Source organism: Coturnix japonica, chromosome 1 (assembly GCF_054131305.1).
Source record: "Coturnix japonica strain WE chromosome 1, WE-NBRP24, whole genome shotgun sequence".
In the NCBI taxonomy this organism is placed as follows: domain Eukaryota; kingdom Metazoa; phylum Chordata; class Aves; order Galliformes; family Phasianidae; genus Coturnix; species Coturnix japonica.
Window position 1 is genome coordinate 138,521,315 of NC_140663.1, and position 144,179 is coordinate 138,665,493.

Here is a 144,179-nt window from a genome sequence, read left to right on the forward strand (position 1 = left end):
CCCCTACAATCATTACGAGCTGACATATATGATGCATGCAAAAATTACAAAGTCTTTTCTTTTCTTTTCTATTTTTTTTTTTTTTTTTAATATGCAATCAACTCTAAAAGTTTCCAGATTCTTTAGCATTTTGGAAAAGCCCTAAGATTTAGTAGAATAAAACATTTGTCCTTATTTATCCAACACCATTGTACAAATTTGTTATTGTTTTTCACACATCAATATGCTTCAAATGTAGTTATGTGTCTGCTTGCTGTAAAAGCAGGCTTAATTTGAAATCATAGTATCATCATAGTATCATAGTCTCGTGTGGGTTGGAAGGAACCTTAGAGATCATCGAGTCCAACCCCCGGGATTCGAGCCTCCTGTGTAGCAGAGCGGTACTTCTACCATTTGCGCCACAGGGGATTCGAACCTGGGCCCCGGTGTTGCAAAGCGGCATTCCTACCACTGTGCCACCGGGGCACACAAAATGCTGAAAGCTTTGATACAGAACTTTAAAGATGGGTATATGCATTAAACCATGTTGGTCTAACACTTGCTTAGAGCCCTCTGCTTGGGAGCCAATGCTGTGTGAAATGACACATGACCTACAGAAGACCTATATAGGCTGCCAGAAGTCAGAATATTCTGCATCTCAAACAGTCTTACATAAGCATGTACAGACAATGCAATCAAGGCCCTAGTAACTAACTTGGGATGAAGAGAATTCTGGGCAACATTGGCTATGCTGATTGGATTTCTACTTGCTGTACTCCAAGCTCAGACAGTCAGCTGCCACACAGATAACTGGATATAGACAGCTAAATATAGTTCCTTCTGAGCCGAATCCCATCCCTTAGGCTCATTTCATCTGTTCACATTTAGACAAGTGAACAAAGACCCCCTCTCTTTCTCTTTCTCTTTCTCTTTCTCTTTCTCTTTCTCTTTCTCTTTCTCTTTCTCTTTCTCTTTCTCTTTCTCTTTCTCTTTCTCTTTCTCTTTCTCTTTCTCTTTCTCTTTCTCTCTTTCTGCTCTGAAATACCTTATGTGAAGTATCAAGGAACTTTTGGAGTCATAAACATTCATATTTTTTCTCTAAAAAAATCTCCAAAAAAGATTTATAAGGTTATGAATCATATAAAAAGATTTAAATAATCTGTTTTAAACATGAGTTAAGTGATGAGTCTTAATCTTCTTGTTCTTTTCAGTTCTTTTCCTAATTGAAAAAAAAAAAAAAAAGTTTCATTAATTGCTAACCCTCAGGGCATTAAATTGTATAGTTTTTACAGTAAATTTGCTGCTTCTTTAGGCTAGAATTAAAGTTACTTAATATACCTGTTGAGAATTAGAGCATTTTTAAAAATACAATCACTGTATTTGCATTTGTAACATTTGATTAAAAAGCAGGAATAACTATTATGTAATATGCTGTTTGGTTACTTGTACAGGGCTTACTAGCTTACTGGCTGTGTAAATTGGAATTCAAATAGAAATGAATAAAAATAGGCTTTTAAATAAATGGTTAATTAGATGTCTTATTTATTTAATTGATTTTTTTTTTTGAAACATACACTACATACAAATTTTATTACATATTTTTATCTGAATATAACAACTTAAAAAGTATGAACAGACACATGCATTTTCATATATACAACCCAGTTTGCTTTTTATCTACCCTGAACTTCATGGATGACTTCTGATTAACTTTTATTGAAAGGAAGGCACCTAACTGCCATTGCTGCCACTGAAAGCCATTTCTCAGTCAACTCCTGGAGGTAGGAAATTTATGTTCAAATGGTTAAAGCAGACTTTTCCTTCTTCATGCCAATCTTCTGTAGACAAAAGCAGGTCATGTTTTGAAAATAGACTACATTTCCATATCAGTAACATATTATAATTTTAAGGATAAATTACTGTGGATTTTGATAGAAGTAAATAAATTACAGTAAACAGAATATATCTATCTGATGAACTAAAACCAAGCCATGTGTTGACATTATGTTAAGAAAATCTAACAAGCAGATGTTTCAGAGATGTAAATGGTTTGAATGGCTGAATACCATACGGGTATGTTTTTCAAGGATATGTTTTAGGGAAGATGCATTCATTTTTCAGTGGCTTCTCATATGAATTGTCACGAGTGAGAATACAGACTTCTGGCTAGGCAATAGAAAGAAAACAAAACAAACAAACAAAAAAAAAAAACAGTTATTGAAATGGGCCAAAATGCGAACTGAACTAGAAGTTTTGAAAATGTATAGTACAGCAAGACCTGAGACCAGAATAGTCCAGGAAACAGATAGCCCTTGGACATTTTTGCACTGTCATAATGGACAGTGCAAAAATGAAACAGACCTGGGGGTACTGATTGATGCTCGGCTGAACATGAGCCGACAGTGTGCCCAGGTGGCCAAGAAGGCCAACAGCATCCTGGCTTGCATCAAAAACAGTGCTACTAGCAGGAACAGGGAGGTAATTGTCCCCCTGTACTCGGCACTGGTGAGGCCGCACCTCGAGTACTGTATTCAGTTTTGGGCCCCTCACTGCAAGAAAGACATTGAGGCCCTGGAACTTGTTCAGGGGAGGGCTACAAAGCTGGTGAGGGGTCTGGAGCACAGGCCTTATGAGGAGCAGCTAAGGGAGCTGGGATTATTCAGCCTGGAGAAGAGGAGGCTCAGGGGAGACCTTATTGCTCTCTATAACTTCCTGAAGGGAGGTTGTAGTGAGCTTGGGGTCAGCCTTTTCTCTCATGTAGACAGTGACAGAACTTGAGGCAAGGGTTCCAAGCTGTGCCAGGGGAGATTCAGGCTGGACAAGAAACGTTTGGATGTTGCATTGAGGGATATGATTTAGCTGGCAAGTATTGGTGATCGTTGGACTGGATGATCTTCTAGGTCTTTTCCAACCTTGATAATTCTGTGATTCTGTGATTCTGTGATAAGGAGATGCTGAGTGGCATAAGAATTTGCCTTTGTTAGAATCACAGAATCAGGTAGTGTAGAAGTGACATTTAGATGTACCTAGCACCTCCTTCTGTGTAGAGCAGATCCAGTTAAAGGAGATCACTTAGGGCTGTGTGCAGTCAGGTTTTCAGTATTCCCAGACATGGACATGCCATTGGGCAAAATACCTCAGTGTTGACTGCCTTTACACTAAGGAAATGCACTTTTTTTTTGTGGGGGGGGTGGGGAGGAAGGGGGAAATTTCACACTGTTTTCCATTCTTAGGACCAAAAGGGGAGCATCTCTTATTTTTCCAGAGCTGAGATGTACCCAGCCTCTACAAGACAATTTCAGTGCTCACTCTCTTTATTCCAAATTAATTTCTTAATGGAAAGGAAAAGAATTATCAGAATCGTAAATTACATGAGGAATCCTGCCCTTGAAAGTAAGTTGATCCCCTAGAGCCTTAATCTACTATTTCTCTATTTCTTTTTTTCTTTTCTCTCATTCCCTCACCTTTATTTATTTACTTATTTATTTATTTATTTATTTATTTATTTATTTATTTATTTATTTATTTCCCCCACTTTCTTCTCTTTTTAGTTTTAGGTTCAGGTTTGGATGAATGACTGGAAGACCTGCTGCCCTAGAATCATGTCAACAAAATAAAAGAACAAAACGTATGAAAATGGTCAGCAGATGTGCTCACATGCTTTTTACTTTCAAAGTATTCCCAACTTCATTTCACAAAAGAAATAAAAAGGGAACAAGGAATTAAACTCCCAATTTATTTTTCTATTTTTATCCCGTATTCATCCATACACCTTTCTCGTGTGAGATCTAAATATATTTTTAAATAACAAATCAAAACACAACCTTCTATTATAAATTGGCAATATTCTTTTTTTTTTTCCCATGTTTTAAACAAGGTAGAGAGGAAATAGGGGAATGTAAAGCAAAAGTTCTCATCTCTATTGTAAAATTATTAGTCACTTGACACGAGAAACATTTATTTTTTAACAGCCTCCATTTTTGTCATCTTCATCTTCTTGCTGAAAACAGTTGTGCCAAATAGAAAGCAGGGCTTTGTATGCCATTGTTTCAGATAGTTCTGTATATACACAAAGATAAGACACATCTCCTTGATCACCATAACAAGGATTAGCATTTGAAATATACAGTCTTACTTGAACACCACTGTGAAGCACTGTGAAAGTGAAAACAGATAAGCGCTTTATTAAAAATAAATAAATAAATAGATAGATAGATAGATAGATAAATAAATAAATAAATAAATAAATAAATAAATAAATGGAACCCAGACAAAAACAAAGAGTCTCCATACTACAAATTCCCATGAGATCTCAAGAAGTGTTGCTATATATGATAGTAGTTGAAAGTCTGGCCTTCTCCTTCCAGTATCCATAATGAAACTTCCAGTTGATTAATAGTATAAAGACCTGGTTCTTCATATCTGATGTGTAAATATGAATTTATAAGCACTTACTTAAACTTGACACAATGAGCTTCAACTACATTCTTTATTATCCTCAGATGCTTTTTCCTCATATCTCCTTTCACAGAGTTTTCAGTAATAAAGCCACCTCATTTAAAGAGATAAGTTTACCCCTTTTAAAACATAGTGATAGTTGTGTATTTTAACATTTTCAGGAAAAAATATTTATTTATCAGTTTTGTTTTTTTTTTTTTTATCAGTTGCCTCTCATTTTATCTTTTTACTTGAGTTTTCCCTGGTGATAGTTAAGTTCTAAAAAAAACAAGTAAAAATGCTAGCACAAGCCATCAGCACTGAAAATATTATAGTTGGATATGTGAATAACTCTGTGTCAGCAAGACTTAAAGAGTAGCAATGTTCACCACCTCTGTAGCTTATTCAAATTGTAAAAGCTAATATTACAGTAACTTTCAAATTAAATCACAAATAAGGGTATATTCCTAAGAAGTTCAATATATAACTTGCCTTTTGGCCTAGTATGACAGTCTTTTAAATCAAGAAAAAGCTAAAAAGGAATTTAATTAAGTTGATGTAGTATGATACTATAGAAATGGAAAATTGATATGTATAAAATGTTTCTGAAATATGACTGCTTTCATAGCAAAGTGATTAATACAATTGCAGTAAAACTAAATATTTAACCAATGTTAAATCAAACAATTCCCTCTGGTGTTTGTATGATGTGAATTAAACTTATTCTCAAAATTCTAGAAGTTTAAGTACTGCAGCTTCTCCTACTTCTTTTGTGAAAAGCGTGCTGGAGACTTTGAATAGCAATTCACTGCAGAATGAAACCTGAGTATTAAGTATAAGCAAATCCATCCTGAAGACCATGGGCTGAAAGTGGCCTGGCACAGCCTATCCATTAACCTACCCTGGGCCCTGTGCCACCATGGCAGTGATTCTTCCCTACCAAGCAGTCTGGCTCTACCCTAGACACTTATCCAATTTTCAGCCAGTTCCCCTCAGCATAATGGCATATGGTATGGTGGTATCCCATTGGTCAGAGTAGGCCAACTGTCCTTGTCCTGTCCCCTTGTGCTCCCCCTGCCACCATGGTGTCCAGCACTAGGTTCACAGTTCAAGAAGCTGGACAATTAAAATGTGCCAGCTCTGTGCAGCACCAGTCAGCAGCAACTGAAACATTAGTCTGTTCTACATTGTTCTTTAATGCTAGAGACAAAATATAACATCATACCAAACACTACAAAGAAAATCACCTCTGTCCAAGCTGAAACCAGGACAGTATCCTGATACGCATAAGGCACAGCACCAGTAGTGAGTAGAGGAAGTGACTGCCCCACTCTTTTGTGCTGGGCGGATGTCGCCTTATCTAGAGCACTGTGTGACATTTTGAGTGCTACAGTACAAAAAGGAAATCAAGCTATTAGAAAGCATCTAAAAGAAGGCTACAAACACAGTAAACTGTCTAGAAGATAGTGAACACATATAAGAACTGTCTGAGTTCCCTTGTTGCATTCAGCCAAGAGCAGAGGAGCTGAGGGGAGGCCTCATGGCAACTGCAGCTCCCCACAGGGAGCAGAGGGGCAGCACTGAGCTCTGCTCTCTGTCAACCATAACAGGGCTCAAGGGGGAACAGCATGGAGCTGCATCAGGGAGGGCAGCTGGGGGTTAGGGAAAGGCGCTGCACCAAGAGTACAGTCAAACATTGGAACGCATTCCCTGGGACAATGGTCATGGCCACAGGTCTTTTGGAGTTTTTAAGTGTTTGGATAACACTCTCAGAAACATGGTTTGAATTTTTAGTGGTCCTGCATGGAGACAGGAGTTGAATTTGTTGATTCCTGTGGGTTCCTTCCAATAATGGATACTCTATGATTCTATGAAATCACAGTATCACAGTATCACAGAAATGCATCATAATGCTATTCTGATGAATACTTAAATTACAGTTCAGATTGCCATCAATACATCCGAACATAACACAAAAAATAAGCAAAAATATCAGTCAGCTAGAGATAGAGGCTATGATAAAGTGTGTTTCTGTTTGTGAAGTAGGCAGTGATGTCTCTTAAGCTGAGAGTGAAAAAAAAAAGGAAAAAAAAAAAAAAAGAAGAAAAAAAAAAGAGAGAGATGGTTGTAATATCTATCAAAAAGCAACAGTAAAATCACTCGATCAGTAATGCATTCTTTGGAAATAAGCCAGTTGCTGATGCTTATTCATTGCCAATAATCACAGTTCAGATGTTTCCAAAACTGGGACTATATATCAAATCTGGAATCATCAAAAGCAAAAAATAAAATGTTTTTCCTTAGGAATTCTTTGCTAGGTACATTTCAGTTGAACAGGTGATTTCAGTAGTATCTGATTCTAGAAAATTAAGCCTATCTAGTAAGATTGCTTAAATAGATTGTTTTTTTTATAGGTTTGGTGGGTTGGATAGCTTTGGCCAGCAGCCAAACACTGATCTAGCTACTCACTCCTTTCTTTCCATCACCAAGACAGAATTAAGAAGTATGTGAGCAGAGATAAAGACAAAAACATTGCTTACCAATTACTGTAACAGGCAAAACAGACTCAGTTCAGAGAAAATTAATTTGATTTATTATAAATTAAAATAGAATTTGTCAGTCTATTAAACATTAACATTAAAACAACACCTTTCTCCCCCTATTCCCCTTCCAAGCTTGACTTCATATTTTCACTCCAGATTCTTCTCTCCTGAGCAACGTAGTTGAATACTGAGGAAACAGATATGGTAGATTATGGTTTTGGGCTGCCACTCCGTCCTGCTCACCCTTTTTGCCATCCTTAGTTAGGGTTTTGCTGTGGGCTGCAGCCTTTCACGAAAACAAACACACACACTCACCTATTCCAGTGTGAATACTCCCACAGGCTATAAATCCTTGGGAAATATCCACCCACCTGGGTTCTCCAGCCCATCTCTCAGAAGGCTACTACTAAGTCTACTACCTTCTATGAGTGAAAAAAAAAAACAAACATTCAAAAAGATATTTAGAAATTCAAACAAACAAAAACATCATATAAAAATGTTTTTATTACTGTTCACTTCTATCAATACAGAAACTAAAACATTTTGACATAACTCACAAGTATAAATAATGAATAGTGCTGAAATAAGCTTAGCTGCTAAGATTGTTGCTACATAATAAGTCAGTTTTTAAGTATTTATTTCTATGCAAAGAATATATAATTAAACAAAACAAAACAAAAAGAGAGAGAAATACGAAAATACACTAAATAGTTTAATGCACACAAACTGAACTTTTAAGACACAGCGGACCAAAGACAAATTTCAGTAGCATTTTTGAATAATTAATGTTAATGCTGGTTGCTTTCTACCTAGCAATATAGCTATTAGCATTAATGCAAATTGCCACACTGCAGCCTCAGATGCTACATTCAAAGCTTATTTTCTGATGTCATTATAACATGGTTTTTTGGAGAAATAATTTTAGTTGATTTTCTAAAATACTTTTTACTCCAATGTTTATATATAATTATGTCAATACTATTTCTTATAATTTTCACATAATAGTAATTATTTGATTGTCAAATATTATGCTGATGAATGCAGACTAACAATGTCATTTGCTACAATTACTTTTTTTCCCTGAAAATTCTGTTTCAGTACATGATCCTATATATGCATAATTTTTGTAATTTTCTCAGCAGAACTAATGTAAAGTAATTCCACAGATTTCTCAGAAACTGATAAAACAGAAACTCATCCCCTTATTGAGAAACTTATGATGAGAATTCAAAAAACAGTAATGTTATTCTCTCTGTGTTTCCAAGTCTATTCCTCTTTGCTCCAGAAAGCTAAGTAGAAATTAAGCAATTTGACTTTGTATTGTTCCTCATACTTGAAAATAAATAAATAAATAAAATGTATTTTGACTACGGGGATATACAGTGTCTTCCGAACACTGTGGAGAAGAAAGATGCTAAACTGAAATTCATTAATAGAAAAAATGACTAGCTTTTAGTAAGTCTAATGTGGGATTACAACATTCTTTATGTAATGCTCTCCAAAAGAGCAGTATTACTGTCTTTCTGCTGTAGGTGCTTAAAAATCTTAAACTGACAAGCCCTAACACTAATCTCAAGCTTCAACTGTTGGGTCTTCACATAGCTACTGATTAAGTTACTGAGGAAGAGAAGTCACCCACATTTTTTCTTCTTCTACCTTGAAACATGCAGCATAAACACATAAATAATGTGCTTTATACTGCACCTTACCCCATGTGGTCCAAGTGTAGAAGTGTAACAGTGAAAGGGCCAGGGCTGGTCACTCTCAGAGAGCCTGGGTCTTCTTCACCAGTTGAATCCAGCTGGAAGTTCTTGGAGCAGAAGTTACTCTATTGTTCTCCAAGCTACCATGTGATAAGTCTTCTTACTGGCAGGAGTAGCTTTTTGCATGGAGAGGGACAATGATTGGCTGGGGGCAACAGCCTGACAGATCACAGAAGAGAAGGGAGACAACAGTCCCTTTTGTCATGGGGCAGACAGGTACCTGTCCTCTTCCTTGCTAGGACTCCAAAAAGCAGCCAGCAGGGGAGTAAAGGAAATGAACCCCTGAGGAAGGCCAGCTTCAGAAAGGAGCATCAAAAAAACAAAAATTAAAACTGGCATTAGTCACTTTCACTGTGCAGCACTTTTAAAGGTAGTGTTGATGAACATTTCTGAGTGGTTACTGATTATGCATGTTGGTATTGCTGTAATGGCTGCTTAGAACTCTTTTGTTTAAACTGTTGGATTTTTAACTGGATTAAAGGTGAATCCTCGACTTTTTTTCTGTAAGGGTTGATCACAGCTTTTACCTAAAACAGACTGTGATTGTATGGGTATTTATGTATCAGTACAGCAACAATTATCTATAAAATTTTACTTTTCTGATTATTATTATTATTATTATTATTGGAATATTTAAGAATTTCTCTCCCGTTGGCCAAGTCTATTTTTCATTAATGAGTACTTCTGTCTAAACATAGATAGACTAAAAAAATGAGGATACAGGAGCAACATAAACCTTGAGTGATATCTAGTGCAGTTAACTTGTACAATGGTGTTAAAAAGTATTATTTCCTTAATACTTGTTAGAATATTATAGTGTATTAGTGTTCATTAAGTCTTTAGCCAAGTTACAAATTCAAAAACAAAACAAAACAAAACACAACCTTATTCTACCTGAGCTCTTCACAGCGTGAGAAACAAGAGAAACAAGGGGAGTAAAAGGAGAGTAAGAAGAGATGTTTCCAGTTACTACTTACAAACTGTTTCAGACAAGGTGTCAGTACAGCCATGATCAGATTATTTGGCTAAACACTGACTGTCCATACACATCTTGTGAAACTAAGCAGACAGATCAGTTGTTTCAAAGAATTACATGGACTTCTGTGAGACGCTGCAGACTTCCCATGTGGCTAAACACTGACTGTCCATACACATCTTGTGAAACTAAGCAGACAGATCAGTTGTTTCAAAGAATTACATGGACTTCCCATGTGGCTAAACACTGACTGTCCATACACATCTTGTGAAACTAAGCAGACAGATCAGTTGTTTCAAAGAATTACATGGACTTCCCATGTGGCTAAACACTGACTGTCCATACACATCTTGTGAAACTAAGCAGACAGATCAGTTGTTTCAAAGAATTACATGGACTTCCCATGTTACTTCTGTAATGAATTTGTTAGAGGCATTGGATAGACTGGGATGGTTCTCCTGCGTAACTGTTACAGCCTCTCCTGCTGAGCTCTTAGATCACATTCACATCAAATTAAAAGGAAAACCAGGACATCAGACACTTATCAGGAAAAGAGCCATAGAACTCTAAACTTACATTTCATGTACTTACATAATTTCTAGTTTGTAAGATTTTTTGGCTTAGGATGATGAGAAGTAGAATTTGAACAAACATGCAACACTTTCCAGATCTGAGACAGCACAGCTTTTCAGAATGGCCTTAATCTTCCCTTGTCTCTGACTTTTATATATTTTCCCAAATATTTTTTCCTTAAACCTTCACTTCAGAATGTTATATTCCTTTTGAAGTGATGTTCTAACTTGAAAGATTACTTTTATTTGGTTTCTGTCACTTCTTTTTCCCATTACTGTCTTTTTGTCAAAAATAATTGTTAGCTAAATTCTTGCATACAGCTCAATGTCTCCTGTTTGTTTTTTTGCTTTTTTGTTGTTGTTTTTCCTTTTTTTTGTTTTGTTTTTTAAACATATCATAGAATGATAAAATAGCTTGGGACCATAAGGATCATCAGTCTCCAACCTCCCTCCTGCATGCAAGAATTGCCAACTGTTAGACCAAGTACTGGATCAGACTGCCCAAGGCCCCATTCAACCTAGCCTTAAACACCTCCAGGGATGGGACATCCACAGTCTCTTTGGAGAACTCATCCCAGCACCTCACCACCCTCTCAGTGAAAAACCTCCTCCAGCATCTAACCTAAATCTCCCCTCTTTTAGTTTAAAACCATTTCTCCTCCTCCTCTGAAAAGCTATGTTGTCTGTTAACTGTCAGACATGTATTTTCAAATATGATCAAGGGTGGCTCAGCAACCACATCAGCTAGCTCTCTTAGAATTGTGAGATGCATGTCATCAGCTTCAAAAACCTTATTACTCTTCTTTGGACCTGCTCCAGCATCTCAGTGTTCTTTCTGAATTAAAATGCCTAACAGAACACAGTACTTGAGGTAAGGCCTCACCAGTGTCTAGTAGAGTAGATTACTTCCTTAGTCCTGCACACCACACAATTCCTGACACAAGCCAAGATACCATTGGTCTTCATAGCCACCTGGGCACACTCCTGGCTCATATTCAGACAACTGTCCATCAGTACACCAAGGTCCATTTCCAACAGGCAGCTTTGCAGATACTCCTCAAGCCTGAAGGGTTGTCTGGGTTGTTGTGACCAAAATGCAGGACCTGGCACTTGGCCCTATTGAAAATAATGCTGTTAACCTTGGCCTATTGATCCAGTCTATCCACGTCCTTCTGTAATGCCCTTTTCCCCTCAGGCAGATCAACACTCCCTCCCAACTTGGTGTCATCTGCAAACTTACTGAGGGTGAACTCAAACCCCTCATCAAGATAAATATGTCCATCAAGATAAAAATGTTAAATAGAAGTGGCCCCACTAATGAGCCCTGTCGGGCACCAATCATGACTGACCACTGACTGGATTTAATTCCATTGACCACAACTCTTTCAGCCTGGCCATCATACCAGTGTTTCACCCAGCAGAGCATACACCCATCCAAACCATGGGCAGCCAGCTTTTCCATGAGAATGTCATGGGGAACAGTGTCAAAGGTGTTACTGAAGTCCAGGTAGACTACACTGTAGTGAGTCCAAACCTTGCTGAAGCAAGAAGGCCTCATCAGCACGCTTCCCCTTATCAGGTGGCCTGCAGTACATCCTGACCACCAGATGTCCTTTATTTGTCTTGTCTGTAGCCTTAACCCACAGACTCTCAACCTTTTCAAAGGGAGCTTCTCCTCATAGTCTATCCACTTTTTTTTTTAACATAGAGAACATCTCCCCCATCTCTCCTATCTTGCCTATCTGTTCTTAAAAGCTTATAGCCATCAGTGGGGGTATTCTAGTTATGCAAGTCATCCCACCATGTGCCCATGATAGCAATAAGATCACAGTCTTCCAAGCGTGCCACAGTTTCCAACTCTTTCTGTTTATTTCCCCCACACTGCATGCATTGGTATGGAAGCATTTCAGCTACGCTTTTGGACACGTTATATCCCTAGAGGAGTCCTGCCACAAACCTCTGGGACAAATTTTAGGTTTTTCCCCTGCTCCTTCCAAAAGTGACAGTGTTCTCTGGCTGTCACTCAGCAGTAAATGTCCTTCTTCCCCTAGCAGCTTTAGGTTAGTGGTTTAATTTAACATAATTTATATTATAAATAAGAACAACCACAGGAAATCTTTCTGTTGTTTTTTTTTTTGTATTCTCAGGGAAATTAGAAAGTAAAGTTGAAAAAACAAACAAACAAATAATTTTTAAAAAATCTAGATAAGTGATAAGAAAGGCAGATAATGCAGATACGATAGGCATGCAGATATTACATTTATTATGTTGCAAAATAGTTCTCTTTCATACTTAACAAGATGAATAGCAAACATTCTGAAAGGACAGAAACAGATCACTCACCACAAACACGACTGAAAAAAATAGGTTAGTGGAAAAGATTTATAGCTATGAGTAATTTGAGGCTTAGAAAGCAGTCTGTCTAGTAATAAGCAAATGTAATTCAGTCTATGTATTTTACCCAAAATGTAAGAAATTAATTGGTCATGGTTCAAGATATGTTCATAAGAATAAATTCCTTGTTGCTCTTGTAATACCTCAGCAAAAGTTATTACGAAATGAGGATCTGATATTTCCTAATTATTATTCTCCAGAGAATCACGATGAACTGCTGTGAAAGACAAAACTGTTTCTTTTTTGTCTCAAAGCTTGCTTTGTGAGGCCTTTCTGATGCTAAGACTCTGACTGGCAACTGCTAACTAGCTAGGAGGGTGAATGGTGAGTGTCACCATGCCACAGTACCTCTGCTTATGATTGCAAAGATAAGCAGAAGCAGGACAAGCAGTCTTTTTCAGGGGTGCGGCTTGAAGGAGATGACTACAGCGAAAGGTGATAATGCTTGTGCATGGCAATGAAGGCACCACTCCCTGTTTTATCTGTTGGGCCAGGTATGTCACACTAAACGAAGGAAAAAAAAAAACTACAAACAAACAAACAAACAAACAAAAAAAAAAACACCACAGAAATGGGGGATAAAAGGCCCTTCCTAAACTAGGGACTTTGTAGACAAACTCCCAAAGACACCTTTGATGGAGAGTTCCCTGAGGGGAAAACCTCTTCAGAAGAACCCCTGAGGCCGGCTTGCTGTAGAGCTTTCTGGCTCCCCCATCCCCCGCGGTGATCAGACGAGTTCCTGAGATCAACGGACCTACTGTGTACCTCGCTGGACCCACAGTGGTGACTATCTCTTTTGCTCTCTACAGAGACTCCTTGCTTATATTTCCTACCTTTCCTATCACCTGCCTTCCCTTCCCCATCTCCCTAAATGGCTGGACTTTTAATAAACTGGTTGGACCAACATTTGAACCATTGTTTCTTAATCTCATACTAGGTATACACATATCAAAGAATCTTGCCTCCCTCCTATAAATTGGAGTGAGACAACTGCTGCTTCACATTTTCTGGAAGACAAATTTGAGGTTCATGTTATGTTTTACTTTGCCCGCATATTTGCTGTAATATCCAACTTAAAGCTTCTGGTACAGCATGGTATCTGCTTTCTGATAGTGATATGTATCTGAATGAACAAATCCTGGCAAATCTCTTGAATTTGTTTGATAAATGAATACATGATAGTCATTCCATACAGTGAAAACTTAACTATGAGATCATTGTAAGCCCATCTTGAAATTCCTCTCTTTTTTTTTTTTCCTGTTTTTTTTTTTTTTTTTTGAAATTTGCTTTGATCTTAGTCTATTACTAAAGGTATAATCAAATCTAATATTTCCATTGGGAACATTAAATGAATGTGTTGAATCACATGGAAAGTGAGTGCATTTTGTTGCATAACATGAAAGTGCCTGAATCAGCCTTTCATACAAACTGATGTTCTGTAGAAGAAATGCTTAAGAAATTTTGATTAGCAGGAAAACTTGTAATTCTTACACAACAGTGAGTACAAAAGAATTCAAAATACTTGGTTTTTGTATTGTTTTTTTACGTATATTTAAGTACTTCATCAAAAAGCAATAAAAGCCTTCGACAACTACAAGAATAAGTGAGTCATCACTCAAAAGAGTTAAGAAGGGCTCCTTAAAATGTGTATGGATTCTGCCATGATGTTGAAGCATTCAATATTTTCAGAAAAAAAATACTTGGAATAGAAGTGAAAGTCACAAAACAACCAACTTGAGTCATCTTTTCTTCATTTAAGAGTTTATTCCAAACCACTAGGAATAAGAAAGCATAAGCAATTTGTTGTTACTGACTTACATAATTACTGAAATCAACAAAAGGCTCAAAAAATTATTCAGTTTTGAATTTTTATTGTCAAGAAAAAAATTACAATTTATCCAAAATGGAAGAAACTGAACTTAATTCTGTTTAATTAATTCTCTAATATTCTTAATTCTGTTTAATTCTCTTAATTTATTAGCTCATATTAATCTTTACGCTATCCAGAGAAGAATCTAGTATTCCCACAAAGTCGGATCTGGACCTAAAAGTGTAAGGAGTATTTTCTTGTCATTTTTATCAGGCGTCAGTGAGCCACTTTATTCTGGATTAAACTTGTAAATCTGAATAAAGAAGACTCAAAGAGAAGTTCACCCCAAATCCAGAAGCATCTGTGAAAAAGAAAAGCAGAAGCAGCTGTTCTAGTAAAAACTGATCATTCAGGTGTTTCACAAATTTTCTGTTAACTCTGAGCAACCATGCCTCTCCATTGAGGTCCTGTTGTAGCTTTTGTCCATGTAAGTATGCAGAGCATTCTTAAAATAGAACGTGGAGTAAAGAGATATTAAATGAATGAACAAATAAATAAATAAAAAGTAGAAAACATAACTGAAAGAAAAATAATCTGAGTAATACAAATATGAAGTAACATGAAGTTTCAATTGTAAATCCCTGCCAAGAAAACAGATTTTGATTAGAGCACATAAAAAATAATTCAGAGAGGCTTACAGAGAAAGAACAGCTTCTCAAAAAAAAATGGCACAGTTAGAAGTTATCTGCTGAAGACAGATAACTTCAAGATATATTGGCAGTTTTTTTTCAAGGCAGTAGCCAAGCCAGCTACATTAGGTAAACCTCAGGAGGTAAACAAACCAGAACAAATTATCATACTACCATCTGATAACAAGTTATATTGATTTCATAAACCATGTTTGCAGGTAAAGATGTTTTCTTACCATTTAATTGTAAAATATCTCTGAAATAAAAGAGATTAATCCGTGGTCAAACAGAGACTAGGATTGAGACTGGGTATTAATGCACACCTGTTATTATGTCAGGCTTTTTAGGTAATGGCTTGTGACTATTCTTTTTAAAAATGATTATGTACCTGTAGCCTAATAGACAGTTTTGTTACTCAGCATGTCAAAAATGTCAGCATAGCTCTTTGATGCATTTATTTTTTAATAGTGCTGTTGTTTGTATGTTTGTAGGAATCTATTTTTGTAATTTCTTTACTGTAGTGTCTGAGACTGGTAAGGGAACATCTGAAATGAACATGAGGCAATCAACATCATTTTGTGAACAGTTTTATATTTGAATGTATTTCTCTGGAGCCGTTTGCCTTCAAAAGGGAAGGCCCGGGAAAGTTTATTGACTGAAGACCTGACTTGGGAGCTAAAGACTCCCGCTTGATACAGGAGACTGGGGGATGGTACCACTGTATCCTGTGAAGGCAAGATAAAACCTGTTGTCTTCCTTCTTCCTTTTATCTGCTGATTTAAATTGGCAAGGCCTGAAAGGTGGGAAAAGGGATTTCCTGCTGAGATCCTAATGCCAGAAGCTGTCACTCCAAAAGAGCAGGCTCAACAACTTTGATCTAAAAGTAAGAGTTCTGTATGCCATCTTAGTTTTCAATGGAGCAATACAGTCTTGGACGACCAACCACTACTGGAGACCAGCAGGTGACACCAAGATACTGCTGGATCGAGGATTGGTGAACCACTTTGTTTTGCTGTGTTTGTATGTCTGTCTGTCTGTCTCTCTTTCCCTATTTTTTATCTTTTCTCTTCTTTTATTCTTTTACTCTGTATAGTAGCCATTGCCTAGTGTTGTCTAACATGTAAGGCTCATAAATCATAATTAGCCAATTAACCAATTTTACCTCCAAGTAGATTATTAGTTGTTTAATAGAAGGCTCTCAATAAATTGATGTGTATTATTCCTCTGAGTCTTGGATGACTCCATAGCAGAAGTGACCCCATCTGACTAGGGGAGCTGCGACTCAGGGGATAGAAAATTATCCACCTCCCTGAAAAGGCAATGAGTGAGACAAGGCATATAGGAAAGGCAGTCTGAGGTAATGTATCTTTAAATTATTTTTCAGTGTTATTTAGAAGTTGTTACATGTTGTGAGTGCTCATTTTATCTCATGCTGATCAGCTAAAGTTAAAATGCTTAATAAAAAGTGATCTCTTTCAGATTCTTTGATTTTGACTGCTAAAGATCATGGCGATCAAGACTTATAATGGTAGAGTTCATGTCCTGATATGGTTGGAGCACAGTCCTGCACAAAGACAGAGACCTGGGCAAGGCAACTGGGGACTATAGCACCTCTGTGGTTACCTGTTGAGAAAAGCTGTGTTCATCCCAGAAAAGCACCCTGTAGGCTAAACTCCTAAATCATATGCATAAACTGTAAGTAAACAGTGCTTTAAGAAGAATCTTCTGTCTTGTGAAAGGATCGAGGAAAAAGAGAGGAAGATTATGTCTGTTGTGACAATTTTCACAGTAGCTATCCTATCCTCCTCATCTGTATTTGTAGCATGTTTTGTGATTGCACAGTGTTACTAGTTTGAGATTGATCTGAGAAATTGAAAGATTTATTTATGGTCTTCAGCAAAAAAAAAATGATTATAGGAGAACTGAAAAAAATCTCTTAATGGACAACAAAATTGTTCTATATATAAACCAATTTTATGTGACTAGATATAAGCAGATAGGACTTCTCATTGTCAACACAATTCCTAATGAAAGTACAGTGCACTGTGTATATATATTTGTTTCATTCCATTGGAAATCTTCATTATTTATTTATTTATTTATTTATTTTAAACCATGATGTATAGCCAAGAAATGACAAAGGAACAGAAGGAACTGCAAACAAACAACATCCTAGCATCAAGGGAAAGATTTGTCGAGGAAGAACAGCATTACTACCATAGCAACAATCTGTTGTGTATGCATTTTTTTAAGTTTAAATGCAGCTTTATCATTTTAGTGGGTGAATGAGGTGCCCAGTTGTAACATTTTTTATATCTAAATCTTAAACTTGAGTTTCCAACACTAAAGATATTTTTCTTACTATTAAGACCGTTCTACTGAAAGGAGGTTAAATTAGTTTACTGTATTCTAATAAGACAGGGGATTTAGAAAGTGAAAATTATATTATAATACAGACCAATTACTGCTGAACAGAAAAAGAATGGAAATATTGCCATAATAGTAATTAAAAGCAGTGAATATCAGGTGTATGAATTATTAATAGAAAAGACTGCATTTGAATAGTCTTACAAAAGGTGAAATCAAGCTCAGAAGCAACCATAAACCATAGAATGGAGAACGTTTATGGGTGATCGCAAGCAGCTCACAAGGATACATACCTGGGGCTTTCATATTTCTTCCTAGAAAACTCTACGAAAAGTATGGGCTCATGCCATTCATGCATGTGCCATATAACTTCCCGAACAGTGAGGCTGAAATAGAGGATATGCTAAAATTGTGAAACATTCTGGAGAACTGCAAGTCAGTTCTACATGTCATGTAATGTGTTGAAAGAGCATTCATGTTACTATGCCTGAACAAGCCAAATTCACAGGATTAATCTCCAGTGCATCAGTACGATGAATTCATTGAATTTGTGCTATGATCTTAAACTGTGTATCCACAGCAGCCATTCAGAATTCCCAGGAGATAAACAGTTAAGTCGGAAATACAGTTATTTCTGTGTAGGATATTAGTGATTAGACTCAGAAATGCCAACCAAAGGTGTTATAATTAGGAAATGTGTACATCTATTCCTACCAATGTGTTTTCTGAATGGATGTATATACAGCATCATGCTTGAATGCCTTATGATACCTTCATGAATTATGCTTAAAACATATTGAAACATACTGTCTGCTGTCAACTGTAAAATGAATATCTACAGAAAGACTTTCTATGTTCACCTTAGTCTTACAGTTTGTGCAGACATAACTAGCTATGGTAAAACAGTATATTATGCTCAGATTTGCTATCACACATTGAACCAAATGCAACTATACAGGCAGGATGCATTAAAAAGAACATGTGAAAATTAGAATCTTCAAACACTGACACTGTAGTGCTTAAATATCACATTTTCATTGTTCCTATTATCCTTGAAATCTGTTGCTCCCAATAACCAAATTCGCTTTCATTGTGGACTAGAGATTTCAACAACTGTTCCAAGAATAACAAGAAAGGGCTCAGCTGAATAGAAGTTTCACCTAGAACATTATACTGTCTCTGAAAATAGAAAATATAGAAGCCTAAACAAAAGTAAATATGTAAATTTTTATTTCCCTTATATCTACCACCTGCTTCCAGAGATTAGTGAGTTTGAATTTTTAGTAAAGAAGCAGTGTCTTAGTATAATGCATGTCAACCAATTTTAAATGCCTGCAATCTAGATATGCAGATCTACATTTCAGCTATGTTCTTGGACGACCTTGGTAGTCTACAGAGAGAAACAGACACTTTGCTGGGCAGGTTAAAGAAACCGCAAAAATTGAGATGACCATCTCAGATTTAGCTTACATTATAAGTTCCAAAACTTATATTTGTTTTTACACTAGAACAAAATGTCTGGTATATCACAAACATTTATCTATGCATTCCACTACTGAGTATAGTGTTATGTGAAATGCATTGTTTTGTCCTGTTTTAATTTTTAATTTGATATCTATTAGTTCTATTTTATCTTGTTTGGAAAACAAAACAAAACAACAAAACAACAACAACAACAAAAAATCAATCAAAATATCCCTTGTATAATATGTTTTATATTATTAGAGATACTAAGCATTAATCATAGAATCACAGAATCGTCTGGGTTGAAAAGGCCCTCAAAAATCAATTTCAATGTCCCTGTCACAGGCAAGGATGCCAATCACTACACCAGGCTGCTCAGAGACACATCCAGCCTTTATACCTGAAAGAGGTGGCCTGCTCTCCTTCTGGGCCTGCTCTCTTTTGGGACTTCTGTCAGACTGTGGAGGAAACTGGAATTAACATTTCATTCACTTTTGCTGATGTTCCGTCTCCTTGCTGAAAGAATACCTTCACACCACACTAAAAAGATATTTTTAAATGTGTAGTTTCTCAATAAGGTTAGTTAACTTCACTCTATTTTTTCAATTTCTTTATGTATGTTTGTTTGTTTGATTGATTGATTGATTTCAGTTCTTGGTTAACTATCATGAATAAATGTAACTCCATTATTCTAGTTAGCATTCTCTATTGGAAACACATACTTCTTTAAACTCCTCGCATTATTAGCTTTTTCCTTCCTTGTCATGTGACAATTTCAGTATCATAATTAATTTTTATTTATTTATTTATTTATTTATTTATGTATTCTGAACTTTATTTTTCACATTTGGATGGTTTACACTAATATAAGACTATAAGTCTGGAAATAAGAATTAGAATGATTCAATATGTAGTAGATATAACAAGTCTATCAAATTCTGAATGATTGCCTTTTAATGAAAACATTGTTTAAGATGGTTGAAATGCTACCTACTTCAGTAGCAGAACTATGATTTAAGTACTTAAGCCCATGATAAGGACCATGTTATTTATATGTGTTGTGATGTTAATGCTCTTAAGTAACCTGTCTTTCTGATGCCTTAACCAAGAATATTAACTATCCAGAATTCCAAGTGAACCAATAAATAAGATTCAAACATTCTAGCTTCTGAGTTATTCTTGAGTTTGTTCTAGCATTATCTCTGGAGGTTACACTAATGTAAACTAGCAAAAGTAGGAAGGCCCGAATATAGGACAGACATGGAGAAAAGGCTTCTTCAGAAACACCTGAGTAGGTTATAGACAAAACATCTCTAGTGTGGATGCAGTCAGGATAAACTGTTCTCATTGTGAAGGCTTGTCAGTTCAACCAAAAGCCTATTTGGCTTTCCAGACAGTTTAGTATGCCCAGAAATGTAATAAATCCATGCTAAAGTTACTAACTATTCTAGGAAAGGTGAAAAAATTGTCAGGCCATTTATTACATCTCATTAATTACTGTACCCTAATCCTTTTGGTTCATCCTTTTCCCATCTTCAAAAGTGAAATAAAAGACAGTAGATAAATCTTTTATTATAGTAATGTGATTGAACAGTGACATATTGACTGAGGCAGAATTATGTTTTTACCCCTAATTTAACTGATATTCTTGCAAATTCACAAATTGAAACAGTTCTGTTTGGTTTATATTTTGCAAATCAAAGCCAGTGATAGAAGTTTCTCAAACCAAAGTATAACCTCCTTTACACTTCTGCAACTGATTTGTCTCTAAATTGTGTTCTAAATCACAAGTGCAAATATATATAGATGTATGCATAATTTAGTAAAAAAATATATATCAATTTTTTTCTTCTTATATTGGATACGAGTAACTAATTTTAACATTATACTACAAGTGCAATTTGTCCTAATGTTATCAGAAGTATGCATTTTACAGGAAAACAAACAAACAAACAAACAAAACACACACAAACAAAAAAAAAAAGCAAATGAATATATACTGATATAAAAAATCTTCAGAACTGACATTCTCAATTACAAAAAGGTCACATTTCACATTTTCAATATCATTCTAACATCAACTATTCAATACTTGTTTTTTCTCAAAAATATATTCTTGGAACACTTTTGCATCTTACATACTTCAGAGACTTTGATCTTCTTGTCTCTGGAAGCCTCAGTAAAAACAGTTCAACTTGAAAGCACATGAGAAGAAAAAAAGTCCCAACTTTATTTCTAACCTTTTTCTAACCTTGTAATTGCTGAATATTGAATGAAAATTTAATATGTTGGTCATAAAAGGTGCTGCAACTGATTGCCCTGACAAGTTACAGATACCCCATTTCTGGAGGTATTCAAGGCCAGCTTAGCTGGGGCTTTCTTTTACCAACTTGATATAGTGAAAGATGCCCTTTCCCCTTGCCAGAGGATATAGATCTAGATTACATTTAAGGTCTCTTTGAACCCAAACCACTGTGTGAGTCTGTGAAAGTCAAGGAAAGGAATCATAAAATGGTTTTAGGTTAAAAGAGGAGAGATTTAGATTAATGTTAATACACAATTCTTTACTCAGGGGGTAGCAAGGCAATGGAACAGACTACCCAGATAAACTGTGAATGCCCCACCTATGGAGCTGTTCAAAATAAGGTTGGATGGGGCCCTGGTGTCATGGTTTGATGATTTTTGGTTACTGGTATTCCACATCATAACATCATGTAATGCACTGGGAGTTAAAGTGTTAATGCTCCAGTTCTGGGTACCTGCCCAGAGGAGAAGAAGAACTACATTCCCCAGGGGACTTTGCAGTCAGAGAGGAAATATAACTCCTGGCAAGGTCACCTGACTGGCTTTTTTGTCTCAGTACTCCTCTCCTTCACCTCTCCTCGCCACTGCCCGTCCCAATTGTGGGCATTATGTCAGTATCAGTGTAAGGCCTTCAGCTGTTTGGACAGTCTCTCCTCAGTTTGTTGCTGTGCTTTTAATTATTTTGGGGTCCAGTTTCCTTTTTCTGGAGGTGTGGATTTTATGAAATCCCTCTGCCCCACTTGTCACGGAACTGTGCCAGACCAGCCCGTAAACCGCTGACACCTGGACTGCCTGACCTAGTGGATGGGAACCCGGTCTATAGCAGAGTTGGAACTAGATTATCTTTGAGGTTCCTTCTAGCCCTTCTGATTCTGTGAAAAACATATGTGTGACATCTACACTGTAGAATAAATAATTATCTAAATTAATGTTGGTTTTTATTTGTAGATGTGATAAAGTGAATAAATGTGTGCAAGTGAGTTTGTGTGCACATGCATTCACATGCACGTTTGTGCATAAATTAACTCACAGAACTGCTTTATGCAAAGATTTTGAGTAAGAATAAGCAATATGCTTAATTGAAGTAATAACAGATTGTTCTAGAAGAGAGCAAATCAAAGTCACAGATGGAATCTTTACCACTTTATAAAGTGTTATATTTGGACTAAAAGACTGCTTTGATTTGTTGCAATATACAAGACAATTTGCCTTGCAAGGCCAAGCAGGTATTTTTAATTGTGAAGTCTGCTAGAGAAAAAAATAGTTTCCTCTAGTTCTTATCTACCTGTATATTATAAAGAAAGCGATGGAATCAGAGCTTGACTTTGATACCCTATGTACTATTAAAAATATATATTTTTTAAGTTTTATCTTTTCAGTGGAAAAAAAATCATTATTTTTGTTTGTTTGCTTTGTTTTGTTGTTGTTTGTTATTTTCTGAACAATTTCATACCTTACGCACATGGAACATTTTCATTTGGACTATTGAACACTCTTAGAAATCATAAACTCTGTGCTTGTTCACATACAGAAATGGATGTGTAGATTCATAGTACACAGAGTGTTGATGGTATTGTAAAATTGCTTTGACTCCTGTAGCAGGATGATTCTTGAACAAAGTTGATTATTTGTACAAAATACAAACTTTCTTTAAAATTATACATTGTAAATTACAATCGTATTCTAGTACATTCTTAAACTGACACCTATTTGAATTGCCTTATCATTAATATTATTATTATTATTATCATTTCCAAGAAGGAATCTGATTTTCCTTCTGAAGGATTGTTATTCTCCAACAGTGATTAATTAACAGTTAATATGTTGTGTATTCCTTGAATACATTCAATAAAGTGTTTGAATATCTGCTTGTTTTTGTTTGTTTGTTTGGGGGTTGTTGTTTATTTCCTTTCTTGATTGGTCTGTGTGGCTTTGTTTGTTTTTACTGTTAGCTTTACTGTGCATCCTAAAAGAACACTGGACAACTGTGTTTATCAATAAACAATAATAATAAATAACAACAAACAATAAAGACTCTCTGTAAACCATGTAATTCATTACAAAATTGAGATAATGATGTAGTGGGTCATTTATTTGTCTATTGTTTATTATTATACATTCACCATTAACTTATAATTACAAGATAACTCTGCTAGAGGTATTGTAGAGGTAGATTCATATGAACATATTAAGGCCAGTTTCTGTACTCATCACTGAGAAGTACATATCTGTAAGGTAAAAAAAATAAATAAAATCAAGGGTTACTTTAAACTGACATAAATTATCGTAAGTACAAACTGAAAACAATGCAAAATAAAACAAAGAATAGAAGCAACACAATAGCGTAGAAGTGTTGTATCAGTCTCACTTTTACCTGTCCACTGGCTTTGTACTCTGACTCAATTGCCTTGACTTGTCTTCTCCTCAAGAGTCAGTGCTATACCACATCCTGTGGAAAATATGATGATTCTAAACTTGTTACTGCTAATGAGCTCTTGTATTACAGCTAAATTTGCATTTCTATATATCCTCTTATTACTACATTCAATTGGATTTTGTCTTGTATATATGAACATACACATACATAAATACATATATGAGCCCTTAAGTTACTCATAAATATCTTAATCTACATTTTTTTTTTCCTGAAGCTTGTTTATTTATTGGTTTGATTTTGTTGATTTGTTTTTGTTTGTTTGCTTGTTTTGATGTTGAAGTTTACCTTTCTTTCTAGTCTTATTCTGCTACTAATTTTGTTACTCATGAGGCATATCTGATGGGTCTGATGTCCTACCCTCATGGGATACTTTGGGTCACAAACTCCACTGTCCTGGTCCATTTGTCTGTGATCATTCTGAGCAAAGTATGTATTTCATCTAGTCACCATTTATTTTCTGTAACAGGTGGAAAGACAGCACTGTGTAGAAACACTGCACTCCATTTTAGATGCAAAATGTGACTGAAGAGGAAGAAATGGGAATAATAATGCAGACTGAGCCATAGAATTCAGCAGATTCCAAAAGTCATAGAACTTCATCACTGCTGCATTTTATAAATAGGCTTTTTGTCATTTTCACTGACTGCCAATTTCCTTTTTATGTTTGCTGTTCATTAGCACTTCATACAGCTCTACTCATCATCCTGTCCAGTCATACCAGAAGATACCTATTCTGGTTCAGTGAAAATCTATAGAAAAAAAACGTTGCTCCTGTGAAATAGAGTTTCATTTCTGCCTAAAAATGTATTACATGAAAAAAAAAGGTAATAATGATTAGAAAGCTGAGGTACTGATATTTTTTTAATTACATTAAATAAAAATAAAACAGGGAAACCAGTGAAAATAGTAATAAAAAGTAACATAATTTATAATAATTAAAAAATAATAACTTATGGATTTTTGGATTAATAAAGTATAAAATGAAAAAGCTAATTAAGGTTAGTAGTGCTAATCCTCATGAAGCCTGTTACAGTGATGTATGTCAGAAGTACTCCCAGGTGGAAAGGTAGGGGAAAGAAGAAAATAGGAGTGCAGAATATAGGTGACAAAATACAAGTTGCAAAGCATCATAAATTACTTCTATGATAAAGGAGTACAAAATGAAATATCTTTCTTGCTTTTATCAGAACACTAGCAAGACAGAATATAAGTGCTGGGAGCTCATTTGGGATTGCTAAAATATTTTAACTTTTATCAGCTATGTATTATCTCTGCTTCCCAGAGTATGAACAGCTACTTACTATCATATAACTTCTTTCACTCCCCAAAGTCCATTCTAAAGAATATGTCCTAGAAACAAAAGTAGACTGAGGTAGAATTTGAACTTTTTCCTCATTATCTCAAGATAATTCCTCTTACTGTAAAAACTTCAAAATTCTGTAAGGAAATGGATGACAGTGATAAGGAAATATGTGGGTTTTTATCGGATATCCATGTGTTTTAGCACAGATATATTTCCTCAGTGAAGACAACATTTTATAATATATTCTGGATGTCAAATCATAGAATCACAGAGTGGCCTAGTTTAAAACGGGCAACAATGATCAGAGAGGTAATTCTCTGACAAAGGGAGCAGAAGAGCCAACATGTAGACCAGACTCTCTACACAGGGAGGTCTGCTGCTTCCTGGGAGCCAGGGTCAAACATAAGAGGAAGAAACTTCCTTCCCTAGTTTGGTCCTCAGTTTACTATCCCCTATTGTTATTTCAGGTTGGCAGCAATGGTATAGGAAGAAATTCCCCAAAGACAATGAAAAAGGTGTTCAGAGCCTCAGGGAGACAGGTAAAGGGTTTGGGAGCACAAGTTGTGTTCTCCTCTATCCCTCCAGTTATGGGGAAGAAAATATGATGGGCCAATGGATTAATACCTGGCTCCAAGCCTGGTGTGCCTGGCAGGGATTTGCATTTTCTGACCTCTGCTCTGTTTGCATGAGACCAGGCACCAATAGGAATAGCTTCTCCCAACAGTGGAAAGAGATCTTAAGATGGAAGTTGAGATGGTTCATTCAACTTCCCAGACATCTGCTGGATTTATGAAACCCCAGGGGGCCTCTGGAGGGCAGGATTTGGTCTCTTTCAGACCATGGTTGAGAGAGCCCCCTAGAAAGTAGTTCTGGAGAGCATGGGAGCCCAGGAAGGCTGGAAATGCTTTAAGGAAGTAATTTTAATGGTGCAGGAGGTGACCATCCCCAGGACATGGAAGATGAGCCAATGGGCAAGGAGACTAGATTGGGTGAACAGAGAACTTTGGCTGGAACTCAAGAGCAAAAGGAAAGTTTATAGTCTCTGGAGAGCTACTTATGATTACAGGTACATAATGAAGCTGTTCAGGGAGAAAATTAGAAAAGCAAAAGTCCAGCTAGAACTGAACTAGGCCACTATGATGAAAGACAACAATAAATATTTTTGTAAATACATCACCAGTAATAGGAGACCTATAGAGAATCTCCATCCCCTGTTGGATGCCAAGGGCAACCTGGTGACCAAGAATCAGGATAAGGATAGTAAGACTTGTTATTCCCTGGGAACACAGCACCTTGAGCTGGTAGATAGGTATGGGAAACAGAATAAGCCCTGTGTGATCCATGATGACATTATTAAGAACCTGCTCTGGAAGCTGGATGCTCACAAGTCCATGGGGCCAGACGGACTGCACCCTAGAGTGTCGAGGCAGTTGGCAGATGTGGTTACAAGCCACTCTCCATCACTCTTCAACAGTCTTTGCAAACTGAGGATGTCCCAGCAGACTGGAGAATGGCGAATGTGATGCCCATCATCAAAAAGGGCTGGAAAAATGATCTTGGTAGCTACAGACCTATCTGTACCCAGGGAAGGTTATGGCATATATAGTCTCAGGTGCCATCATGGACTTTGTAAAGGTCAACCATGGGATCAGGCCCAGTCAGCATGGTTTATGAATGGTAAATCCTGTCTGACAAATCCGATTTCATTCTACGACAAGGTGAGCTGCTTAGTGGATGAGGATAATGATGTTGATGTTGGCTACCTACTTCAGTAAGGCCCTTGACACTGTCCCCCACAACATCCTAATGGAAAAGCTGGCTGCCCATGGTTTGGATGGGTGTATGCTCTGCTGGATGAAACACAGGTAGGATGGCCAGGCTGAAAGAGTTATGGTCAATGGACTTAAATCCATAAGTCAGGAGTGGTGCCTGCCAGGGCTTGTTACTGTGGCTGCTTCTATTTAACATTTTTATGAATGATCATGATGAGGGGCCTGAGTTCACCCTCAGTAAGTTTTCAGATGACACCAAGTTGTGAGGGAGTGTTGGTCTGCCTGAGGGGAAAAATGGCACTACAGAAGGACCTGGATAGTCTGGATTGATGGGCAAGGCAAACTGTATGAGTTTCAATAAAGCCAAGTGTCGGATCCTGCATTTTGTTTGCAACCACCCCAAGCAACCCTACGGACTTGGGAATGAGTGGCTGGAAAGCTGCCTGATGGAAAGGGACCTTGGTGTACTGATGGACAGTTGGCTTTATATGAACCAGCAGTGTGACCAGGTTGCCAAGAAGGCCAATGGTATCCTGGCTTCTATCAGGAATGATGTGGTGAGCAGGACTAGGAAAATAATCCTGACCCTGTACTCAGCAACAGTGAAGCCTCACCTGGAGTACTGTGTTCAGTTTTGGGCACCTCAGTACAAAAAGGACATTGAGGTGCTGCAGCAGGTGCAAAGAAGGGCAACAAAGCTTGTGAAGGTCTTGGAGAATATGCCCTATGAGAAGAGATTGAGGGAACTTGGGCTGTTAAGTCTGGGGAAGAAGAGGCTGAACGGAAACCTTGTTGCTCTCTTCCAGTATCTGAAAGGTGCTTACAGCGAGAGCAGCATTGGTCACTTATCACTGGTGACAGATGACAGGATGAGGGGAAATGGACTTAAATTGCACCTTGGGTAGTTTAGGCTGGATATCAGGAAAAGCACTTTTTCATGGAAAGGGTTGTTAAGCACTGGAATAGGCTCCCCAGGGAGGTGTTTGAGCCATCATCCCTGGATCTGTTTGGATATGGTGCTCAGGGACATGATCTAGCAGCGAGTTGTTAGGATAGTATGGTTAGGCCATGGTTGGACTTGATGATCTTAAGGTCTTTTCCAACCTGAGTGATTCTATGATTATATGATCTACAGTTAAGATCCATAGTTAAGATGGATTTAGAGATTAAGAAAATAAAAATAAGAAGAGAAGGGAGGGGAAAAAGGAAAAGGAAAAGAAAAGGAAAAGGAAAAGGAAAAGGAAAAGGAAAAGGAAAAGGAAAAGGAAAAGGAAAAGGAAAAGGAAAAGGAAAAGGAAAAGGAAAAGGAAAAGGAAAAGGAGAAGGAAAGAGAAATAGTGCCTTGAATGTGCCTTCACTTTACGAAAGAAAACCTACACTTTTATTGTTTGGCTTCAACAAGTTTCTATATATGTGGAGGAGGGTAATTTCCCATTGCTGGATAATTACCTTGATTAAAATGTGTAGAAATACAAATGAGAGAAAATGCACTGTCGTGGCTTTTTAAGAATAGAGATATGAAAACTATCAACCTGTTCTTAATGTGGAGCACCCAGCGTAGTGACTCACTTCATGATTCATATAGTTATCATTATGCAAGGCTGTTTATATTCTCTTCCAAACTCTTTCTACTTTTTTCATGGCCTTCTATTTGGACTTCATTCTCAAGAAAACATCTGTATTTTGTTATATAAGACATTCTAGTTCAGTGGAATAGTTAAAGGTAGCACACTAAATCTCTCTTTTATGTCTTTATGTTGCAATAGGCTAGATGAAAATATGTGGAGAGATGTTTTATTGACCCTAGGGATCTTTGTTCCCAAACAAATAAATATCTTAACTGGTAGGCAACAGATGTGTCAGTCCACTCATTCTGTATGACTCCTGTATTCCTGACTATACAGTGACAAAGACTCAAGCAGAGGAAATGAGAGAATATGTTATGGGCAGAACATTTCCTGGAGTTTAGAGCAGCTGAATCTTCACTAGATTCTAGAGGAAATTGGAACCCAGGTTTCACATTTCTGAAAACAACATATTAGCAGCTCTGTAAAATAAATGATGGCTAACAATACTGGCTGTAAATGGTTTTATTCAGTTCAGTGTCTACTGAAGGACATTCATCAATACTGAGCATTTCCTTCAGCTAGCTCTAGGCAGTGCTTGATAGAACACACGGACTTTTTGCCTATGCTCTGTATTAATCTAACTTAATTGAATACAAAGGGAGTCCATGTGCATGCAATTTACAAGGTGTTATGCATCATATGTGACTATATGCTAGGTCTAGGATAGTTATTTTTATAAGGATGTATCCAAATAAGTGTTTAATTTTTCCTAAAATCTGTTTCCCTTTCTAGCTATCTAAAATTAACATGATTTGTACTTATTTTTCTTTTAGGAATTAAAATGTCTGACATAAAGGATACAAATCTTGAGTCAAAGTATAAAGACTGTAGACAATATCAACTGTTAAAAATAAGAAAAGAGTAGTAAAGATAAGCAAGAACCAATATAATTTAATCATGAAAGTGATGTGGACTCATTTACAGAATAAATGATACAGAGTAATAAAGCTATATCAGATAAATATGATTTGAGTAGCAACTTGTTCATAACCTCAGGGGAATCTGGTGAGTCATAAAACAGACCTCCAATCTTCAGAAATCCGGCAATTTGCATAGTGTTCAGTTCCTATTTGCCTGTGCTCATATTTTCTAGTTTGGGCTTCTAAGTTATTAGTGTCCTGCTAACTATACGTAAATGCCTTTCACATGAATGAATTCAGGTAAAACTCTTTGCTTAATTATTACTTTTCTGACTAAATTCTGAATTCCTGGTGTCGTTTCACAGAATCACAGAATTACTGATGGGAGGGACCTCTAGAGATCAAGTTCAACCCCCTGCAAAGCAGGCCCCCTAGAGCAGGCTACACAGGTAGGCATCCAGGACAGTCTTGAGTATCTCCAGAGGAGAATACACAACCCCTCTGCACATCCTGTTCCAGTGCTCCATCACCCTTATGGTGAAAAAGTTCCTCTGCGCATTGGTGCAGAATTTCCTATCCTCCAGCTTATGGCTGTTTTCCCTTGTCTTGTCCCCACAGACCACTGGAAAGAGGTTGGCCATATCTCTTTGACTCCCATACTTAGGATATTTACATATATATAGTATATATATTTTTTCCTTATTATAATTTTAAAAAGCTACTTTTGTTTATGGTTAAAACTAAACCCTTCTAGGAATAAATTATATTCTACTCAGAACCAATGCATCACTTCACCTTTCTATATTATTTTCTAACATTCTTAGCAAAGGATACGTTGTTGCAACCTTTTGACTTTTAATGTTTTTGTTTCAAACCAATGTTCTTTTTACATATATTCCTGCAGTCTTTCCATGAAAAAGACACTGTAACACAATCGAGAACACAAATTTGTGAAAACAACTGTTTTCCCACATTGAATATTCTGCCATTCTCATTTTCCTAACATTATTTCTTTGGAAGATATGTGATACATTTGTAATAATGAGGAGCTCTCAATTTGTACAAGAAATAATAGAGTGCAGTTCTTCTGGTCTATTCCATTGAACAGACAGACTTTTCCTGTCTTTGATGGTTCTATTCATTCTTTCTATTAGGTTGACATTTTTAATTTATATTTTTGAGCCAATTACAGTCTTTCCAGTAAATCCCAACAAGATATCTATTTTACCAGTAGGCAAGGTATTGCTATTGCTCATACTGGAAAAGCTTCCACCTAAAAAAAAAATAAAAAATAAAAAGGAAAAAAAAAAAATAGAAAACTGCTATATTATTTTATTTTCTCAGCATGCTGAGGAAGAGCCCTGGGAAATGTATTTTAAACAGAGAACTTATATATTTTTTCATTGAGATACATATTAATCATTCATCTTGTTTTTTCATCGCTAATCTGCGTGGAGTAAGGCAAAACCTTAGAATTATCACATATGACGTATGATTCTGTTTGTGTCTATCACTGTCTTCTTTCCAATCTGTCTGGATTCTTTATTCCCTCATGTCCTGTTGGGGATAATTTTGGGGATAATTTACATAAGACAAATTCTTCTAAATCTGCTCTAGCATTATCTTATTTTCTTTGCATATGAACAAGCAGCTGTCTGTTGCTGAAGTTAATGTTGGTTCATAGGATTTTAAAGACAAGTCCTGTGGCAATAGTTTTCTTCTGCCTGTAGCAGAATAGTTTTTTGTTTGTTTGTTTGTTTGTTTTAATTAGTTTTTTATTAGTTTTTTTTGTTGTTTTTTTTTTTTTTAATCATCACTGCACCAATATTTGACATATCAGAGAATCAGAAGATATGAACAGATTTATATTCTATTCATGAAGAAAAGCAAAGAAAGTTGCATCTTTTTATGAGATTTATAGTTATACCAATTTCTGGGTACAAGAGGCTTGTACTTACTTCTTCATTAAAATCAGTGTTAAAGTGAATGCAAAATAAGAAAACAGAAAATTTTGTAGCATTCATTTAAAAACAAGCCTCATTTTCCAACATTATGGAGATTTGTGTGTGATTTAAGAAGTAATTTACAGGTATACCAATCAGCATATGAATTAAAATCATAACAAATATATAATTGAGCTTGAATTTTCCTTTGCAGAAAAAACATGAGAAAGATATTTTGCAAATTCTGGATAATTTAAATCATTCCTTGAAATCTTTTACATCTTTAGAGCTGACAGCTTCTATTCACCAGTGAACATAGCTTTGATAGCCTTGACGTTACTATTGCCATGCAGGAAACTTTTCTCTAGGAATAGAAAAAGTAATAAAGAATGAAATCAATCTGTCATAATTTAGAAATATTACATTAGCTGTCATATTCCAAGATCATCATCTTAAGCTCTCTGTATAGTCAATAGAAATAGACACCTTCAGAACTCAGCTCATCTCAGTCTATCTATCTGTGATAGATTAAGAGTCACTCCCAGGAGATATTTGCTGTTTTCATTGCTTATAGGGAATCACAAAGTGCCTCTATAAAATGCAGACATCTAATTCATAGATGTTTAAACTGGTGGAATGAATCGAGGAAAATGATCCTTTTTTCCCTATTTATTTATTTATTTATTTATTTAGTCTTTAACAGATTTATGTATTTATTTATTTATTTATTTATTCCCACAGTTATTCTGCTAACTGAAGGCTAAGGAATTTTAAGAGCTTGAGAAACAACTATATAAAAAAATTATATCTGTTTATCTTGTCCCTTTCCTTTCCAAATGACATAATTTTTGCTAGCTGGGTAAGAGACTTTAGGGATGGGAATTGAGTTTAAAATTATCCATATCCTACACTGCTTGAGGTATTATTGGATATCTAAGATATCTGTTTAGCATTTGTAGATAGGACATACTACCCAGAGGAGGTTCATCCATTTCTGAAATTACAACTGGACAAAGGTAGAATAACTTGGAGTGTGTAAAATAATATTAGACATCTATTAATAGACATATTGACATTCCTCCCCACTCCTCTTTTTTCCTGCTACATTTGAACTCATTTAAAGCATTAATTCTTTGGTATTCATGTTTCTACAACGCACTAATCAAACCCATGGGTAATATAAAATAACAGCACTCATGGACTTCAGTAGAAAACAGTCATGCAGATGAAAACAAAGTACTCAGAGGAATGTGAACACAAGACAGCTATTAATGTAGAAATACTTAAATCAAGTATTAAATCAATTGTTCAAGAAGGACAAAAGGGCCTAAGTTAATGTAAAAGAAAAGACCCATAAATTCTTTAGGAACTTTGTAGATAGCTGATATGATCTTGAAATATTCATTGTGTCAAGTGCATTGATCAAAGCACCCTAAACAATTATTATATCCTTTGGAAAAAACAAAACAAAACAAACAGGGATCTTGATAAAGTATATTAACTGATTTTTTTTTTATTTTTTTTTTTTTTTTAAACAAATATAAACTCATCAGTAACAGATCAGTGATAGGAACGATTCATAGGAATGAATCACAAAATTTTGCTTCCTCAAGTATATGAACCTATCTGTTGCTGAGTATTCTCACTTTTGAAATCCACTTTAGCGACACTAGCAATGTCAGTTTAAGTTTACTTTTTTTTCCATGCTATGCCCTCTGCCTTCACGTCCTGGCAAATACATCTGCCGCAACTAAGACATGGCACACCTCATAGCTTTTCTTGAAACCACTGTAATGGTGACAGCTTTCTGTGGTTTCTATGTGATTGATCTGCCTAATCTTTAAGTGTGATTCTCTTAGTTCTCCTTATAGATGATACAAAATGGTAGTCTCATAGGAGAGCTTATACACTGAGCACAGGTTGATCTCCACTCTGTCTCCTTCTGATATCTTTTTTAAAGCAGTTTATCAATAAAAAATTGCATAATTATCTGTAACTTTCAATTAATGTGATGGCATCACAAGGAGTACTTTATAATATGTAGGCAATAAAATGCAGATCATGGTATCTGCTGAGCTTTTCTGATAATGTAGATACAACAGAGTTTTTAACTCTGCAGTTCATTTCTTTTGAAGTTAAGGACACAATATACTGGTTTTACACACTGAACTTGTTAACTTTCTTTTAATTCAGTGGTCATCCAAGCTTTTATAATTATTATTCCACAACAACATAATCCATAAGAGTATTTTAAAATCACAATGTCTTCTTCTGGAGATTCTGTTTTTTCACTGGAGATTACCTTTCCCCAGTTATCTTGTTATCTTCTTAACTGAGAATTTTAGGAATACCTGCCTGTAGTATCACCTTTTTTTTTTTTTTTTTTTTTTTTTTCCCCTTGAGACACTTCTTAGTGTTGGTAGTATTTTGTTTACGTTTCTACCTTGGTGTACTGTTATCACCATTACTTGTTCAGTATAGAGTTCTTCTTATGCCACAGATCCTTCTATACAGATTTCCATTTCTAATTTTTTTTTTAATTTTGTTTGTTCATTTTGTTTTGTTTTGTTTTGTTTTGTTTTTTAAATAAGATTATAGACACAAATAGTTTGATCTTTAAATAAATCCTTTGTTTCTCATTTATGTAAAAAAAAAATCCCTTTTTGCACTGGTAAAATGATGAAGAAGACTATTTTGAAAGACAAACTTTATAGCAAAATGCCATTAGTATTAAAGTACTGTGAATAGTATCTTTCCTACGTATTAGCCTTCACTTTATTTCTAAAATTATGAAATCCTTCTTCAAGTTACAATATCAGTGTTAATAAATAGAAATTTCAGAGGTTTCATTCTTTTTAGTTTATTGTTTTCTTTCTCCCTCAGTAATTTCCTGCCTCTTACAGCAAAACAGATATTTGTAAGTGGGACCTGTACAGTTATCTAGTTTCTTTTTGATTGCTACTCATTTAATGTTACACTGACACCATCAAGGGAACTACATACTTTTATAGCACATAACAAATAAGAAATGACTTCAGAATGGGAGACAACTGCAGCACATGAGTAAATACTTTTTGTCATTTTGTGCTGAAAAACAGTGTGTTTCCACCAAAAAAAGGAATAAATCTTTAAATCTTAAGGATAAAGATATTCTTCTGCTTTGTGACAGTGCAGCTAAGGTATTTCTGTCTACAAAACACTTCATGTTAGAGTCTTATGATTCTGTTAGCAGATGATATATTCATAGAATCATAGAATTACCCAGGTTGGAAAAGACCTTGAAGATCATCAAGTCCAACCGCAGCCTAACCAGTACCCTAACTCTAAAAACCCTACACAAAATCATATCCCTGAGTACCACATCCAAACGGCTCTTAAACACATCCAGGGATGGCAATTCAACCACCTCCCTGGGGAGCCTATTCCAGTACCTAACTACCCTTTCTGTAAAGAAGTTCTTCCTAATATCCAACCTAAACTTGCCCTGGCACAACTTGAGACCATTTCCCCTCGTCCTGTCACTTCTCACTAGTGAGAAGAGACCTACCCCACTCTCACTATAAGAACCTTTCAGGTACTGAAGAGGGCGATAAGGTCTCCCCTCAGCCTCTATTTCCCCAGACTAAACAGCCCCAGCTTCCTTAGCCTCTCCTCGTAGGGCTAGTTCTCCAAGTTCTTCATGAGCCTTATTGCCCTTCTCTGGACCTGCTCCAGTACCTCTGAATGGTATGGTACCTCATACTTTCTGAATGGAGATTCAGAAAAATGAGGGAGGAAACTCCATCAAGGGAGGTTATAGACATAATAACTTGTAAGTTGAATCTTTCTGAGATAACTCTCTTTAAATTTTTGTTATTAGTGTTTGATCACATTGCCACATAAGCCATAAGAAAAGGGTAGAGAATCGAACCAAACATCACCAGTATGCGGGTCATGTTGCAATAGTCATAGACAGGGCAAAGTGCAAACAGAAATATCAGATCTGATTTCCACCCCTAGCATTGTTGTATTTTCCTGATATTTTCATCTAAAATATTTTAAAGTTCTGGATTTTGTTTAGCACATTTCATCCACTCAGTGTCGTTTTTGTTTGGTCAAGTCTCACATTTTTGTTTCTATTCTTTTTAAGGAATTCACTTAACTCCTGTCTACTGATTGAAAAATCATATATTTTGTGCACTTAAAGTACACCATGCCTTCCTCAAGATTTTTAATTGTTTCTTTCCCAAGTATCTGTTTCTTTGCTGCATCAACATTACCTTTCTTGACATTGTGGAGCCATTTCTAAGAAAACTTTCTGCAGCTCAGAAATCATATTGTATTTATTATCTGGTACATCCCAGTAGAAGCCTTTGTTACTGCTGCTCCAGGACATGTGTGGTTTCAGAACATAGTTTAAATGTATAGTTTGTTTACTCTGTCCATAGTGTGGGAAATATTTCTTTATCAGCTCTTATTTATTCACTGGCTGTGCAATTGAGATCACTTTTCCAGAAAATATTCAGAACACTCAGTATGATCATGAACTTCTACCAGAGTGGTTGTGTTTTTCTCCTGGAATACTCTCAAAGCTTTGGCTGGCAGAGATACTGAGAATAAATCCTCCTATGCATTCTGAGTCACAGCAAGTTTTCTCACATGTAACTCAGTAGAGCCTTAATTTAAAAGGGAGTGAACTGCCAATAGAATGTACTCTGTGAGAAAATCTCAGTTCTGAAATAGATTAGAGAAGTTATCTTTAGCAGTCATCAGAAGAAGTTGATAGAGAACCTATTACTACAGGTTTCTCCTAAAGCTGAGCTTTCATAATAATTGATAATTGATATTCTGTTCATTGTTAACTTAACAGTTTTGTTGTTCTGGAGTAATTTATATTTTGTCTTTTAGTAAGGACTATTTATTTATTTATTTATTTATTCATTCCCTACCTCATTAAAATAATACAATTTTGTGAATCTCCAAGATTTTAAGTCCAGATCTATTATGAATTTTAGGCATCTGACTCTTATTATTTTTAATAGGATGAAAGTTTATGAATCTTTGTCTCAATTTTTTATCTAAGTTTTGCTACAACACTTGGTAGAAGTCATTGATTTCTTGCTTTTGAAGGAGTGAGCTTTTATTTTGGTGGAGAAAAAATATGCAACAATATTATTTGTGATTTAATCATTTTAGGTGCAAACTGATATGATTTCAAACCAGTGGAAATCATTAGTTCTGGTAATAAAGATTTTAGTGGTAAAAAATGTTTTAAAGCATCAAGATGCTTTAAGAATTTTTAAAGGGGTAAATAAAGTATAAAATGTAAATATTTGTTAGCATAACATCATAATGTTTGATTAAGTTATTAATAACTGAAAGTAATTTTGGAGTAAATAAGAGCATTATCAGTTCAGGTGCATGAAAAGACAAAATAAGGCACAGAACTACTCAAATAGAAAGAATAATTAGGAATAATAATTGATTGGAATTGAGTATGACTCTAAAAAAAATTAATTTCTATATTGGTTAAAAACGTATCTATTTCCTCTTTTACTTCTGTGTCAATTTCATGTAACTGATGTTAACAATTGTAACTTCTACGTTCTATGTTCCTCTGCAGTGGCTTTCAGCCTTCTTCAGACCATAGACCTCTACAAAATATTGACTGGGTCTTTTATTTAAAAGCTAAACCTAATGATAATTAGCTCTTGAGATTATTTTTCTCACTTTTGTTTCAAAGATTAATTTTATGTGCTTTATAAGCTCTTACAGGCTAATGCACCACTTTTATAAAAAGTATTAGTGTTGGTTGTCAGCTGAACCAAATAACCTAATTCCATTCATTGTCAAAATTTATTTTGCTTTTTCCATGGCTAAGGACATAGAATACAATATAATCCATTTTTCTGGGTCACAGTTTGGGATATGGGCCTGTATTCATCATATGCACTTCCTACCTATTAGGTATTTACACTTGTACTTTCCATCAATGTCCAGGCTTTTGTCATTGTAGCATTCTTGTATAATGAGGGGAAATAATAATAATAATAATAAATCAGTGCCTTGTGTGCCTACACACCAGAATTTCAATTGCTATTAAGCGGTAAAGGTAACTGAAAATAGCGAAAGATAGCTTTTTCCTGCGTATTATATCTTTGATTATGTGTTCTGCATGAGGCAGCTGGTGATAACTGTGGCCCATAGATGCAATACAATCTCTTGAAGGACCTCTTGCTTCCTGCTGCCCAATATTTTCAAGCCTCCATGGAGTCTGAGCCATAACTGCCACTCCTGCTCGAAAGTTGAGCATCTGAAATGGCACCTGAGTGGGAAATTAAATCCTGACACTTATTTAGGCACAAAAGGTTAGGCACAAAATGTTACCAGCTGGTAATACAGATGCTGATTAATGTGCGGAAGTGGGAGAATCATAACTGGCTTTGTGTCTAGGGCTGATGAGATTATGTGTCCCTTGATCATTTGCACAGGTTCTTACACAAGCAAAACTTTCATTTACATTTTATTATCTTCTACTATGTATTCTGTTCTTTCACTTTATTCTTTACTTTCTTTCTTTCCTCCTCTTCTAATATTCACTCCCAAATGATAACTTACTACCTTCAGAGAAAACAGAAGGAAAGGGATTCCTATAAAAATAATAAAATGTTGAATTATATGACAAGGTTTCTTCTAGAAGTTGTGCTTTATTATCAAAAAGAAGACAACAAAATGTTTACACTAAGTAAACTCACAGAAAGTATCTTAAACAAGAGCACAGATATCAGAAGAACTGAGCTACTAAGTTCAAAACTACAATCTGAAAAACTGATGTAGTGTATAATTTTATGCTTGCCTAACTTCTGTATAGTCTTTAGGATGAGCAGAGACAGTTGAGCATGGTTCAGTAGTGCAGAAGTAGAAGCGCTGGCATTCAGTCACTGTGTCAAAGAAGCTTTCATGTTTTTAATCCCATCTCTATTTCACATACACCAAAAAAAAGAAAACCAAACCATTGTGTCAGCAGAGAAAAGAACATTGATTTTGTATTGTACAGCATATAATATGTGCTGACTTTATGCCTGTGAACTTTCCAAGGTAGCAGATACACGCATTCTTTACTGCAGAGTGTAGAACAGACCACTGGGTCTCAAACTGCTTGCTTCAGTGTCCTAACAGCTATCTAAAAAGACCAAGCCCATATTTTTTTCCATTCCTTACTAAAAGACAAATAGATAAGATTAGATAGATTAAAAAAAAAAAAAAAAAAAAGGAATTATTCTATCTTTTAAAAAATGAAGTCCCTTTAAGAGAAGTCTGAATGAAGGAAATTTTCCAAAATCATCTCCTAGTGAGTTCTTCTATAGTGTAACAGCAGGTGACCTCATTTGAAGTATGTTTTCACTTATTGCATTTATTACATTTATAGCATGTAAATATATTAAACCCTATTCTGAAAGACAGAGTAACTCTCTGTCAGTATATACTGTAAAGCAGTGTTACTCACAGCTCAGGCTTTAACTTTGGTGGCCAGGTAGGTAAACATTAGAACTTGTAGCAGCTCAATTTCGATACCTAAATTTTATTTAGTCTATGGCTCTTCTACTGAACAGGAATTGTACTTTACTCAGAAGCACATCTCGTCTTTGGAATGCTAGTAGAATTTCCACATGTACACTTAGAATCACAGAATAACTCAAGTTGGAAGGATCCCATAAGGACCACTGAGTTCAACTCCCAGCTCCATGTAGGATCACCCAAAAATCGCACAGTATAGCTGAGAGTATTGTACAGACACTTCTTGACTTCTAGTGTCTGCTTGCCATGACCACTTCCCTGGGAGCCTATTCCAGTGCCCAACCACTTTCTTGGTGAAGAATCTGCTGACTAATCTAAGTAATACAATTAATATATCCTATGAATAGACAAGATGCTAGCTAAAATATTTTGATCAGATTTAGTCCAATTAATGCTTTTTCTTTTCTTTCTCTTTTCTTTTTTCCTTTATTTTATTTTATTTCTTTTTTTTTTTTTTCTCTTTTCTTCTCTTTAATTTTAAACTAAAAAATTACAAGGCAAGGAGAAACACAAACATGTTGTGGATAAAGTACCAAATTGCTACTCCTACATAATGCTCTGGTAATTATATGGAGGAAAATTGTCCTGGGATGTGTATTTGTCTTTTAGACTCATAATCAAATATGCTTGTTATGCTGTTATGTACTCAGAAACTCCTTCATTATGTTACATAACAGGATCATAAAAGCTCAACAGTTTAATCATGAACCACATGATGCAAAAGAAGCGTTCTTTAGATATGTTTATCAAAGGTAGCTAAGAAAGATATTTTTTTGATTTTTTTATTTTGATTTTTTTCCTTTTCATGTATATGTGATCAGTATGAGAAAAGTCAAGGTCAGTGATAGCAAGCACATTGTACTCATGATGTGTCTTTGACCTGATATCCCTCCACCCAATCATATATGTCAAGTTTCAGTTTTTGTTACCCAGCCTTCAGGTTTACTGGACAATAGCAATGACTGTCTTACTCTAGTTTCGCTGTCAGCAAGAGGTCACAGTCACAGTCTCACAGTCTCGTGCGGGTTGGAAGGGACCTTAGAGATCATCGAGTCCAACCCCCGGGATTTGAGCCTCCTGTGTAGCAGAGCGACACTTCTACCACTTGCGCCACAGAGGGGATTCAAACCCAGGTCTCCGGTGTTGCAAGTGGCACTTCTAACACTGCGCAACGGAGGCACACAAAGACAGTATAAGTGTCCCTTTCAACTGTAAGGATTCTGTGATTCTGAGAATGAGTTCACCTAATCACCTCTCAAAGTTGTTCCTGAAGGCTGGAGAAGAAACACAGCGAAAGGAAGTCCACAGTGTAAAATTGTATGTTAACCAAAGCAGGCTGGTAGACTGGCATCTGATTATTTGTCATCTGATAATTTTGGAAGTGAAACAGGAATGTGATGCTGCAGACATTAAGGAATAGGAAATAGGGGGAAAAAAACTAACACACGCACATATATACATACACACAGCAAACAAAAACAAACAAACAACAAAAACCACACGCTATCAAACCCATGCTACAAATACCAAAACCAGAAATGCACCTCCTTTACTAGTAAGCTACGTTATGTTTTTTGGTAGGAAGGAGACTTGTCATTATATTCAACTTAAAATTTGGAAGAAAAACTGAAGATGGGAAACAAGAAGCAGCTTAGACAGTGGACAGCAGAGCCAGAGGGAACTGATGAAAGTCTATGGGGCTCACCGTGAGGACAGATGCTATTACTAGAAGAATAACCTCCAGAGGCAGAAACACAAATCCTATGATGGCTAAGTGAAAAGAAATAGACAGGTGAAAACAAGCATATAAAATAAAGGAAAACAAAACAAAGGAAAAGAAAGCAGGAAACACACAAACAAAACCAAAACTATAATAAGTGTTTGTGCTGATTTTAAATATATGCAACAACAAAGTTCCTGTCTGTGGCCAAACTTCCACTTGTGGCCACTTAAGTCAAATCTGTTAAACCAGAAAAATAAATAAATAAATAAAATAAAATAAAATAAAATAAAATAAAACAAAATAATAAAAAAATCTAATTCGAGTATGAAGACTTGAGAATGATGACTTCTTTGGAATCTTTAAGCAAAATATTTCATTCTACCCTGCTGTTTGGAAATGAGTTGAGGAAGGAGAAAACTCGATTTCTCTAAATGTCTTTCACAGAATATGCTGGATATGCATAAGCATCCATTCTGGGATGAGAATTCTGGCAAGCTACCCTGAGTGCAGGAAAAAGCTGTTCTGGTTATTTATGTACTTTTTTTACTTGTGAGACTGGAAACCACACCTAAGCCTTAGGAAGAACTAGCACAAGGTTTTTTGTTTTGTTTTGTTTTGTTTTGTTTTTTCTTCCACACAAAGTCTCCTGAATGCAGACTAGGAGAGTAAAAAAAAGAAAAAGTCAAGTCATCCTTCGTATTTTATTTTTGGCTCAACCTTAATTGGAAGTATGAAGAAGAAAGGAATGTTAACCTCTCTTTTCAGGGATTAAGCTGCATTTCTTTAACAACAGCTCTTCCTCTTTCTTCTAGATCTCCTTCTACACAAGGCTGAAAGATGAAATGAAGGAATCATTTATGTTGATTTAGAGCTACTGCTACACAGTAACTTTTATTACCCTTAGGCTGTTAAGACAGCATGCATAAAGTTCCTGTATACAACTCCTGTGACTTTTAAAAAGTCAAAACTAGGCCTGCAGATTGACACATCCTGCGGTTCTTTGCACTGCTTTTGAAGCCAAATAATTCTATTGTTATCCGAGTTCACATGAAGTTTGGAAGGAGGCATACCAAAGTTAGGATTTCAGCTATAGAAACCTACTGGAGATAGATTTGTGTGGAAATGATTTTTATTGTTATCTTGAAACAATTAGCTATCTAAGAATTTAACTTATTATTACTATTATCATTATTGTTATCTTTTAATGCATAGTAGTTTCAGGAAGGCTGATCAATCTGATATTAAAATGTATATTTTAGGTTCTGCCTAGTATGGGGCAAGTATGATCTCTGTCATACCTTGAAGGCTCATTCTCAGCTCCTGAGACAATAAAATTTGTTTTATAATCTCAAATTTCCTGTGAGGATCTTATTTAGGTGGACACAAATGCAAGGAGATAGAATATTTGTTGTTCACTGTTGAATTTCATCTCATGTGTTAATGATCAATAACCTGCCTAGAGAAAAAAATATTTGCTTGTGCTTTCTTTGGATTTCCAACAGAATATTTATTTTAAAAAGAAAGATGCTTAGAACAGCTTTCTAAAGGTTACTGTCTTCATATGTTACAAACAAATTATTTAGGAAGACCAGATCATTTTTTCACGATTCGTTATATAAAAAAATTCAATGAACATTTGTATATTTGTTTGTTTGTTTGTTTTATGTTTGTAACTAATAATAATTTCTGTTTTGCCTTAATGAGGATTTTTCTCTCATGTTAAATATGAGGTATTCGAGAGACACATACCAGTTCACCATTGAGATGAAAATAGAAGCGTTAGATTCTCAATTACTGAAACCTGTAAAATATGTGAACTTGAAAAACGTCCTCAGGTAGCAATCAACTATAAACCATATTTTGTGTGCCAGTGTCTATATAATTCATTGCCATGGGGAAGTGTTATAGTACTGTAGTTACAAATTATTTAAAATATTGTTTTAATGACATTGAACTTTTTCCTCTTCTTTGAAAAGAAATATGCTTCTGCCACCAACTGAACACTGTTTTATTAGCAAGCTGATTTTCTTCTTTTTAAAAAAATGATCAGTATTTTATTTTTTTTTATTTTTTTATTTTTTTATAAAAGCGGATAAAACAGTGAGTTCTGCATTACAGCTCTTCCACAGGCAAGTATGTGCACAAGAGAGGTTTGATAATAAGCTTATTGTTAGAGGCAATTAAAGGTGGTTTTTTATTTATTTATTTATATATTTTTTTAACAACAATAGATTTTAAAATAACTGCATTAGATGTTTTTTTGGAAGTGGCTTTTTGTTTGTTTGTTTTTTTAACTGTCGTTCTATTTCTCTTTGATCAACTAGACCTCTCCTAGTTTTCTCTATTTTGGAAAATCAATTTGAACTGATAGCAATTATACATACATCATGTGACATTCATCACCCAACTGTTCATTATAGCTGATGTATTGCAGGGAGCATGACTTTCAGTTCACTGAACTAGGAGTTTGCCAACTAGAATGCAAAATTATATGGTGTCCTGCTGAGGGCAGCAAAACACTCAACATACATGTTTTTAATACGCCATTTGCTGTTTTATGGAATCCAATTCAGAAATTCCAAATGATGAGAAAATATGTTTTGTTTGGCTTAGGAGTAAGGTGGCTCAGAAGCTGTATTTTTTCCCCCATTTTATCAGTCATTGTCTGATAGAATTTTCTAATAATTAACAATAGCTATTCTTCTTAATAGTTCTTATTCAAGTTTATATACCAGAATAGAATTTATCAGCAAAAAGCAAACTGTACCTTTTTTTTTTTATTCTTTTTTTTTTTTTTTTTTTTTTTTTTTTTTTTCCCATCATATGACATATGCAGAGCAAGGGCTGTCTCTCTTACAAAAACACAGGACATTTTGATGATTGAGGATTGAGGGAATGTGAAATTGCTGAAAAATGGGGAAGGATATGAAAAGTAAATCTCAACAGCTGGAGAAACATAAAGACATATTTACTCACAAGTCTTTCCTTAGGGATCAAAATTCTTCTTTTCAGTGATCTTTTCAATAACCTTTGTTCATGACTTTTCACTTGCTGTGGAAACAACTATCAAAAAAGAAAAACTATCATGAAATTGATACTATTCTGCAAGACTAAAATAAATGGTTGCTCTCTCTCTCTCTCTCTTTTTTTTTTCCTTTTTTTTTTTTTCTTTTTTTCTTTTTTCTCTTTTATTGGGAAAAAGTAATAATAATAATAAAAATAAAATAAGACCAATGTATCCAGACTTTGGGAATATCTATTCATTTTGCTCTCATGTTGATAACTTTGGCTTCTATTTTTCCTGACTGATATCAAAAAGTGAAATATATGAGATGGAAAAGTGGTTTATTTGATATGTTTTTGTCAAATGGAAAAATAATGCTATGCTTCATGCTGAGCAATAAGCAAAGAACATTTTAGAGGAAACATGGGCTATAATTATTGTTAAGCATATTTGTTAGGTTTGTGCTTGAAATAATTTCAAACATTGAGTCTCAGACTAACCTTGAATATGAAATTGCACTTTATATTTCAAATCTGTCTGTTGCTCAGTTTGATGTAGATGTTTTCATTCTGTATGATGTGTGTTCTATTTAGAAGGAAAGGAAAGCAGTTCAGATTTTAAAAGCGTTGTTTTTAAAGACTACTGTGAAACTCTACTTTCACATATTATACAAACTAAGTCATTTAAAATGATACATGATTGTTTTTAAAATTTCACCGGGTAGTGGGTTATTAAAATATCTATCAAAGCTTTACTTATCTTTCCTTTTTCTTGCTGTCGTTGTTGTTTTATCTAACACTGAAAAATTAAGTGTTATTGTGTCTCCCAAAGCTGTTTTAGGATTGTGTGGAGATTAATAAACAAAACTGTGTACTGGTGTAAAATAAACCTTGATACACCCTGTGTACTCTCACATTTACTTGTACAGTACCTCACAACATGCCTCCTACAGAAGAGCATTCATATTTTCAGAAGAATCGAGATATTTGCATTACATATACAAAAATTAATAAGTAATTAGACTGATACATACAAAATGAAGTTTTGGCATTGTTAATTGTTCATCCCAATCTGTTTTTTTTTGTTTTTTTTTTTTTTAAATACATGCCAAGCAACCTGCTACAAAGTAAATGCTTTTATCATATTTGAATAAATGTGAATTTTTATGGCTCTTATTCTGCTATCTTAGTAATTTGAAATCTATGAAATCTCTGAATGTGCATTTTTTTTCAGGAAAAAAAAAAGATGAAAAAGCATGAAAATATGATTTTTACCTATTTTTGAAATTTAATTTTTATTTTGACAAGTACTTCCAAAGACTCATTAATCTTCTTGTGCAGATTATGATGAGTTTAGATATTACTTAATACATATGAACTGATGAGCAAATTAATAAATTTGAATTTCTCCCTGGAAAGGAACATGAAAACTCAACTGAGAATTCTTAAAAGTGGTTTTGCCGTGTGGTCTTCAGGGGAGGTTTTCAGAAGGATGAAGGGGATAAATTTCTATTGAGAGGGGTCTGTTGAGAGGGAACAGCCTTGGCTGATCTGCTCTTTGATTTTTACTGTCATGGTCTTCATGCCATGGAGAACAGAATGAGAAAATAAAAAAAGAAAGAGAAACAGAAAGAATTCTGCTAATAAAAGCAATATTTCTATTTCAGAGAAGTAATAAATTTCCTTTTAATTTCCCATGTTTTCAATTCTGTTTTTCCCCATCAAGGTTGTGGTCAAGATAGCAATCTATCTTTCTGCATTTTTGTTGGAGAGAAAAAGTTAAATAAATCAGCCACTGTGGAATCAAAGAGAAAAAAATAAAAAATAATAATAATAAAAAAAAAATTATTCCCATACAACCTAATGGGGGAAGGAAAAATATAAAAAGGCAGAATGAATGAACAAATAAATAACAATCTCTAACATCTTCCAAGTAAACATTCCTTCCTACCTCCATTGGCTATATCATCTATTTCTTATCAATAATTCCAAATGAAATTTAGGGCAGACCAAGCTGATATCATATTGATACGCATGTATTTTAGTAGAAACATGAGAAATATATTTACTACTGTGAGAACTACAGGTATTGCTATTCTATTTCTTACTCCAGAATGCAAACTTCTTTGTTTGTTTCCTAAACTTCTGAAAGTGCCTCAGGCTAGGATTTGTGAATAGTATGTACAGTGACAGTAGTCAGAAGCCCTAACCCTGTAATTCATAGTGGTGCTTTACTTTACCTTCTCATTCCTCTTACCAAAATTAGCTGATTGTTTTCATCTATGTAGAAAAGAAGCTAAGGGACAGAGTGTAGTAATCACCGGTCTCTGGCCTGTATTCTGGTAACTAGCTTGGCTTACACAGCAGCACATGCTATTCTTGAAATCTACCACACGGTGAAGCTGTCATCACCATAGGAAAATGAAAACATAGAGATGCACTAGATAGACAAGACATTTTATTAGAATAACCTACACGTTTTTGTTTGTTTGCTTGTTTGTTGTTTTTGTTTTTTTACTTCAGCTTCACTGGGTAGAATGATATCTACCTTTAGGTTTTCATTAGCAACCTTGAGAAAGTAAATATTCCTCCAGCTCATGTGATTAATCTCTACCAGTTTTCTACCTACATTCTCAGTCTATTTTTAATAAAAACCCTGGCTTTTTTTTTTTTTTTTTTTTTTTTTGGTATTGCATACTTTACACTTTAGTAACTGGCTAATAATAAGGAATGACTCTCTCTCCCCTGACTCTCCTGTTGCATTAGGCATGCACGAACACTCGGGATGTAACGCGATAGGCCCTCCCCTGCTCGGTTATGCATATGTAAAAGGAGTTATGCATATGTAGAAGGGGTGTAGACGAAGTAGATAGTGGCTTATTTAAACTGCTAACACACACAATAAAACGCCATTTAGCTATTCACCATATTGGTGTGAACGTGTAGATAAATGGGCCCCGGCTGGACCAGGCCGGATTTGCGGAGGCTTAGCCCTTGAATCCTGGCGTGAAAGGGACCACTGGTAACACTCTCCTATGTTTGAGTTTGTGAATGATTGTTGTATAGGTCTACTTGTACAGAAAAATAAGGATTTTTTATTTCAAATGTGTGAATACTCATCTATTTGCATGTTCTTAACTTCTTTATTTTGCTGTACAACAGTGTATTGCTACGTGTTTGAGAAGAAGCATATACATCCACATCCTAGCGGGTAAACTGTATAAAGACAGGGTAATTAAACACTTAAAGCTGAGTTCTATGCAGATTGTGTTTGGATTGAACAATATAAATACTGCCACTGTAAATCACCTGTAAAGCATCCAACCTGTGTAGGATGAATATTTTTACAAAATCAGAAGAGAGAGTGCTAGATGGTAATCCCATAAGAAATAGATATATGCATAGATGCTATGTTTCCTAGCAACATAGGACCTGATCTTTTATTTACTCCATTTATACAATCTTGCTACAGTAGAAGTGGGAGAAATTACACATATTAGGTGCAATGAATCCTTAATCTCTAGTTCAGCAAGGCTAAAAAGAAATTGAAAATGCCTGTTTGTATATGTAGTTTTGGATAAATATTATGAAAAGCTTATTCTTCTGCACATGGCAAGTACCGGTCCTTGTTAATAGCTAGACTATCACAGGAGTCAGAAAAATGTTAAGTGCTTTACAGATTACAAGAAGAAAAGACAAAATAAAACTTACTTTGCAGCTTACAGCTCCAACTGTTGTACTTAAAGCAATTTTTACTGGTATTACATGGAAAAATACTGACATTTACTTAGACTTGTAAACAATGTGTATTCATGCAGACTACACTTGTAAGAAAAGCAGTTATTGTACCTAAATGTTTAGCACCCAGAACTTCTTCCATAAAAAGATCAGGAAAGTTGTGGGAGATTAACCTTTGCCTACAGTTAGGCAAAGATGGCAAATGTGCCTACAGTTTTGCTTTCATAGATATAGACTTTTTAAAATTTATTTTTATTTTTAGCCACAGTTCTTACTGTGTACAACTTTATTTCTAGTTGAAGATCAATAATCAACTAGTAGGAAAGGGATTAGAAAAAAGTTATGATCTCAAACCTTTTCAAATGAAAACTTTCTGTTAGTTGAAGTAAACTGAGAAAGGATCTGATAAATGTTTGTAAATATCTAAAGGTAGGTGGGAGGCAAATGGATGAAGCCAGGTCCTTCTCGGTGGGTAGAGCAAGGAACAATGGCCTAAAACTTGAACATAGGAAGTTCCCTACTAACATGTGGAACAACTTGGTGATAAGGGTGACAGAGCACTGGAACAGGTTGCCCAGAGAGGTTGTCAGGTCTCCTATGGAGATATTCAAGACTTGGCTGAACACCTACCTATATGACCTAGTGTAAAGTATCCACTTTAGCAGGAGAGTTGGACTCTGTGTTCTCTTGAAATCCTTTCCAAGCCCTGCAGTTCTGTGATTAGGGTAAGCTTGGTGTGCAGTTTCAGGAAATTCCTGATTTATACATGCACATGTGCCTGTATCTGTGGGTTTTCTCTGTATATCAGATTGTTTTTATGCTGAGAAAGAGGACAGATCATTATACTTGATTTCCCAAAGATGCTGATGTGGGTTTGTGGGTTTTCAGAGAAGCTTGAAAACTATCTGATCTTTTACAAACTGGAAAACACTACACAGGAAATGGCTCATGACTAACTGCAGAGTATGCCATTAGCAATTATCTCAGTGACTTTGTTGGTGTGGATGATCTGTCATACATGTGAGTCTTCTTAGGACTTTTGGTTTAATTTCTATGTTTGAACAGAATAATCCAAAGAGCTACCTGTCTGTCCCTCAGATATCATGTAGCACAGCTTGCGGATTTATGTATCTTTTTGGTTCTTAGTCAGGTTTAATCAGTACAAGAGTTAAAAGAAAAGGCTGAAGCGGGCTACTACAGAATCTTGTAAACCTCAGAAAGGCACTACAGTGAGCAATCATGTATTGTGTGGCCTTGTGTACAAGAAGTGCAGCAAAACTAATTTGAAGCTCAAGATGTATTATTAGATGCACATGTTCCAGAAAGCATCGATCTCACTCATGGACTACTTGGGGAATTATTCACTGCTCAAGTCTGGGAAAGGGAAACATAATTCAGTGTCAAAAAGCTTACAGGAACTTATACAGGAAATCAGAGAATCTCTGAGACATTGGTAGATAACACAGAACGTGAAAAAAAAATGTGCTTAGGACCAGCAAAAACACTAAAATAACTCAAGTAGTAGTCAGAAATGGCTACCTATTTCATGAAATTACATATATATCTCATATATATATATATATATATATATATGTATATATATATATATATATATATATCAGAATGTCCTTCATTTGTACTCTTCAATATTCTTTTAATTTGTATGTGTATTTCTACTTACAGTTCAGGCAAAATTACTTTGGAATGAAACTTAATCTTTTTCTTGGGAAACAGAAAACTAGAGTTTTAAGTTTCAGAGTTATAGACTTATATATATACTTTTTTATTTTCTCTTATTTATTATCTTAAACTTTTTTATTGTTTTGGGATTTTTCCCATGGAAGCCTTGTAGATTTTTTTGTTTCCCAACTGAGCATCTAGCTGTGGCATACCATTTCTAGGGGACTTCTGGAAGCAACGTTTTTTAACTTCAACCACTACTACTTGTTAATGCAAACCCTAATTACTAAAGATGAAGCAAAAATGATTGAAAATACTGAGAAGCAGCTGTTATATGCATCTATCACCTTCACTGACTTACTCTTTAACAATAAAGCCCTCACTACTCCCATTCTTTCTTTCATATTACAACATCTTGCCTCCCTCATCAATGCAGAAAACAAGGAAGCTAATCCTGCCAGATACTGAATGCCCTTGATTCACATCAAATTAAGGAGAATGAGATCACATAGCAAATTTCATGAATAGCTACTGCAGTGACACGAAGGTCCTGAGTACTTTCCAGAATCAGACGTTGATGTAGCAGCACTTGCATAGCTTTCTAACAAGTAAGGTTTCAATTCAGGAAGGCTTTAGAAACAGTAGCAAGAAGACTTTACCTTACTTGATCCCTGCAGCTTCACCAGTGCCAACGGTAAGGCTGTTTGTCAGTGAAAAAAGAAGCCCAAGCACTAGTGCCTTGGTTCTTCCTTCCTTCAGTGGCATTTAGCAGCCCAGGAGAATCAAACCCCTAACATTTTTAAAATTACAAAAATTAATGTAAAAAATTAAACAGGTCCATGGGATGCAAGATTTGACACCGTATTAAGTGTACTGTAAAGCGATTGACTGACATTTTTGTTGTTGGTGGTGGTGTTTTGTTCATTTGTTGTTGTTGTTGTTTGTTTGTTTTTTGTTGTTGTTTTTAGCTTGTTTGTTTTTGCTACATTTGCTACTTTTGAAGTAATATTAATTAAAAAAAAAAAAAAAAGAAGAGCCTTTTGTAAAATGCTATTCATGCTACAACCAGCACATCATAAGGAACTGTAAGAAGCAGCTTAGTAAAAGCAATAAAAAATCCTATAATATAGGAAGTAGAAAGGAAAAGAGCTCAAAACAAATGAACTTAAAAAATCCATAGGGACTATTAGAGAACGCAGCAATAAAAGGCAGTAGCAATGTGCATTTGTATCCCTGTAGGAGGCCTAAATTTTTATTAGTGTTTTGATATATTTTCAATTCTTTCAGCTAAATGTGTAAATTCTAGTGCATTAAAAGGACAGAATCTTTTGACAGATCACTTTCTTTTACAATTGTTTTGCAAATACTGTTGTGTTGAGTGGAGTAAAATATAATTGGAAACTTTATATAATTCTTGGGAATTGTGAAATTAAGAAAAATAATAGGCTGTGACTATTTTGGAGAAACTGAGTCAGATGTTATCCCTGGTTGCAATGATACAGTCAATTTTTCCAATAAACTAATGAATTGTTACTTACATGTTTTAAGTAAGAATAAGCAAACAAACAAATAAATAAGTAAATGGTAATTTTTAACTGAGAAACATTTGACATAGCCCTACCAAGAAATAATAATAAAAAAAAATAATAATAAAAATAAAAAAATAAAAACATTTTCTCTGCAGGTCATTCGGGAGGCTGCAAGAAGATGAGCCTCTGTTCACTCCTGACCAGTGGAGAAAATCTTTTGTAGATATTGCCATCTTACAATTACTTTTACCAATATTGACCTTAGCTAACCACTGCAGTAAACTAAAATCTATCCAGCTATGTGACTTTGAGCCACCTGAAAGTAGAGCACTCCATTGTTGAATCAAGTCTATTGACTTCAAATACCTTTATTTGAGCTGGAGTGTTACCAAAACACAAAGATAGCACTTGAATGCTAACAAAATAGAGATATATGGAGGCATTCTTTTCTTTCTCATGATTTAAAAGCCTGAACAAAGTACTCCGTTGTGGTTTGTCCTTAAAATGGTAGGATCTGAAAGCAAAGAAATTATTTTTCGATCTATTTTCCCTTCCTTGGGAATGTACAGTACACATATTAACTAATTCAACTTAACATCAGTCAGTAATGATGTACCCAGGGGTCAATACTGGGTCCAGTTTCATTTAACATCTTTATTAACTGTCTGGATGATGAAGCCGAGTGTACCCTCAGCAAGAGTACACATAACACAGAGGAACATATGGAGCATCAGCGATTTGCACTGCTACACAATGGGACCTTGACAGGTTGAAGAAATGACATGGGAGGAACTTCATGAAGTTTAACAAGGAAAAGCAGCGAAGTACTCTGCCCAGGGAGAAACAATCCAAGGCAACAGTATATGTTGGAGGTAACCAGCTGGAAAGCAGCTTAGAGGAATAGGACTTGCAGTTCCTGGTGGACATGAAGTTGAACAGGAACTAGCAATGTGACCTTTGCCATAAAGAAGGCTAATGGCATCCAGGCCTACATTAGGCAAAGTAGCATCAGCAGATCAAGACAGATAACCCTTTCCTTCAGTTTTGGTGAGGCCACAGCTGAAGTACTGAGTCCAATAAAGATCTCTCCAGACAGACGTGAACCCACTGGAGAACACCTAATGTAGTTCCGCAAAGATGAGGGACTGTGAAGCATCTCTCCTATGAGAAGAGGTAGAAAGAGCTGAGACTGTTTAGCGTGGGGAAGAGAAGGTTCAATGGAGATCTAATCAGTGTCTATAAATACATGAAAGGAGTTTCAAAGAGAATGGAGCTGTTTTGTTTTGTTGTTGTTTTTTTTTTTTCTTCAGTGGTGCCCATTCACTACAAGAGGCAACTGGCACAAAGCAGAAAACAGGAGGTTCATTTAAACATTGGGAAGCATATCAGGAGACATCCTCTTTACTGCAAGGATGACAGAGCACTGGCACATGTTTTCTGGAGAGTTTGTGAAGTCTCCCTCCATGGAGATATTTGAAAGACATCCAGACATAGTCCTGGGCAAGCAGCTCTAACTGTTCCAGCCTGAGTGGTATTGAACCATATAACATACAGAGATCCCTCCTAATCCAAACAATTACGTAATTTCATGATTATAAACCTTAATGAACCCTGACTGTTTCTGGTTTTGCTGCAATATGATTAGCAGAAACATGGTATTTTAGTTAAGACATCTTCTACTCAAACAGAATATATTTTGTAGATGATGACCTAAACTTGTCCACTGTATGAGCTTCTAATGTTTATTATGTGTTGTCATAGAATCATAAAATCATAGAATCACAAAGTTGGAAAGCAACTACAAGATCATCTAGTCCAACCATCCTCCCATTACCATTGCTACAACAAGCCACGAAACCATATCTCATAGCTCCTCACCCAGATGCCTCTTGAACAGTGACAGCAACTCCACCACCACCCTGGGCAGGCTATTCCAGTGCCTGACCACTCTGTGAGAGAAAAAACAAAAACAAAAACAAAAAAACAAAAACAAAAAAACCCCATCAATTATGTGCACTGTATGTCCAATCAGTTTTGATGTTAGTACAGATTAAATATTGCTGCTTATTTTTGAATTTAACAGTATTGAGGACAGTTAAGCGTTACAAAATTCTTGAAAAAAAGTTTGCATTGGATCTGTTTAACTGTTAGATAATCACACATGATATGTATGCTGTCTTATATTTTTGCAGCTGAACCAAACTTCTAGATAGAAGGATGAGACAAACTTAAAACCCTATATATAATTTCATTAATTAACCTCATGTCTTTACTTTTAATAAGGCAACAGAGACTCTTCCCAGTGAAGCTGTATGGCTATATAGTTTATGTCCATTAGTATCCCCCTATAGAAAATGTAAATTTTGTCAGTTAGGATTTAGCCTAAGGTACAGTCCAGAAACTGTTATTTTATTTATTTTATATTAGCTTACTTATGTTTGTATCACATTTTTAATTCTCATGATTTTTTATATGTAAGTTATTTGAATAAGTGTATATATACAAACATTTGAATAAATGTGTGCATTTATGCAAAAGAGAATCTGGTGCTAACAAATATCCTCCAGTTGCCTTCTCTAAATAGGAGAACTTCCTTTGCTCTGCTGTGCCAAGATCCTACTTCTTTCATTGTCTAATGAACATTTATTTACATGTAGAATACAACAGGATGCACAGAAAATGGTACTGGAAGTCATACAGAGGTTTAGACCAATAATAAAAAGGAAATCTAGCCTTTATGTATTGATAAAATCATTTTGAATTCTCCCACTTTGAACAACTCCTAAATATCTTCAAAACACATCATATATTTTATGTATCAAAGTGAATATTTTTTTGTCTCATCTCATTTGGTGGGTTACAAATAAGGTAAATCATTGAGATCCCACCAAACAGGGTACTCCCTGCTCTCCAGGACTTGCTGGAGCAACAGAGCCAGACAATGACTCAAGGAACAAAACAAGACAATTTACTGAGCTTTCTAATAGCAACTTATCAACCAATTTGAGGCAAAATCAAGCAATTTTATAGCAACAACTAGTAAGCATAATGGTACTCAGCATAGATATTAGTTCCTTATCAACTACTTCAAGGCAAATTTGGGCAAAGACTATGAAAGAAAAGTGAGTATATGAAGACCAGAATATTGAGAGAAAAGAGAAGAAAAAGAGACAGAGTAAGAAATAATTACAGGAAGATGTATTTTACCACTCCTGGATCCAGAGACGTCTTGAGTCTGGGATCTTGATCCATGAGTGGTGAGCATGCACATTCATTGTTGCACTGTCTGTTGGTCTGAGATGGCCCTTAGGGTAGCACCCCACTTGTGTCTAGAAGATTCAGGAGTTTTTAGATAAGGGTACTTGGCAGTCTTGCATCCCCTCCTCCCTATTCTGATGTTTATAAGCCATGAGAACTATGAGAGGAAGTGAAAATAAACAGTCCATCCACTCTGATTCCAGAGTGAAGGTACATAGATCTTAAAGCTTCCAACTTGAGCCATTAAGTCTCCATTCTTTCACTGGACAAGTTCCTTGTACAGTTGTGAAGGCCCCAGTCTGTATGGCTCCATAGTCTAGATGTTTGAGTCAACAAGCTCCCTGAAAGGCTCATACAGTTTAGCACTAAGATCTTTAATCTTTAGTAGCCCAAAAACACCAGTGAGTCACATTTTTCTTTAATAGTGTACATAAAAGATGCTGAAGCACCTCTTAGTTCTTATGACTGATTTTATTACAGTTTATGCAAGGAAGGTCACTTTTTTAACAGAAATTTATTAAAAGATTTTGCTGATCCAGACTGGTTTAAGTGAAATTAAAAATACATGTATTTGTATATATGAAAACAAGTCTTTGCTCTGTCACTATGTTCTTTAAGGTAGAATCCATCCCTCCACTGTTCTGTTCTTGTTTCACAGTCTTTATTTTTTTGGGGCTCGGGCAAAACACAGTTCTGCAGTAGCTCATGTAAACTGTAAGTCTTAAAGTCATTTGCTGCCCTCCTAATCTGGACCAATTTATGTCTCTCACAGACATAGGGGTATCCACTATCACTAAAGGGAATGGAATACCCAGACATGAAAGTTGTCCTTAGGATGTTGCTGTGCTGCAAAACATTTATTAAAATTCAAAGTGATTTCATATTCTAGTTTAATAGTGTAAAAACGTGACATATTGCTTGTTTCTTCCAAAAAGTTAAGCTTCTGTTAATTTGTTTATTGATAACTGCTAGGCTGTTTTGGTTGTATCTGGTGAGAAAATATTATTTATCTTATCTATTTATATATTTATCTTAACTGGTATCAAATTGATTGTACATCATTTCTCAAATTGAAAGGAAGATCTATCTTCCTCTAAGCATATAAACAGAGAATTCTTACTCTGCTGAGAAATACGGTCTATTACTACTCTCCTGCATTATTCCCAGATGATACTGATAATAGGAATTTGCCTTGAAATGCATTCTTTTCACACATTTTAATCTTTCAAAAAACTATATTAATTGCTGAGGCAGTGAACACAGTGGATTTCTATCTGCTCAAAAAATACTATAAGTACAGACAAAAGACTGTTTCTAGTGTTATTGCACTAGTCAAACTAATCCTTGACCTGGGCGCTGCTAATGCTAAAGCTCAGTTGACTTATATATGGTTGAGAAATGCAGTGGTTAATTTATTTATATTCAACCTTCCTTCATTCCTCCATTCTTTTCTTCCTTTCATGGAATCATAGAATGGCTTAGGATGGAGGGGCCCGTAAAGATCACTTAGTTCTAATGCCCCTGCCATGAGCAGGATTGTCAGACACTAGATGAGGCTGCCCAGGATGCCATCCAATGTGACCCTGAATGACTCTGGGATCCACAACCTCTCTAGACAACCTGTTCTAGAGGCTCAACATTCTATGAGTTAAAAAAAAAATAAAAATAAAATAAAATAAAAAATTTCTTCTTAATGTCTAACCTAAATCTTCTCTCTTTTAGTTTAAAGCCATTCCCCCTTAACATTTTCAGAGTCAGACTCCCTCCAGCTTGTAAGATCCATTGAAGCATAGTGATCTTAGGAAGTAATTAAAGCCAGGATCCACACAAAACAAGTGGAATTTGCCTAAAACGTGACAGACAGCATCAAGACATTCCCCTTTGTCTTCTTTATCTGTGTGTACAGAGACTTCTCCGATATTCCTTTCAAACCACAGCAATCTTTGGGTCACAAAGAGTGTTGCAAGGAAGTAAACATCCCTTCCAAGGACTAACAATAGACCATTGCTGTGCTAGAAGGCTAGATGACACTGACGATCAACAAATAAGGCTACATTTTGTGCAATCACTGGGAGTGGATAGGATAATGAATTCAGAAATATAATGAATATGTAAAATGTGAAAATATATCCTGTTCATGAACAGTCAACTGGGGGAAAATTTTTGGAGAGTTATCCCAATGCTGCCAATAAAGAATACCTTCCTTAACAGTAACAAAACTGCCATTAAGGTTCCATGCATCATTTTTTTCAAATCAATAGGAAGGCTGCAATGAGATCTCATCGGAGCCTTAATTTCTCCAAGTTATGCAAGCCCAACTCCCTCAGTCTTCCTTTATTGGAGAGGGGCTCCAGCCCTCTGATAATCTTCAAGATCCTCCTCTGCTCCCACTCTAACAGTTCTATACCCTTCCCCTACTCCGGGCCCCAGATGGGGACTCACAAGGGCAGAACAGAGGGGGACAATCACCTTTCTGCTATCCACTTATTTTTAATGCAGCCCAGGATATCATTGGCCTTCTAAGCTGCAAGAGCGTACTGCTGGCTCATGTCCAGCTTTTTGTCCATGAGGACCCACAGGTCATTCTCTGCAGGGCTGCTCTCAGCACTCTTTGAGTGCACACAGTCTGTACTTGCATCTGATATTGCCTCAACTGAAATGCAGAACCTTGCACTTAGCTTTGCTGAACTCCATTAGATTCTCATGTGCCCACTTTTTCTGCATGTCCAAGTCCCTCTGGATGCCATCTCATGTCAACTGCACCACTCAGCTTGCTGTCATCAGCAAATTTGCTGAGGGTACACTTGGTACACTCAATCCTGCTGCCTGTCATTGATAAAGATATTGAAAAGCACTGATTTTATAATGGATCCCTGGGGGAAACCACTTGTGACCAGCCTCCACTGAGACATAAAGCCATTGACAGCAGCCCTCTGGCTGTGGCCATCCAACCAATTATTTATCTATCCAATAGTCTAGCCTTCAAATCCATGTCTCTCCAATTTAGAGATAAAGATAACAGAATCACACAAAATCACAGAATCATAGGTGTTGGAAGGCACCTCCAGAGATCAAGTCCTACCCTCCTACCAAAGCAGGTTCCCTACACCAGGTCACACAGGCAGGTGTCCAGGCGGGTCTTGAATATCTCCAGAGAAGGAGACTCCACAGCCCCCCTGGGCAGCCTGTTCCAGTGCTCCATCATCCTCACCGTAAAGGAGTTCTTGTGTACATTCGTGCAGAACTTCCTGTGCACCAGTTTCTGTCCGTTTCCCCTTGTCCTCTCTCGCTACACTGCTGAAAAGAGTCTGGCCTCCCCACTCTGCCCCCACATCTTAGATATTTGTAGACCTGGATCAAGTCCCCTCTCTGTCTTCTTCTTATTATTATTTTTCACATTCCTTGACAAATTCAATTCCATCTGTGCCTTGGCTTCCCTGACTCCATCCTTGCACATCTGGACAGCACCCCTATATTCTTCCCTTGCCACCCATCCCCACTTCCAGTGCTTATGCTTATCTTTTTTTTTTTTTTTTTTTTTTTTTCCATCAGTTTGATCAGCAGGTCCTTGCTCAGCCATGATGGTTTCCACCTCATCTGCCTGATGTTTTTTATTCTGGAGGATGAAAAGCTCTTGTGTTCTCAGAAAGGTCTCCTTAACTCCTCCCAGCTCAGCTCTGTTGCTTTCTCCCCATGGACAATTTCCTAGGGGATCTTATCCAGCAGTTCCTTAAACAGTTTGAAGTTTGCTCTCCTGAAGTTCAGGATTCTCCCTTCGTCCCATCCTCCCATCTTTCCTTCCTCCCTTCCTTTCCTCCTTTCTCCCTCTCTCCCTCCATTTCCTCCTTCCCTTCTTACTCTCTTTCTTTCTCTGTCTTCTGTCTCTCACTTACTTGCTCTTTTTCCTTAGTAGACAGGTGTGCCTACCCCCCACCAAATTATCAACCCTGTTCTTTAATTTTGTAATTCATACAGTTGATACTAATAATTCATTTATGCTAAATACATAAAGTGAAGAAAGAGTTACTTTGCAGTATTTAACATCTTTGATTCAAAGATTCTTTATCCTTGAATTATAAGAGTAGGCATGTGTCTAAACAATATAAGAATGCATTATCTTTACAAATAGAATGCATTTTGTAGATAAAGATCTAAGTGTAAAGACCAACAGCAGGTTTTTAAACACAGTACCAGATGTTCAGAAAACAAATATCAAATTAACAATTTATGAAACAAACTCATAAAGGTCAAAACATATTATGCATTTCTGTCAGAAAAGTGCTGTTTTAGCAATTGCTCTGACTTTAATTTTCAAACTCTGTCTGAACTGGAGATGGTATTACTAATTAAAAAAAAAAAAAAAGTCTTACAAGCATTTGTTCACATTGTGAAAAAAATCTAGAATATATATATATATATAAATACATGAATAGTTCTATATTTGTCTGACCCTGCAAAATACCAAATGTGCATTTTATGATGAATTCACTGGGAGCTGTGAATATCTTTTGGGATCAGCTTCTATATCACTAATGCTATAATATGAGGGGAAAGGGAAGTAAAGAGCAAGCAAACAAATAAAAAAACATAAAATTGTTAAAGAGTTATGAGAAATATTGTTTTGTTGTTGTTGTTTGGGTTTTTCTATCCCTTACAGAGCCTGCATTTGTAAAAGGATGTATGGCATATAAATTTATTTATTTTATTTTTAGAAGCACAATGGATAGATAATATTACCAGGTTTAAGCTTTCTGCAGCAATGCTTTTGTGTTGTTGGTGTTATCAAAACGACTTGTTCAGATAAACCTAAAGCTAACAAAGTGCTTTAGAAATAAAATATGATATTATTGCCCTAAACTGCATACAATAATCTTCATCCGAAGATCACAAAACAATTGTAAAATGTCACTAAAATAAAGATCACATAATTTCTCCCGATTTACCATCTGGGTCTATGAACGCATATGAGTAAATGGTAAAAGCTCTTTCTGTAGTGAGCTGTAATTTGCGGGAATAGTTAAACTTTTTCATTCTTTGTTTTTTTCTGCTTAATGACTGCACAGAGAGCAAGTGGTGAAGCTTCCAGCAAATGCATGCTATTCACAATTGCTTTATTTTGTGAGAATTATTGATTTTGCTTGGCTATTTTTAGATTCATGTTAGAGATGGAGGTGACTCTGACAATCCAGTGTGGTTCTGTTACTTGTTTACATGTTTAACAGAATGAACATATAAAGCTTACATTTTTTTTTTATCACTGTGTCTTTAATTATAGTTTTGAATTGCACACAGACTGAACAAAAGACCATAATAATATCTGTACCATAGCAGGCAAATGGTCTATCTAACCATATCTCATTTCTCTTGGTGTCCAGTATGATATATGGTGAATGTTTGTTGCACCAGGAAGGTGCATGTTGGCAGGTTAAAAAACTTAATGTGCTGTCTATTTTTTGACTCCTATCTCTGCTTTGAGAACAACTTACTTGGAATATTTTTATTTTTAAATCAGATTATATATTGGTAGCTTCTACACAATTTAGTTACAAGACTGGCATTTTTTGTTAGTTTGTTTTCATGTTTATTTATTCATCAATCATTAAAAAATAAAGTAAATAAATAAAAGAAAAAAATAAAATGAGAGAGAAAAAGAATGTATTTATCTCATAAACATTCTCTAGCATTTTTAGCAACTAAAATGCCATTAAAATGTAACTTTTAAAAATATACATTATTATTATTTTTATTTCAGATATCCTTGACTCTTCATAGTGTTTGTGAATTTAAATGCTACTTTTATATAAGGTTGAGATCCTTAAGTTCAGGGAATGCTCAGACACTCATCACCATAGCACTCTTTATTTTCACCCGTCATTTCTCTCAGATTTTTTTAGTAGAAATGTAAAAGACAAAATAAAAGAAGAGTCCTCTGCTAAGGGTAACAAATAGCACCATAGCATGCATCTTGTATATTTATTCCATTCAAAAGAAATATTGAAGACATAACATAACGCTTTTTTTCTTTCAGGTCATTTTGCTTTGAAAAAATAATTTCCTATTTTATATTGAATGTCTGACTATATCTAGATGACAGCTTTGTGTTTGGTTAGTTTTGAATTAATAGAATATATTTAACTGTTTATTTCACATTTCATTCTGTTCAAAACTGAGTGAAAAGACAGACTTCTAGAAAATAAAAATTAAAAAAACAAAAAACCAAAACAACAACAACAACAAAAAAAAAAACAACAAAACAGTGCCAATAACTTTCCAATGAAGTATTAGTTCTTAAAAACACTTACTATTTTGGATGGGATGAATCACATGTCAAAGTTGTAACATAAAATCAATTATCTTTAGTGTAAGGTAATGTAAACTATAAGGCCTTTATTACAAAGCATAGAAAATAATGCTTTGCCAACACAATTCCTTCTTCTTGATTTGTACATATTGTACATAAGTGGCTCTCTAATTTCTCTTCAATGACTGTGAGGATGCTTGGGCAGGTACCTAAGACTAGATGCTAAAAGCTAAAGATATCATCACACTGCTCAAGTGTTCTATCACAGATATGCTTCAGTTTCCCCTTTAAAAGCTAAGTTTAAAAGCAGTAAAATATTTTATTCAAACGATTTAAATGTTTTATTAAAGTCAAATCAATTTGAAATCCCACTTCCCTTTCTTAAATAAATAAATAAATAAATAAAAAGATATTCATTTATTAAGAAAAAGGAAAAAAAGCTCTAAACTCTAAAATGCTCTAAACTCTGAAGTCACTGTGTATTTAAATTATTTCTGCAATGACTTAAAACAAAGAAAACAAAAAACAAACAAACAAAAAAACAGTTGTTCAGAGAAATACATTACTGTTCTTTAATGATTTTAGATTTTGAGAAATCCACCAAAAAGGGAGCTGTTATTCTGAGTCCTCAGACAAAAAGCCCTATATTTGCAGCTAATCTCTTTTTTGGGTTGCTTTTGCTTTTGCTTTAACTTTTGTTGACCTTCAACTGTTAGACGAAAGTACAAGAATTATCAAGTCAGTTTTCAATACACTGAACTTTCATGATGAGTGTTACAGAAAAGGAAAATAGTAAAGAGCATCAGTGAGAAGTGGATTGTTCAGTATTGATCTTGTCTAGGTAAATCCTCCTGTAGATATTGTCCACCTACGGCCCTGGTGTCCTTTAATGGTCTAGCATACACCCACAGAGAAAGCAAAGCTACCACATACATATCAGTGATTCTACTCATAACCGGATGCAAAGAAAAGAAAAAAGGAGTAGCATCTCTACTGACAGGATATAGCTGTATTTTGGTAGGACTGTTTTGTCTGCATGGAAAGGTTATGCCAGCTAAATTCACTTGCTGGAAGAAAGCAAGGTTCAGTAGAACTCTGGTAGTATGGGCTGTCTTGCACATGTGCATTATAGCATGTTTATGATAATTGTCAATTCATCTAAGACTAACTTGCATGGTTCTTCAGTGTAAATGCTACACCCTGTACACCAAACAAGAAACAATCACATTCTCACATTCACCTCAGATCACTTATCACAGGCATCCTACAGAAACATATCATGCAGAGTTGGTTTATGGTTCATATTTTTTTCTAGTAACAAATATGGAACCTCTAGAATGTGAACAGATCTTCCAGAGGGGAAAAAAAAAAAAAAAGAAAAAAAAAAGCGGGGCTATTAAGTCACATGATAAACTCAGAACAATCACTATCCTAATTTTCCTCAGTTGCTCCAGCTGAGAACCTGACATAGAAGCCTTTTATGTGCAAGTAAGCAAGAAGCTTACTTGGAGCCTAGGCATAACAGCACTGAAGTGCCTAAATTGCTGAACTGTATAATTATTTGTGAGACTGAACATTTTATAATGCTGCTAATGGCACAACCAGCCAGAGTGCCTGAGCACTTTGTCAAAGATACACACAGTATATGAAGGCAATATGTAACAGCAAGGAGCAAGAAGGGAATTGAGATGCAGTTATTCAAATAGAATACAGTAAAAATCATGTGTTGCATCTGGTTCATATGTTCATCTCTGCATATGATTGCTGCTTCAAAAGTAGTGTCTCCTGTTTTATTATGTTGGTCAGTGACATCAGAGATGGATGTTGGTGGTGTGGAAGTAGAGGCTGATCATTTCCACCAATACTCCATTACTTTTTGTTGCCATGCAACAAATGACAGCAGAGGGACAATCTGACAAAATGGTATCTGACATGGAAGTGTGTATCAAACAAAAATGTGTCACTGAATTACTTCATGTGGAAAAACCTACTCCCACTGACATTCATTTTCATTTTTTACAAGTGCAGCATGCAGGATTTTCTTCAAGTCTAGCAAAAATGCAAAGCTAATAGTGGTGACTAAAAAAAATATTGTTTTGTAGCCGAGAATTTTCTCTACCAAACAGCACTATTGTGCTCTTTCTTTCTGTTCTAGTTTCCATGGAAATTGTTCTATTATTTTATGAAAAAGGAGGCATTACTTTCAGAGCAACCTACTCACAGCAAACTGCAAGGTAACAAAGGTGAATGTAAAATAGAAAGAAAGCATTCTGTGTAAAACAAACAGATTGAGCTCCTGAGATACTCTATGTTGGAAGCAGATGAGATCCACTCCTCCTCTTAGGTAGGTTGTAAGGAAAGTAAAAATACCATGGAAACACGAAGGGGAAAAAAAGAAATAAAAAGAGGAGAAAAGATTACTCCTGACTTTGGCTCTAGCTTCCCTCATCAAAGCGAGCCATATCTGATCCTCAAACCTGACCACACTTATTACAGCTAATTGCCATGGCATCAGCTATGTGGTATACAATATACCTAGCTAATATAGGCAGTGATTATTAAAGACAATTTGAATATGCAACAATATAATCAATGTAAAAAATTACCATTGAAAATACGCACTGTTAATGAACAGCAATATAGTAAGGCACTGTTTAAACAGTCTTTTAGTGACCTCAAAATCCCTGATAGATATACACAGAATCTGCAGATTTACACATATCTGCATACACACACATTCTCAGTTGAAAGAGTCTTATGTGAGGTTGTGCTTTATACTCTGCATAATAACTTAAAGGTAATGAGGCTCACATTAATTAAGGTTTTGTGGAGTCCAAATACAGGACTTTAATATGCATCCATTATAACAAGTATAGGAATGCTGCCTTAGCTACCTCAGAAGCAAATATGATTTCATCCTGTCATGAGCTCAGGAAGGACAGAATTGTTTGTGGACTGTAATATGAACTGAATCAATAAAATATCCTTGGCTAAATAAAAAGCCTCAAAAAACTAGTTACTGGTTGGAGACTGGTATAGGCAGTAAGGGATTTCTTAGCTCTTCTATGCCAGTGTTGAAAACAGAATACTACATCCTGAGTGACCACTGCAGTGCCCTAGCTTTACATCAGAATAATACATTTGAAATCAACTGGGATTCCATGATGCAAACTCAAGTGCTACAACGATTAATCAGGTCACCAACCTCTTTTCCCTTATGTCTATGAAATGTTATTTAATTAAAACTAAAAATGCCATGTGGGATTGGTCCCAGAATATGGTTTCTAGGCACTGCATAAAAAGGCTAATGATACTATTTTATTGTTAATAATGTTTCATCTATTCAGCATCGTCACAGTTTGGTGATGTCTAGCAACTGCTCTTTAATGTTCACACGCCACAGGATGTTCTCATAGTTTCAGAAAACAATTTAGAAATTTTCTGTCAGATAATTTACAGCTGAAATTGGAATTAATCAAAGAAGAAAAATATTTTGGACAAAATGAAATTTTGGAAAAACAAAACACGGAAAGGCCATAGAATCATTATAATATCATAGAATTTTTGAATGGCTTGAATCAGAAGGGGCCTTAGAGATTATCTAGATCTTACTCCCGTGCCATAAGCACTGTTGCCAGCCACTAGATCAAGCTGTTCAAGACCCATCCAACCTGGTCTTGAACATCACCAGGGATGAGGCATGTATAGGCACGCATCTCTGGGCAGCCTGTTACATTGTCTCACCACTCTGAGAATTAGAATTTCTTTCTAACATCTAATCTAAATTGTCCCACTTTTAGTTTTAAGCCACTCACTCTTATAACTACCAGACCACGTAAAAAGTCAGTGTCCCTATTTATTAGCTACCTTTAAATACCGGAAGGCCACAATAAGGTCTCGAACCCGGAGGCTTCTCTTCTTCAGGCTACACAAGCCCCTCAACCTCCCTTCATGATAGAGGTTCTTCAGCCCTCTGATCATCTTCAGGATCTTCCTCTACACCCACTCCAACAACTCTACATCCTTCCCCTTCTGGGGACCCCAGGCTTGGATGCAGTACTCCAGATGGGGCCTCAAAATGGCAAAATAGAGTGGGACAATCACCTCTCTCACTCTACTAGCTACCCTTCTTTTGATGCAGCCCAGTTTACCATTGGCCTTACAGGCTGCAAGAGTAGTGTTGGCTCATGTCCAGCATTCTTTCTATGAGAACCTGCAAATCTTTCTCTGCAGGGCTGCTCTCAATGAGTTCTTCTCCCAGTCTGTATCCATATTTTTTACTGCCTCAACCCAAGTGCAAAACCTTGCACTTAGCCTTGTTAAGCCTCATTAGATTATCATATACCTGCTTTTTTAGCCTGTACAGACCCTTCTGAATGGCATCTTTCCCTTCTATTGTGTCAGTTGCATCACTCAGCTTGGAATCATCAGCAAACTTGCTGAGGGTACAATCAATCCCACTGCCTGTGTTAATAAAAATGTTGAAGATCACCAGTCCCAAAACAAACCGCTGGGGTACACCACTCACCACTGGCATCCACCTGGACATACAGTTGTTGACTACAAAGCTTTGGATCATGAAAGATATCACATCTTGATTTCCTTGAATTCCAGACTGATTTTTATTTCAAAATGTGCTTTTTAATATATATAGAAAACAAAAATAAGAAATACATAATAAACAAACAAGACATTTCAATCACCTCTAATACTTCAGGTATCTGTTTGGAATGACAATAGAAATTATTAATTTGGTTTGCATCTTTACTTGATTGCTTGCTTGTTTTTATTTTGTTTTGTAGAATAAAAATAAAAAAAAAATAAAAAAATGAACTGATGAATTTCCACAACACAAACCACCTCTTCATGGTTCTTATATTTAAACAGAGGTTTCTTATGATATTTTGAAGCATTACATTTATGTTTTACTTGTTTTTTTGTTGTTGTTTTTTTACTTGAAACATTTCTTAATTCCAAGGTATTTTGTCTTTTAAATAGTTTATTATTTGTCTCTGAAATCTGTGTGATTTTAAAAGTCTGAGTTGAGAGAACATCGAGAAAAGAAAATATACAATTTTGTCCAGTTAAAATGATTAAATTATGGTAAATTAACTTGTGAATTAATAAGAAAACCAAGCCATGGTATTGCTGCCGTGCCACATAACTACATTAGACCTAAACAAAGAAAATGACTGGTATAGGTAACCATTGATGCATAAAGTCAGGTCTGAGAAACAAGGAGAAAGAGGCAGTGGGCCTGCATTCTTTTGGAGCAGACTTATTTCTGTAAAATACCGGGACAGAAGGCAGTACCTGACATTCTGAGAATTTGGTCAATTTCTAGCTCTATCAGTGGCTTAACGGGTGACCTTCCCAAGGCCAGTGCTTCTGCTTTCCAATCTGTTGAGCAAACAAAATTAAACTATATTCCACTGTGAAAGCCTTTAAGATAGGTTGATAAAAAAGTGGGTATTGCTCTTACATAAGATTTGACTTCTCACATGACATCACTGAGTAACTTTGATAATTACCTCAGTCACCACATTTGCTCATCACAGACTCCTAGAACTTTCGGCTCTATAATTCCTTCCACTTCTGAACACTGAAAAATTAAGGCACAGGTAAAAGAAATGAGTTGCCCATAGTCAAGTCAGCAAAATATTGCTTGAGATGGAAATTCAGCAATTTTTTTTCTCAGGGTCATGTTCTGCCCTTTCAGAAGCATTTCCTTTTCCATTATTAAACAATGGAAATACATTATAGTTATAGAGAACACAAGCATAAACTCTTATCTACTTTTGTCCATTTAAATGATCCTTCTGTTGCTCTGAGGCTGCACCATGAAAATAGATAGAAAAGAATTAATTATTGAAAACACACTATAGATCTATTATTCAAGCTGATGTGATTCAGTGGGATTACTTGTGTAAGCAATAGATTGAAAGTTTAGATACCTTCTTTCCTTCTTTCTTTTTTTCCTTTTTTTTTTTTTTTTTTTTTTTCAGTTTGAGATTCTTCATGCTCCTTAGTGCTGATCTAAATTACGCTGTAATATGTATGCAAGTTAACTCCTGCACTTCCTATCCCAAATTATGAGCTTTCATATGAGGCTGAAAGTCATTGTTAACTAACAATAGAGGTCATAGATGCATGTAACTACCTCAGTCTGTTATGCATATTGCAGAGTGACCAGCTATTTCAGCTTTTTGCTGTTTGCCACCTCTAATGTTTCAGGAAAGAACACAGTAAGCAAACAAGCAAATTACAAAAAGGTCACATTAGTAAAAGTACAATATATTGATCACACTGCATGGAAGTCTAATCTTGCACGTTGTTGAGAACTGTTGTTACAAGTGCTTAAAATGATAACACTGGAATCTGTTTTTAAAAATAACAACACAATAGTGTTGAGGTTAGTATACGGTGCAGATTTTATCACTCCTTATTAAGAGCTGTAACATTATACTAGTACTTTCCCTGCTCTATCTGTCCAAAAGAATGTTTCTCACAGCTCCAGTTAATTGCACTGCAATATTTTTACCCAGCCTGAACACATGTGCTTTATCACAAAGCGAAAAATAAATAAATCTCTTTGCTTCAGTGCTGCAGTGCTAAAATCTGCAATGCCAAATTTAGGAAGAAGCATGGAGTAGAATCCCAATTCCTGAGTCAGGCAACGAACCACCTTACACATTGCACTGGGAAAGGCAGAGAATCAGGCCTCCACATCAAGATCAGGAACAATGAAGATGCTGCTCGGAGGTCGTTTAAGGGAAATGCTGCAGTGGAATCTCTGACATTCTGGGGTCAAGGCTGCAGCAAAACCATTTCCTGCCATCCAGTCTCTACAATTTGAAATTCACTCTTTAAAACAGATAACCTCTTTCTGTTGAATCAACTTTTTATGTGTCTGCATTTATGTTTACGCATATTTGTGTTTTGGAAAGAGAAGAATAAAAGGAAGAGGGTGAGTCAGCTCCTCTCTCCTTCCAACCAACAGCACAGCGAGCAGAACATACTTTCCCAATGGAGGCTTAGGGTCAATTCACTGCTAAGCTGGAAAAGAATCAAGTTTGTCCCTTGGCTTCCCTACAAGACTCTTTTCCTTTGAAAGCATTTCATTCCAGCAGACTGTGTTACAGTATGCAGAGAAATTAAAATAAAATAAAATAAACAAATAAATAAAAATAAGTATCAGGAGGAGAAAGATAAAATATAGATGTGTATGTGTGGATTCAGTGCTTTTCTAAACAACTATTCTAGTTACTCTTGACATTAAGGGTGCTAGTTCTAGGGCACTATCTTCTAAGAATTGCTCAGGTATGTTAATGAAAGCAATCACAGTGGAAACTGGGTCAGAAACATAGATCAATATATATAGTTTAAATAAGAAATTCCGGTTGGGAACCTGTCTGGCCCACTCACTAAATGCACCTCTTGCTTTCACATCATCAAAATTTCAAAATGATATGACTGTATGGTTTTTATGGCAGACCATGCTCAGGCTGAATATAAAACCTGTCAACTTTTTGACACCTATTCATTTATCTAACCCCTAATGTTTGAAGCTTTTAAGAGTAACTCAGTGACCTATTCAAGACAACATTTCCAACATAAAATTACTGCAAGGTCTTACAAATATGTTCAGTGGAGAATGGCAGCCTATGGATTTTACTACAGGCTCTACAGTCTAAACTTCTGATGGGAAGTCAATTTGGTCAGGTTATGAAAGCACAAAGCAAGCAAGTCTGCCCAGGGCTCTGCACAATCCACTGAATGCTCTAAGCAGTAGCCTGTAAGCTCATGCTCCCCCACTGTCTTTCTCTGGCTCAGGGAAATCTTAAAGTGTTTCTTGTGAAGTAGAACAGCTGCAGTAAGAGGGCTGGTAGCCTGATGGTTGAGGGTATGAGCCAAAAAAGAGGAACATGTGGGCCGAAATTCTCATACAGCACAGAAGATAAAGAATTTTGATTTTCTAATGCTGAGCCAGTCTCTTACCCACTAGATGGTAGCAAGCAAACTATTTCTCCAATGTTCTTTTCTTTCATCCTTTAAAAAAACCAAAAAAAAACAAAAAAAAAACAAAAAAATGCAACAAAACAACAACATCTACTACTTCATCATTTTGCAAAGCTCCATCTGGTGAATGTATCAGAATGTATTACTACCCTTAGTAAAAACTAGATGATCTGAAAGCCATCAGGGGAACAGTTTCTGGAGGGGCTGCATCAATGTGTGTATATATGTGTATGTATACACACATATTTATGTCTCCCGTGGACCAAGTACATGTAACAGTATTGGAGCAAATTGCTCAAAGAAGTTGTAAAGTCTCCTTGTCTGAAGATATTCCAAACCCAACAGGACATTTTGCTGCTCAACTTACTCTGGGAACCTGCTTTTGCAGGAAGGTTAGATTAGATAATCTCCAGAGGTCCCTTCTAACTCCTGCAATTCTGTGATTGCATATTAAAATACTGCAAGCAGGTTATCTACAGTAGTAATTTTTGTTATGTAGACACATTAAAGATGCTCCAAATCCTGCTTTGCAAAATCTGCAATGTTAGATGAGACAACTATTTTTTAACATGGTTCCATACAGCATAAATAAACCCTTAACCAGTTTTACAATGTTACTACTTCATAGGCAGAACAAGCGGGAGATGAAAGACTACCAGCTGGGAAAATGTAAATGTATCCCAGTACATTTGCTTATTTGAAGATATTTTCTGCATTAGGAGTTAAAACATTCTTATTCCGAAGGCAATTGTTGTGCTGGAGTCAATTTGTTTGTGTTTGGTTAAGTACAGGACTTTAATCCCTGAAGAAATATGTAAGTGGGAAGCTTACTGCTGTGGATTTCTAGAAGCTGCAAAGGGAAGAGAGAGGTGAAAGGCATCAGATAAGGAAAGGAGTCAAGGAAGACAGATGTGTCCTTGTGTGCTCTTTCCCCTTTTTAATCCACTGGATAATTTGGAGAGGATAATGTGAGCTCTGATTGTTCAACCACTCTGTGTCTTTAAAAATCGGATGCTTATACTGAATTTTAAAGACCTGGATTCATTGGCCCTTCAGTGCTGCAGGATCTCTCACTTTACAACACTGTCTAAATAGAAGAGTAAAGCATCTTAGCTTGAGAGGCCCTGATGCAGGAGCAGACATTTCCTTAAAATAGAGGCATGGCTTTTATCTCCAGATACATGTTTCCATACTTTATAAAAAGATGAAGAAATCTGGATTTAGGATTATGGCACTGAGTAATGACAGACTGATTTCACAGCCCTGACACACCTTTCCCATGAACTTGACTTACAGAACCAAAGCTTCAGATATCAAATATGAAATGGATTACGCCCTTTTTCTTCCCCTCTGACTTGTCTTCTAGATGCTAACTTTTATATGACAGATGTGATCCAAACAATACATAATATATATATTATATAAGTTTTTCTTTGCAGCTCTGAATTATACAGCTGCAAGCACAACAGGTTCCATATCCAAATACTTTCTGTTGGAAATTACATATTGCTTGTAAAGACTGTTACATCTTCTGGCAAATTTTTGCCTTCTTTTTCCTCTATGAAATTCCATTTGTTTGGCTCCCACTAGTTCCCACCTCTCAGCAAATCCCTTGGAAGAAGCAGGTTATTTGTCCTTCATGCTTTGACTGCATGTTGTTCCATTTTTATTATTATTATTCACACTTATTTATTTAATATCTCGTTAACTTTCAGCTCCTTTGGTTGCATTTTGATCGTTTTTACAGTGCCTGAGCAATTTTAATAACACAAAGGTGAAGACGCTAAGAAGTTTTATTCTCGAGCATATCTTTAGTCCTCCTGACCCACATCCCAGTAAGCACTCACCAAGCTCCAGCGTCTCAGCACTTCCTCCCCCGTGCCTTTACCCACAGAGATCGGGTCGCTGCTGCTGACAACACGAGTGAGTCACCTACTCCAACCCTGTTCCTACCCCCGCTCCTTTTCCCTGACTCTCTCACCTCCGTCTGAGGACTCAGCTGGGGGCTGTCCTGCCTCCGGCTGCCCCTACACTTGGACTCAGCGATACATGATGCACGAAAGGTTTGCAGGCAGCCCCGAGCCCTCCCACCCCCGGCATGCACCGAAAAGCGAAGTCAGAGACGGCGACAGGAGAAATGAATTAATGCGCCTCAACGCGGCGCCAAGTTTCCTTCCCCTCTTTTTTTCTTCTAATGAAACCACTAACATATTTACTGTGGTGCTTTCTCTCTCGGAGGCATTTTATCTCTTCTAGACCGTTTGTAATTTATTGGGCGGACGTTTTCAGGGCCAGAATTTCTCTGCTTTCTTTTCCATCTCCTAGCCCGTTCTCCCTCCCCCCGCCCCCAAAGCTTCCTTCCTCCGCAATCCTCGCCTACCGCAACTACCAAGAAGGCCAAACGTTCATCCTGGGGACCCGAAACGGCAGTCTGATTACATTAATTTGATAAGATCATCCTCGGCAGGATGTCTAATTCACTTGGAAGCGGCAGCCAGGGAAAAAAAAAAAAAAAAAGAGCTTTGACCAAATTAGCATGCCGCCGGGACCAGGGGTGCGGGTTGCACCTGGCTTCCCATATAAATAACTCTCCTTCCCCCCGTTCCCCCGCGCTGACTTCTCCCCCCTTCCTACATGCCGCAAAGTTCATCGGCAAGACGGCCGGGAGCGGTGCGGCCCCAGGCTGCGGGATGCATCGGCCGGGCCGCCTCGTCCGCCCCCGCCTCCTCCTCCGCCTCCGCGTTGACGCGGTTTGCCGAGGATGGGGGGAGCTCCGTTTTTCACTAGCACCACCAGAGGTGCAACTGGTCCTTCGTTCGCAGGCATCTGAAACCCGTCCAAATGATGCAGAAACTTTTGTGTGCTTGGCTCCTGTCTGTAAGGCCAGGCACCGATTTTTTCCGCTGTGTAATCTCTTTTGTCAGAAGAGTGGGAGGGAAAGGTGGCGGGGGCTGGGGTGGGAGTGGGGGTGGAGAGCAGCCGTTGTGCTTCCACGGAGCGGGTATCGAAAGCATCCCTAGGGAAATATCCATGCATGCACATACGTGCTTACCTAGATTTATTTGTGTGTAGATAAGAATATCAGAATGCACAGCTGTCAGTTTCACCCTTCTCCTCCTCTCCTTAGGGGTGACGCTGTAGTCAGTAGGTGCTGTGAATTGCTAACAGTGCAGCAATCCCCTCCTCCCTACCCCCTTTTCTTCTCTGTGATCATCTGAATTTTATATATATATATGTAAGTATATATAATGTAATAATCCACGCTTCTTCATTGCATAGAGAAAGCCAGCAAGAGACTAAACCCAGCACGAAATACTGTAGATTGCAGGGGAGGAAGAAATGCATTTAAAGCAACGATAAAAATGGCGTGCAAAATAATTACCTCAAATTGCTACTCGCTTGACACCCTGACACTAATTCTGCTCAAGCCACTGGGAAATACAATAAGGCAAACACACCTTCCTCCCCTGCTTGTGCAGGTATGTCCGTGTGGATGGGGGCAACAGGGAACTGATCGTGAGTGGGGGGATGCTAAACTTCCCCTCTTAAAAGGAAAGAAATAAATAATCTATTTAAAAAAGAGCATCTAAATAGATCGGCAGCTTTTAATGCCAGCATTTTTAATGCTTGCCGTGTACGTGGATTGATTTTTTTTTTTTTTTTTTTTTAAATCCAGCATTCCCTCAGCAGATGGATTTTTGCCACTGCAGCTCAGCAGAGGGTGTCAGATCTTTCAGAGTGCACCAGGTTGAAACGAGCAGAGCCTCTTAGCAACTCTCCCTCTGCGTGCATGTGAGTGTGTGCTAGTGTGCGACTCGGCAGCGGCGGAAGAAAAAAGAAGAGCGAGCGAGCGAGCGAGGGAGCGAGCGAGGAGGAGAGGCAGCGCGGCCGGCGGGGCGAGGCGCGGCGCGGGCGGGCGGGCGTGCGGACGGGCGGCCCCGCGGCAGCTCCCGGCGCCGGCATCATGGGCAGCAGCGCTCCGCAGCGGGGGCAGGAGCCGCGCAGCGCCGGGAGCTCGGCGGCCCGCGCCTAGGCTGGGGCGCGCTTTCAGCACCGGGGCGCTGGACAGCGCCCGGAGGGCGGCGGGCGAGGAGCGCGGCTCCGCGGCAAGGTCAGTCCGGCGCGGAGCCGCGCACAGCGGCAGCCTCCGCGGGCACCGCTGCGCGCTCCGCCTGCTTCTCTCGACCATGCAGCGGCGGCTGGCGGCTAGCACCGCTCCCATGCCGGTGAGCCAGCCCGGTCCGCAGACCTCCGCTTAACTGCACGGGAACCGTCAGGGAGGGGGATCGAGGAGGGGGAATTTTTTTCCTTCCACTTTTTTTTTTTTTTTTTTTTTTTTTTTTTTGCGTGCCTTGCAGTACGTGCCTGGAGAGTTTGTGGATATAATTATTGACTGGAATCTGGGCTGCTGCAGATGTATGTGGGGGGGGGAGAGAGGAGAAAAGAAAAAGCCCCCCCCCCCCTCCCCCCCTCTTTCGACCCTCCCTGCTCCCCCTCCCCACATTTTTTTCCCCCTTTGGTGGTGGTTTGGACATTTTGTATTGAATGAACTGGAATTGTTTTCCGCGTGAGGAGGATGGTTGCTGTTACTTTGTGATGAGATCGGGAATGAATTGCTCGGTTTAAAAATGCTGCTTTGGATTCTGTTGCTGGAGACGTCTCTTTGTTTTGCTGCTGGAAACGTTACAGGGGACGTTTGCAAAGAGAAGATCTGTGCCTGCAACGAGATAGAAGGGGATTTGCACGTAGACTGTGAGAAAAAGGGATTTACCAGCCTGCAACATTTCACCGCCCCAACTTCCCAGTTTTACCATTTATTCCTGCATGGAAATTCCCTGACTCGACTTTTCCCTAATGAGTTTGCTAACTTTTACAATGCAGTCAGTTTGCACATGGAAAACAATGGTTTGCATGAGATTGTTCCTGGGGCTTTCCTGGGGCTGCAGCTGGTGAAACGCTTGCACATAAACAACAACAAGATCAAATCGTTCAGGAAGCAGACTTTCCTGGGACTGGACGATCTGGAATACCTCCAGGCAGATTTTAATCTATTGCGGGATATTGATCCAGGAGCGTTTAGGGACTTGAACAAACTAGAGGTGCTGATTTTAAATGACAATCTCATCAGTACCTTGCCCCCCAACGTGTTTCAGTATGTGCCGATCACCCACCTCGACCTCCGGGGAAACCGTCTTAAAACCTTGCCTTACGAGGAGGTTCTGGAGCAGATCCCAGGCATCGCTGAAATCCTGCTAGAGGATAACCCCTGGGACTGTACTTGCGATCTGTTGTCATTGAAGGAATGGCTGGAAAACATACCCAAAAATGCTTTGATCGGCAGAGTGATTTGTGAAGCTCCCACTAGGTTGCAGGGCAAAGATTTAAATGAGACCACAGAGCAAGAGCTGTGCAAAAAGAACAGAGTGGATTCTAGTCTAGCTGCTCCCCCTGCCGAAGAAGAAACCTGCGATCCTGGTCCCATTCCAACCCCCTTTAAAATACATGGCAAAGAAGACCCTGCCACACCAGGATCTGGTCCAAACGGAGGTACAAAGATTCCTGTCAACTGGCAAATCAAAACTAGACCCACTGCTGCTGTGTCAACTGTTAGTGTGAAGAGCAAGCAACCAGCTATCTTGTCCTGCCCTCAGATCTGCAGCTGTGATCAGATCCCTGGCTCAGGTTTAAAGGTTAATTGCAATGACAGGAATGTAAGCAGCCTGGTGGATCTGAAGCCTAAGCCGTCCAATGTGCAGGAGCTGTTTCTGAGAGACAACAAAATACACACCATCAGGAAATCCCACTTTCTGGATTACCGAAAACTTAATTTACTTGATTTGGGAAACAACAATATAGCCACTGTTGAGAACAACACCTTCAAGAACCTCTTTGATCTCCGATGGCTGTACATGGATAGCAACTACTTAGACACCTTATCCCGGGAGAAATTCACCGGGCTGCAAAACCTGGAGTACCTGAACGTGGAGTTTAATGGGATCCAACTGATCATGCCCGGCACCTTCAATGCAATGCCCAAACTCAGAGTCCTCATCCTCAACAACAACTTATTGAGGTCTCTCCCAGTTGATGTGTTTGCCGGGGTCTCCCTTTCCAAACTCAGCATACACAACAACTATTTCATGTACCTCCCAGTGGCAGGGGTGCTGGACCAGCTCACCTCCATCACCCAGATCGATCTGCACGGCAACCCGTGGGACTGTACTTGCCCTATTGTGCCTTTCAAACAGTGGGCGGAAATGCTGCGCCCCAAGGTGATTATGAGCGACCTGAGGTGCGAGTCTCCAGAAGATTTCTTCAAGGAGGATTTTGAATCCCTCTCCAATGACGTGATTTGCCCTCAGCTAAAAATATCGCCCACCTTAAGTTCTACCAACAAAAACAGCACTGGGGTTGCAGAAACAGGTACTCACTCCAACTCCTACTTGGAGACCAGTCGAGTCTCCATTTCGGTGCTAGTGCCAGGGCTGCTGCTGGTTTTTGTGACCTCTGCTTTCACGGTGGTTGGCATGCTGGTTTTCATCCTGAGGAACAGAAAACGATCCAAGAGGAGGGATGCCAACTCATCTGCATCTGAGATCAACTCCTTGCAGACTGTCTGCGACTCATCCTACTGGCACAACGGGCCCTACAGCACCGATGGGGCTCACAGAGTGTATGACTGCGGTTCCCACTCCCTGTCAGACTGAGGAGGTGGGTGGGGCAGGGGTGGCTACTGCCTGGGCTGACCCTGTGCTCTCCCAGTGATGGGGAGGCAAATGCCAGCAGGGACGGCTCTGCACCTCAGCTACCTTTTGTGAGAAACGAAAAACACTCACGCACTCCCCCGCGACCCCCAGGGCAAGAGCCGCTCTCGGTACGAGTCGGGGGAGCCCGGCGGAGGGCACGTCCCCCTACCGAGCGCTGCCGGGACAGCAATGGATGAGCGAGGACCTGTTTCCTTCGGCTCCGGCAGGGTGAACCATGGCTCTTGGTTTTGTTGGGCCTTTGTTCTGTTGCGTTGGGGGTTGTTTTGCTTTTTTGCCCTCTTCCCTTTTGGATGGACCCCTCCCTTGAGAGGCCAGGAAGAGGAAGGGGACAGAGGAAGGGCTGCAGTCAGCCTCCTCCTGACAAAGCAGGAGTAGAAAGTTGCACGAAGGCATGAATGTAATGTAAATAAATGACTCTGACTTCAAAACAGACAAATGAAAAAAAAAAAAAAAAAGAAAAAAACAAAAAAACAAAAAACTACTGCTGCATGGCTCGCATGGATACAACGCACCCCAGGGACGCTCCAGCCCACAACTGGAAGCAGCGTCTAGTTCACACCATCATCCCTCTTACCTGATAAGTCCCTTCGTATCAAACCTTCTATATAAGAAATACAGTATAATAATAAAAGTGCCATTTTGCCATTTTTTTTGTGTGGTCAATAGGCAGTAGAGATCGTACTTTTACCATGGCGGGGGGAGGGGGGGAGGGGTGAAAGTAAAGGTTTTATTTAAGATATTATTGCATGAATACTCTCATTTGATTAATTTTAATTTAATTTTTTTTTTAAATTTATTTTATTTTTTTTTCGTGAGGTGGGAATGGCTTTTTTGGGAGATATTTTCTTTCTGAATGGTGAGTTTTAGTTCTTTTTGCGGGAGGGAGTGGGAGGGAGGGGAGGCTTTGGCTTTATTTTCTCTCTCTTCCTTTTTGGTATACATATTCAGTACTGCCTTTCCATTTGAATGTAAAAATTAGTACCCTTGATTTCTATTATCGTACCAGTGTAAACATTCAAAAAAAAAAAAAAAAAAAAATCAAGGCAGTTAAGCATGACCAATTAATGTCACTCTAGTGCTTAGGCTGCAAAGTTTAATGGTAGAAAAATCTGTGCTGTTGTAAATCTTACTATAACTTGAGGAAATTAGAACTGAGGAAGCAAGTGAAAATTACTGATTCTATTTGAGGTTTTATAATGGCATATTTTTTTCAGTATTAAAGTGAAAATGTTTTCAACTCTGGGTCCTTACAATTTTTCCAGCATCAGTTCTTGCAAGTGGGTTATTTGGTTTTAGGGGACAGAGCTTCCTTTCAGTGCTGTGTGTTTCTCCCTCCATCCCTCCACTTCCAGCCCCCCTGCTTTCCTCTCTCCCTCTCTTCCTCTCTCATTCATTTACACGCAGTGTCACAAACACTCTTCCCCAATGTAAATAACACACAGAAGTTTCTTGCCTCCCTAACAGCCCCCACCCTACCCCCCTTTCCTCTCTCTCTCATAATGCAGCAGTGAATCTCTTTATTAATACTGTGAATCTCTCACTGCTGTTGCTGTTGCTGTTGCTGCTGCTGCTACTGCCTCTGCTGCACACACTGCAGATGTATTAGGGATGTTAGTGGGAATTTGATTTAATTGACTCTGCCTACCTCGGTCTCATTAAGCCAGAGTTGGATTTCACTGGTCAGCATTTCAGGCCCTCATGCAGCTTGCTGGACTGCCGGTGAGGTGAGGCTGCTGTGGGTGGCTGGACTCCAGCTGCTGCTGGAGGTGGGAAAGCTAATTAGTGAAAGGAGTTTCCCATCCCTGCTCTGGGTTGCTGAACCTTTAATATTAGATGCTGAAATAAACAAAGCTTAGGACTGCAGTTAGACTTCAGGCAGCTTGCACTTGATCCTATTCTGGTATGGGAAAAGTGCCCTGAAACCCAGTAATATCTGTAAAGGAGAAAGCTTCTGCAAATCATTTTTTAACTCAGAGCTCAAGTCCCACTAGAGATATGGAGAATTTCAGTCACGTTGCTTCTGGCTTTCTCCAGGCAGAGAATCCTTTTAAAGAGTAAAACACCGTAAGGGACTTGCTAAACTTCAAATACTAATTCGGTTTGCTTTATAGAAAATGTCCACCTTTGGGATATGCAATGAGAAAAAAGATGTACATACACAGACACTGCAATTGATACACTCTTGAAAATGAGGCAGGAGCCTGATTTCAGGTGTTCATGAAGTATTAAATGTGAGAAGATCATTTTTCTAGAATCCTTTATCATTATGGAAAATTCTGCAGTCTGCTAGAAAATACCTTGGTGTTTTGATTATACAGTTCTGGCAACATACTGTCCTGTTTAATTATATAAATCATTTCGATTTCAAGGACCCTTCTTTGTTTCCCCCTGCTTCTTTTGTACACTGATTGTTCTGCCAGGACATTCTATGTAAGACAAAGTGATGGCAGTAGAGTCACTAGTTTGCCATTGTGCTTCCCTCCTGCCTGCTTGAGAAAAAAAGAAAAATGCATTCACCCAAGAGTCAGTATTTCTATCTTTGTGAGGCCATCTGCTTTAAGTATAGTCCAAATATATTTAAGAACATAACAGTACACCACTAGATTACCATTATGTCTTGCTGCCTTCCCTGTACCATTGCAGTGAGAAAACTGAAGAACAGGGCAGTCAGAATACACCTCATGCTAAAAAACATTGTTGTGTTAGGCTCACTGCTATGGAAGTTAAGACAAAAGTAGTGAATTAAAGATGCCAAATCAGTTGTTGAGGCAAGTCATACACACATTGAAGAGACTATAATACTAAATACATGTGATTATAGTTTTTCCATCACTGAGATGGAGCATAAGCTTGTGACTTTAATCTCTTACTTTCTTTAAAGCATTCTTTTATAGGCACATGTACATAGAAATATCAAGCCAGCTGGGGAATTGAAGGTATGCATTTATGCGTGCTTGTAGGTTGAGGGTTTGGAGAAATAACAAAATGACCCCTTTTATTTCTATGACATGCTCTGATCTGAACATTCACATCATTCATTCTCCCATCTCTCATACACACACCCTTAAGATAAATCAATCATCTGAATTTTTGATACCATTTCATGATCAGGCTTCAAATTATGATGTATATCTTATTTGTATGATTGACATTTCAAGGTCATTTTTCCAAAACAAAGCATCCAACTAAATAGAAAAATAAACTTAAGTATCATAAATTAAGTCATAACACATACGTCATTAAGTCACTTCTTATCTCTTCTTCCTTTCATAACAGTAGATTTTTTTTTTGTTATTTTTGTTTGTTTTTGCTTCTAAAAGGGCATATGTGAAAACAGACAAAAATTCAAAACAAAACAATGTTAAGAAAAACAAAGCACCTTGTGTTTTTTTTTCATTTTTTGTTGTTTTTTGTTTGTTTGTTTCTTTGTTTTTCTGAAAACAATCTAAGAATAGCCTAGACTTCAAACTGTTGCCATAGAAATATATTCCTGTATGCATGGTAGCCTCTTGTATGCCTTTGCAAGAAAACTAAATTGAACTTTAGACACAAGCTGATAAAACTTTAAATCAATTCCAATAGGAGATACATATTGTTTTGAGAAAAGTGTGCTGATGAATCAGCACTACGGGACATTATATCTTGCCTTATTAAAATTACTGATTGTATCATGATTTTTTTTAAACTTTGTTGAAGTTTCATTGCAAGTACAGTGTTTCAGATCTGCTTGTTAACTAGAATGATGCAAACTTTTTTTTACTAAAGAAGTATCTTGAGGGATCAGACTTTATCTGATAAGTAAAAGGCTTTGTGTAGCCTTTATTCAAGTAGAGAATCATTAAGTTCAAAAGGTGAACATTTCACAATTTCTTAAGCTGGTGGCAAAAGTTGTTAGGGGAACATTATGGCAGCAAGAAACCACAGTCTCTACCCTCCATTACCTATGAAATGTTTTCTAGGTCTCACAGATATAAAAGTTTATTCCCAGTGACATTTAACTGTCAAAAGACACAGACTCTTCCTGCTTCGTATTTTTCCAGTGTCTTGCCAGTTGCAAAGAAAAACTAAGCAGGACTTTGTTCAATAGCTCAGTGTAGTTCTTTATTATATTTTGATCAGTCAAAACAGGTTTCACTATATATTTATTCAACTGTTGACCAGAGGGAGCATTCTTTAATGGTTATCAACTACAGCATTTTTATTTATTAATTATTATTATTATTACTATTATGTTATTTAGAAAATTTAGACAATATATTTGACTGAAACTTATTCATGTGCTTTTGCGGTTCAGATCTGCAGGATTTTTGTGATTTGTGGTGCAGTAATTTCAGCACAATGGGCAGCACTTTTGAGCTGGTTGCTGTATGAATACCTCTTTTCCTGGGATTTGGGAACAAAATTCATGAATTCCAGAATTCATGGTTTATATTTGTAAATTACCATTAACCTAAATTACCAAGATATTTATATAATGTTTAAAATGGTCTAAACTGTATTACCAGTATGGAGATGACTGATGGAAATTACAGGAATCTTCTTTGTTATCCTCACTTTTCCCTGACATAGGAATATTAGCATCAGACTAATGTAGACTAAATGTAGACTAAAAAATGCTGCAAGTACTCTGTTTTATCACCTTCTGTTTATTATGCCTATCAGTGGTAGTTTAATGCATAAAATTGTAACATGATAGTCAACATAATTGTCTAATTCTTCCAGAAAAAAAGTTGTCGTATTATCTCATGTTTGGAGAAGTATAAATGAGATTCATCAGTATTTCTTCTCCAAGATTAATTATTGTGTCAATTGATATATGATCTGCTGAATGGTATCATTTATCTGATAATGTTTCTGAATTAGTTTCTGTTTATACTTCTTGAATAAAATCTTCAGTTTTGTGAAAAGGGAGCAAAGTCAGTAGAAATTCACCTGAGGAAAACTGTATATTCCTATATCAGCCATTTGAAAACCACAACTGTAAGTTCACAATAAATGGAATAGCAGAGAAAAATAACTCATTCCAGAAACAGTGATTTGCCTCTAAGAGAGCAACTGCTTTAAGTGCCATTGTTTTAGCATTATTGGTGGGGTAGATTGTTTTACCATGTGAATCCAAAAAACATTGATGTTGCCAGAATTTTTCTCCAACTTTCTCCTTTCCCATTATATAGCAATACTGATCCTCCTCAGAAAGCTTCCAAATGAATGAGCATTAAAAAAAAAAGGAAAAAAAAAACAAAAAAAACCACAAACAAACAACAAAAAAATCTTAGCTGTTAATGTGTTATGTTGAAGTCATGACTGTTCAAACAGACTGCTCAAGCTTCGGAAGCTTCGGTCTCAAAGCAGATATGACTAAGTATTGTGTTATCCTGCTTGGTTTATGCTATTGTTTCATTCCTGAATAACGTGGAAGTGAAGAATTTAGCAAACAAAAATGCATTAAAACATTACTTCTTGGGGAAAAAAAAATAAGGAAGAAAAAAAAAAGATAATTATGTTTTCCTTTAAGTGAGATTAAGTGAGCGTTCAGGTTGTAAAGGCTGCCTGGGAAGTCATTATGAAATCTGTACAGAACTGCTGGAAAGGTAGTGCAGATGAGTTACAAAGAAGTTGAGAAGCAATGTAGTCTGGTAGAAAAAAATAGGGAATATGATTTGTTTTCTAGATTGCTTTATGACTTACTTAAGCGTGTAGGTGGTATTTTTCTCACCTAGTTTGACATGCTTCATTGAGTTGCCTACGTATAAATCAGTAGTTTCCCTCAGAGGTGTCATGGAGTGTGCATGAAGCTGGTAGATACAACATACGGCCTCAGGCTGATTCATATATTTCTGAAGTGGCAGCTGGATCTTGGGTGGGATACACTGGAGAATATAAAATAGGAGTAGCCGCTCGTGGGAAGAACTGAGCTGAGCTGTGTAGGGTATACTCAGAGGCTCATGACTTGGTTCATTTGGCTCACGTAAGTTGAATTACTTTGAATTTGAATTACTTCAGTAGCTGAACTTTCTGAATGTTGCTGAAAGAAAAGACTCAGGTTTTGTAGAAGACATGGTCAACTGTTGACCACAAAAGACAATTTAAGATATCATCAAAAGCCCTGTCAAAGTTACAAAATACAAATCATAAATTCAAATTAATGATATCAGAAATGGTTAAATGAGATTAAAAAAAATAAAAAATAAAAAAAATAGCATTATCAGTTAAATTTATAGATTATCAATAGATTATCAATAGGATCAGATTTTTTTTATTTTTTTTTAATTTTTTTTTTTTTTTTCCCATCTGTTTTCTTATTTTCCTTGAGAGCAGAAGAGAAAGACCTGCAGAGAAAGACCTGTAGGTCCTGGTGGATGAAAAACTTAACATGAGCCAGCAGTGTGCTCTTGCAGCTTGGAAAGTATATGTTATCCTGGACTCCAAGAGAAGACGGGTGGCTGCGGGTTGACCTCATTGCAGCCTGCCAGTACCTAAAGGAAGCCTATGAACGGGAGAGGAGTCAACTCTTTGAAAGAGTAGATAATGGCAGGACAATGGGAAATTGTTTTAAGTAGGAGGAGTGAAGATTAGATGTCAGAGGGAAGTTCTTTACTATGAGAGTGGTGAGGTGCTGGAACAGGCTGCCCAGAGAGGCTATGGATGCCCCATTCCTGGAGGTGTTTAAAGCAAGGTTGAATGGAACCCTGGGCAGCCTGATCTAGTATTAATTGTGGAGGATGGCATCTCTGCCATCTGTAGGGGGATAGGAGCTTGATGATTGTTGATGTCACTTCCAACGCAAGTCTATGATTCTATGATTCTATGATTCTATGATTCTATGTTTATCTTGGATTTTATTTTTGTCTATAAAAATTACTAGCTCTGTGTCTTGGATACTAATGGTTGCTTTCAGATGGTACAGACTCCTATTTCTGCCGATGCCTTTAGAAATTGTTATATTGCATAATAACTGCAATAGAAACATCATGCAGTAATAGAAGGCTCAGGAAACAAACATAAAACAAAAACAGTAACAGCAACAAAACCTGACAGTTATTACTGTTCCTGAAATAGTAAATAACTGGTTCTTGGGTCAAGTTTGAAATATAAATAAGCAATACAATACTCCAGGGTTATAGTCATTACTGAAGTCATTAAGAAGATTACAGTGAGAGATAAATGCTTGCAGTGGATGAGAAAATACAGTACTAAGTGTTTTAGAAGAAAAAAAAAATCTGAAAAGTAAGTGCTAAACTGCAAGTGGTTTTTCACAGGAGGTTTGAAATGAGAAAAATATAATTTAATTATGGATAAGTTGTAACAACCTATTCACATGAGATATCTTGAAGAGAATACAGCTGGAAGGAAAGATTTACGGGCAGGATCTAGAAGATGTGGCTAGACCCCAGACTCCATTAGTCATATTGTAAGTGGATGTATCAATTTTCCCAGAATAAATGTGTCATGACAAAATTGGCAGTATTGTGTAACAGGCACTCTGCAAATAATATGGAATTTCAGGGAAAAAGTGTTGAGACACATTGGGTAGAAATTATGAGAATGTAACCATAAAACAGGTGTGGGCTTTTTGTTTTTGTTTTTTGTTTTTTGTTTTGTTTTGTTTTTTGGTTGGTTTTTTTTTTCCCCCACAGTTTGGGAACTGAATGGTTCAAAAGTAGTTGCAATAGTTATAAATATTGTTTTATTGTGTGTCTTTATGTCTTTATTGGTATGATCTACTAAAAAACCAAACATTTCACCAATTCTCTGTTAAAGTAGGAAAGATCATAGTAGTTGAAAAATATGTCCAAGTAAAAAGATTTTTTGATCCTATCCCATAACATCCTTGTTGGTGAGCATGGGAGGCGTGGGCTATTCCAGGAAATGGTATCCATAATGTTTGATTGGGGGACACCTACAGACAAATGAAATACTGGGAATTTTCTAACTTTGGGGGGAGCTCACATTGACTCTTCTTACATCTTAGATCCCTATCATAAACTGTGCTCTTCCTTATGGCATCCTGAATGCTAGTGAATATTAATATTAATAAGAGTAAAAGTAATAATGATATCTTTCAGGATAAAAGGTTCTCCATTTTATTTATTTTTACAGTAAGTTAAGTCACTTATATCCTACTAGAAAAAGAAAAATAACAGCATTTAAATGAGCTTTCTCTCTCTTTCTTTTTTCCTTTTTTTTTTTTTTCTTTTGACATTTTGATGCTGTAATTAATATATACACACTTTAGTGGGCCAGTAACTAACAAAGTAAGAACATGATTCACAAAGAAAAGATTGCAAAAATAAGAAGGAACAAGAAAAAAAAAAAAATAAATCACTAACAGACAATACCTGTAGATTTCCTGAAATTACTCAGGAAGAACATCAGATTGAAAGGAGCTGCTGGCATTGACTAAAGATGCTCTGGGGAACAGGAAACACATTTTTGGAAGGTCTGTCCATGGCTATGCTGTTATTAATCAAAGATAATCTCAATTAATTAAAATTCTATTATAAGAAAATAATTTTCAGGAACTAAATAAATTATATTTGGGTTAATGATTAGACTGCTGGTTTGAGTTTCATAACAAGGAAATATTAAAATTAATCTGTGAAGTGTTTTTTACTGCATATTCATAAATTAGTGTCCTGTCCAAATTTGTTATATCAATTACAGGATTATATATTGAATAAGACCCATTTTTGAACATAGGTTCCGATCTCAATAATAAATACAGGGATGTCCATTATGTTATAGAAATGAAAATTGAGAATGAAATAAATGGGAGAAAAAAACTTGCTGATAAGATTTCAAAATAGGATTCATATCTCAAATAATAAGTTTTGGATACTAGTGTTAGATTATTAACAGTGGTCAGGTGATGCCGCAATTTGATTCATTTATATGAAATGAATCATTTCTATTTGAAAGCATTGCATTTCTGATTATAAAACAACAAGCTTATAATGAAAGCATTTATCAGAGACTGCAAAATTTAAGATAATTATTCTTGAACTGCCAATAGCACTGGTATTAATGGAGCCTCAGCATGATACAAAAGGAAATGGAAATTATCAACATATATGTTTCATCAAAACATATATTTTCTAGAGTAAATGATATCCACAAATACGTACCTGAAGTTTTCACTCAATTAGCAGATTTTACTTCAAATGTTGAAGTTTACGAAGTTTTCCTGTTGCTGTGTGGCACAGCAAAAAAGCCCCATTCTCTTGGCTCCTATTCTTTCATTTTTTTAAATTATTATTATTATTTATTTATTTATTTTTAATGCTTTGATAAGGTTATCCTTCAGTCTCTTGTCAAGGTTGTTCAGTCACAAATCTCTCAGCCTTTCCATATAAGGAGACTCTCCAGGCCCCTAACAATACCTGTAGCCCTATGCTGGATTCTCACTAGTAATTCCCTCTCTTCTTTTGATCTGGGAGCCCAGAGTACTGGGCACATTACTCCAGGGTAGAGTACAGGAGGAGTAGAACATCCCATGACCTGCTGTCTATGCTCCTTGTAATGCACTCCAGTAAAATACTGGTCTTTTTGATCATAAGGGCACATTGCTGGCACGCGAGAAACCTGTTTTCCTAGATCATTCTCTGCAGAGCTCCTTTCCAACAGATCAGCTCTTAAACTGTACTGGCAAATGCATTTATTCATCCCCAGGCACAGAATACTACACTTGCCCTTGTGGGACCTCATAAACTTACTCTCCACCAAGCTCTCCAGATTGTCCAGATATTGGTGAAAAGAAATATGCTTTTTCTAGTGTATCAGCCATTCCTCCCAGCTTTCTATCATCAGCAAACTTGTTGAAGGTGTGATAAATCCTTTCATCAAGATCACTGATGATGCTGAGAATGATCAGACCCAATACCAATCTCTTGGGAGCACCACTGATTACAACCTTCTGAGTTCTGCCACTCAGCTGGTTCTCAGTCCACCTCACTGTCCAGTCCTCTACCTCTTACTTCTTAAGCTTACCTAAGAAGTTGTTTAACAGTGTCAAAAGTATAGATGAAATCAAAGTATACAACATTCACTCTTTTCCCCTCATCTACCTAGCTATTCATGACAGCATGGAAGGCTACCAGAGTGGTCTAGCATTATTTCCCCTTGGTGAATCCATGCTGACTACTCTTGATATATTTTTCTTCCACTTGCTTGGAGGAGACATCCAAAATAAGTTGTGTCATCAGCTTCCCAGTGGCAGAGGTAAGACAGACTGACACATAGTTTCCGGGGTCCTCCTTCTTGCCCTTTTTCAAGACCAGAGTGAGTTTGTCCTCCAGTCTTCAGGAAACTCTCTTGTTCTCCATGACCTTTCATAGATGATAGAGGATTTATATCAAACGCTTTTGCCATCTTCCTTGGCACTCATGAATGCAACCCTTGAGGGCTGATGAATTTCTTTATTTGAGTGCATTACGTTTGTATAGACAATCTCACCACATCCTCCTAGATGTGTGCATCTACTGTATCTGTTCAGCATTTGACCCAGATATTCACTAATGTTCTTAAAAGTTGGGAAAGATTCTGCTTGTTTTTTATGGATTTTGTTCTTTTGTTTCATTTTTAATTCAGGCTTGCTGGGATTTGTGTACATATTTCCTTCTCATATGTACTGTGGGATATCTTGAATTGCCTCTGATGCCTCTGATTTTCGCTTTGCCTGACACTGTCTGACTGGTAAGATAAGAGAACAAGAATATACTGACAAAATTTTGTTTAATTAAAAACTCAAAACAAAAACAGTAATTAATTTAGTTAATCATGTGGCCTAATATTTTATATTAAAATTGCTAGAATAGGTTAGCAGGATTAATTTAAACTGCTGTAACAATGCCTAATGTTTTAATGTACAGTTGTTTTGAACTTGGGACTCGATTTTAGATCTTAAATTATTTGAATTATGCATGTTTATATACTTTATAGTCTTTAAGGAATCCTAGAATATCTGAGGTACCTGCACAGGCTTAAAATATTTTATTTCTGAAATGACAACTGGATTCCAGGCAAGATGCTTTATAAGCGTCTACAGCGTTAAATGTGGTAGATGATTATACTAAGGCATCTTAAGTGTTCCCTGGCTGAATTGTAACAGCTGTACTGTGAGCACAAGAATTTAAACACCTCAGTAACAAAACTGCAGCTCCTAAAGTTGAGTAAGCTAAAACACAGCTAAGCTATTTAGATTTTATATTGCTAAAGTTAAACATGATGAATCATACAATAATGAATAACATATTCAGGGTGGAACTTTTAATTAAAAATAAGAATATATATATATGAAAGAAGGTAGCCAAGGACTGTTCTTCAAGTATTCATATTGTTGTTGTCTTGCCAAATCATAATTTTTTATGAGCAAACTAAAATACTGCAGATTCATACTATTGATGACCTTTGGTGATCTTCATTCCAACCTGAAGATACAGACAGACATATATTTGCTTGTAAAAGAAAATGACAACAATAAAAGGAGGCTTTCTGTAGACTTTTATTGCTATTTCTGTAGAATGTCCCGTTTTTGTCTCCAGGAGGATAATTAATAAATGATTTATGTAATAAATTATAATAATAATAATGTAATAATTTATGTAATATTGCCCTATATAATTACGGGGAAATCTTGCTTATTTTACTAACTTAAGTGCAAATAAAAAAAGTACATGAACCAGTGAAAGCATGTAGGTGAAAGTTGAAATAGCTAATCCCCTACTTCCTCCTTCTCAGAAAACTTGGCTAAACAGTTACAAGTAACAGAAAATTATCAACAATGGACATCTCCATTCTCTAAATGTATAGAATGAGTCTATTTTAGATAGAATCTATAGTGCATAGAGATCAATATAACCACAACTGACACAATCTAACAAGTCAGATTGACCACATATACATTTTTGTTTGTTTGTTTTTCTGTGATACACAGATTATGAAAAAAGATCTCATTTTCCAAAAATCAGTTTCCAGTAATCAGTTATGACCTAGACTTCCTAGACTATAGATTATATCTGTCACATCAAGTTGGTAGATGTGTCTATTAAGATTTTTTGTTTGTTTGTTTGTCATTAAGTTCTGAAGCTGAGTTTTAGGAGACTCATTCTGTTGCTTTTTCATATTTTCCTCCTATTGAGCTAGGCACCTTTGGCTTTCTACATAATCAGGGGAGATTTTAGTGTGAACTTTGAAGTTTCAACACAGCATTTTAGAATGCCAAGAACAGTTCAACTGCAGACTAAGACACCAAATTTTTGTGACTAAATCTTGGCATGTGGATGTGATATGGTTCTTTAAACTCTCATTAAAGTTAGTGAAGGGCTAATGATTACAGTCAGTGGAGAACAGGAAAAGATACAACTCAATTTAAATAAACATTTAACATGAAATTCATTTTAAATCATAATTTCGGTTTCCAGACATATCACATCTGACCTCTGATACTCTAGAAGGCTGAAAATCTTTAGTAGTTTCTGAGCCCCATTGGAGTCCTGGATGTCTGAGATACTCCAAGGCATCTCCAGTGGTCATTTACTTGTTAACAAAGATCATTGAATGTATCTGGAATTTAGAGACTTTATTCACCTTGGGACAGCTATTTTTGGAAATGTTAATCTTAAAATAAACCCTGTCCATATTTAGAAAGAAATAATACATGTTTTAAAAGTTCTAGTTCTTGCCATTGACTCTAGCAAGAATCTAGGGCACCTTGTCTAAATATATCTGTAACTATAGACAGCTGCATTTCCTCAAATTAATTCTACTCTTCCAGCTTTTTTTTTTTTTTTCTGTCTTTTTTTTTTTTTTTTTTCCATACTCCTTTGCTGCAAAATGGCATAGTTTCATTGGTCTTGCAGAACAGAGGATTTAGTGTCTTGTCTCTACCTCCTATCCTTGCTCAACTGTCAGCACATCTAGAAATCACAGGCCCCACCCTGAACTCCCTCCATCACATCCGTGAGTCTGATTCCATAAGCACAGATTCCTACTGAACACAGACATATTTGGTCCCAATATTATGTCTTGTTTTTTGGAGTTATGTTGCTAAATATGATAGTTTTAGCTCTTAATCTCTTATGGACATCAAGAACATAAATGGTAGCATGAAAATATGTGTAGTAGTTTCCTATCTCAAGAATAACTCCTGCTTTGTAATTGCATGTCAATTACAAAGAAATGTTTTCCTCCTTTATTGAATTAATATAACATTTATTTTACAAAGTTGCATACTACCATGTAAAATTTCAAGGCAAAAAATATGCTCTCCTCTTGAAAATAATTTTGAATCTATAAGAAGGTTTACTGGAGATTTTGACAGATTATAGTACAAATTGTTGAGGAGTCAAAACTAATTAGAAAATTCCTTTGCATGGTTCAGAAGCAAAGTATAAAATTCATTTTCAACATCTAGTCAATATACATATTTATTTATTTGTTTATTTTATAGTAATTAACTCTGATTTAAAAGATTACAGAAAACAACACTAAAGTGAGAAAGAATAGTCCTAAGTTACTTAGTTCCAGAACAATCAGTAATGATTTAAAATGTAATAAAAATTGTCATCCTGCTTCTGTCTCTCTTGAAAAAGGCTGTAATAAATAAAATCCATGCATAATTCATAGAAAATGATTTAGGGAAAAAATAATCAACTTCCCCAAAGTCTGTATTGGAAGAGAATTTCGATTTGAAGAGAAGTCTGAGGAGGGTGAAGCAGAATGAGGAATTTCATGCTTTATTTTTCACTACATTAGGCAGCCTCCGTGCGACAAGCAAAAACAGATCAAGTTTTCATTCCTAATTGACTCTGATTCCTTATAAATTGCACATATGAACACAATTCAGTAAGCAAGTTTTAATCATTTCTGTAATCATATAATACATCAAACTAGATATTGTGCATAACTATCATGTTCAACACCACAATCTCTTACTAAATTTCATCTGTCTTACTAAATTTCACTGAGTTGCCCTACAGAATGGTGAAAAACATTCAGTTTATTAACTTTTTCTTTTTTTTTTTTTTTTCCATTTCACTATCTAACAAGTTTGAATTCTATCTTATAATTAATGTACCAAACTATTTCTAAATGATCAAATAGATCTTGGAAAACCTGCTTAAATTGAATATAGTGTGTTAGTAATTTTCCAGTGTTTTAAAATCACCACATGAAAATTCAATTAAAATATGTAGACAAGTCTTCAAAATATGAAGGAATAATTTTGCCTTCTCAGTTCAACAGAAATTATTATAGTAATGCATTTATTAATGCATTAGTCATGCTGTAAAACCTGTATCTGTAGAAATATTTGTTTTGTGCTCCAAGGTTGTGCTGTTTCTAAACTTTCAGACTACATGCATAGCCAAGACTATAATAAAAAGTTATCTCATGCCTTAATAGGGAAAAGACAAATATGAAGCGGAAAATTTTTCTCCTTCCATAATCACTTTCTTTCTACTGTTCTCTACACAAGAATCTTGTTAACATGCCTTTAATATATCACCCACACACCCATATATAAATTACCATAACCTGATTTTACTTCAAAATTTATTTCTTCAAATTGATATACTAATCAAAGTTTATGAGACTCTAATAGTCAAATTGATGTTTGTCTATTTGTAGTCATTATATTAGTGTACAAATCAACATTAACAAGGCATAGTTAATTTTGATTTGTTTGTTGGTTTGGTCATTTTAACACTATGTTCCTGCATGTCTTGTAAATAATAATAAAAAAAGTCATGTATTCAGTGCAAACAATGTAGTAATCGTGTAATGTATATATCTAGCATCACATAAGATAGCATAAGTTATCTGAGAAAACGGTAAACACCTGGACATTAAAAACCTTTTAGGGAGACAGCTGTAGACCAAATACCATGTTCTGAGAGACATAAAATGTTGCTAACATCTTTATTAAGGCAAATGAATGATAAAGACAAAGTTGATCAATGACACCAATACCAGTTTATTTGAGATTCCTACGCAGAACTTATCTTAATCAGTTAGAAAGTTACAGTGCATATTTTTGTCTTCTGTTTAGCGAATTATGGTTTTGTTTTCAACTAAACTGCATACAGGACTTGTCATTTCTTCTCACGTAACCTAAATTATGTCAGAATTTCAATTATCTTATTTTGAGTCTTCCAAACTGCAGAACACAGGCTTTACTTTGAAAGTTCTGAAAAAGTAACACTTTTCCTATTCATTCACCAAGGCCTCTCTTTTACATGTGCACAGACACACACACACACACAGTAAAAAAGAAAGTAAAAATGAGTAACATTATTTAAAACAAGATCCTTGTGTTTCTCTAACCAAAATTTAAAAAAAAAAAAAGTAAGAAAAAAGAGAGAGATCTCAAAAGTACTTTTTTTTTTTTTCTTTGAAGAAATATGAAAGCCAGCAAGAGGAAAAAAGAGAGAGAGAGAGAGAGAGAGAGAGGAAGAGAGGAAGAGAGGAAGAGAGGAAGAGAGGAAGGAAGGAAGGAAGGAAGGAAGGAAGGAAGGAAGGAAGGAAGGAAGGAAGGAAGGAAGGAAGGAAGGAAGGAAGGAAGGAAGGAAGGAAGGAAGGAAGGAAGGAAGGAAGGGAGGAAGGGAGGAAGGGAGGAAGGGAGGAAGGGAGGAAGGGAGGAAGGGAGGAAGGGAGGAAGGGAGGAAGGGAGGAAGGGAGGAAGGGAGGAAGGGAGGAAGGGAGGAAGGGAGGAAGGGAGGAAGGGAGGAAGGGAGGAAGGGAGGAAGGGAGGAAGGGAGGAAGGGAGGAAGGGAGGAAGGGAGGAAGGGAGGAAGGAAGAAAGAAAGAAAGAAAGAAAGAAAGAAAGAAAGAAAGAAAGAAAGAAAGAAAGAAAGAAAGAAAGAAAGAAAGAAAGAAAGAAAGAAAGAAAGAAAGAAAGAAAGAAAGAAAGAAAGAAAGAAAGAAAGAAAGAAAGAAAGAAAGAAAGAAAGGAAGAAAGAAAAAGTGTAGGTAGTTTTAAAATTCATCATGAGGTATTAAAGGAAGTGACTCTAGCCAATTTCTATAAATCCTTGGATTGAGTTCTAATGTCTGATAAATTATGGTAGCTATCAAATGCATCTGAACTAAAAATATAAACATTTAAAATTATTTCTGTGGTCCGTATAAAGTGAGAGAGTTATTAGCAAAGACTGTTAGTACAGGTGAGATCTTAAGTTAGCAGAAGTGTCTAACACCGTGTTGAATCAATCAGTGACTAAGCATATAAAAGAAAGGTTAGAATTATGTGTTAAATTTAATTATATGCATGAAAATAACTAAAAAAAAAAAAAACAAACAAAACAGCACACTTTTATTTTCATTGAAACTGCCTTCACCTGCAGAGATTGAACACGTTTGAATATTAGGTTCCAGTCACAGACTGACACTGAAAAGTGTAACATTAAGCAGTCAAGTTTGAAAAAGATGGCTTTTCATTTTCAGTGTTACCTATGTAGTGTATATATATATATATATATATATATATACACACACACATATATATATGTATTTGCCTCCTATTAAAATATTACCTACTATTGCTATTGAATTATTGGTTATACTGAATAATTTTTCAAGCTGAGGTTTATTGAATATTCTGTTGAATTATTCTTCACTTTCTTTTCCAGACTCTAACCATTTATAAGCTAGATTTGCCATGTTTTAGTGCACTACATTTTATGTCTGACATATTTTTTTCTGTATACTTGTAGTGTAATATAACAGTACTTAATATTTTTATACACTGGTTTATCTGTTTGGAAATAGTTTTAGAGGTATTTATAAGAAAGTCATTACCAGCAGAGAGGTAAAACCTTACAAAATTTATTTCCAACAGAAACTATTTCAGATAGAGAAAAATAAAGTAAATAAATCTAAATATCAGTAAATCTACTGAAAACAAACAAACAGACAAACAAACAAAAAAAAAGTGATTTTGAAAGCCAGCTTCTGTGTTTATTCTGAATCCTTTCAAATGTATATGCTGTGTGACACTTTAATCTATTTAGTGTGAACTTGAGTACACTTATAGAGGCGAATGAAAATTATCCTTATAAGAAAATACTGAAATACAAGCTGGAGTGAATCTCACTCATTCAGCATCTTCGTGAAATTTAGTGAATCCAACAGAGTGAATCTTATTTAATTCCACGTATTTATGATCAGTTCCTGAATTTATTCAAGTAATGACATAGTTATTTTACTTGCCTGGAAAGCAAGAAGCAAGGTCTCATCAGTATTTTTTGTCGTATCATGAATTTTCCAGTTAGAAATTATGAATGCATTCAGTCTATGATATGACTTATTAAATCACAGAAATTAGGGATCAGAAGACATGCAGTTACAGTTGCCTGTTCAAATCATCTGCACTTCTGCACTTCTCTACTGATTTACAAACCAATCAACCAACCAAAAAAACAAAAAACAAAAACAAAACAACAACAACAAAACAACAACAAAAAAAACCACAAAAAAAACAACAACAAAAAAACCCGTTTTGTTTGAGAACAAGAAACAAGGTTATAGGAGGAGGGGGAAAGGAAAGGGTGTAGAAGGAAGAGAATGAGAAAATGATTCTAATTAATTCACCATGAGTATGCAGTGAGAAGTTTCTACAATGTTGTAAACTTAACTATAAGAACTGAGAATTTACAAGACAGTGTCTCACTATCTACCTATCTTTCATATGTATCTATTGCTGTTCTTTAGACATTTCTAGACACAATGAGTAATGCTCTTACTATTAATTGCTTGATACAATGGTCTAAATGCTATGGAATCGCAGGTTGGCTTTTTGAAGAGATGTTAGAATTTTTTCACATGGACTGGTGGTGTATCAATAAATGCAACCATGTCGATTCTTATAAATAAAGCAGTTCTCTCGAAGTAACACTAGTCATGAATAAACGAAACAAAGCATTTATTGGCAAACGCAGGATTTCATCTGTACTGGACATGTACTTCACTTTGTAGTGAGCATATTTGAAACAACAGGGTGCTTCTAAATAAAAGTGATAATTTTAGAGTTTGGATAATTTAGTTTATGTAGATGTCTAGCATTTAATATCATTTTCAAAGTTTCCACAAGATAATAGTCATTGCTCTTTTCTAACAGCCAGATTTTGTCCTGGAAAACTTTTCCCTGGGCTAAAAGTAAGCATATGTCTCACTGCTAAGCAAAAGCTTTAACACTGAGAGGTATTTATTTTTAGTTTAACAAATTTGCAAACGTAAGAGAAAATTAAGTTTTCAGAAAGATTTCTGAATTCAGTAAACCAGGGAGTATCATTTTATGATCAGATTATAAATTATACTTGTGACTAATCTGCACTGTGACTTAGTCCTTTTTATTATCTTAATAAAAAATAAAATATATTTTACATCCTCAGTGAAAAAGCATTGCAAGAGTTTTTAGCACAGATGGTCATGTATATTGTCCTAATATATCCAGAAGTTAATACCTTGATTTTGTGCTATGTGTCACTTAGGAAGAACGTGACTTTTAATTCCTATGTGCAACTGAAAATTTATGTCACTGAGTTAATTTTAAAGACAAGTACTTTATTTGACTGTTTTACCACAGAGAAAGTAAGAAAAAGAAAATATATTTAAAAAGGGGGAAAAAATGCAGCCAAGAATGCTTAATAAATGTTGAATTATTTATTTGTTTGTTTGTTAGTTAGTTAGACAGAAAAGACTGTCAAGAAGAAACATGAGTTCCTAAATGTTTTAATTAGAAGTTAATCTATTAAAGGAGGCAAAAGAATGCTCCTGTTATCAATATTCCTTCACATTTCCTGGTTCTTTTTTCTGATTCCTGCAAAACTGAAAACTCAGCAAAATAATTAATGCAATTGTTTAGCTAACATTTATTCTTATGTTGTTTTATAGTTATCATTATTACTTTTTAAATAAGTTATCTATATTTCTGCTTGAACTGATATTTTATTACAGGTGTAAAAACTGAAATTAATATAGTAATATGAAAGCTTAAATTGTTATAGAATTATTGCTTTAAAAATCAAATAATATCTGATTTATTTTATTTTATTTTTTTTTTTAAATACTTGAGGATCGGTAGACACTCAAGTAGAAATTCTTTTTCAGTTTTCCTACAACATGAGAAGAATGCTCTACATGTTCCTAAATCTGTAGTATTTTTTTCTGGGTCAAATATAAAGCTTTTTTTTTTTTTTTTTTTTTTTTTTTTAATATGTTTTTTTAGCATTTTTCTTTTCCTATTGCTAGTAATGACTTAATATAAAGTCTGTATGGCTTTGTTGCTTTATCTGTAAGCAGCAAAAAGTTAGTGTGCTCTGCTCTAATAATTGGATACAGAGCATCACATCATTAAAACAGTGGAACGAAAAAGCCTGCTTTTCCTGTTGTCAGGAGATTTTCATGTTTGGGGTTAAGTACCAACATACTGTTTCTTATAGATAATGCAGTAAATCTTATTCCCTTTTATATTCAGTGTACTCAAAAATTCTTAGCTCAGAATAATTGCCCTAATATTGCTGTTGTCTGGACATTTTCACAATCAAAAAATTATCAGAGCAATTACTTTATCAGATTACGTAGTGATATATATATTTTTTTTTGTGTATTAATGTAAGTTGAAACTCTTCTAATTAACTCAATCTACTATCAGCTAATACTTCAGCAAGAATAGGTCTAATCTGGCACAATTTATATGCAAATTTTAGATTCTTGCAATAAATATGCCATTTATCCCTTAAAATTAATCTTTTCAGATGCCATCATTTATTTTTGGACTGTCTACAGTATTTGCAAATGTAATTAACTTACTTTGTTCATGTGAGAAATTTTAACTATATCAAATAAGTATTAGTGACTGCTAAAACCTTTTTCCAGCTAAACTGACTAAGCACTTTTTTTTTTTTTTTTTCCCAGTAAACACTGTATTTTTCTTTTTACTCAATTGGAAATAGCGAGGTGGTTTTTTTTGTTTTTTTTTATTGTTTTGTTTTTTAACCGTACTGCATTCCCTTTCAGATTAATTCTGTAATTTGCTGAGTTCATGGTACATGTGATTGTTTTTTTCTGGATCTTCATATTTTCTTAAGAATATTTTAATCCACATTTAAGATAAGTCATCAAAATGAAACTTCTATTTTTTTTATCTGCTGATGTATATTCATATTATCCTTTTTGAACAGTTATGATACTCTGCCTTTCCCAAATTTTAGTGTATTTATAACACTTCCATATTCCAAATTTTCAATACTGAAAGAAATACAAACATAGTGTGAAAGACATCTAGACGGAGCAGGCTGTGAAATTTCTTGTTTTGCGTGTATACGTGTGTATCTAGGCCTGAGATATATTCATTCAGTTGGAAAACTGGAAGACGTGTATCAAAAAGTAAAATGAGCCAAATGAGGAGTAAAAACTCAAGAAATAGATTTTTACTAGTACACTGAAGTTTGAGCAAAAATGTAATTTAAATTTGGTGAGGAGACATAAAACTGGGAAAGGAAGATAAAATTGAAGAAACAGTCTCAAATAGTATCCTTTGAAACAGTGTCCTATTTCTTCTGTAGGAATGGACAGGTAGGGCAATACCACTTCAGCATTCCTTAGAATAGTCAAATGTTGAGGAAAACACTGATTAAACTAAGCATTATAAAGAGACCAGACTGAGGGGATGTAATAATTTCCATTAATAACAGAAACAACAACAGAACAATTACACAAACAAAAATTGTATGCACACACACACAAAAACAAAACAAACAAACAAAAAAGTTGTTAATATATTTCTGGGTTCTTAAGCACATGGTCATTAGCTGCCTCTCATTAACTGGAGAGATAAGCAAAAATAACTCTCCATTTAACATAAATTTGACAAGATGTTCAATGAAATTATGTCACTTTATCCTGAAGCTTCACTTCTTATTTCACCATCAAGACCTGCTCCTTGTGTTCTTTTAGATTTTCCTTATTATTTTTCCCTTATTTCCTGTAAGTTTCTTTGAATTCCAGAACCTGATTATCTTAGCAAAATTAAAATGAAAATACTTTGTTCCTATTGTCTAATATGTTCGGAATATATATATATGTATATATATATATATATGTATGTATATGTATGTGTGTATATATATATATATGTGTGTATGTGTATATATATATATGTGTGTGTATGTGTATATATATATATATGTATATATATATATATATAAAATATATATGCTTTATTGTCAAAGTTTGTATAAAGACAGCCTTCATGATATGGAGATAAATAACAGCTCTTGATAGAGTGAGAAAAGTTCAGTTGTGAGCAGCTGAGGTCTGAAACACCTTGCATCAAATCTGTCAGTTCCCCAGGAGCCTCAGGCACTTCCGTATGTATGGTATGCCTTCTTGTCTGCAGCTGAGATACACCTAGATGTCCTGTGCTAGGCCACGTGTTGGGCATACCTGATCTAGAGTCTTACATAGGAACACTTCATTGTGTTTTCCTTTGCACGCAGAAAAATGAAGACAATCCTCCACTGCATATCTTTCTCTAGAACCTCTTCTTCACAGGAAAATAAGTGAAATTATGCTATAAAGGATATGTTAGGCAGCGGTTGGACTTGATGATCTTCAAGGTCTTTTCCAGCCTGGTTAATTCTATGGTTCTATGATTCTATGATTAAAGAAGGCAAATGCTGCACATTTTGTGCTATGTAGACCAGATCAGGTATAATGAGCAAATATAGAATTTCAAAATGTCTATTCAAATATAACATCACAAAAGTTTTTTATGAGGAAGACAGAGTGAATGCATATGAACAATGTAATGAGAAACATTTTTAATACTTTGAGTGATTGCTTTATCCACCAGAAAGAAATATTACTCATAATGCAACCCACTTACACAGAAGATTTTAGAACAACATACAGAAAGTTGAGTAGAAAAGAAGGAAAAAAAAGAGGATTTATCCAAAATATATATGTAGAATTTAAATAATAATAATAATAATAAATTAGTTGTTTTCCAGAGATCAGTACAAGTGCTTTACTGCTAAATAATATAGTTATCTGATAAACTCAATGAGATATACTTAAACAGATACACACTGATGCTCTTCATTTATTTTTATTTTTATTTTTATTTTTATTTTTATTTTTATTTTTATTTTTATTTTTATTTTTATTTTTATTTTTATTTTTATTTTTATTTTTATTTTTATTTTTATTTTTATTTTTATTTTTATATATATTATTTATATATTTTTATATTTTTTCCTTGGGTTAAAATGAGGACAAAGAATAGAAAGAAGCCATAAAGTGCCTGAGCCTCTTATACTGTTATGAATTTGAGGAAGAACAAAATGGTCTGCTGTGGACACCTGTCTTTCTGTCTGTGCAGAACCACTATTGAAGTGTGGAAGAGAGAGCAGACCTCACCAAATCTCATATGTGTTTGCCTCAATTGCTTGTAGGAGAAAAGGAGCAATTGTTCAAGTCATCTCATTGCAAATCAACACTGCAGGAACTATTTTACTCTTAGTTGACTTTCAGTAGAGATAACTTTCCCCATTACTTTGTTCATCCTACTGCAAAGCCAGGACTGAGGAACATCTTTGACATTCTCCAAAGACTGCAGACAAAGTCTAGAGACAATCTGATGTCCTGCTTCAATATAAAGATTCTATGTTTAAATAATATTTAATTCCAACTTTCCCAGGGACTAAGGCTTTTCCATAATGTCTTCAAAGATTTTTTTATTTTTTTTTCATAAGTAAAATATGACACACAAATATAATATCACATTTGGAAACGATGTTTGATTAAGAAACACCCAATTTATCAATATCATTAGCACACTGATTTTTTAAAGACATTTGTGAAGGCTTAGCTAAAATATTTTCTTTTATGCCAAGAAACAAATTTGTGTTTCACTTTGAAATGCGAGAGATATCAGTTCAACGTGACACTTCCAAAAAGAGGAAGAGGCCCAGTAGATGAGCTCAAACTTTGTTTCTCCATCAGGTTATGCTATGTATAATCTCCTGCTCTTCAACATACTGTATAGATAATGCTATTTAAGCAGGAAAAAACTGTGTTTTTATGACGTCATGTACAAATGTCTTCTGACAGGCTACTTTCACATCATTTACCTTGTATGATTAGACTGATGTGCCTTTTTGACATGAAAGTGTGCTTTGTTGTTGACGGTGAAGAGTTACTGTCAAAGTAACATTTGTTCACTATTAACTGGCTCAGATCTACACATCATATTTACTGTGTGCAGAAAATGAGGCAATAGTATAATATGAGGCTTTTCCACCATGCAGTGCATGAGTGTGTTTGCAAAGAACTATTCAGGTATGAAAAATATCAGAATTTTGAACATCTGAAATTAGTATGCTTTCTGATGCTGTATAGATAATAGTGATCAAAAGCCATTGAAGTCAACAGCAGTCTTTCCAGTGTTTACAGTAGGTACATGATCAGGTCAATTATACATATGTACAGATTGTTTTTATATTATGTACAGAACTTAATCAATTCCCACCCAAAACTTGTCTTTATATTTATTGAACAATTGAAGAATATATTGCACTGAAGAACTTCATTTTAATGAAAAGTGAATCAGATTCTAAAATGAGATAGAACATTAAAACACAGGAGAAAAAAAGTGACTAGCAAGACTGTATATTTATTCTAATCGTGCAAACTATCCTGCATACTAGTGAAATAGATGGTCAGTCTACTTAATATTGTTGGTCAATAAATTACATTTTGAATCATTTGAGTAGTATAGAGCATGGGTTTTTTTTTGTTTTTTGTTTGTTTGTTTGTTTGTTTGTTTTGTTTTGTTTTGTTTTCAGTGTATTTTATTTACACTTCACACTAGTCTCATGAAAATGATGTTGAATGCATGTATATTCTACATAACCTATAAATTTCACAAATGTTTATTATTTACACATAATTAGTAGCAATAGATTCATTAAATTCTGTAGTGCTTACTAATGACAGAATCATTTTGCTGACAGAATTATTATTATTATTATTAATGATACTGTGTTAATTGCTCTAGGCCAGCACTCTTTCAATTCATTTCAATTCTGTCAGCATAGGCAATAGAAAGCGAAAATGCTTGCCAGATATAACCGTGGGTTTAATAAATAAATAAATAAATAAATCCACGAATAAATATGAATTGATCGATGTACAAATGAAAGTTTTTAGTGATGTTTACTGGGAAAATCAAAACAATGGATGCAATGATACAAATACCCTAACAGAAGTTAAGGAGAAAAAATTTGAAACTTTTTGAAATTTTAGGACAAATAGAGTTTACAGTATCTCTATTCTATTAATTTTGAACTTTAGCATTCACTTCCTTACTATATATATTATCCATATAATAGTTACAATAAACTATCCTTGGATAATATAATGAGTTGCCACTAAGTGAATGTTAATAAAGTTAATAAATATATGTTAATAAGTATATATGTTAATAAGTAAAAAAGCATTGTTGAATCTGAAGTTCAGGAAGATGAAGAAATTAATTTGAATTGCATAATAATCATGTTGAAAAGTAGCAGTATAGCCCACAGTTTAGTGTGTAATTGTACTTTCCCATGAACTAGAACTAGCAAATATGAGGACAAATTAGGTGTAAAATAAACATGTTAAAATTTTTATTGATCCTATATTAAATTAGCTGAACTTGATTGCTATCTGACAGAAGTAAACACACAGCCAGCAATATAATATATGCTATTAGAATAAGATAGATTACACGGTGTATGGCTAATATGTATATAACTCTTCTAAATGATTACAGCTATTATTTTGTATCTGTCTGAAATTAATTTTAAATAATCATATTTTCTGTACATTTTTCATTTATCATATGAATTAAATTCTGAAAAATAAACTTGAAGAAAATCAGACAGAACTTAATGTGTTTTATGTTATCATTAAAAAAATAATAATAAAAAATCCACTAAATTGTCAAGATCATAGCCTGCTTTTCTAATAAGCTTTTCTATCCTATTTGATTGCATATAATTGGAAACTCTGACTTTTAATCTTTTTTCACCACATTTCAGTTCAAATATTTTTGTGAAATATTTTCTTCTTTATGAACATAGCGGTTACACAACTATATGGTTATCTATCTTGATGCAGGTACCTAGCTGAGAGCTTACTTCAGTGTTCAGCACACATAAATGTTATAAAATATTCTGCTAATATAGGAAGTAAAATTTCCACATAATTTAAATATAATGTTTATTGACTTGAGGGTGTTAAATATTTTTATTTTTTACGTGTATGTATATGTATTTCAAATTCAAATACATAAAATGCATGTTTGAATATCTGGCTCCTACTGTTCTGTGCAGAAATAGAAGACACTAGTTGACAGTATTCTCTTTAATGTAGAAAACGCATATGAGTGTCAATATGCATTGGAGTATTTCTAGTACTGAAGAAATCTAAGATACTTAGTAAAGCATTCTCTACATCAAATCTGCTATTCAAAGCATTAAAGCTCTCTGAAAGGGACTGAAGTTAGCATATGAGTTGCTAACATAAACCTGAACTCTGAACTCTGAAATTTGCTATTTCATTGAGTAACGCAGTTAATGTCTCTGTCCATTTAAGGGAGCCTTTTCTCTGGTTAGATATTCATCTGGGTTTGATCATTCTTCAGACTATATTATGAGATGCTTATGGGGATATCTAAAGTTCTCCAGAAGTAATGCCTCCCATTTATTTCCATGGAAAGTACAACAGATGCAGAGTACTTACTAACATTAGTTAATAGAGCAGGTTCTCTGCTACAAAAGATTATTTTTCAACACAGCCACCACCATTTTTACTGCACTTTTGGCAGTAATAATAATAATAAAAAAGCCTGCATGCCGCACTCATAAAAATTTACACCAGTGGAGATGACCTTCTATTTCATGGCTTGTGTGACAGTGTCCTTGATAAAATACACCACCCACTGCATCACTGTGGCAGCATTCACTGTTTGGTCTCCATAAACATTCAGGAAGCCTTGAGGAATGTAAATGGCTGGGATTTTTTCTACATGGAGGAACTCATTGACACGCTTTTGCTTCATATGCACTTTCATATCTGATGCCATTTTGTCAAAGTGTCCTTTTGCTATTACCTGTTACTCAGCAACAAAATGTAATGGAATATTGATGGGAAGGTTCAAGCTCTACTGCCATACCACCAACATTTGCCTCTGGTGTCATCAAACATCATGATAAAACAGAAGACGTTACTTTTGGAGCTTCCCTTGTATGTACTGTGCTTACAGTTTTATTGCTTGTTTGTTTGTTTAGATATTTTTCTTCAGAAATTGGAACCTTGTAATTATTGTTGATTACAATTTGCAAGAATTTAAGCTCATATTTTACAGCTTGAACAGTATAGTTGTCCATTTCTCTATCACTTCATAGATCACCATTAATGAAAAACTGAGTTATATGGTGATTAATCAAGTGGGAACATGAGTCTGGTGCATGTAATATCATGGGAGAAAAAATAAAAGGTTTCTAGTCACTAATCCCAGTTTTTGAAGTCTTATCTACCGATATTGTATTCATTACTGGATTAAAAACAACAGAGAAAAGAGGAATTATCAATGAAGTCTTCTACTTGCTAGACATCGCCATCTCTGTGTTTTGATGAAAACAACAACACGTTTTGTCTTAGTTTCAATTTCTATTCTACAGTTAACAAATGAGGCACCTGATATGGGCCATTTTGAAATTCCGTATCCTAAGTGGAATATTGAAACACTGATTTATCAGTCTAAATAAATAGAACACACTGTGAAAAGTAAGTGCTTTTCAGACTAGGAAGCTAACAAAATGAGAATTTCATGGATTATTTGCTTGAACCTAAGCACCTAAATTTGTTCATATCCAGCGGGATGTAATACAGGCAAGTTCACTTCATCTTTGTGGATTACAGGTCTGATTATAGCTATAAGATCTGCTTTGTAACACAGAATGCAAACAAATTCAATGGTTTTCTCTGAAAGATAAAATAAAAAGTGAAAATTTCAAAGCCTTTTCCTAGATTTCAGTTAGATTTGAAAATGCCAGAACTGCATTCATCTATACAAATAACCTCAGAAAACAAGATAATCAGGTCTGTGCTTCTATTTTCCCATTTAATATGTCATCATAACACATGAAATGTTAAACAAAATTTTTCCATGCTATACAAAATATAGTCACTGAAAAGACTTTCTGTTGCAATGACAACTTAGAATTTTAATTCTTCACTGCTAAAATGAATTTGTGAAAGCACATTATGAAAGCAAAAGCACACACTGGTTAAAGAATATTTTCTTAAGCTAATCTAATAGATATTCTAAAAGCATTTCTCTCTGATGTTATGCTGAGACACACATGTAGCGTTAACGGAGAAAAGACCTTCATTATTTACCAAGTCCAATATTTAAATTATTTTTTCAAAACATGGGTACTAGTATAAGCCTTGATACATATAGAGAAATATTATATGAATATGCATCTTTTTATAGAAAAAGATTAAACTCGTATCCAAGTTTTGTTTGCTAATGCATGAAATTATTATAACCTACAACTCTGTAAGCATTTCTTTTTTTCTAAATGTAGTGAAAACAACATTTCGCAACTTCCTGTTAGTTAATTCCTCTTTATTTTCCATGTTTCAGATTCTCAATGTCTACATTTCTTTTACTTAGTTCTTCTTTTGCTTCCCTTATTCTTTTTGATATAGTTAAGCTTTTTTTTTTTTTCTTTCCTTTTCCCTGTTGATTGATGCATTGCAAGCAACATAACAATTTACTGTTTCCAAATCACATGTATAATTTTTCAAATCATTTATTTTTATACACAGTTCACATTTAATGACACTAATTTTTATACATGCATATTATGTATTTGTGCATTTGTATGTATTAAATATTGGGACAACATGTGATATTTCTGAAAGATGTCTGATTATTTGGCAATAGTTGCTTGAAATGAACTCACTAACTCACTAGGCTATAATGGTCTATGGCCTGTTGCATGATGTTATGATATGGAATACTTAGAAAACCAAGGCAATTTTATATAAAAATTTATCAGTTCTCCTCAGTTTTCCTTGAGAGTTGATATAACTTACAATATGATGTCACTGATATCAGAGGACTTATCAGGAACCTTTATTTATTCTCTTGCTTCTCATACTTTAGAGGAGCAACTGCGTGACTCCCGGACATCATTCACTTTTCCTGACACTAAAGCATCCCACATAAATGAGTAAATTATCCCATGCATTCACCCGCAGAACTATTTGAACTTCTCATATAGAAATATGTGATTTCTATTAGATTGTAACAACTGTACACCTTAAATGTGTATCACATATATATTAATTCAGATTAATTAAATTTATTTTAATTATTATTGTAATTTTTAAAAAGTTTTCCACTCAGATTCCCTTTTTTTTTTCTTTTTTTTAAATTATTTTTTTACTCTCCAGTCTGCCAGAATACATTTTATCTCTCCTGGGATGTTTTTTTTAAATCTAGTTGCCTAAGAATAGGTCCCTTCAAACTGTATCTAGGTATTAAAGAAAACAGCCTGATTTTCTCTGATGGTGATATTAATGGAGACTGGAAACACAGCTCTCTCAGTAATGCAAGTCTTTTCTATGCTTTTTATTTATTGTTGTGACACAGAATTATTCATGCATTAAATTTGTCTTCTAGATTTTAAGATCAAACCCAATGATTTGAAAATAATTCCTTTCTTGTTTAGGTTAGAGATAAAGTAACTTTAAAAAGCCAAAATGTCTTTTTTGAAGTTGGAGTTATCCACCTTATTTTTTCTCTTTCAACTTCCTCTTTCCTTCTTTCACATTCATGAGTTATTAAATTTTTCATTCTGCAGCTTGCACATCCCCTCTCTGACCACCTGCCTTTTCTCATGTCAGTTTAGTAGTTTCAAAAGCAGAGAGCCTAAACAGCTTGTACATGTACCAGTTCTGCTTCACAAAAGAACAAAGTTACTCAAAATTCATGTTAAGAAATGAGCAGGGAAGTCAGCAGAAGTGTTGACAGATATTTAAGCACCTCTTAAGGGCCCAAGGAGCTCATGGCACCATATAAGTTTTAATTATATGAAAACGTGGTGTACCACATTTCTTTCAAATGACCTTAGTGAAGTACTGTTTTAATGCAAAGACCTCTACCTACTGTGTTAACTACTTAAAACACTCACAGCAATGCTTAAAAGACATGGAAGAGCTCTGTCATGTTGTTGCTGATTTATATATGTTTTCCCTACTAATATTGACTTAATTCTTGAAAACTTGAAAAACAAACAAACAAACACTGAAATACTTACAGTGTATAGGCTACAACATACAGACTTAAAAAACTATATAACACTGATTTTCTTGTTGCTTTCTTTTTCTGCATTCATGACAGCAGTTAAAAGAAATTTTGTTTTATTAGACATCAGATGTGGCAAAGAGCCCTACAGATCATCATCTGCTGCCTCTGAAAAACACCATGTCAGGAGTAGCATCAAGCTACATGAACCTATTGCTAATGCATACATAATTTTGACAGAAATATAGCAAAAGGAACATATGTAACAGAATATTCATCTCTTTAAGTCTCACAAATTTTCAAAATAGTCAGGCATAATTCATGGATCTTTAAAGCCAGAAGAGTTTTATGAATATCTAACATGATTTACAGTGCATCAGTAAAGAACTTCACTCTTTGATTTACATATACCACTAACGAGGTGTTTAGACCAGAAATTTTAGTATAGCTTCAGAAATTAATGGCATAAAGGATAGTGTAGTTTTACTAATTACAATCTGCTTTACTCAAGTATGACACAAACTTAAAGGACGTTGAAAAAAAGCTCTGTAGCTCTTAAGAAAACATTTTACTCTCTTCCGTTAATTAACAAAATGTAAATTGTCATCAAAATTTTGAAGCATTAATTTTTTAGCTATTTAAATAATCATAAATGGTAAATACTTCTATAGGCATGAATCATAAATCCAGGATGGGACTGTCTCTCCCTTTAACTGGAAAGGAAATCTATCACGTTTACAGAGGACACTTGCAGATGAGTCTTCACTGTAATACTTCCATTCAATCAAAAAAAAAAACCAAAAACCAAACTTCTAAGTTCTTCTATATCTACTTGCTATGAAGGTAATTCTACATTTTGTTAGGCAACATTTCATAATTAAAACAAAAAACAGGCACATTAAGTTACATTAAGCAGTAGTTTAAGCTAACCCTTTGATTGCACTGAAATATATTTGGAATGATCACATAAATTTCCGGGTTCATGGCTATCAAAACAGTAACTTACAGAGGAGGAGTGTAGTGACTCCTTCCAAAGCTGTTCCAGACAAATTTTTAATACTATATTGCAATTCCCCCTAGCAAATGCTGCCTTTCATGTATGTTATGAAGACTGCCAGACAAAATAAATAAATAAATAATCCTGCAAGATGTTTTTTTTTCCTAAGGTGAACACAACATATCCAAATTCAATTTTTTTTTTTTTTTACTCACAAACTTGAAAACTCTCTGGTCCAATTTCACATTTTCTAAGTAGCTACCTAGGATATTATTTTAAAAATTTCTGTTTTGTAGAAATAACAAAGACAAGTGGAAATTGATTTTTTCTTTGTTTGTTTGTTTGTTTGTTTGTTTGTTTGTTTTTTCCTACAGTGAGAGAAGATAGCTCAGGAACAAAAAGTCATGCATGGCTGACACTTAGTGAAGTACAGTTCTGTTTAATACATAGTACATTGATGACATTTTTCAGAAGCTATTCATTCTGTTAATCCTGAAGTGTTGCTAGGGTCCATAAAACTTTGCATCTTCCAGCATTTTTTTCTAGACACATCAGCAAATATTACCTGCAGTCTTACCTTATGCAGCCAGATGCCACAATCCTGTGTCATTTTCCTGGATCTCAGTAATTGCTACAAAGTGCTTGTGTGAATTTTCTCTTCCTTTTATCTTTTATACCCTACAGATCAATAGTTGTGAAACAAAATCTCTATTTATGATGAGAAATTCAGATGGGTAAATTAGATTATCTTTGCCATTTTCACATTTAAATGATCTGTAATTTCATTTTCTGAACCAGAATCAACAATATATATAAAGATATGTATAGATAGGTAAGATGTATACACGTATATCATAGTATCATATCATAGTATCATAGTCTGGTGCGGGTTGGAAGGGACCTTAGAGATCAAGTCCAACCCCCGGGATTCGAGCCTCCTGTGTCGCAGAGCGGCACTTCTACCACTTGCGCCACAGGGGGGATTCGAACCCAGGGCCTCTGGTGTTGCAGCGTGGCATTCCTACCACTTGCGCCACTGGGGCACACCAGTGTACATATGTACAAGTATATAGGTAGATAAGCAGGGATAGATAGATAGATAGATAGATAGATAGATAGATAGATAGATAGATAGATAGGCAGATAGAATTGTAAATAGGAAGATAGATAGACCACCCATACATTTAAGTGCTTGTAAGCATAAAAACAGAAAAGATTTAAAAAAAAAAAAAAAAAAAGAGAGAGAGAGAGAGAGAGAGAATAGTTTAATGCTAGCATTGGTGAACAGGGTCTTTAAATTTATGACTTAAGAATTTTTAAATATCAGGAGATAAGCTTTGCACTGGTAGTTTAAGTTTCAACAATTACAATGAAAATGCTTTCCTTCCAAATTGTCTTCTTACTCTATCTTCTGCAATTATTTTCTATATTTTACATAGCTTCAGCTCTGCGGTATTCAGAGCTGACATTTCAAAAAGACTGTCAGCATGAGTAGACATGTGGAGTGTGATCTTTAAAATAAGGAAGAACGGAAATTGTTTTATTTTTTTTTCTTTATTTTTCTAAAAATATGTGAAATATTGTGAATATTATGCAAGTTACCAGACTTCCATGGTAGTTATAGCTGAAACATCTCATTTTCGTCAATGAAATGAAAAACATCACTTTTTGTTGTTGTTGCTGTATTTTAACTTTAAAGGACATTTCTGTATGAAAGCTCAGAAAGTATTTGATTATAGGCCATTTACGAAAATGGAATCATAGAATCATAGAATCACAAGTTTGGAAAGGATCTAAAAGATCATCTAGTCCAACCATCCTCCCTTTACCATACCTACAGAAAACCCCTAAACCATATCTCCTAGCTCCCTATCTAGACGCCTTTTGAACACTGCCAGGGATGGCGACTCCACCACCTCCCTGGGTGAGGGGAATTGTTGTGAGTAGCTGCGTAACAGCAATGTGACAACAAACTTCTCTTCGTAACTAGAAGGTAAAATGTGGATGCTACCACAATTCAAACAATCAATTTCCAAAAGAATAATGTTTTCAGCGATGAGATGTGATACTTTTTATGTCTGTAATGCTACCTAGACAAAATGCCCTACATCCAGTAACAAATAATTTACATTCTGTTCTTTTTCTTTCTCAAAAGTTTCCCAAAGCTGTAAATAAATGCTTTATTCAAAATAAGCATTATTCTCTATTTGCATCATTTGAAAGACAAATTATAGTAAACATTTGAGGAAATCCTTCTCAGGAGGAGTAGGACATTCAAACCCATCCAAAAGTATTCAGCATCTGGTGTGGTCTTCACCTTATTTAAAACAGAGAGAATTCCTCCTCTTAATGGTATAGCCAGGAACTTAGAATTAAGAACTAGGGAAGAGAGAATAAACAAACAAACAAACAAATAAATAAGAAATAGATAAGAACAACAATAACAGAAACAGAGCATATGATCCTGTCCCTAGTCTGAAGACTCTTACTTCAAAAAGTTTTCTACGTATCATCCTATTTGCTCATGATTTTGAGGGGAAATGGACAGTGACCCCTAAAATATAGACCAGGAATGGCTTATAACATAGTCTGCAACCTTCTTCATGATTCTCTGCTTTCCGGGGACAACCAAATCTCATCAAGGAGTGGAGCATGCTGAATTTTTTCTTTCAGCACTGAAGATCCTTATGCTTTGTGCTCTCTCCCTGACACATAGTCCAGGGCTAAAGAGGAGGCATTTGTTATCACTTGACAGGAAAATTCCAGTTTCATGTTGGGAAATGAGCTTGATTCTCCAGCTTCTAAGGCTTTTTCAGATGAAATAGTGGAAATACCTGGAGTAGTCAACATCAAATACTCCTCACACAGAGAATAAAAAGCTCGATTACTTTTTACAAGATATCGTTATGACTGCAGGCTCTAGCATCAGCACATACCTTCTGTATCTGCCTTGGGTTTTAATAACTTTCATATAGGTGAAGTTTTCCTGCTTTCACATAAATATTCTGCAAGTCAAAAAATGTTGTGTATATCTTTGTAAAGGCTATGTATAATGTGGCAAAAGGAAATCGACATATCACAATTTTAAATCTGTCCCTCAGCGACAGGATAATAATACAAAACTTGATGAATAAGTCATGTTTTTTTTTATCTCAGTGGTGTAGTTATGGTAGCTTCTTGGCTATATAATGTTCTGAGAGTATGCTTTGACTGTAGATGACTATATATTAAGTTTTATTAATGCATAGATCATTGAGAACCAGTTAATTTGTGTCTAGAGGAAAGATGACTTAACAGGATCCATTAAGGTAATATAAAGTATATATACTAAACTGATATCAAGTGTTGAGATAATTAAACATTCTCTGCAAGATCAATGGTAAAATTAACTACATTATTTTTGTTTCAATTATTCTCACTATTTAAGTAATTTTATTTTTGTCAAGAAAACTGTATCAAGCTATAGAGAGAACTGCTGTATAGACTGTTTGATTACAAATGGTAATCAAATTGGAATGTTTTCTGGATTTAACAGCACAGAAAAACCTTTAAAATATTTTGCTTTAACAATGTTTTGAAATTTAAATTCAGCTGAATCAATTGTTTTTACACTACATAAAAGCTTTTTAATTTTTATTTATTTATTTATTTATTTATTTATTTATTTTCCTGAGGAAAACAAACAAACAAACAACAACAACAACAACAACAAAACAACAACAAAAAACGGGGCAAAAGCAACCTGTAGGGAAGAGATACACTGATCCAGACAATCCTTTTATCATGCTGCCACTATTGGCAGCAGCATGTCAAGAGAGTACTTTTATTTTGCATTCAAGTTAGTGAGCATCTGGTTGCTCATATTCATTCAGAAGAAGCTTAGTTCCCTTATTCTGGTTTATCACTCATGCAGCAGGGTATGTAGATGTCTAATCTGGTAATTATCATGCCATCTTCCTTGGCCTCTATTATAAAAACTAGAGCAGGATTTCAAAGACGTATGAGGCAAGAAGCATTTTATTTAAACTGCCTGATCTGAATTATTCACTCTGTAGGGCAAAGGGGTGAGGGAGGAGGGGGAAGGGAAGGGCAGTTTGTGGGGGATGGGATGGAGAATGGAGAAGGAAGAAAAAGAGGGGAAAAAATATGAAGAAAAATTCTTCATTTTTCATAGAGTGTGATTGTTCAAGAGTCTTTGAATCTTCTCCACACTGTTAAATAGTTTATTTTAAAGCATATAATAGCTTTTGGAGGCTTGTTCAGTATTTCTACTATTGTGGTAGTGAATAGTCACAAAACATTTTGCAGCTTTCTGGCACCTGCATGAAGCTGTGACTTATGAATATGCTAATGAGACTGCAACCAGAACTGGCGTGGGTTCAACACTTGCACACAATTAGCGCCCAGGCTACCAGCTAGGAGGCTGACTACAGAAAGAAATATTTAGATTGATCAATTCAACATAATGCACTTTCATTAAAACAGAGACTTTAAACAGAATGGCTTAAAGTTATCCTGTGCCAGCACAGTGAAAATTATTTCTAAGCCATTTTTGATACGTCTGAAAGGACATTATTCAATTTAAATACTTGGAATTGCATAAGCTGATCTGTATAGCATATTATGTTGTTTAATGGTGCTGAAAAAAACCCAAATCCACATAGTAATAATGACAGCTGTACTTATTCATGTCTAGACTGCATCTTCTTCATAATGTAACTGTTAACCTTGAATACTGAAATATTATATACTGTATAATGTATTATATTCAGTATTATATAAAATAATACTGAAATAAAGCATTTGCATACAGAAATGTCTTCTATAGAATATCTGTAGTTTATGCCATTAATATTTGGAGAAGCAGGACTGCCTACAAACCAGATTTAAGATCAAGACATTAAGATTGCTAGAAACTATTCCCATTTATTGCACATTTCCAGTGTTAAAACATTTAAAATATTGGCTTCAGACTTAGAAATCTCAAAATGAGTTTCAAATTAGTCTACCTCAAAGGTCTATTATGTCAACATATAGAGAAAATGAGAACCAAGCAATCAGAGTTTTAGAGATGAACATTATAAGATTTCATTTATTTATTTATTTTAACAATAAGTGAATAAATTTTGATTTTTTTTTTTAAGTAATTGGCTGATGCAAAATACAAACATTTGAAATTAATTTGGTTTACTTGTCTGACAGAGTGTAGAACTCCACATATTTTGAATGAACTTAAAATGCATTTGTAAACATCTCAGCTCTGAATGAAAGTTCCTATTTATTTTTAAGGGTGAGACAAATAATTATCTTTGTTTTGATTTTGTTAATACTACTATAGCCCTTATAAGTTAGGACTGAAAAAGGCTTTATCTAGAGAATGGGAAATGAAAACAGTATGTCCTCTTCCTGCTATTTGATTCTGTTCGGAAGCTTTTAAATAGAAAACATAAATACTTTCTAATTATTCCTGTCCTTTTGAGTTCTGCATATTTTTTGATCACAAACAAATATTTTATTAGAGTTTTATGACATGCCAGACTCAAAGGAAACACATATGATCCTCCCATTTCCCTGAAAAAGTAACAGAAAGCAGAATTGTTATACAAAATAGTGTATTACTAAACATGGTGAAAGGACTTGTTACTGCTAATGTCTTTTTTTTTTTTTTTTTTACTTCACTATACAAAGAACAGCAATCTTCAGGCTTACCTTTCTTGACTCAATTCCCATGCGACAAATTTTCATGAAAATCTTACTTGCTTTAGTTCTGCTGCTCATATACAGTAGGAGATGGATTATTTTAGTGAGGACCAACAGAAAATGAGAAAAAGGAAATGAAAAGAAAAAGAAGAAGAAAAATAAAAACGAAAATAAAAACAAAAAAAACCCCAAAACAAAAAGAAAAACAAAAAAAAAAAAGAAAAGAAAAAAAAAAAAAGAAAAAGAAAAAGGAAGGAAGGGAGGAAGGGAGGAAAGAAGGAAGTTGTTGTACTATATTTTTACTATGAACATTTTCACCTGAGCTATAGAACAAATTGTCAAACTCTCAGAAACCTGGGACCTACTGACAGTGTATTAGCTACTTAATTTCTTTACAGTAAGTACAGGTAATAACAAGCCTGTCAGTGCCTGGAGATTATCCACCTTGTTGACCAGAAAAAAATGAGTAGTTATGACGTTTTTGGATTTCAGCAGGGTTTGAAGTCACTTGATTTACTTAGCTTAAAGAAGTGAAGACTGAGGGGAGAACTCTTGGTAGCCTACAGCTTCCTCACAAGAGAGAGCAGAGGGACAGGTACTGATACACAATATGAACATTCAAGAATTTGTGATTATTGAAATTACAGCATGAGTAAACCTCAGACCAGAATGGGTTAGAACACACAATTGCAATTATAATAAGTGTACATACAAGAAACAGTGATTACATGAACTATGTTGCATGATCACACTATTTCATAACAAGATTTAAATATATTTACTTGAACTTGTAAATGAATTTAAACTCAGTTCCTCACCTCTTTACTAGCTGAGGTGTACCAACAGCCAAAACACTATTTTTCAACATAGTCACCACCATTAGTCAATGCGTGTGAATGAGCTGTTGGAAATACTCTTTATTATGTGTTGTGACAACTGAGCATGGTTGTCTGGAATTCTGCTTTTCTTTCACATTGTTGTCACACTAAAATGCACCACCCATAACATTGCTGTGCTCACATAACAAACATAACAGTGTTTGTTATTCATAAATGTTCATTGAAAGTCAATGAATGTCCAATAACTACATCTTTTTTCACATTCGTCTCTGCTTCATACGCACTTCCATATAGGATGTCATTTTGTCATACTGTCCCTCTGCTTCCATGTGTCACATGGCAACAAAATTTAACAGAATACTGTCAGGAAGGTTCATCTTCTACTGTCATACCACCAATATCTGCCTCTGTTGTTGTGAGTCAACATAATAAAACAGGAGACATTGCTTTTGGAACAGATCTCATGTATTGCTTTTTGAGCAGCTCTCATGTACAGCTTTTAAATCCTGAGATCCTAGTGTGTGATGAGCATCTGTTATGAGCTATTGTACATGGTAGCAACTTTAATATACATGTATGAGATGCAGGTAATGCATCAGAACATTACTAGGGAGAGTTTTTTAAAAAGTGCATCTCCAAGAGAGGGTTTAAGTGCTATGACTAATAACGCTGTACAGGTCACTGATTTCTGGGAAACAGATTGTAGCAACTGCCAGGGATATTCTAGGAGAGTCAGAATTGTACTGAATGCCAGGAAATGTTTTTGTGCTTACCTTCCTCTGAAGTGTCTGTCAAACTGCCTTGAGTCAAATTTCAGTTGTATAGTATAGGAAAGCAAGATATCAGCCCACAGATACAAACAATAAAAATGAGTTAAATTTAAATAAGAGCTTGATTTTTGTCTTATTCTTCTGTATAATTAATACTAAGAAAAGTAGATTGTTTACATCATCAGAGGATGTAGCAGTATTTCATATTTGAGAAAATACTTGAGGTAAACAAAGAGCTAAATATAAATCTATACTATATTAAAAAGAGAAAAAAAAATTGGTTTTGGGCAGGCAAATCAAAAAATATTTTAAAAAATTGATTTATTTTAAATAAAATTGTACATTCTAGAATTGAAATTAGTTTCAAAATTGTCTCTGAGCAATAGACTTCCAGTTTTGCAGTTCACATTCAAGGAACTTGATTACTGTGTGAAATACAAATTTTAAGCAAGTTTCCATAGGAGTAAAGCAGCCACAGTGATTTTTTTCTTCTACCACCAAGATTTCACAATATACTTTTGTTGCCAAATTGATTTGTTAGAGTTAGGATGGTATGGTTAGGTTGAAGTTAGACTTGCTGATCTTGAAGGTCTTTTCTAACCTGAGTAATTCTGTGATTCTATGATTCTGTAAGTAATGCTATCAGAATACTGCACTACGGACAAACTTGTTGAGCTTCAAAACATACTCGGCCTTTGTGGTAGTGTACTCATCAGAGTGCTGAACGAAAATAGTTGGTCTACTTTGTCAAGTGAATAGTAAATTTTATACATCACAACTCAAAGACACTTGAGAAAAGTAAGACTGCTTTACCTTATATTTAAACAAGAAATAAATGTGTATACATATGTATAAACATATAAAGTCTATATAGAGAAGAAATTGAATGTCCCAAAACAGTGTTCAAAATAATTATTTGCCTTTTTCATAAAGACCACCATATCACAAACAGACAATATATTCCAAAGAAGCAGGGCATAGTCATAATAATATGTAATAATAATCATATAATCATCATCACCATCATCTCATTTATAATAATTAATAGGATTATTAACCTCAGAGGTGGGAGGTAATTAGTAGTTTGGACACTGAGATGTTTTCAGTAAGATGCATTAGTAGTATTTTGAAAAGCTTCTATTACACTGAATCCAAATTTAGAGTCTGGCAGCATTTTATCTTCATGTCACAATAAAGCTTATACCCTCAGCTTCTGCTGCCCTCATATCCCACTTTCTCAGAATAGAAACCCAGGCATACCAGCTGGAAAACTGATGATGTATTTTTTTCTTGTATATGGTCTGAATGATAGGATGACAAAAATTCAGTCATGCATTTCCTATATTTGTCTTTGACTATATAAAGAACAACCCATACTTTCAGTTTAGCTTTCAGAATCCTCCATCTTTATCTTCAATAGTAAACTAAACAAGATGAGGGTAAATACATTAAAGAAATATATAAACATTTATGCAGTTCATAGGCACTAATCCCCCTGGTCCAAATACCAATAAACAGATTGGAAATTGGTCAAATTTAGTCTGGCCTTTTTTTTGGGAACTGATATGGATAGGAGCCAATTCAACCATTGTGGTTGTAGCTTCTCTGCTCTGGAGATAATTCAGCTGTGTGGTAGAGAGATATGACATGCTTCTTGCTATCACAATTAAGGACATTTTTATTTAATCTTCTAACAAGCCTTCAAAAGACCTAAATAAAACACAAATACATATTCAGAAAAATAAGCTAGATATTTTATTATTATTATTTTAAATCAATTCACCTCTGGAGAGAGTGCTAGTGTCAAAGGAACAGCAATAATAACATTTCTAGCATCCCCCTTCCCCCCCATGTTCAAATGGTTCCATTGCCCCTAGAGACCTAGATTTAGGTCCATGGAATTTACTCCTATTAATTCCATAAAAGCTCAATTGTCAAGAACGTTGTTTTTAAATGAATAGTTATAGTAAACAGTCATTTCTCCTCCTGATATTCAGGGCAGTATAATAACATGACCCACTAATTATGATAACTTATTTATTTATTTATTTTTCCATTAATGCAGATATACAGATTTTGACTTAAAACTATTTTAATATTTTCTTATTAATTTAAAATTACTGAGTGAAACTGAATGGGTCTTTGGGAATAGCTGGAAAAGCAAACAAGCAAATAAAAAAAGGAAAGTATTTAGTTTAAATAAATATGTACTGGTACACTTTTTCTTCATTTCCTCAGGTTTCCATTCCCCTAACTTATGCACAGTTTACAGGAGTTATGCTGAAACCATTGTATACTCAAAAGCTGAACTCACAGATAGCTCAGGATGCTAAGAAAACTAAGTGTAAGATACTATACACTGAGATTACTTAAGGACATATAAATATATTTAGAAAAAGAAACATTTAATTGAGATTTTGTTTCAATAGGTAAACCACCCCAACTCTTCTGACTTCTGTGGAGGAAGTGATTTCTGACAAAATTTGTGATTCCTTATTTTAGTGTTAGACTTGCAGAGAAAGTGATGGAAAAAAAGCAACTAATTTTCAGCATAATTTTTAAAAATAATGCTGATTATTTTCTCAAACCAAGTAACCTTCTGTAAAGCCTAGATCATAATCAGGTATCCAGATTCTCAGTTGCCTGGTTTAAACGTGATCATTTTGCTGATATTTGTGAACTTACTGGCATTATATTTAAAGTCTTATTCAGGCTTATTCAGACTTGTTCAGCACAAGAACATAGGTGAGTGATTAGATCTAACTCAACGTAGGTCATCTGACAAGTAAAGGAATATTGGGTTATTTGATATTTCTTTTTTTCTGTTGTTGCTGTTGAAAATCTGTTGAAACATTACTGATAACAATTCCTATCATGGAATTATAATGTCTTAGAATGATTTGGATTGGAAAGGACCTTTATAATTTATCTAGTTCAACTTTCCCTCCCATGAGCAGGGAAATCTTCAGTAGACCAGGCTGCTTAAAGCCATGTCCAACCTGAGCTTGGGCACTCATATTTTATTTTTCTTGCTCCAATATGCCAAGCAGACATCCACTTACTCCACAAGACTTCCCTTTTTAAGATATTGGTGTCCAGATGTGCAAGATGTAGCTGTTCGTTCAAGCATATGCATTGCTACTGTCCTGAACAAGGTGATACAAATCCCACCAGCTACTCTAAATATCATTGAATTTAGATAGCTAATTAGTTTTCATATTTGCAATCCTGTCTTTTAGAAATTGTTTTTTATAAGATTTATCTTATCTCTTGAATACTCTGTTCATGTAGCCAGATGAATTTTAAGGCCAGAAGACTGAGGTAAAATTCTTTGTAGAGTGTCTACAGATGATTAGGGACCTGGAGCATCTCCCCAATGAGGAATGGCTGAGACATTTTGTACTGTTCAGCCTGAAGGAGAATAAGACCTTATAAAAGTTTAGAAATACCTGAAAGTGGATGTTAAGTGGATGGAACCAGGGTCTTTTCAACAGTTCACAGAGACAGAACGAGGAGTGATAGGCATGAAATGGAACAAAGGAAGCTGCGCAGGAACATGGGGAAAACAGTTTTACTTTGAGAGTGACAGAGCACTGCAGGAATGCTGCCCAGAGAGTTTCTGGAGACTCCTGCCTGCTTGCTTTATTGTATAACTTTCTCTAAGGAGCCTGCTTTTCCAGGAGGCTGGACTAGATGATCACCAGAGGTCCCTTCCAACTGTCGCAGTTCTGGGATTCTGAGAAATCACATAATAATGTTCAGAACCTTTGACCAGATTGAAGTAAACTTTTTTTTTTTTGTTTAATCACTATTCCCTTAATATGTGTCAAATTTATCCCTTTTCCTCTGAGTGCTTGTTGATGTTGATGATCTGTGAAGTCCTGGATCCAAGCAAACAAGACTGTTGTTACAGAAATCTGTTTCATCATCATCATTTTGAACTTAATAATATACTTGAACTAAGCATAATTATATTTGTCTCTTTTTTTCATTTTCATTACTTGTGCTACCAAAATATCTTTGTTATGTTGCTCACTTGAGATATTCCACATGCAGACATTTCCACATAAACCAATAGAACATACATAATTAAAAATATTTTTATTCCTTTGCATATATGATGTACTTTTCTTCTCTGAAATTATATGTACTATAAATCTCATTGTTTACTTAATTCCTTGCTTCAGGACAAGGGGAAATGGTTTTAAATTGAAAGAGGGAAGATTTAGGTTGGATGTTAGGGGGAAGTTCTTTACTAGGAGAGTGCTGAGGAACAGGCTCTCCAGGGCGGTTGTGGATGCCTCGTCCCTGGAGGTGTTCAAGACCAGATTGGATGGGGCCCTGGACAGCCTGGTTTAGTAAATGTGGAAGCTTGGTGGTCCTGTTAGGCAGGGGGGTTGGAGCTTCATGATCCTTGAGGTCCCTTCCAACCCAGGTCATTCTGTGATTCTGTGATTCTGTGGTTCTTCTTTTGGCTAACAGGGAAAAAATTCCATTATTATTTTGAAATGTGGCCTCATAAAAGGTCACTTCATAAATCTTTATAAATTTCATTTACTGGGTGGTTTTTTTTGTTTGTTTGTTTTTTGTTTTCCCGTCTCAGTTTTACTGCCCTATTCGCTATTCTCTTCCCATTCAGCTGTTAATAACTGAACTGCCTTCAACCCAGGTTTCAACAAGTTGTACCAGAAAAGGTTAAGATTAGACATAAGATTTTTTTCATTTTATTTTTTTTTTCTCTCAGAGACTAGTAAGACTCTGGAGTAGCCTGCACAGGGAGGTGGTGAATTCACCATCCCTGGCAGTGTTCAAGAGCTATCTGGGAGGAGCTATGAGATATGGTTTAGTAGCTTGTGGTAGCAATGGTAATGGGAGGATGGTTGGACTAGATTATCTTGTAGGTCCTTTCCAACCCTGTGATTGTATGATTCTATGATTCCATTTTCATAAATGGCCTATAATCAAATGCTTTTTGAGCTTTCATATAGAAATGTCCTTTAAAGTTAAAAAACTCTTCATTTTCCTCTCCTCTTTTTCCAGTTGAAAAATTAAAACAAACAAACAAACAAACAATAAATTTGTATATTTTTATGGAAATGTGGGGTTAGGTAGGTGGGATTTCATTTCTGAGGAATATATTACAATCTGCTTTTGGGTCTTTATCACTCTGTTTCTTACTTTTTATCACTGGAAAATTTATTTTAACCAAAAGACAGGGAAAAAAATAATTATAAATCCAATCTTTTTTCTTGACTAAATCCACAAAAAAACATGAATAATTTTAAGTGATAATCTTGTTTGCCAGAAGCTTAATTGTACTGTGTCTATCTGAAGTAACATCTGGGTTGGGAAATCAGTGGGTTGAGGGTATTTAGATTTTATAAAAAAATATCAACAATCTTATCAGCACCATTTAAACTTGATCCAAAACCGAGACCTTCAGTGCCCCAGCAGAAGGTACATTGCCCTTTCTGTCATACATCAGCCCAAAGCACTTGGCTGCTGTTTCTCAGTTAAGTCTGCCTGAGATGCATGTCATCTGGTCTTTCCCACTGCAAGGAACAAGTGGCCATGGGATAGCAGGATATCAGCTGGTGGGAATTCCTTGGTGTTCTGTGTCTGGCAGAAATTAAGCAACATTTGTCTGCTGAACCTTTATTTCCTGCTTGAACAACCAGTTTCTAGCTTCTCCAGGGAAAGACAATGAGACAAATGGGAGCAGTATCCAGGATGGGTCTGCATGGAGGGCACACATATAGTTAGCTAAGACAGAGCATTAGAGGAGCTCTAATGTTTTAAACTTCAGTATCTCCAGTTGCTGGAGACAGACATACTGTATTTAGAACTGCTCATTACTGTCAGGACTGGTGATTTTCTTCTGGATATACTGATAATCAAAGCTTTGTACACCTGAGAATTTGAAATATATATATGCAACCATTTACTTTCAGTTTTCAGCTATGTCCTTCAACACCTATAAATGTGAGCTATATGAGGCTTGTAGGTCTGCATTTTCTTTTTGCCCTGAATCATAATGTAATTGATTTAGTGGGGAAGAAAAGAACCATTCATGCTGAGACAGTTCTACCATGGTACTGATAAAATATAGAATGACAGTATACAACTTTGTTATTCAGATGGTCAGGAGAGTTTAATTTTGCTGGCAAAAATCCCATTCTCAATTATATAAATGGAACCCAAATCAATTTCAGTAAGATGAAATTTAAAGACCCAATCCATCTCTGAAGTAAATGTCATTGGCTCAAAACCTTCTTTTAGCAACCAAAATAAATATTGAGGAGAGAGAACAACTGCTTTGCAAATGTTCATTTTAGAGCTTTACTTTCCTGTGTTTTAGTAAAGTAACACACCAAGGACTCTGAAACTGAGATTTTCTGATACAGAGATTATATCTGTAAACATGTACTTATAAGAACATAAGATATTTCATGTACTTTTTACTAGTTTCAGAAGCAAAGTTTTTGAACTTTTTTTACAACTAGATGAAACAGAGTGAGGCTGTTCTACTCATTCAAGCATGAATATGATTGTTTTATGTATAAATAGCTATGCTTGGAAAGAAAAGATAATCCTCATACTTCACTTATATTTCAGCTGATATTTAACAGGAATCTCAGATAAAAAATAGATATCTAAATTCTGTTCTTTGCTGAGATATTGAATTCTGTATCTAAAATCACTGGAACAAGCTTGTAGTGGGAAAAAAAAAAACAACAAAAAAAAAACCAAAAAAACCCCTCTTGTCAGCATTTGGCATGGGAGTGTGTATGCAGAAAACCAGAATGATGCACTAATGCCAGTCACTGTGACACACTATCATCCAAAGAATATATTTTCATGAATCAAGTGTTGAGGATATGAACATAAATGTCTGTAAATTTCTAGTAGTTTTAGTAAAACAAAACAAAACAAAAACACAGTTGATTTTACTAAGGCAATTCACATTAAGATTGTACATCCACTAAGCATGGTCTAAAATGCGTATTGGACAACAAGGGTTTCGTCACAATGAAAAATATGTGTGCACTCTCCGTGAACCTGGAAAGGAATTTAAAATGAAGGCATCTTAAATCACATATCTGAACACGTGGTTTGCTAGTTCATCAGTTCAATCACACTTATTCATCATATCCTTCAACTGTTGACCTGGCATGTGAAAAACTGTATGCCTTACTGTACCTTCTCTGAAGCAAGTTCATCCACACAGTATGCAGTGTAGCTACTGGGTTCATTAATGATACAAAGTAAACTTTATTATCACTCTACTATTTATTCAAAGTCAAGGCTAGTCCCTGGCACTCCTGAAATAATTTTCTTCTCATGCAGTGGAACAAGAGGATATAAATCTTTCTATTAATAGACAAAGCAGGAATTATATTTAAATTGGAACTGTAGGATTTTGAACTATTTTAAAATGGGTTCACATACTTAGATATCTAACAAGGAATTGAAGATTCTAATTTCAAGAGCTTGTTATTGAATATCTTGCCTCAGAATGGCCTTGGAGACTATGGAATACCACAGGGACTCTGTTTCGCATCCAGTGTACAAAGATAAAAAAAAAATAATAGTATTCCAAAATTCATTTCAGGTGCCTCTCTCAAACATTTTTATCAATCTTCCATTACATAATTAATTATCATAATAATGTGAATAAGTGTTTCCGAGTTTCCTTGCAAAATATCCAGTTGCTATTAATTCCTACCATTAATTCTGAAGTATTCCTAGAGTTTTCTTTAAGTGGTTCCCAAAATACAGCTGACATGCTTTGATACACCTGCTGCTGGGTTGAACACAGGTTTTAGAAAGCTGGTTGGACATATAGGGTACTTTATTTTCCTGAGTACCTCTGGGACTATTTGTCACTTGACATTATCCACATAAGAAGGGCAGGATTTATGAGTGTTTACATTCCCACATTTTTCCTAGCTATGGATATGAACTTGTAAAAAACACAGTAGCCTTTCAATAAGTAATGTGTATTTTCTAGATAACTAATATCTGTGTAATTTGAGATAGTGTAAGTACTTAGGTTCTGTTTTCTGATAATTGTGATACTCTTTTGAAGATAAATGTGACAAGCAAAACTCACTGGCTAAATTTATGATTTAGTAATTCAGCTTTATAAAAGATGGAGGATGGGAATGCAGATTACAAATCTTCATAGATATCTTCTATAGATCAGCTCATTTTTCTATTTACAGTTGTAATACAGAATTGATATAATAATAATAACAATAATAAAGTACAAACAATAAATTAAAACATCAAAGCAGTATTTTATTTTTTTTAATTTTTTTAAGAAATTTTAACTCACAGAAATTAAATGCTTGTTTATTCTGAATAAGTGAAATTCAAAATAAGCCACTCCAGGTACTGTTTTTGCTATATATTTGTAACATCCATATTCTGTACAGTTAAACACTATTTCAAACTCTGATATACAAACACATATTTATCTTTAGAAAAGGTTTACTTTTCCAAAGCAGATATGCTTTCTGTTGATAAGGAGACAGATTATACATCTTGCAATTCAGCTGTGATGTAGCTCATTACATTAGTACAAATAACACAGGAAATATATTACTGAAGTGTATTCAGCCATGGCCAGATTTGATAGTACCTACCCTGCAAAGATCCATCATTCAAGGAAGGTCTTGCATGATGAAGGGACAAACCTCAATGAAATTAAATTCCTAAAATAGAAACATACTCTTCTGCATCCTAATATTGAATGCAAAATGAGTAAAGTGCAAAACACTGCAGTGAACACTCTTCAGCAATCTTTATTTTGAGTTTGTTCTGCACAGATGTAATAAGCATCCTCAAGAAAACAGTATAAATGCTTTAGAATCATGGGACTGCTTGAATATGGAATTTAAATATCTTCACTTAATTGATAAGATTATGAGAGAAATTTATAGAAAGTTGTTTGAATAGGTAATAGCTCATTTCAAAATAAGCAATGAAAATTAAGATTTATTTTAGTTAAACTATAAGGAATAGACCACTAACTTATTCTTTTTAAAATATCCTCTGATCACATATGTCATTACTTCACCAGAAAATTATTTTTCTATTGGAAATAGAGAAATATTTAATTATGTTGCTAGCATATCAATACATTTCTTTTTCCATAATCAAGTATCTTTTTTTCAGTCAAAAACCTGTTTTTTTATTACATAAAATATACTAACACAACAGATAAATATGTGTAATTTTTGTAGGCAAATTATTTTTAAGCACATGAATAAAGATATCTTACTCAGACTTGAAATACACTTTATATATATTTTTTAATTTTTTGACAAAATGATAGAAAACAGAGTCTGATTAAGTAGACTAATTGCCCTCTTTAAACATTTGATTAACTGTGGGCCAGTATATTAAATTACATAAAATCATTCAGTAGAGATTCCCTGCATAGACATAGCTATATTATTGCACTGAGTGAAATTATTGTAATGTAAGTTAAACTACACATTTTTTGACAGTATAGAAAATATAGAAAGTGATTCATTTTATATACCTTCCCCTTTCTACACATAAGGAGGTGCAACTTTATGTGGATATCAAGCAGAAATCCTTATTTCAAAATCACTGAATGGAATTCTAGGAGCTGCAGATCTTTGTCTGTCTCTTCATGATTCTCTCAGATCTTAAGAGCTACAGCAGCTCACTGGAAGGATGACAGGGAATTAAAAATGCATTTGCAATTCACAGTAAATCTGTTTCATTTTGCAGTTGTGGTCTACTGTTCTAGCTACTCAAGACATAGATAAGTGCCAAAAGGATGAACTGACAGATGTTTTTTAAAAGTAATTTAAAAACCAGTTCCTTACACATTTTTGTCTGTCAGACATTAATGCATATATATACAGACACAATGTGAAATGGATAAAGCATATAAAATATATTGGTAATCAATCATTAAACACTATACCATTATTATAAAAAAGAATTTGAAATAAAATTTATTGACACATTTTACATGAATCAGACATATGATATTAGAAAAAGGTAATTGATCTTCATGTCAATGGAATCAAATTTGGTTGGCCAATCTATGCAGCAGGTAAAATATGATTGTGGGTTTTTTTGTTTGCTTTTGATCCACATACACACTTACAAAATCTGACATAATCTGCACTTCTAGAAATACCTCATGAATGCTTCATGATGAACTTGTCTCCCCCTACACTTTTCACTTCTTTATTTGTTTGTTTGTTTTAAACACACATTCTATTTACTGATTTAAAGATGTTTTCTTTTCTTAGGAAGAAATGTCACTATATTATACCACAATCTGTGGTTACTAAATTAGGGTGGCTATATTCCCATCTAGAAACTTGCTACATAGGTAAATATGTCTATTCAGGATATCTCTCTAAGCATGTCTGTCGTAGATTTTCTGATAAAAAATGTTTGTAACTGAACAGATTAACTGCATGTTTAATGCTTGGCTCATTTGTTTCCATAATATTAAGTGTCTCATGGACATATACCATATTTACAGGACACTGATGCCAATAAAAATGAATCTAAGTTGAGTAATATTTGAAATGGCTAAACACCTGTGGTACAGAGGGTAATAAAAATCCCAGACCCCCAAATCTGCTACAAAGTAATCAGCATAGACTGAGAAACTATTGAGTATTTTGGATATACTTCAGAAGCAGCCTGAAATCAGCAGATGAGCGTTAAAAAATAATAATAAAAATCGAGAATTTTTACAGAAATGAGTGGAGAAGCTAGGCAAGAGAACTGAATGACAACACTGTTAAAGGATACAACTGAAGATGAAGGAAAATATGTTAAAATATCTTGGCTGACCCAGCATAGATGTTCTAGAGAGAGGCTGAGAATAATAAAAAGAAATCAGGTAATTTCTGGATAATGCTAGAGATCTCCAGGCTGTTAAAGGAAGTAAGTTGGTGAATGTTTTTACATCTATGCAAACCTAATAAGAAGGTTAGAATTTTAATGTGAAATAGTACTTGCTGGAATAATACAACAAAAAAGCGCCACAAAAAAGTGGCAGGGAGGGAAGAAGAAGCTACTGTTTCAGTGCAAAATCTGTTTTTTGCACTATTTTTTCCTAATTATTATTTTTCTTTAATAAATTCTAAATTGACCAACATATTTCAGATGTCAGAGTATAGTTGTTTTTTGTTGTTTTTAAACCCTCTAAAAATTGTAGAATTCACTTTCTGTACAGACACTGGGATCTTTGACCTCTTTTAACAGACTGACTTCATGTCATTTCTTTCCTTGTTCCTAAACTATTTGCATCTAAGACAAATTTCAAACCATCATTTTCTAACTATTTTTTTTTTTCTACGTTAAATTATGAAGAAGCCTGAATCTGGTGAGTTTTGTCATGACTTTCTCCACCACAAATAAGAAAGCATTAAAACATCAGTATCTGTGGATACTGAAATGTTAAAATATAAGGCAATTAAAAATTGCTTTGGCCCAGGAAAGTCTGAAGTATTTTACAAAAAAGTATTTGCTACTTAGAGAGATTATTAATTAATATAATATTTTACTCCTTTATGCATAATGCTTTTATTTTTTTAACTGCATGCATTAACATGCATGTGCAATTAGTTTTAATACATAAGTTAGGTATATTTTGTTTGCCAAGGAAGATCAAAATTATCTTTTACGTTTCTGGTTTTCCAATTGTATTTGAAAAAATTATTTTTGCCAGAGTTCCTGATCTGTTTATTCAAGAAATCATTCATTTATATATACATATATATATACATATATATATATATTCCGAAACAAATACACATTCAGATTCACTCATTCACTCACTAGCTAATTGATCTAGACAGATAATTTTTCTAAAGTTAAATGTGAGAGGCTGGAGAACTAGAGAGAAAAAAATATATATAAATATTTATATATATATATGTATATTACAAGAATAAGAACCAGGAAAACAGTAGTGTTTGGAGTATGGAAAGAAACTGTAAAGAAATTGTACCAATAAATGCTGCAGTCTAATACAGATAAATAAAGTGTGGAGATTGGAGGAAAAAAAAAAAAAAAAAAAAAGTATTAAATAAAATAGTCATGCAGCACACTGGTTCCAAAAACACATTTAGAAGCTATTGCAGAAAAAAAATATTGAAACCATTACTCTAGTTTATAGGTATAGTTGAAAAGGTAAACAAGATCATTTGAAAAAATAAGGAAAAGAATGAAACCCAGACTGAAAGAATTATTATTTAAGTATGAAGTGTTGGATCTACTTAAAACGTCTTTAGAATACTATGCTTAATTCCATTCATTCACTGTTTTATAAGGATGTTCTTGTTCTGGAAATATATATATATATATTATATATATATAATCTCTACAGTAGTGAAAGTAATGGATCTATCCTGCCTAGGTGACCTAAATAATAACATTTAGAACAAGGAGATTTTGGTATAGTAAAGTATCAAACTATTCAGATTGAACAAATAAAAAATAAATAAGTGGAACAGTGAAAAAGAGGTAACTCCTGCAGAGAATAATTTACCCAGGTAAGGAAAAATATTAGCTAATGCATACAAGACCACTAAACCAACCAAACGACAACAACCACAACGGAAATAAATGAGGAAGAAACAGACAGAGATAGATTATTTTATTTTATTTTTTGAAGCAAAGTAAAATATTAAAAGACACTAAGAAAAATATAATGTGAGATTTAAACACATTTTAAATAAATCTCTCTTCCAACCATGTACATGTGTTGTGTGTTTACAGCTTTGTGTAGAATATGCAACTGCTTAGGATATGGGCTTCCACTGGGAGTGAGACACTTGACTGAAATTTTACCAGGAGAGAAGGACTGCAGTAAAACTGAGTCAATTCAATATTATTTGATGACACATGAACTAAAGAGATGGTAGCAATAATGATGGGATTCATCTGAGCTAGAAGAACATTTAAAATGTAGGTATAAAAAGCTAGATAAAATAAATTCTGCTAAAAGATTACTTAAAATAGTCTTTTTTATGGTTGGATTTTTCTTTTACTTGGATTTGAACCTCATGTCCTTCATTTGGACTATTTTATTTTCTATACTCACAGATTACCAGAAGTAATTTTAGGATATCTTCAACAGCATCGTTCTGTGATGAGAGAAGAATAATTGTGGAAGAATGAAAGTGAATGAAAAGAAAGAATATGAAAAGCATGAACGGGATATTGATGAACTTTGATATAAGGGAAAACCTTTATATAGTTTTAAAACTCGAGATTGTTGCAGTGGAACATATAAGTGCTAGAAATTATTGAGATAAGCTGCTAAACAAGAAGTTGCGTATTATTTGTATGAAGGTAAAACACAAGTAAATACAATAGTATTTATAAATACATATATATTATAAATTAAATATAATAAATATAAATAAAAATAATAAATAAAAAATACAAATAATAATAAATAAAAAATAAAAAATAAAAAAATAAAAAATAAAAATAATAAATAAAAGTATATTATGAATACATTATAAATACAACTCTGTATTTGAAGTTGCTTCCAAATGCTCCAAAGAAATCTCAGTGTAATTAATTGCTTGTGCTACTTAAATAACATTTGTGCCAATAATTTATTCGTTAGTTTTGACATTTACTTCCATGTAAAAACTCCAGAAGAAAAGGTCTTTGCACTTTCCTTGGGTTAAGAATCTTCAGATGTTATGAAAGAAAAGTGATGGATTTCTTTTCCTCAGGCTCCAGGAATGGCAATATTAGAACAGTAAGTATTGATTGTCCTGAGGCAGAGCTTGTACCTTATAAAATGAAGCTAAGTATTCACTTCTTATTATAAAATGATGACAATTGCATTCTTATTCCTAAGTCTGAGCTGTGGAGTTCTTCAAGAAGGATGAAGATACCTTGTGTAAATTGAACAGAAATGTGTACATTTCTGATTTACTATTGTATTTATGTATTTATATATTTATGTATTTATTTATTCGTTCATTCATTCATTCATTCTCCTAACTGGATGACACACAGGCTCTCTTATCAGGAAAGATTTTTCTTTTTTTTTTTTTTTTCTATTCTTATTTTTTTTCAAAGACATGAAACATTTTTGTTGACTCTAGGAGGTTGTTACTGCCTGGAAAAGTGGGCAAGGGATAATAGCCTATCTGTTATAGAATGCAGTCCGCATTTTACAATTTTTGTATGCCTTAGTATGTCTGCTTAGAGATGTAAGGCTTTTGAAATTCTTTGGCAGAATGTAAAGTAGGAAACTGCTTAGAAAAATAACATGGTGAATCACCTAAAGCAGAAAACTAGAAAAATGTGATCTCCATGTTTTCCAAAGCTGTACAAAGGTATAAGAAACAAGTCTACTGATGCATAAATTGCATACTTTTAAGCCAATAAATTATTAACCAAGAAAGAATTAGACCTTGATGACTTTTTTTTCTGATTTATAGAGGATAAATTACTTTCTATTCTGTATCTCATAGCCAGGCTATAGACAAGCCCACACATCATATGGTGCCATATTTCACTAAACTATAATTTTCTTCCCTGGCTATAACATTGTTTTCTGTCTTTGAATAACAGTAATGTTACCGGCAAGATTATTCATATGACCTATGTAAATTATAATTTTGAAACATACATCTGAATTTGTATTTTTTTATTTATTTTTTATTTTTTTTTCATGACCCATACTGAATCACTTGTTAGTGGAATATTTAATTATTAAATTCTGGCTATTTAATTTTAAAAATTTTCAAAATGTACGTGTACAATGATGTGTATCTTAAAATATTTTTATACGTGTATTTGCAATTATTCCATTAGTTTTTCCATGTAAAGTGTTATATGCAGTCAATCCTTGCTGTCTAACTCAAAATTTATTATGTATTACAAGTTACAGAATTTGGAGAATTCTTTGTTCTGTTATAATATGCCTCTTTGTTCACAGCATGAATATTAAATATTAAGTTCAGTGCCATGCTTTCAACACTTTGTCTGCTGCATCCAAGTAGAAAGCAATTGTAGGTGAATTGTACACAATTTTCCAACATAACTATTTCAGCCTGAGAAGCTAGGCTCTAGAAAAAATGATCCAGCATTTCAAAGAGCACTCAATAGTTTTTGACTAGACTCCTAATTTTTAAGCGAGATCTCTCCTGTTGAGTATAAATGTAAAACTGACTACTAAATTTTGATCCCTTTGTCAAAACTACTGAAAAGTTGCACTGCAAAGGGAGAGAATACAGAATGAGTGAAGTAGAGGAGAGCATGAGTACCAAGATTCTGAACTAATGCAAATACTGTTTAAATAATGCAAGAGTTATTTGAATGGTGATTGAGAGAAAAAATAGACTTGTCATTCAAACAAGGTATTTCTGTTCATATTATTTATATCCTCTCATCTCCAAGTGTGCTTTTCCCATTTCTGTGTTGCAGACACAGAAAAAAATATAATGGTTACTTAAAGATTAGGATTGCAAAGTTGAAATCAAATTCGATATTTTGATCAGATTATGTCAGTATAATTTGTTATTGTGACAAAATTGTAATTAATTCAGTGAGAGATTAATTGGGGTTTTCATTGTCAGTGCAGTGAATGGTCTCTCTCAACTAGAAATTAATCTAGCTAAATTTTAAGCTATAAGGATACTCAGCAGAAGCATAGATTCATAGAATGGCCTAGGTTGGAGGAGACCTTAAAGATCATAGAGATCCAATCCCCTTGATGAGGGTAGGTTTGGCAGCCATTCAGTAAGGTTGTCCAAGATCCCACACAATCTGGCACTGAATTCTAAACATCATCTCTAACTTTTAAATATACAAGTTAATGATCATGTCAATGAATGGTTTATAAAGGGAGTGCACTCTGAAAGCTTTCACAGGGTAGCTACCCTCAGGTCATCTTTTAGATTACTCACTTTGTAGCCATTTCTCTTCTTTATCAGTTTTAAATAGATAACAGATGAGTGATTATGCAAGTATATCTGCCATTTTACTCAGTAATTAGCCTGGATGCTTCAGGAATCATCAAGTCAAAAAAAAAAAAAAATAAAAATAAATAAATAAATAAAAAAAAAAATAAAAAAATAAAAAATATAAAAATAAAAAAAATAAAAAATAAAAAAATAAAAAATAAAAAAATAAAAAAATAAAAAAATAAAAAAATAAAAAAATAAAAAAATAAAAAAATAAAAAAATAAAAAAATAAAAAAATAAAAAAATAAAAAAATAAAAAAATAAAAAAATAACATACCTTTGATTTTTTTTTAAAAGATTATTTCTGTCTGCTCTCTTGTCACTTGCACTGGGTTTGTTTTTTTGAAAAGATAAAATGTAGAGTCTTGTACTGAGCAGTGTTTATGCCATGCTGCTCCATTTTTATCTAGCCAGCGGTAGGGCTATGAAAACTAGCTGTGCTCTTTATGTTTTATGGTTCATAGGTATGCTAATGAAAGGTACCGGCTCCAAAGGAATTATTTATTATTGTTTTGTTATATTGGTTATTATGTGTAGTTAAACATTGCTACGTATGTATTTATATCAACCCTTTAGTTAATAACTATGTCAAATCAGCAATTTTAGGTTATTTGTTCCACAGTTCAAACATGACCAAGTATTTCTGAACAGTAAAAACTCTAATGTGCTATCAAGGAGTGACCTCAGCATATTTGTATTTGTTGTAAAAACAAAACAATGAAAGCTCCGACAATAACAAAGATTTTTCAGCTCTAATGAAATTGGAAAGTGGCTTTGTTGAGTGTTGAACACAAAAAGGTCATGTAATGCTATAAATTTTATTGGTGTTAATAAGAATCATGAGAAATTACACAGGAGAGCATCAAACAAAACTCCGACTTCTATGATTAGAAACAGATTTTTAAAAATCTTTATTAAAGAGTAACTTGCTGTGTATGTGAATCCTCTGGTAATGGTAGGCTGGTTTTGGCCCCATTCCAATTCTTTAATTCAATTTTATGGGTATTTTGGAAGAAAAATCTGAGGGGGAACAAAAACAAAACAAAACAAAACAAAAAAAAAAGAAAGAAAGCATATGTTGCTTGTTATTTTTATTGTTTAAGAGGATCCATCTGTGGAAAAGGAGTTTGTCTTTTAATTCTGGTTGTTGTCTGTTTTTTTGTTGTTTTTTTTTTTAAGTTTCCCTTGGTATTATTTAATATTCATATAGAGACATTAAAACAAATATTGCCTTCAATTTTACAAGAGAATTATACTTGAAGTGCAATATTTTCTGACTCTTCAGATTATCAAATCAAATTATATATACTTAAACACTTGAACTAACATAGACAAAATTCATTCTGGGTCTGCAGCCATACAGTGTCTGTCACATAGTTTGCTTACAGAAACTTTTTTGAATTCATGCTTCAGTGAGTAAAATTATATTCTTTAACATTTTTATACTTAATGGTATGCCATTTGGTGTTTTCTAATATGATAACCTTCATTTCAAGAAGGGCCCCGGTGGCGCAGTGGTAGGAATGCTGCTTGCAACACCGGAGGCCCTGGGTTCGAATCCGCCCTATGGCACAAGTGGTAGAAGTGCTGATTCGAGGAGGCTCGAATCCCAGGGGGTTGGACTCGATGATCTCTAAGGTCCCTTCCAACCTGCACGAGACTATGATACTATGATACTATGAAGTCTTAGATAGATCAAAAAATATTATTTTTTGATGTTTTCAGTATAAGTTAAGGTTTTACCCTCCCAAAATACGCAATACTTATGTTATGCAAAACTGATGCTTAGTATATTTAAGAAGATTCTAAGCACATCTAAGTGTTGTTAGTAGTCTCAATTACATAGAGATTGTTCTGAGAACTATTTACTAATCCATTCATGAAAACCCTTGTCATTCATACCACAAAGGCATAGAACCAGTATTAACAATTAGACATGTTGTGTTCATTTTCAGTGACTGAAGCAGCTGTGGGGAGACTGGATTTTTAGAGAAGATTTGCTTTTTAACATATTTCCAGGGTTACTTTATGAAGTTTAACTAAGGCTTTAGCTATCTTCTCTTCATTCTTACTTTGCAAATTCAAAACATTCTGGTTTTGGGTCTTGTTTTCTTTTTCCCATGCTGTGGGGATCTCAAAAATTTACAAAAATATGTCAGAATTAAAGTCAATTTACTAAAACTCTCTTCATTATGAAGCATGGAATCATAGAATGCTTGGAAATAGAATAGACCTTTAATGGTCATCTAGTCCAACTCCTCTGCAATGACCTGGGACATCCACAGATAGATCAGGCTGCTCATAGCCTGTTCCAGACAGGGGTATCAACCACATCTCTGTTCAACCTGTTCCAGTGCCTCACCTCCCTCACTGTAAAAGACTTTGTATCCAACTTGAATCTACCCTCTCTGAGCTAGAAACCATTTCTATCACCACAGATCCTGCTAAAGAATCTTGCTTTTTCTCTTGTTCCATCATAGTTACGGAAAGACCACTATCAGCCTTCTCATCTCCAGGCTGAACAGCAACCACATTCTCAACCTGTCTCTGCAGGGGAGGAATTCCATACTCAGATCATTTCTGTCGAAACTGCAGAAAATTATTGATGTTTGAAGTGCTTCAGAAACAGTGAAGAAAAAAAGTCAACTTGGAATTGGAATTAAAAAAAACCAAAACAACACAAAAGCAGATATTTTTCAAAGTAGTGTATTTTGTACATCTGAAGAAGAAAAAACAGAGCCATTTCAGAAAGATAAGTCTTAAATACAAGACCAACCTGTAAAGTCAGTGTGTTAATACTTATTTAGCACCACTAATCTAGTAGGACAAAGAGATTCCTTCTGCTCTCTGTAAATAAGCCACAAAATGCTGTTCTCACATAATATTACTTTCCTTATCATTCTTTTTGATGGACGAAAGATGTGAGATATCTTTGCAGTGGTTAAAAATACTGTTCAGTGTATGAGAGAAGGAAAAAGGCACAGAAAAACTGAAGTCTGCAGACTGTGGACCAGTGCCAGCTCTGCACAATAACAAGTAGCTCATTTTTAGTATGCTGGACAAAGCACTTCATTCATGGAGAAACAGTCTGTTACACCCTCCCCCGCTTTCCGAGCTGAAAATCCCCTAACGCGTCATTTTCACTGACTCTTCTACATGGTGCTATGTCATGATGGATGCTGAGAAAACATTGCCAGCTTCTTTCATTATAACCTGTTGTCTGTCTGCAATGTTAGGCACCAGAACTTCTAAGATTATTTTGACAAATGTCAGATAAATGTTTGACTGGTACCAAACCATTTCCTTGAATAGTAAATTGAATATAAAGGCAATAGAAAGTTTAAAAACCTCAAAACTCATGCAGAAATGTCACAGTATTGAAGTGGTAAAATTCACTGTCCCATGGAGGTAAAGAGAATTTAAAAGACTGTGACTCAGCTGAGTTTGGAAAACAGACGGAACTTTGAGTTGTGGTCATTTTATAATTCGAACAGAAACGGCAGTGAAAACTGAGACCATAATCAAATGACAACAGCTTTATAGTAATAATAATGAAGCTTTCCCCTAGAGCACAGCAGTGGCTGTGACTGTATAGACTTTGATGCTGAGTGAACATAAAAAGTACAGATTTGCTCTCAGAGACTTATAAATGAATTTGTGCTTCTTTATATTGTTTACACTGAGCTGTGATTTTTACACTTACACATTCAAACAGAAAGAACTAGTTATGCAAGGATGCACTCTGTGTACTATCAATTTTACTCATGGCAAGCAAATCCAAAGCAAGTATGTTTCTTCCCCAGTTAAGTCATTTTTTTCTCTTCACTGAAAAAATCTGCAGTCTCATAATTATTCAGGCTATATAAACCCACACAATCCTGTATAAACCTATACTTTCCCTTCTTAGATCTGTTGAAAGTAGAAAGAGATTGTCCCCAGTTCCTGAACACATGGTTTGTGAGGTGAATCAAAAAAAGGTTCGTGCCTTCTGCTCCACTGAAATAGGTATTGTATAGCAATGTGATCAGCTAATGTCAGACATATCTTACCTTGGATTTTGTCAGGTGAGCAACCACATCTCACAGACGATTCATATAGAAGCAATATTCTTGACGGGAAAAAGAAACTGAAAGCAGACTTCTAACAACAATATAAAGTGAAATACAAAAACAAAAAAGCAAAAAAACAAACAAACAAAAAGGAATATTAGATTGGATTTTTGTATTCAGTTTCATTTTGATCTCTCATGTGTGTTAAAAGGCAGACTGTAATTATGATAGCATCTATTTTTTAATTATAATTATTTTATGTAATTGTTTATTTCTGGAGACACTTCTGGCATTATGGGCAAAGAATAGCATACATATATTAAATAAATGGCAAGATATCCAGTTAGATTTTAACTTCACCATCCTGTAAATAATACCTAAGTTTTTTACAGGACACCATTTCATCTGTACATCGAATTCACAATTAACTTTCTCTGGGTCATTTTTGAGATACATATCAACGTGATATCTGAGTGGCTCACAAATATATTGCACATGCAACATCACTTTGAGGAAATATAATACTATTATACTCCTCTGATGAATAAGGAGCTTAATAACAGAATGTTTAAGTTTTCATTACCTCTGGAAATTTGCCACTTGCTATGCCTGCAGTTTGAACAGATTATTTGTTCAAAAAGACCTCATCTTGCAGTTCACTGTCCTGACCACTTTCTGCCCTTCTATTCCTTTTACTGCTAACTTAACATGACCAGCACATCCTCACTTCTTGACTCTTTGCTTTTCACTTTGTCCTTTTCTCCTTCCAACTCTCCCTTTGCAACTTGGTTAATATGAAAAGACTGTGAGCATGTTATCAAAATTATTTTTGACTAGAGAAATGTCAGCAGTGAAGTTTCACTGCACTCCTTGAGAGTTGCCCAGTCCTTGCCAATACGGAGAGATAATAGTGTGCTAGACATTGCAATCTGTCACTCTGGGTGAGTATACAGATTGGCTGCATTAACAGTGCACAGCAGGTGGCTGTGGATAGCATTTTAAGCCCAATCTGGTACACAAGTGGCCTTTGCACAGTCTCAATTATTTCCAGTTCAAAGTGTTTTAAAATTGTGTGGTCTGTGTTAAAATCTATCAAAACAATATTTATAAAGAGTAAGTTTGAGCTACTAGGGGCATGGTCTGAATGGTCTAGTGGATATGCAAGTTTTTGAAATGATGTTACAAAACTGAGCATAGGGTAACTGACTGAGTGTATGATCTCATCCATGTTCCCAAATTAGAATGGTCTTCCATGGTTTCTTTCCCCCTGGCCATGCCTAGAAATCCTTACAGAAGTCTCCGGAGATCACTGGTTGGTGTAAACAGCAACCTATCAAGCAGCATACTGGGAATGAATGAAAACTGAATGAAAGAGTGGGGTGGATCCATTACTCATACAGGACCCGAGGATCTGGGTTTTTTTTTAGAAGAAAAAAATAATAATAATAAAAAATGATAGGTGTACTTTTATTGTTTGATAGGAAGATATGAGAAACCAACTTCAAATGGACAAACAAACAAAAGGTAATAAGGTTTCAAGTTTTAAATTTGCCAACACAATTTTTCAGGGAGATGCTAAAAAGGTATCTTTGTGCCCATGTCACCCCACTTTCATTTATCTAATCTATTCACCATTCATTATGTATTTGATTTTTTTTTTTCTTATAAGATTTTATCTAGCAAGAACTTAATGTAAGTAATTTAATTGCTTATATGAAAACAGTAAAAAAAGCGATAAAAAAAAAGCCCTATAATCCTGATCAATTTTAAAAAGGATTTGTAGTAGACAGTGTCAGCTAACCTTTCAGGAAATATCAAATCCCACTGATATACAAGTTATGCTTAAACCTAGATTTTGTGCCATTTGCAGTTTTATGGAGATCAGAATGATAACTAAGAATTCTGTTTTGGACTGGTTTATATAGTTAAATCTTTCTGAGGCAATGTTCCTGACTTAGTGGTCTTTAAAAAGGATCTGTATATTTTATGCATACAAAAGTATTATAAATAATGAGTAGTAGGTAAAGTATAAATTAAGAACTTCAGACCAGAACTAGGAAAATACACTTAAAATTTGCTTATTTTTAAATAAGCAAATAAGCCAATCAGCTACTAGCGTCTTCTGTTTTTCTAGTTTAATAAGGTAGTTATTTCCTTCTATGTATATTTCAGACTCAGAAGAAATTTTAGACTGACTAATGTGTAAAAATGAAGAAATTATGAAGAAAAAAATCAGGAACGTAGAAGTTTATTGAAAAATAAATTTAAAATACCACAATAGAGAATAGAATATGATATTACAGTTTGTTAGAAATGGTAAAGCAACCAATAACCTTACTTACTGATTTATTTAAAAGCAGATAATAGATCTATTTTAGTTAGCTCAGAATTCTGTTTTGCAAGAAAGACAGAAAACCAATGCAAAACAAGTTTTTCTACTTATAGGGACAGTTATACGACAAAGAAGTGTGAAACTTGAGACAATTAAGTGGAAAGCAGGAGCCTTTAGTTCTTAATGGTGTCTGCTGAATAACTTGTTTATTCATTAATGAAGTAATTGCAAATGTTGGCTCAAGTTTAGTCTCATGTCACAATTTCTAAGTGAAAGGCTGCAAAGAAAAGGACAAAAGAGAGTTGTTTAAAGCTATCTTTACAGTCTCTGCATGGCTTTGGTCATGTTCCAGATACACTGAGAAAAATCTCATAGCTGTTCCTTCTTTATTATTTTTCTCCTCTTTATTTTTTCCTTCCTTCCTTCCTTCCTTCCTTCCTTCCTTCCTTCCTTCCTTCCTTCCTTCCTTCCTTCCTTCCTTCCTTCCTTCCTTCCTTCCTTCCTTCCTTCCTTCCTTCCTTCCTTCCTTCCTTCCTTCCTTCCTTCCTTCCTTCCTTCCTTCCTTCCTTCCTTCCTTCCTTCCTTCCTTCCTTCCTTCCTTCCTTCCTTCCTTCCTTCCTTCCTTCCTTCCTTCCTTCCTTCCTTCCTTCCTTCCTTCCTTCCTTCCTTCCTTCCTTCCTTCCTTCCTTCCTTCCTTCCTTCCTTCCTTCCTTCCTTCCTTCCTTCCTTCCTTCCTTCCTTCCTTCCTTCCTTCCTTCCTTCCTTCCTTCCTTCCTTCTTTCCTTCCTTCCTTCCTTCCTTCCTTCCTTCCTTCCTTCCTTCCTTCCTTCCTTCCTTCCTTCCTTCCTTCCTTCCTTCCTTCCTGCCTTCCTGCCTTCCTGCCTTCCTGCCTTCCTGCCTTCCTGCCTTCCTGCCTTCCTGCCTTCCTTCCTGCCTTTCTTCTTCCCTTCCTTCCTCCCTGCCTTTCTTCTTCCCTTCCTCCCTTCTACTTTTCCTGCTTTCTCCATTTTCCCCATTCTTAACTTTCCCCCCTTTCATTTTTTTTAAATTCTTTTTTTTTCTTTTTCTTTTCCCTCCTTCCCCCTTCTTCATTATCATCCTTACAAAGCAAATTCTAAAAATTACTCTATTCAAAAGAGTGCAAAATATTTTCTTAATAAATAAAAACAAACAAATGAACAAACAAACAAATAAATAAACAAAACAGATTTTTAAAAAATTAAAATTGCAACATCTTCATATCTAGCCATACTTGATGTACTTTACTTTACTTGGCACATGTAGAATCACAGAATTATGGAATCCTTACAGTTGGAAGGGACTTTTGAGGGTTATCTAGTCCAGCTTCTCTGCAGTGAACAGGAACATCCTCTGCTTAGACCAGGCTGCCCAGAGCCTGGTTCAGTTTTGTCTTGCATGTGTCCAAGGATAGGGCTTCCACCATATCTCTGGGTAACCTGTTCCAATACATCACCGCTCTCATAAAATATCTTTTCCTTTTATCTCAACTAAATCTACCCTCTTGGAGCTTGAAATCATATCCACATGTCCTATGAGTCCACAGACTCTGCCCCTTCTTTCCTGTAGCTCCCCTTAGGATACAAGAAAGATTAGTGTGAAGTCAAAACTGTTACTTTGAGTTGTCTAATGTTCTCCCTAGATCCCCTTCATTAGGCTTTGTGCCTAATGGCCTGGGAGACTTGAAGTCACTCCTTATCCAAGATATGTCATATGCATTCTGGGCTGGACTTTATTTTTGGGGACCCTGACCTTGCATTGGTGATTTAACCTCCTGAACTGGCCTGTCTGATCAATGCCAATTTGTATGGCAATCACCAGGCATTGAGTTGACCTCAGTCACTGCCTCCATCTTCCCCTTCTCCAACAGATTAAATAATATTTTTTTTTTGCAAACACTTGATGACCATTGATACAAGGTATATTGAAAATCTCAATGAGGTTTAGAATATCCATAGTCCAGTCATGCAGAACTGTTTTAGCTACCAGATAATTTAATTTTCCATTGCTTTGTATTAGAAGCATGAAGCTTCTAGCCTAAAGAGTTGAATTTCTTTGACTTTTTTCATGAATAGCTCAGCTGGTATCTGATGATGAAATAGGTGAGATTTTACATGTGAGTAACACCAAGAATTTGCATAGTCATAGAGAAAATCATATCTGCAAAATTATAATAATCTAGAGTGCTATAAATATATATTATACTTACTTGGTAAGAAATATGTTTAATAAATACATTTCAGTTCATGTGTGTGGAGTAACTCATTAATTTACTTAGGTTTTCTGATGATTCTGATTATGATCATTATACAAGTTTATAATCTCTATTTTCTTTAAATTATGGGTATACAGAGTAAAGCTGATAGGAGTGTACCTCAGGAGGTGTTCAGTTCAGCTTTTGGCTCAAAGCAGGGACAGTTCTGGTGTCAAACTGAGTTACACCTTTACACTTTACAACCTATGATATATATATATATATTTGATATATTAGAAACTATACGGAGAAAAATCCAGATACTCTACTACATATATGAATGCCTTACAAATTAAGAAGGAAGCTAATTTTCATTTTACTTATGTCTGAGACTCCTTTTCTCAAGGCTGAACAGACAAATGTCACTCAGTCTTTCCTCATAGCAGAGATGCTCCAGGCCCTTTATCATCTTTGTGGCCCTCCTCTGGACTCTAGAGATCCCTGTATTTTTGTACCAGGGAGCCCAGAACTGGACACAGTACTCCAGGTGAGGTCTGACCAGGGAAGAGTAGAGGGAAAGGATCACCCCCCTTGAGCTACTGACGATGTTTTTTTTTAACCTGGATGCTCTGGTGGATGCCATGTTTGACATGAGCCAGCAGAGTGCCATTGTATCCTGGAGTGCATAAAAAGGAGAGTGTCCAGCAGATTGAGGAAGGTGATCCTTCCCCTCTACCCTGCTCTTCTGAGGCCACATTCAGAATATTGTTTCTATTTCTGGGATCCCCAGTTCAAGAGAAATGGGGATCTCCTAGAAGAAGTCCAATGAAGGGCCAAAAAAATGATTAAGTGCTTGGAGCATCTCCCATATGAGAAGACTGAGTAACCTGGATCTGTCCAGCCTGGGGAAAAGAAGGCTGACGAGATTTGATTAATGTTTATAGATATCTGAAGGAATGTGGAAGTCAAATGAATGAGGCCAGGCTCTTCTTAGTAGTGTGTAGCAAAAGGAAAAGGAGCAATGATATAAAACTTGAACATAAGAAGGTTCCATAAAAACACTTCAAAGAACTTATCTACAATAATGGTGACAGAGCACTGTCAAATGTTGCTCAGAGAGGTTGTGGAGCCTCCTTCACAGTATCACAGTCTTGTGGGAGTTGGAAGGGACCTTAGAGATCATCGAATCCAACCCCCGGGATTCGAGCCTCTGTGTAGCACAGCGGCACTTCTACCACTTGCGCCACAGGGGGGTTTCGAACCCGGGCCTCCAGTGTTGCAAAGTGGCGTCCTTAACCACTGCGCCACCAGAGGCACACATTCCTTCTGTGTGAATTGATTCAAGACCTGTCTGGACACCTATCTGTGCATTTTATTGTAGAGTACCTGCTTTAGCAGGGAAGCTGGACTCCATGATCTCTTGAGGTGTCTTCCAATTCCTGCAGTTCCGTGATTTTTTGATTCTGTCCTGGCTGTGTCCCTTTATAACTTCCTGTTTAATCGCAGCCTCAACAGCCAGAAATGGAAAACGTCTTGACACTGTGTAAAAACTTCTTGGCAACAAAGAAAACATCAGAAAACACCAGTGTATTCCAAACAGGCTTTTATTGTTTGTTTGTTTGTTTGGTCAGAAATCTCTACATGCTACCATGAAGAAAATTAACTTTCTTCCACTTATAAACAATACAATCCTATGTATTTTAGTTTTCTTATTTATAAATTTCAAAATGGAATTTTGAAACACTTTTTAGTTGAGCTTGGGAAGGAAAGACATCTTCATTTAAACCTGAACATAGATAGAATGCATTGCTCTGGGGAAAAAAAAAAAAAAAAAATTACATATTTTAGATTCTGACTTCTTATTTTACTTTTTTTTTTTTTTTTTCAACTATAACTGCATGTTCTCTTAGTGAATAATACGTTATATTGCACAGTAAAATATGAAGAAAGAAAACAATTTTCTGAGATTAAGAAAAAAGGAATAGTCTTTAGCAAACTTGCAATACTCTGTAAGTTAACATTTTCTCATCTTTATGCAAACTGTTTAGTTTTTCTGTGATTTCACAAATGGTCTCTTTTGTTCCTAAAGTTACTGGATCATTATAGCCAACTAAAAGTGTTTGCGAAATCATAGCAAAAGTTTTGGTAGTTTGGTTGTAGGCATTTATCCTACATGGAGTATTATTATTTCAGATCTAAACCCTTCATTTAATAAGCAGTGCAAACAAATGGAAGATCTATAACTTGTAAGAAGACATTTTACTTTCAGTAGAAAAGGAACATTACATTGAAAAGAACAGTGAAATTTCTTTAAAAACTGAGCAAAACTTAGCTTCAAGGATGCTTGTTTGTTTATTTGTTTGTTCCTAGGTGTGCATCATAATTAATGGTATGATAATGGAATTATCTCACATTATTTAATCTGTAAATTTGTACCAGACAGGTCAACTTGCTTCAGACAGCTCATTGTGTTCATTTCTTTTTTTTTTTTTTTTTTTTAATATCTCATTTTGGAGAAACTAATCACAGTGATTGATTCATTATAGAACATAGAAAGGAGGGCAGATGGAAATAATGCCTGCATGCTAATATTTTTTCAAGATGAGCTGTATTCAGCCTCTGAAAAAAACAATATTTATATACAAGGTCAACATTAATAACAATGATTATTAACTGATGATTATATAATGCATGATAGGAAAAAATATTTTCTTGATAACTACTGTCCAGATATAGTTCAGGGCCTTAGACAGACTAAAAAATATAGCAGTCCATTACAGATAGTGATTACTCTTCTGTAGTACTGAAATAAACTCAAGAAAATACTCTATCTTTACATGTGTAGATAAAATTTTGATTAAACATTCTCATGGTTATTTTTTTCTACTTGAAACAGTTATTTCTCCATTACTTTGCAAAGATTCATGCTGTGCTGAGATAGAATTAAATATTATTTTGTTGAGAAAGTTTTATTAAGTTTATAATAAGAAATGAGATGTATAATGGTTCTACATAGAGACTTGATTTGAAAGAAATCAAATGAAGAAAAACAACAACAACAACAAAATCAACCCTAACTGGATCATCTGAATGGTACAAATTTATGTAGTTACAGAATCCATCACCTCTCTCTCTCTTGACTCAGCCCAGGATACTGTAGGTTTTCCAAGCTGCAAGCATACACTACATTTCCAGCTTTCTGTCCACCAGGACATCCAAGTTCTTTTCCAGAGGCCTGCTGTCAGGGAGTTCTTCTCTCCATTTGAGCACATATCTGGGATTGCCTTGACTCAAGTACTACATCTTGCATTTGGCCGTGTGTCATGGTTTTAGTAATTTTTGCTATTGGTATTCCACATAATGACATCATGTTGAGCACAGAGAAGAACTACACATCCCAGAGGACCTCATGGTCACAGAGGAAAATACGTCACACTCTCTCTTTCTCTCACTGCCTTGCAGCAGGTGTGGGTGTGCTTCCAAGCAATGCAACATCAATTTCAAAGTAGGCTTCTCGGTCTTTAGAAAACTCTCTGTTATTTTACTTGATTTATTAGCCTCAGTTTCAATTGAATTGTATTATATTGTGTTATGTTGCATTCAAATATCATAGTAAAATATGTTTTCCTCCTTAGATCATTGTCTCTGCTCTGTTTGTTTCCTTGAACCCAGCTCCCATCTCCCTACCCCTTTCCCTTTTCCCTTCCAATTTTTGGGGGGCCTGGAGGCCCACAGGCCTACTTCCCCCCTGTCACAGACATAGATTGATCTAGATAACTCTGTGACACCTTGTTAAACATCATTAGATTTACATGTATCCACTTTTCAAGGCTGTCCAGATACTTCTAGATGGTATCCCTTTCTTCTGTTTAATTAAATGCACCACTCAGCTTGGTGTCATCAGCACATTTGCTGAGGGTACACTCAATACCATTATTTGTCATTGACAAAGATGTTTATGAGCACTGGTTCCAAGATGGATCCCAGAATGACAGTACTAATGACCTGCCTCCACCTCGAACAGAGCCATTGACAGCAAACCTCTGGCTATAACCAGCCAGCCAATTCTATGTCTGATATCTATACCTGATAATCCAGACTTCAGTTCCATCTCTTTCCAATTTAGAGATGTGGATGTCGTGCAAGATCATTTCAAAAGCCTTGCACAAATCTAGGTGGATGCTGGACTGGAGTTGTCTACAGCAGTTTGACCAAGACCATGCCCAGATGACTTCCAAATATCTCTAAAATAGAAACACTACCACCTTACCATCTTTGTAGGCAGCTGTTCTGGGATTCAATCAAGAACAGAGTAAAAAAAAAAAAAAAAAAAAAAAAAAAAATTTTCCTGATATTCAGACAAAACTCCTGTGTTTTCAATTGTGCCCATTGCCTCTTGTCCTACCACAGGGCACCACTGAAAAGAGAAAGATCATATTTCTCTCTTATCATCACAGAGGTCCCTGTGGATAGCAGCATGATGCACTGGCTTATCAATCACTCGTCAAAGTTTTGTATAATCAGCAGACTTGCTGAAGGTGCAATCTGTACCATATTCCAGACAGTTAATAAAGATACTTGGCAGCGTAGAACACAATGTCAACTGTCACTGAATCACAGAATCATAGAATATCTCAAGCTAGAAGGGATCCACAAGGCTCATAGAATCCAACCTCTGGCTCCACACAGAAATACCAAAAATTCAGTTCCTATCTCCAGAGAGCATAGTCCTAGCATTACATGAACTTATGCAGACTTAATGCAGTGACCACTGCTCTGGGGAGCTTGTTCCAGTGCCCAGTTATCCTGTCAGTGAAGAACTTTCCTATTCTGTTCCCTTCCAGTTAAATCAAGAGTCTTACTTTTAGTCACCAAGAGAGAAGAGATCAGTGTCTCTTCTTCCATTTCCCTTTGTATGTATGTGGCTGTATGCCACCTTGAGTTCTCCCCTGAGTCTCCTCTTCTCTAGACTGAAAAAAACAAGAGATCTCAGCCACCCCTCATACATCTTGCCCTCTAGACCCTTAGTCTTCCTCACAGCCTTCCTTTGGATATTATCTACTAGTTCTATGTGTTTTTCATATAGTGCTGCCTAAAACTGCACACAGTGCTTGAGGCGGGCCCACAAGAGTGCAGAGCAGAGCATGACCCATCCTCTCAACTAGATTGCAATACTGTCCCTTATGCACCCTAGGATACAGCTGACCCTTTAGGTTGCCAGAGCATAGCTCTGACTAATAAAAGCCTGCTATGAATCAGATCCTCCAGTTCCCTTTCCATGGTGCTGCTCTCTGGTCTTTCGTGGCCTAATCTGTTCATGTATACAGTGTTGGTACAGGTGGAATATAATTCCTGTCAAAAATAATGTGGTTACTGACTGCTCAACCCTCTACTCTTAATGGAGTTAGTAAGAATGATTTTAGCATCATCCACTGAAGAGAGCTGAACCTCCAGTTGTTCTAGTTTTTGTTGAAATTACAATGCCTTTAACAGAAATAAAAGAAAAGCTAGTTTTCGGTTGGTTTTTTTTTTTTCCTTTTTTTTTTCCTTTTTTTTTTTTTTTTTTCTTTTCTTTTTTTTTTTTTTCTGGCAACGTCATTCAGTATATCTATGGCATTACTCACAAAGAATGTAGAATTCATATATGTAAATACACATATATAAGTATACACATTTTTATATGCATTTGTATATTTGGATATTTTTACAAAAAACATAGATTTTAAAAGATTGAGATCTGTAATACAGTTAACATTCTGTGTTGGCAGCTCTAGTAACCAAATGTATAGGAATTGCCTTGCTTGGAGCTTTCTTTGTTCAAGGCCAAATTTGTGTTTTCTTCCTTCTCCCATCTAATGCACAGAATATATTGTTGTGTAAGAATATTCAGAATCTATCATAATAGCCATGCACCTAGAAATTAGAGATTATGGATATGAGTTTTATACCTGAGTTTTTAGAATGAAAGACAATTCTTTTTGATGGAGGACTTTTTTATTTTATTTTTTATTTTAATAAATTATTTATTCTATTTCTAGTCAAGCTATAGTACAGTAAATAGTGCTGTGACTCTGTGTCTTATGACCTCCATAAATCGCAAATTCACATTAGGGGATTGTAAGCAGCCATGTCATATGTAAATTACTATGATGAGCATATCTTTTGTGAAAATTTATGTACAGTTTTTACTGTTAGCATAATGCCAGTTAAAAATGATAATTGCATATAAATTTCAATAATAGGGTTGAGCAATTTGAGCTACAAATATAAGCAGGTAATAAGTAATGATGAAAAATGATATTATAGTTCCTATGATTTGATCATCTTCCTTTAATGATACTTCATTTTCTGCCTAGTGAATATATATTTCTCCTCTTTAATTTCTATCAAGTAAGTTATGATTTGAAATATCTGTACTTTTTTGAAATATTTAAACTAATGATTTCCTAACATTTATTTCAGTGAGTTGCATGAAACACACCTGATAGAAAGTGACTGGAAAATTTGGTTCATAGATTCGATATGGCTGTATGTACCCTTTAAATAAGCTTCACTCGCTTCACTCATTTCTGCAAATCTAGAGAAGTCACAGGTGCCATAATAATTACTAGTAATACAGCAGTTTAGGCATTCTACTCAGTCATACTGTCATTTTGTAAAATCAGTTGACACTTCCATTTGACAAAATACTTCCCTTGCATGTCAAGAAACCTACTACTTCATAGGATAAATTCTGCATTACTCTTGAGCTTGACTGCAATTCAGAGAGATACTGAGTGATCTCAGTTTCTGTCAATAGATTAATCTGTTGAACTTGCTAAGCTCTGCTTAATTCATTGGGTCTGCAAATATTATAATCTATTGAAAATACTGGAATCTATCACATTCTTAACTTAAATATCCAGTGAGTGGTTTAAGTACTTTCTGAAGGGGTTATATTTACACGTCTAACATTGCTGGAAATTTTACAGACAACAACAACAGCAACAACAAAATTGATGTTGGGTTATTTATATTCTTCTCTCTGAAGTGTGAATTATTATGAGGAGTAAAATGCAAGAGCCTTATGGTATGAAGGAAAAATAACAGGAAAGAGGTTA

At 35.3% G+C, this 144,179-nt stretch overlaps 1 protein-coding gene and 1 long non-coding RNA gene across 5 annotated transcripts; one reads left to right on the top strand and one right to left on the bottom strand.

Moving 5' to 3' along the window:
* Positions 1 to 14,515: 14,515 nt before the first annotated feature.
* On the bottom strand, positions 14,516 to 71,373 carry LOC107308029 (uncharacterized). Of its 4 annotated transcripts, none has more exons than XR_014948258.1 (4): positions 69,897 to 70,035; positions 52,350 to 52,420; positions 43,498 to 43,584; positions 14,516 to 14,835 (listed from the first exon to the last, which is right to left on the bottom strand). It is a non-coding gene; the product is annotated as an uncharacterized LOC107308029 (long non-coding RNA). The 4 variants fall into 4 exon arrangements; XR_014948259.1 differs by lacking the exons at positions 14,516 to 14,835; positions 69,897 to 70,035 and adding exons at positions 23,364 to 23,526; positions 71,102 to 71,373; XR_014948257.1 differs by lacking the exon at positions 14,516 to 14,835 and adding an exon at positions 23,364 to 23,526 and having other exon boundaries at positions 69,897 to 70,038.
* A 382-nt stretch (positions 71,374 to 71,755) lies between these two features.
* SLITRK1 (SLIT and NTRK like family member 1) lies at positions 71,756 to 75,461 on the top strand. The gene has a single exon (XM_015851578.3). It carries the CDS (start codon positions 72,678 to 72,680, stop codon positions 74,754 to 74,756), a length of 2,079 nt encoding a protein of 692 aa, XP_015707064.1. The 5' UTR covers positions 71,756 to 72,677; the 3' UTR covers positions 74,757 to 75,461.
* Positions 75,462 to 144,179: the final 68,718 nt, after the last annotated feature.

Bases quoted from the DNA above. Each gene is read 5' to 3' on its own strand.
- SLITRK1 (XM_015851578.3), top strand. From the start codon at position 72,678: ATGCTGCTTTGGATTCTGTTGCTGGAGACGTCTCTTTGTTTTGCTGCT.